Below are 144,179 nucleotides of genomic sequence, written 5' to 3'. Positions count from 1 at the left end.
GCATATGGAGGTTCCCAGGCTAGGGGTTGAATCGGAGCTGTAGCCACCGGCCTACGCCAGAGTCGCGTCTGCAACCTACACCACAGCTCACGGCAACGCCGGATAGTTAACCCACTGAGCAAGGGCAGGGACCGAACCCACAACCTCATGGTTCCTAGTCAGATTCGTTAACCACTGTGCCACGACGGGAACTCCTGTGATTTATGATTTTAATGAAAACTCTGCCCCTACCTAGTCCCTAAGCATGGAGTGAAATGTGAATCCACTGTCTCAAAACTGAACACTTTGTCTGAGTTGATGATTTTTTTTTCTGTTTACTTCTCAATTTGTAAGTCAAGATTAAAAGAGGGGAAGGAGTGAGAGAGAGAAGGGAAAGTGTTGTTTTGGAAGGGAAAACTTCTATCATCCTATCATAAACAAAAATATAAGGAATTATATTTTATAGGGCTCAGAGAGTATAACACCCAGAATTTTCAAAACCTCAGGGAATGACTTTTACCTTATTAGTTGGGAAAATGTGTTTGTGAGAAGAAAATTTTCATGTTATGAACCCAAAGCCACAGGATTCTGAAAAACCATATGCCTAGCAGGAGAATCATCCCAGAGACCCTGATAAGTAGGTGCAAACCATTAACCTGAGCTGGGAGGATTTAAGTGAACTTGGGATCCAGTCAACATTAGTCATCTTTGTGGTTCCAATGAACAGAGCTGGCAGTACTCCACTAATACACAACAGAGACGCTACAAGGAAGATCCATTAATTCATCAACTTTAAAATATTTATTGAGCACCTACTTGCTAGATGAGACGCTGGGAGTATAAAGATGAACAAGATTCGGTCCTTGCCCTTATGGAACTTACACTTTAGCGAGGTGTGGGGGAAGGGAGAGTCAAACATACAGATAAATATATGCAAAAACGAATTACAAATTTTAAAACAGACGTTTAGATAAGGTACGGTGGCAGCTTTAAAAAGGAAGTGGAAAAGTCTCTGTGGGGAGCCCAACAACTCCAGAAAGACTCCTTCGAGGTGGGGCAGGATTGATGGATTGGCAGGTTAGCAGTCGAGGTGGGGGGCGACGTTCCCCGCAGAGGAATCCGCTGGGCAGCGGAAACAGCGAACGCAGAGGCAAGGAGGCGTGAAAGTACTTGTTCCGCCCTGGGTTCGCCCCCACACCCCTTTGTCTCCAGACAAGGAGGCAAAAAGGGGGAGAAACCCAGAACGATCCCCCGCGGTAGGGTATGTCTGAAGTTTGCGAATATAAACCCTGGCAAATAGAGCTGCAAGGCAGGATCTAGCCCGAGATTTGGAAGAGCTGAAACAGGAGCGGCTTTCCAAAAAAGGGGGCTTCAGTGGCGGCGGGGGCTGGCGAGGTTTAGTTGTGCGGTCGCGGACATTTGGTTCTCAGGGAGTCCTTCTCGGGGTCCCCGCCGCGACGGCTGACCCCCGCGGATCTGCGGGGCGTGCAAAATCCTCTCGAGGCCTCAGCGCCTACAAATCCCGCTCCTAGAGTCGGGGCCTTCCTGCTTTCCGGTTCTTGCTCGGACGGCTCACTCGGCGACGCCAAAAGTCAGCAGCGACAAATGCTATTCTCCGGCCTGTCCTTGCTAAAGTGCTCAGGGCCGCGGGTCCAGAACCGAAGCGCTTCGCCCGCCCAGCGCAGGCTCTTCTCGCGCAGACACGACGCGCGCAGCAGCAAGTCGCGCAGGGCCCGGCCTCCCGCTCGAGGCTGAGGAACAGCCTTGCGGTCAGAGACTTCAAGGCGGGAGCAAGCTTCAGGTGCTGCCAGAGCGCCCCGGCGTTGGTTTATCCCCTCACTTCAGTTTTTATTTAATTCTCTCCCCTACCCCGCCCAGTTTTGAGAGGTTTCTTTCCTCGAGCTCTTAAAATCAGACGGTCTAACAATAGGACTGGCTCGAGGCCTCCACGTCTGCGAGCTCCCACAGGCGCCGGACGGAAAAGGTGGGTGTGTGGAGTTGTCACCTGAGTCGCGATCCGGCTTCTGGAGGAAAAACTCACCTTCCCGGGCACTGCGGGCCCGCTCTGGGTTTCTCCTCGGGAGCAGAGTTCCGGCCCCACCTTCTCGGTTGCGGCCGCCCCCGCCAGGGGACCCACGCGCACACCCTTCTGGCCGCCATTTCCCAGCAGGCCTCCAGGGGGCCTTCCCGCCGCGGCCTTCCCGGCAGCAGCTCGGGGCCCCGGGGAGGGCCGCGCCATGGAGGGACGCGCGTCGGCGCCCGGGCTAACGCGCGGACAATGACCCTTTCTCCCCCCGCCAACTCCTCCTCGCGACACCGCCCCCCCCCCCTCGCAGCCCCCAGGCAAACCTATTAGCCATTCAGGCCGACAAAACCCCTCAGCTCCGCGTATTGTCCCGCGGAGTGCCCGGCCGCCGTCATTAGCCCTGATTACGCTGAGCCGCCTGACAGCCCTGCGGGCCGCCGGGCAGGACACCCCCCCCCCCAATTCACCGCCGCCCCCGGGCCCCGCCTCACAATGGGAGCGGAAATCGTCCGCGCTCCCGTGTCCCGGCTGAATAGAGCGAAAAGCTGCTCCTCTTCTCCTCCCGCCCCACTCACGCTCTCTTTGGATACAATATTTTTTTCCTTTTGTTAAAATTGGGGAGAAAGAACGAGGTCATGGAAGATTTTGCTTGAGCTCTTTGCCTGTCATTTGTTTAATGTAAACAAAGGCCAAGTCCTCCCCGACCCCAGCCTCTCGTCCCCTCCCTCCTAGATTTTTATAAACAAACTGGCAGTGGGAAAGGCGGCGCGGCTGTAGGGGGCGGGGGCAGGAAGGGGCGGTGGAAGCGGAGCGGTCGTTAAAGTGGAGGGGAGAGGAACAGCGGCTCCGGGAGCAGGCGCCGCGCTTCGGGTGGAACTGGCGGGTGGTTGAAACATTTACAACCCTTAAAGAAGCGCGAGCTGGGGCTGAGGGTTAAATCCTCACACTGGTCAGATGTATTGAAATATAAAAGTGCAGCTTTTTTCTACGCTGCTGGAATACCTGCCTTTTTTTTTTTTTTTTGGAAATTGTTATGGGAAATTAATTTTGAGAAAAGAAAAAAGGAAACCCATCATCATAGACGTTTCTCTAAATTCAGAAACCTTCAGCACTGCTACTAACTGGAATTCAAAACAAAAAAACCCTCCATCTTTCTAGATCATGATAAAACTGATAAGGAAAAAATCTTAAAAAGAAAACGAAAACATTTACAACATCCGTCCATGGGAGGATGTGAGCCAGTTAAAATAGAATGAATGTGTGTGAAGATTTGGACCAATTTCCAACATATGATCATCAGTGAATTGATTATTCACAAATACTTATTATTCATAGGTGCCACCAGGTTTCAGATATTCATAGTATTTAAGAGATGTTTTAATAAGTCACCCCTTAAGACACTAAAGTGAAATTATAAATAAATCTACAAATTGGTGAACAGAACAACTACTTTATAGTGTAATCCTTAGGCAGCATGTTACTTTAAGCAAATTAGATATACTGTAAAGGAAGATGTATTTTGTTTTATTTTGGCCATGCCCGAGTCATGTGGAAGTTCACAGGCAGGGATTGACCCTGAGGCACTGTAGCCACTGTGACGCAAGAGAACTCCCAAGGAAGATGTGCTTTAAAGGCTTTCACCAAAGCAGGAAGAAAAAGTCTCCATCACTGGACCTTTTTTGTGTATGTGTGTGTGGCCACACAAGCACTATTTTAAAATTATTTGTAAAGAAAAAGCTTAGTTCTTAGCAGTGTTAACCCCTCTCTCTCTTTTTTTTTTTTTCCCCTTTGAGAATGCAGAATGGACACTTCCTTCTGCTTTTAGGCATCATTTGAAATGCTGAGTTGGGTAGGATTTTTAGAATCTTAAATTCCTTCACATCATTCCACTGATTAGTCCTTTCCCTCCCCTCTTAAACCTAGAAGCATCGGCTTAAGAGGTAAAATTTGCCTAATATTTTCTCCAAATGCTGGTCTGGACAGCTCTGTAGTTAGGATGGCGTCTGACTGGGGTACGACTGGAAATCTTCTGATTTTTCATTGAAGTGCAATACTTCTTAGCAGATTCAGGTCTAAGGAGAGGCAAAGGAAGCACCTAGAGTGCAGAATTTAAGTGGATGCTCACTGCCAGATGCTGTGCACTTACTTGACCTTGAGAGTGAATGGCTCCTTAAATTTTGTAGTCTAGGTGACTCCCTTGCTTCTTTGGAGTCCTGGCCTTTCTTCTTGGCATTCTAGGAAGTACCTGTGGCTCTAGGAAATAAAATAGAGCCTTAAGGAAGCTCTACCACCCTAGCCTTTCAGGACCCACACAAGGGCATTTACTTGCTTTCCAGAAGAACACCAGCTTGATCACAAAGACTTCTCCATTCCTTCCATCTGGAGCTCTTGTGCAAGAGAGTTTTGATTGTCAACAATTCTCTGGATAAGGGCCCCTGTATACAAAGACAACCATTTATAAAGACTAAATGAGGCCAAATCTGTTTATGAGATTTAGAAACCAAAAATCAACCCCAACTTGTGTCCTGGGCTTTCCTTATGTAACTTGCCATTTGGCTGCTTTTTGTCTTCTGTGACTTCACTTATTTTTGTTTGGTTTGCACATCACACTTCTACCCAAATAAGTTCTCAGGCTTCTGAACCACAGAGCGTCTGCTAAGGACAGAAAGGCAAATTGAAAGAAGTCTGTAGGTGAAGTGGGGGGAGGGTGCTTGAAGGGGAAGTTCAGCTCAAGTGATTTAAAGACCAATGTCAAATTTTATAAAATGCAATCTGTTTCACTAGGAAAAAAGCTTAGAGACTCTCTGGATAGCATTTACATTTTTAGTGCAAGGACAGTAGGTGGAGCCTTTTTTGCTTGTTTTGTTTTTGGTGTGTGTGTGTTTTGTGCCTTGTGTACCCCCATACTTTCGGAGGACAAATTAAACTCTGAGAATATTTTATGTTTTAAATTGAGGCCCTTATAGGACATTGAGGCTCTGGATGATTTGTTTCATGTTTAATACAGAGATCAGATTTTTTAAAATGCCAGTCCTTTCTCTGCAGCCTTGTATTTCACCTCACTATGTGACATGATTACATTCTTTTTCCCACCTCAGTATCCCTTTTGTTGAAAAGAGTGCATTTGATTAAAACCTGCTTCTGCATTGAGAAGATTCTAGTCTAGTTATTACAACCTCTCCTATCTTATTTCATTTTATTTTAATACAAGTTCAATCCTAAATGCTGTATATGCTCATTTGCATGATTATGGGTGCCTACTGCTTTTGTATAGGAGGGCGCCTCAAAGGTGATGGAAAGCCTTTCTCATTTCAGAGCCTCTGTTGGAATAGTTTTGTATTTTTATAAAATAGGACTCACTATTGAGTCTCAGAGTTTGGCTTCCAAAAGTGTTTCTGAAAGTCGGTGACACTTTCGTATAAGTGAATGTCAGGTGGACAAGCTATAGTTAATCACCTGTGCTGGGGATTTGAGGAGTTGCTTTATAGGAAATGATCTTGTTGCCAATTTTGAAGTTTAAATATATCATACATATATGCATATGTACATACATTCCTATACACACACACACATCTAAAATTTGACAAGGAAGTGGTTGTGGACCTACCTTGGGCTGCTTTAAAAATATACCAGGAGACATCAGAAAAGGCAAAAGATATAGAAAAGACTCTCCTGAGAACATATGCACACTGGCCCCTGCCTGCTTGGTGAAGAGAATGATCTCTGTTTTCTTTTTGGAATGAGAGCAGCTCCCTTAGTTAGGAGAGGTTGCTCACCAGGTTTTTATTGTTTGGCTTCTTCACACAGAACCCATCGGCTCCACCCTGTGCCTTTAGTAACATCAAGTTCTCTGGAGATACAAAGAAACTTACCCTGGCAGTCTCTTAAATAAGTAAATAAACAACATATATATGTTTTGCTTTTTTTAAAAAAAAACTTTAAAGCAAAAGTTATACATATATAACAGCGTCCTTTCACGTGAAATACCCACGGGAGATTCAGGGGAGGCGTTCAGCTTTGGAGTTCGGGTTCCGGAGGCATCTTTGCAGTAAAATCCTTGGGGAAAAAGCAAAGCAAGGAGAACCTGGAGCTGGGTCAGGCCTCACCGCGGGCCTCTGGTAGCGGCCGGAGGGCCCGGGTGGAGCGGGTCAGGCCGCGGGGTGGACTCGGCAGCCCGCCAGGCTGCGGGTCCTTGGCCACCTGGATTGCATGCGCTGCATTGCTTGGTCTCTCATCACCTTCTCTCTCCTTCATTTTGTTTGTCTCATTTTTTTTTTTTTTAACACACCGAATTGTTTCTGAGCGTGCTGGATGGGCCGCTCAGATGTCGCACTCGCTATCGCTGGACGTGATGGAGATGGCCGAAGTGGCTGCCTTGCTGGATAGGCTGGCGGCCGGGCTGGCGGCGGCGCCCAGCACCTCGGGCGTGCCCTCTTCCTCGGGCCTTAGCGCCCGGCTGGAGCCCTGCGACAGGACCTGCTGCTGAAGTCTACGGGGAAGAGAAAGAAACGAGTCAGAGCAAAACCCAGCCTCCGGTCGCGCCCCGCAGCCCCCCCGACCCCGCTCCGGGTCCGCATCCCTTACGCATGGCGGCTCTCCCTCAGACCCTGGCAGTTAAAGCGGGTAAGGTGAAGCAACAGCGGCTGGGCTCCACGTAGCCCTGCGGTTACCCCATCCTCCTCCTTAGTCCTTTCTTGGCTCCTTATCTCCCCAGTCTTTGGCATGCTGTGCTCGCAGGGTCGTTCCCGGGTGGGAGATTCACAGTATTGTCAGGATAGATGAGGTGTGGGTGAAAAGGGTAGATCAAGCTAAGGGACAGAAGATGCCTTTCCCAGCTTGCATTTGCCTGTGGCGCACGCCGCTGTCAGTGCCCCCGAGGCCGGGTCCGCCCCAAACTAAAGGCAAAAAAGGGCTGCTGGCGGTTGCATGGAGCGTTTGGGCCTCGGAGAGGTTCGGTTTGGTCAAAATATTTGGCCGATTGAGATCCACACGCTAGGGAATGAAAAACCTCAGCCGACTAGTTTGCTGTTTTGAGCGATGCCCATGCGTGGGAAGAGTAGAACTTGACTTTCCATTTCTTACAAACAAAAGTCAAAAATTTCAAAGCATTAGAGAAGGATGAATTAGGTTTAAAAAATGACAACATTAAACTGCCACATTACTAATAAGCCAGGCTTCACTTAATAATAGGAACCTGGGCCCAAGCTGACAACAATTAGCTTTGGGCCTTGGAATCTTCTAATTGTTTCTGGGATTCTAATTTTTCTTTCTTTCTCTCTTTCTCAATGCAGCCGTGGTTTGGTGACTGGAACCAGCTGCTAGAGCGACCCCCACCCCCACCCCGGGCGTTGAAAATGAGAAAGTGTGGGGAATCAAGAGCCTGGAAGGAAACCCTTACCCAGGATCCCAGCAATGGGCTCAAAACCTAAGACCCTAGATCCCAACACCTACGGAATCCAAGTCGGCAGGCCCTGGGTAAGGGCATCTGGGGAGAGGTTACCCTCTACCTCCCCGGTGACCACACCACTCGGAGGCCTCTAGGTACCGACCTGTTCTTGGCTGCAGCCGCCCGGTCCCTTTGTCGGCGGTTTTTGAACCAGTTGCCCACCTGCGTAGGGGTCAGTCCGGTTGCCTGGGCAAGCTCACGCTTTTTGCTGGGGTTAGGGTATGGGTCCTGCAGGTACCATTCCCGTAGCAGGTGCCGCGTACGCTCCTTGAAGCAGTGTGTCTTCTGTTCGCCGTCCCAAATGGTGCGCGGCAGCGGGAACTTCTTCCTCACGCGGTACTTGTCCACTGGCCCCAAGGGCCGTCCACGCAGCTTCTCTGCTTCCTGGTAATGCGCTTCGAGCCACAGCGCCTGCAGTTTGGCATGCGACTCCTTGGTGAACTTGTGATTTTCCAGGATATGGTAGAGCTCGCGGTAGTTGCCGCCGTGAAAGGCCACGATAGCTCGCGCGCGCAGCACCGATTCATTCTTGTTGAGCGCCTCACAGGCCGCCGGGGCCACAGGCAGCGACCAGAGGAAGCGACCCAGGCGCTCCACGTCGCCGCTCTCCTCCAGAGTCTCGCATACCCCGGCCACTTGCTGGGGACTGAAATTCAAGATAGGCAGTTGGAACATCGAGACAGCGCCGGAGGCAGCGGGGTCGCTGAGTCCGGAGCGAAACGCGCAGCTGATGCCCGCGGGCCCGGCCGGTTGCGCCAGGCTCTCCTTGGTTAAGCGGCTCCGGGCAATTAGTACGCACGGCCGGGAGCAGCGGCAGCCGCAGCGCGACTGCGAAGAGCGAGCGAGCGGGACTGATCGGAGGAGGTGCCGACTCCGCCGCTTGGGTACGGCTAGGCTTCGTTAGGGCACGCAGGCCAGCGGGCGGGTGCAGCTACTGGGGTGGGCGGATTGGCGGCGCTGGCGCCATGGAGACCCCCTGTCAGTCACTGGCTGGCTCTGCCAATCAACACTGCGACCAGAGCGCCCAGGCCGTTTCAGCACCTCCCCGCTCTCGACAGCGCCCGCCGTTCACCCGTGGACTTCTCGGCAGTATTTTACAAAACTTGGAGGGGGAAAAGACGTGCGAGCGGATGAGAGAAAAAGACCATCGAAGCCGAAGCGTTTCACCCCAGCCTTGTTCTTCTTTCTTCCCCCTCCCCGCCCCGACCCAAGAGGCAGCGATGCTGCAGGAATCCACTTTGGGGCGAGGCACTGCCTGGGTCAAGAGGTCTCCAGAGGACAAAGAGGACTGGGCCAAATCGAAATCCTCGAGAATTCACCGAGTTTAGTTGTAACGAAACAGAAAACCTTGAGGGGAGTGCAGGAATGGGGAGGGAGGGAAAAATGGATCGACTCTTGCCAGCACCCATCCCCGCATGCCTTTCTAGCTGCCCAAGTAGCCGAGTGGGAGTCGAATCTGAAGCAGCAGGAACAGGACTCAGGATCTGTAGAAGAGGTCAGTTTGGATTCTACCCCCCCCCCCCCGTCACCTTCAAAAGCCTCCTGAAATCATTTTAAATACAAGCCATGACACTCTCACTCTTGATAACACAGGTGCTGACCATGAATTAAAACACTCGAAGAAATCTAGGGGTGTCGCACCCCCTCAAGTTTATACTTTTCATTTTTTTCCTCCGCAGTTTAATGGACTTGAACAAATGTGCAGCGTAGCCACATCTATAGTGAGAAGTCATTGGTAGGTCAGGACAGCAACTTAAAAGCTTATTTCAAAGACCTTTTAAAAACGTATCGATTTGCTCTTCTTACAGGCTAATTTTGCAGTACCCTGTGTTAGAACATTTAGCTTGAGCTGGGGATAGAAACTCTAACCTTGGCCTTCGGGCCCCACAGTAATTCAGTAAAAGTAAAATAGAGAAGGGGGAACCACATCAATAGAGGGGGGGGGGTCACAGAAAGCATTTCTTAAGTCACTGAGCTCTACTGAGGAGAGGAAGGGGGCTCTGCCTTGGGGCCAGCAGTTGAGTTAGCAATTTTATTGATTCCCAATTGGCATTCTTATATAACATTTTCTGAGACCTAGGTCAAAAGTAATTACACTCTCACCTGGGCTTTTGATAGAGGTTTTTAATTTGAAGAAAATAATCTGGGAGAGGGAAGTCCAACAAAACCACCAGGAAAACCATCTTTGGAGGCCAAGCCACAGAAAGGAATCAAAAGAGAATGTTCACTACAGAACTGGACTGGGCCGGGCTGTCTTTTCTTTAGTATCAAGTACAATTTGTATGTGGCTTGTACAGCTCTGGTAAATCAGAAGGCAGATAGATAGCACAGATGGTTGGAGGTGTCGGGTCAGATCATACCACGCCTGAGTGCAGGGCAAAGCTCATTCTGACGGAAAACCCTGATATTATTTTCACAGATCTTCACAGTTCACTCGAAAAAAAAATTAGGAAGAAAAAAAGCCCTGCAACCATCTACATCATTTCTGTGAGATTGCCAGCCGCTTCAACAGAGAGGCTTTTTTCCCCCCAAGAGCTTATTTTCTTGAAATGCGACAGGGCAGGGACAAAATAGAGTGATGGAGATAAGGTCAAAACACGAACCTTCTCTAGCTTGAGGAGACTTCCGAATCCCCCAGAAGGACAACTTTTAGTGAGAAACATCGCATACATTAGCCCACAAGACGCAGGGTAGAGAGCCTAGCAGACGGGGAAGGAAAGACCCCCTTGCTCCAGTTTGCAGAGGTTTCCTAATTGTCCCTCTCAGGCTCTCCTTGTCTCCCCTTGTCGGCTATCCCCAGCCCAATCGCTTCAAGCTCACCCTCTGCCGGCAGAAGCCGCAGGTCGGAGATACCTTAAGACCGTCCCCTGGGCCCGGGGCGAGGGTAGGGAGGGTTCCCCCAACCTCTGCACCCAGTTGCTGGAGATGAGAAGTTGTCTGTGCTCGCGGGGATGGTGCCTCCTCCTGCCCTTTTACTACACAATTGGAAAGCTGTGAATTCCGGGAAAACTGGCTTCGTATCCTATGTCTTTTGTGAACGGGTCATGTAATTTTACAAACCTAGGTTCCCTATCCAGGAAATGGGAATATTTGTTTCCAGATGTCTCCTTTGGCTTCTGCGTGTCTGGGGCCATCGGGAGACTGGGACCAAAAGCCTAGGTTGCCACAGCGGAGCCGCGGGAAAAAGGCACTGTCTGCCGCAGCAGAGTCTGAACAGGGACGCGGTGTCTGGGCGCCCTGCCGGACGGATCCTGAGCAGCGTCCAGACGCCCGGGTCTACTGTCAGGAGATCCTGTCTTCACCGCTTCAGGAGACTTGGCTTAATTTTATTAACTCAAGGGAAATAAACTTCTCCTGGGATCGCGCATTCGTCTACCAGTTTCACTCTGGGAAGGGACAAACGGAAGAAATTTGTGAGCCCCTACCCTGAGAATGAGAGAGGCCTAGAGGATTTTATTAGAAATAACTCCGTGGCGAAGAAGGTGACCCCACCTCCCACCCCACGATTGAAGTGTGCACTTTTCTGGGTTTGCCAGATGAAGGCTAGACCTTTTCATAATTTTACCGGAGGGATAGGTTTTCTGTTTTGTTTTAAACCATTTTGGAACTTTGCGCCAACCTTGCGGGCAACTCGCCACCGTCGACTTCATTTTTTCTTCTGTGCTTGATCAGGAAACCTGGAAAGCACAGCGGCAGCCCGTGGCCTGGGGCCTATCTGGGCAGTTCTGCAACTTTCTGTGGTTGGTTTGCAGCAATTAGTAGATTTGGGAGGCCTTCCTTGGATTCTCACCAGTAATCCATAGACGTCTATCCCTTCTGCGAACTCGAGACTTTTACTTTATGGAGAAAAATGTGGAGGAAAAGCAAGTAAAAGACAATAACCCTGGGAAAAAGTCTTTGTTTAATTGTTCAGTGCGGAGGGAGCAGAGCAAAGTGCCCTCAGGGAGTTGTGAGAGTGCTACCCAAAGTCTTCAGAGTTCAGTCAGGGACTTCTTGCACATATTGGTCTCTTTCCTTATTTTGCCCCTTCTGATTTTGCTCTCTCTAGGGCAGAGGGACCCTTGGAGCCTTTACACTCTGCTGAAAGATTTGCCAGTGGAGAGCACTGCCTAGAGGTCAATACATTCTTATGTCTAGTTTCCAGGCTCTTGTTTTGTGTTGTTTCTTGTCTTTTCTTTGACTTTTCTTAAATCAAGCTGTAAAATAAATGATGTGTCTTTGTTTTCTTTCCTACACAGTTCACATAGTCAGGAATTTTAAGAATATAGTAATTGAATGCATCTGTATTCTTTGATAAAGATGTTTGTGCTGCATGTGAGAGTCACAGACTGGAAGACAATGAGGTCCCAGCCTTTTGTGTATATCTATCTTGACTCTGTGGGGAGAGATCTTGGTTTCCCTTTCCAGGGCCTCAAAGCTATGTGTTGCAAATAGGTAAGAATAATGTAAAAAAAAAAAAAAATCTAAGATTGAAAAGGCATCTTATGTTCTTTGAAATTACTGTATTTAAATTTCACAATCTTGAATATTTATCCATGATAGCATATGCATAAATATAGATAGTTTATGTTTTGGTGGTCCAGATCTTCTGATTAATATCTTCAGATATTGAAATTAATTTAATATCCTAGTTTTAAAGTACCAACTATCCTAATAAGTTCTCAGGATAGATTGCTCTCTTTCATGCACTCCTCCCCTAGTGATAGATATGTACCTCATAACAAAGAACAGAGATGCCTCTTTTGTTTCCTGGGAGCAAACATCATTTGAGAAATGTTCTGTAAATTTCTTGGTGCTGTAAAATTAATTAACTGTCAAAAAATATATTGCAAGCAAAATATTGATCCAATTTTAAGAGATTAGGATATTCTTGTTACTATTTGCAAAATTACTCACCATCTATTTTTTTATTTTTTAGAGCCACACCTGCAGCATATGGAGGTTCCCAAGCTAGGGGTCAAACTGGAGCTGCAACTGCCAATCTACATGACAGCCACAGCAACACGGGGTCCTTAACCCACTGTGAGGCCAGAGATCAAATCGGTATCCTCATGGATATTAATCAGGTTTGTTACTGCTGAGCCATGATGGGAACTCCCATCTGTTTTTTAAATGATGCAAAATTGCTTGTGTTAGGAGGAGGAAATTCTTATGAGTTTAAATGTGGGAAAATGTACTACTTGAAAATATTGATTAATTAGCAGGGTTTTTTTGTTTTTTTGTTTTTTTTTGTTTTGTTTTGCTATTTCTTTGGGCCGCTTCTGTGGCATATGGAGGTTCCCAGGCTAGGGGTCGAATCGGAGCTGTAGCCGCCGGCCTACGCCAGAGCCACAGCAACGCGGGATCCGAGCCGCGTCTGCAACCTACACCACAGCTCACGGCAACGCCGGATCGTTAACCCACTGAGCAAGGGCAGGGACCGAACCCGCAACCTCATGGTTCCTAGTCGGATTCGTTAACCACTGCGCCACGACGGGAACTCCTTTTTTTTTTTTTTTTAATGTCAGGGTGACTTTGAAACTATTTTGACTCCTAGTTTGTGGTTGCTTCTAGGCATTTGGATAAGAATTTGCTTTTAAGCCAAAGAGTATATTACAAGTTATACTCCTTACTTAAACTATGGTTTGTTTTGGTTTGGTTTGGTTTTGGCAGAGCAGGTTGCGATTCCCAGGTAAGGGATCAAACACTCATCACAGCAGTGACCTAAGCCTCTGCAGTGACAACACCGGATCCTTAACCTGCTTCACCATAAAAGAACTCCTTAAACCATGGTTTTAATTTCACTTTTCTCTCTTCTGCTTCTGTGAGAGTAAGCCTGAATCTTCAGAGGGCTAACCACAACACAGCATATCTTGCTTAGAGCTACATATCAATGGGTTCTTATGTGAAGGATTAATTCTTAAAAATGTAACCAGCATCTCATTTATAAACACTTTATTATGAGTAATGAAACAGTTGGATGACTGAGAGAGTTGTTAATTCATAGTTCTCTGTTGGCACATTATTTTTGACCATTTTCAAATCCAAGATCAAAGTATCATCCTAAAATACACATAGAAACCTTATAATTCAGTGAAGTGAAAGAGTGTAGCTTTGTTTATGTCTTCTGGCATGAACCAAACATTATTCATATTAAATTGTATGTCATATATACATATATAAATTACATGTATTATATGTGTAATATGTATAGTAAATAATAATTCCCTTCTGAGCAGTGTAAAATCAAACAAGCATAAACCTCCAATAAATATGTTAAATTCTCCAAGTTAATCCAGTTGGTTAGCAGAAAATACTTTTTTTTTGTCTTTTTGCCTTTTCTAGGGCCACTCTTGTGGCATATGGAGGTTCGCAGGCTAGGGGTCCAATCAGAGCTGTAGCTGCCTGCCTATACCAGAGCCACAGCAACGAGGGATCTGAACCACGTCTGCAACCTACACCAAAGCTCACGGCAACACCGGATCCTTAACCCGCTGAGCAAGGCCAGGGATCAAACCCAAAACCTCATGGTTCCTAGTCAGATTTGTTAACCACTGAGCCACGACGGGAACGCCCAGCAGAAAATACTTTTAAAGAATTACATTAAAAAATGCATTTTCATGGCATCTTACCCTTCAAAATAGTAAACCTCAGGAGGGCAATTATAACTCCTTCCTTCCAGAGGACATTTGGCAATGTCCAAAGACGTTTTTGGTTGTTACAACTCACATCCAATGAATAGAGGCTAGAGATGCTGCTAAATATCTTACAATGACTAGCATAGCACCTCTCCCCCATGTCAGTAGCAACACTATGAAGAAACTTTACTTCAAAGGAGCTCAAAATAATCAAGTCACAGTCATACAAAACCTACTAAAATTCTATTTATTCTGGAGTTGAAACATTTTTAAAGGAATCAATACCCTTTTAATTTTACCTTGGGTGTAGGCCACGTCAATAAAATCTGTTGCTGAAAACCTACTGTGATTTTGTTTCTTTTTAAAAGTTATTGTAAATGATATGTTGACTGAATACTTATAAATTTAGAAATATCTCTAGAGGGAGTTGCTGCAGTGGCACAGTGGAAATTAATCTGACTAGGAACCATAAGATTGTGGGTTCGATCCCTGGCCTCACTCAGTGGGTTAAGGATCTGGCATTGCTGTGAGCTGTGGTGTAGGTCACAGACGAGCCTTGGATCCTATGTTGCTACAGCTCTGGTGTAGGCCAGCAGCTGTAGCTCCGATTGGACCCCTAGCCGGGGAACCTCCATGTGTCGCGGGTGTAGCCCCCCCCCCCCAAAAAAAAAGAGAGAGGGAGAAAGAAAGAAAGAAAAAGAAATATCTCTAGGAAAAGTGGGATTTTATTTGGAATCCATGTTCTTTGGGTAATTGGTGGGACAGCCAACAATGGTTGAAAGTTATTGATCAGTCCCTCTCCATTTTACAAGTGAATAAAATGTGAAGACCAAAGAGGTAAAATGATTACTCATATTACATAACTAACTAGTGGCAGAGATATGTTTAAAACAGATTCAAACCTCTTACCATATACTTTGCTTTTCCTACCCAAAGAAGATGGTATCATCCCTATTGATTTTGAGAGCAGAGAATTTGAATCCCTTATGAATATCTATTGGTGGCTGCCATGTGTAAAGTCCTTTGTGTTTTCCTGGCTTTCAGAGTTTGATGCACTCTAGTTCATGGATCTCAGAGAGATTGAAACTATTCTGAGTCTTGTCAAATGGTGTAACCTACCAAGCCCTAAAAAGTCCTTAAATCTCAAATGTGTCTCTAGGACTTCAATTATCTTCTTTGTGAGGTGGGAATGTTGGAGTCTGGGTTTATTGAAGACCTTTCTCTGAGTCATCACACTGTATATTAACAGGAGAATGGAACTGAATCCAGACTCTTGGGGAGGGGAGATTGGACTTGAGGTGTTGTAAGGCTTGGCTTGGTTTAAGTAAAAAAGAAAAGAAAAGAAAAGGAAAAAAAAAACCCTCCAAACTCTTTTGTCAGGTCTTTCAAAAGAATAACAGTGATGCTCACTAGCATTTCTATAATTAACAAGCTGTCAACATTTCTATTACAACCACAGAAGTCTATTACAGACCACAGAATTGTGATAAATGTTTCTTTAGGTCTGAAATGTTAGCCTTCATCTTCTTTTCAGCCTAAGGCAATTTTTGAAACCAATTTTGTTTCAATCATTTTGGATCAGTTGTGTGGTAATTTTGGAAGTGCAGATGCTCTAGGCACACCTATTGAAATAAAGATTTTTAAATGGAAACACACAGAGGAGTCTGCTTAAGCCTCAGTGGGGACCAGCTGCAAAGCTCTGGCAGGGAATTATATAGGCAGATAGTAAGAACAGATTTAGAAAAAATTAAGAGGCAGAGAAATGTGAGCATGTTTCCTTTAACAGCAGATTTTTTTCCCTCTCAGCCCTTCGATCTGTGGAATTTTAATCTTCTCTTTTTTCTGTTTTGTGTTTTGTTATTATTTTTCTTACTGTTCCTAGATTTTGGTGAAATTAATGTAAGAGACTTTGTCTTCATATCTATTTAAATTGGGGGCTGAACTGATTTTTTTTTTGAATTTTGATAAAGTTTAGGCTTCATTTAGTTAAATTTTCTTTCTACCCCTCTAATTTACTTTCTGCCTATCTTTTAATCCTTGTCAATTCTTTTATGGACTCTGAAAGTTCATATTCTCAGTGATTGTCATTCTCTGTATTGTAATAATTTATATTTATTTTCTCTCTTTTCTGTTTGGTCCTACTCCATGATTCCTTCCTTTTGCTTCCCAAGTCTCCATTGCCAGACACCTCTGGACTAAACTAAGCCTTGTAAAAATTGTGAGGTTAACAGAGTGCTTACTCCTGAAAGTTGGTGGGGGAGAGGAGTAGTTTTTAGAGAAGAGGGTATAGTGTCACTATAATGATGTTTTAGGGCAGTGATGCTTCTCAAACTAAACTTTATGAAAGATAAAATAGTAGAGCAAGGACTCTAGATAATTTAAATTTTTTTTTTAATGGCCATACCCGTGGCACATGGAGATGATTTGTTTAAATCGTTGCACTAACCACATAATTTTAGGCCCAGTTTCCTTATTGGATAAACAGCATAATATCATATAGAGTAGTTACAGGGATTAAATGAGATTATGAATGGCTATTCCTTGCATAGTGCCTGGCTCATAGTAAATTCTCAACATGTATTAGTTCCCTTCTTATGGAAAACCATCCATTTAATCTATCAGTGTGACCCTCTATATTGGTGATGTTTCACTTTGCATCTTTTCCTGAGGCTCATAGTCCTTTGGTGTTCTGCTTAGGGCTTTTGCGGCTTTCCAAGCAATAGTTTCTTTTGAAATAGGCCTCCAGAACTGTGTCAGAATACATTTCTGTTGTTTTAAAGGCACAAAATTTGAGTTAATTTCTTATGGTAGCCACAGAAAACTACACAGTAAACACTTGGGGAGTTTCATATAAGCTATTTATTGACTTCTTTAACTTATTGCCAAAAAAAAGCAATAGTCCACAGAACAGTCCTCCTCTCAAGATTCTTAACTTAATCATATATTTTGCCATAAAAGGTGATATTCACAGATTTTAGGCATTAGGAAGTGAATATATCTTTAGGGGGCTTTTCTCCCCCAGCCTAACACATCCCCTTATATGACAAGTGTACTAGTCTCAAGTATTTCTTGGAAACATTTCTTGAAAGAATATGACATCATAAGTGGTCAGGCTGCAAGTGGGAAAGTAATCCTTTGGCTTTGTTTTTTCTTCTTAATAAATTATATAGACACCCATCTCAACATTATCCAGTGTCAAGATTGATCGGATCCCAAAGAAAGAACTTTTATTAATTTCTTCATTTTCATATTGACCTTTGCTTTTAAATCTTCTCTTGGGACATTAACTGAAGCAAACAACTGAAATAGTAGATTTATTTAATAGGATAAGATAAAAAGAGAACATTTCATCCTTCTCTGCATGTGAAGTACTGGGTGAAAACATAGTATGGTACTACATTGAAGTGAATTGTGAATTCACAGATATAAGAAGAAATTTGCAGTTTATATTTTTCTTTCTTTCAGTGAGTTGAAATAATAATTTAGAAGTTCTGCAGTATTTTCTAGTCCATCAATGGTTATCTTTGTTTTCCTTGCTCTCTTAATTGTTACATCTGACTCTATCATTGTCTGTAAACAAGACACTTAATATCTTCCTCATTAAGACGTGCCGTTTTACCTACCATGGCATTACTTTCCCCATTCTTCTCCCCATCGAAATAGGATTAGACTTTTAGAGTATTTTCACTTCGCCAATTTCCTCTTCCTCTGTTATCCCAACCCCAAAGTTTTCTGAAATGGTGTAGTACCTAGAGTTTACCTTATAGCGTATCCCTCTGTTTTAGGAACACTTACTTATCAATTATGTCACCTACTTCTAGATTGTCCATTCTTATCACACACACATCCAGACACACATATTCCTCTCCATCTTTCCCTCTGCTATGGTTCATTTACTGATATTTAGATTTTTTTTTCTCGTGTATTTTCCTCACCTGGAGTACTATTCTTTTTCCCCTACTGGAAATACCTTTCATGCTTTTCTCTTTATAAAAGCAATGCCTGCTCATTGCAATAAATATCTATATACTTAGGAGTAAAAAGTGAAAGTTTTTTGTAATGCCATTATTCTAGAGATAATCGCTGTTACTGCTCTGTGCATATCCTTATAGATTTTTTTCTCTGGCTGCATTCATGGCAGGTGGAAGTTCCCTCGAACCTGTACCACAGCAGTAATAATGCTAGATCCTTAACCTGCTGAGCCACAGGGAACTCCTTTATAGACTTTTATTCCTACACACAGATACAGATTTTTTTTCTTTTGACAGAAATGCTGTCTTATTATCTATGCTGTTTTAAGACCTTTTTTTCATGCTGATATTTTGTCATCATTTTTCTTGATAATAAATACATGCTGTCATTTTGAATGGCTGCATTTTATTCCATAGCATACATACCATAACTTATTTAGTCAGTCCCTACTGATGTTTTTTTAAATTGATTCCAGTTTTTCACAATTAATGAAGTTTTTTCCTTCAAATTCTTGGAAGTGGGAGTTCCCAGCATGGCGCAGGGGAAATGAATCCCACTAGGAACCATGAGGTTGCAGGTTTGATCCCTTGCCTCGCTCAGTGGGTAAGGATCCAGCATTGCGATGAGCTGTGGTGAAGGTTGCAGACACGGTTTGGATCTAGCATTGCTGTGGCTGTGGCATAGGCCGGCAGCTGTAGCACCAATTGGACCCCTAGCCTGGGAACCTCCATATGCCATGGGTGCGGCCCTAATAAGGACAAAAGACAAAAGACACACACATACACACACAAAAAAATTCTTGGAAGTGTCATGAATGGGTTAAATGGTAGGATTTCCAAATTGTCATCCAAAAGGATTTTAACAAATTTTTACTTCTACCCATACTGTATAAGTGCCATTCTGTCCCACTCTGTAGCCATCATTCTTCTTTTAAGTCTTTTTTTTTTTTTCAGGCTTTTTTATTAAACATTTTTTAAATAATTTTTTTTATTTTTTTCCCACTGTACAGCAAGGGGATCAAGTTATCCTTACATGTATACATTACAATTACATTTTTCCCCCCACCCTTTCTTCTGTTGCAACATGAGTATCTAGACAAAGTTCTCAATGCTACTCAGCAGGATCTCCTTGTAAATCTATTCTAAGTTGTGTCTGATAAACCCAAGCTCCCGATCCCTCCCACTCCCTCCCCCTCCCCCTCCCCCTCCCCCCTCCCCCTCCCATCAGGCAGCCACAAGTCTCTTCTCCAAGTCCATGCTTTTCTTTTCTGAGGAGATGTTCATTTGTGCTGGCTATTAGATTCCAGTTATAAGTGATATCATATGGTATTTGTCTGTGTCTTTCTGGCTCATTTCACTCAGGATGAGATTCTCTAGTTCCATCCATGTTGCTGCAAATGGCATGATGTCATTCTTTTTTATGGCTGAGTCATATTCCATTGTGTATATATACCACATCTTCCAAATCCAATCATCTGTTGATGGACATTTGGGTTGTTTCCATGTCCTGGCTATTGTGAATAGTGCTGCAATGAACATGCGGGTGCACGTGTCTCTTTTAAGTAGAGTTTTGTCCGGATAGATGCCCAAGAGTGGGATTGTGGGGTCATATGGAAGTTCTATGTATAGATTTCTAAGGTATCTCCAAACTGTTCTCCATAGTGGCTGTACCAGTTTACATTCCCACCAACAGTGCAGGAGGGTTCCCTTTTCTCTACAGCCCCTCCAGCACTTGTTATTTGTGGATTTATTAATGATGGCCATTCAGACTGGTGTGAGGTGATATCTCATGGTAGTTTTGATTTGCATTTCTCTTATAATCAGCAATGTTGAGCATTTTTTCATGTGTTTGTTGGCCATCTGTATATCTTCTTTGGAGAAATGTTAAAAAAATTTTTTAATAGTTATTTCCCCAATACAGTTTTTTTTTCTACTGTACAGCATGGTGACCCAGTTACACATACATGTACTCATTCTATTTTCACACATTATCATGCTCCATCACAAGTGACCAGACATAGTTCCCAGTGCTACACAGCAGGATATCATTGCTAATCCATTCCAAAGGCAATAGTATGTATCTATTAACTCCAAGCTCCCCAACCACCCCACTTCCTCCTCCTTGGCAACCACAAGTCTGTTCTGCAAGTCCATGATTTTCTTTTCTGTGGAAAGTTTCATTTGTGCCTGCTATTAGATTCCAGATATAAGTGATATCATATGGTATTTGTCTTTCTCTTTCTGACTTAGTTCATTCATGTAGTATGAGAGTCTCTAGTTCCATCCAGGTTGCTGCAAATGGCATTATTTCATTCTTTTTTATGGCTGAGTCATATTCCATTGTGTATATACACCACATCTTCCTAATCCAATCATCTGTCAGTGGACATTTGGGTTGTTTCTATGTCCTGGCTATTGTGAATATTGCTGCTATGAACATGGGGTGCAGGTGTCTTTTTCAAGGAAAGTTTTGTCCAGATACATGCCCAAGAGTGGGATTGCTGGGTCATATGGTAGTTCTGCGTATAGATTTCTAAGGTATCTCCACACTGATCGCCATAGTGGTTGTACCAGCTTACGTTCCCACCAACAGTGCAGGAAGGTTCCCTTTTCTCCACACCCCCTCCAGCATTTGTTATTTGTGGACTTGCTAATGATGGCCATTCTGACTGGTGTGAGGTGGTACCTTGTGGTAGTTTTGATTTGCATTTCTCAGTGATGTTGAGCATTGTTTCATGTGCTTGTTGGCCATCTGTACATCTCCCTTGGAGAAATGTCTATTTAGATCTTCTGCCCATTTTTCCATTGGGTTGTTGGCTTTTTTGCTGTTGAGTTGTATAAGTTGCTTGTATATTCTAGAGATTAAGCCCTTGTCAGTTGCATCATTTGAAACTGTTTTCTCCCATTCTGTAAGTTGTCTTTTTGTTTTCTTTTTGGTTTCCTTTGCTGTGCAAAAGTTTGTCAGTTTGATTAGGTCCCATTTGTTTATTTTTGCTTTTATTTCTGTTGCTTTGGGAGACTGACCTGAGAAAACATTCATCAGGTTGACGTCAGAGAATGTTTTGCCTATGTTCTCTTCCAGGAGTTTGATGGTGTCTTGTCTTACATTTAAGTCTTTAAGCCATTTTGAGTTTGTTTTTGTGCCAGGTGTGAGTGTGTGTTCCATTTTCATTAATTCACATGGAGCTGTCCAGTTTTCCCAGCACCCCTTGCTGAAAAGACTGTCTTTTTTCCCATTTTATATGGTTGCCTCCTTTGTTGAAGATTAATTGACCTTAGGTGTCTGGGTTTATTTCTGGGTTCTCTATTCTGTTCCGTTGGTCTATGTGTCTGTTTTGGTACCAGTACCACACTGTCTTGATGACTGTGGCTTTGTAATATTGTCTGAAGTCTGGGAGAGTTATGCCTCCTGCTTGGTTTTTGTTTCTCAGGATTTCTTTGGCAATTCTGGGTCTTTTGTGGTTGCATATAGATTTTTGGATTGTTTATTCTAGTTCTGTCAAAAATTCTTTTAAATTTTTGCCAGCTTGATAGGTGAAAAATGGTTTTTTTTATTTTTCAAAATAGGCCTGTCTTTATTAAGATATGCAGTTTCACATATTTATTGGTCATTTATATTTCTTCTTTTGAGAATTTTCCAATTATACACCTTTTTCATTCTTTTTATTCTTTGGAATATTTCTTCAAACATTAAGGATACCTTTTTCCCTGTCACATATTGCAAATATTTTTTCCTACTTTTTCACTTGCTTTGTAACTTTATAGTGTTGTTTGCCCTATAGTTTTTATAATTCTAACATAGTCATATCTATCAAATCTGGTTTTGTCTTGGGTGTCATCCTTAGTACAGCCTCCCTTCCAAGTTATAGAAACAATCAGTATTTTCTTCTCCTACTCTTCCTAGATTAAAAACATTAAAAACTTTTAAATCTATCTGGACTTATTTTGAGGTCTCATGTAAATTTGGAGTCTAACAGTTTCTTCCCACCTTCAAATCTTTTTTTTTTTTTGTCTTTTTTAGGGCCGCACCTGAAGCACATGGAGGTTCCCAGGCTAGGGGTCTAATCGGAGCTGTAGCCACCGGCCTACTCCAGAGCCACAGCAACGCCAGATCCAAACCGCGTCTGTGACCTACACCACAGCTCATGGCAACGCCAGATCCTTAAACCACTGATTGAGGCCAGGGATCAAATCCACAATGTCATGGTTCCTAGTTGGATTTGTTAACCGCTCATTCATGACGGGAACTCCCCATTTTCTAATTCTTCTTTCTTTTTTCCTTCCTTCCATATTCCCTTCCTTCCTTCCCTGGACCAAAAAGGAAAAAACTTAGAAACTAGAAGTGAAACCCCTTTCATCCTTGGCCCCTTTCCTTCCTAGACTCCTTCCTCCTTCAATCAAAAAAGTGTACGTTTTTCCGTACACTCTTTTCTTCCCCCCCTTCTCCTGCTTCTCAGCTATTCACTCCAGGCCTGAGAATGTACTGGAAACCTCCTTCCATTCCAGACCAAGGTTTTTCTTTTCACAGCCTGGGTTCTCTTCTTTCCCTGACGGTCTTGCTTGGCAGGAGTATATCTAGACTGTTTTTATTCTCAGAATATTAAGAGAGTAGAAGCAGGTGGTATTGCCTAAGGTGCTAAGAAGACTTGCAGAGCTGGAAGAAGATACGAGTGAGTTTGTCACCATACAGGAAAGGAAGGCTCTGACCTTAAGGATGTGGTGGGATGAGGGATGGAGATAATGGGGTGGGATTCAGCTTGGAGATGATGAAGTGGGAACTGTCTGGAGAGTAGAACCAAGGCTCTAAGAGATACCTTGGACCAAAAATTGCCTCTGTTGTATATTTCCCAGAGTTTATTGTTACCACCATCAAATATTGCCATTTTTTTTTTACTGATAATTCTTTTTCCACAGATTTGAAATGCTACTTTTATCACATATTAAATTTCTAGGTATGCATAGGTATTCTTCTGGACTTTCTCTTCTTTTTCATTCATATGTCTATTCCTATGGTTCCACTACTGTAGTTCAAATACATTTTTAATACCTAATAGGGAAATTTATTCTTCAGTATTTTTAAAGGAGAATTCTTTGGCTGTTTGGTGAATATTTTCGTCCAGATCAACTTTAAGGTCAATTTTGTCAAGTGTCTTTTTCATAACCCAAAGTTCCAATAGAAGTTTTTATGGAATTGCACTGTACATGGAGGCAGTAGAGACAGAAGAAAGAGGCAGACCACTCCAGATCAGTAGGTGTCAAGATTAATAAGAAAGGGAACTTATTTACTACACTTGCTTAGGTGACAGCAAGATGAGTAGATCTCTGCATCTGCCCATCAGATCTTAAAGTTTATATAGACGCCTTAACTGGGTTTAGTCATGTATTTCATCCAGATGGTCTTAACAGCACCTTATACTCCTAAGGGCTCTGTCCTTGAAAACAATGGGAATGGTAGACAGCACATTTATTCCAAGGACAGGGGAGAAAATGAGGCACCTCCAAGTGCCTGGGTCTGGCTCAAAGGTCAACCAGTGGTCATGTCTTCTCAATGTCCTCCTCCAACACTTCCACCCCTTGTGACTGGCTCTCATAGTCTTACACGGCTGCAATTTTCCCAGTGTGCCCTGAGCGGCCAGCAAAGTGTTTCACTAGCATGAAGGTGGCTTGTTTGGCAGCTATCTGGGTGAGCTGTCCCCTTGCAAATAAGAGTAGATCATGCTTTTCCCAGGTATGATAGGGACTTTGGTGTTCTCAGCAGCATAGCAGATTGATCCATGGTGAGAGCTGGGTAATGGCTCTTCCCCATAACTTCCATACTTTATTGTGTGTCTCAGCAGGGGTCCCTAGTCTGGCATATGGAGAAACAGACCCTATTGGTTGATCATTCAAAGGTGTACTGAAAGCCTGTGACAATACTTTAGTCCACTTGGCCATGGTGGTTTTACCTATTTGTTTATTAGTTTATTTATTTATTTAGCTAGCTTTTAGGGCTGCAGCCATGGCACATGGAGGTTGCCAGGCTAGGGGTCAAACCAGAGCTGTAGCTGCCGTCCTACACCACAGCCACAGCAGCGTGGGATCCAAGTCTCCTTTATGACTTACACCACAGCTACAGCAGCGTGGGATCCAAGTCTCCTTTATGACTTACACCACAGCTCACAGAAATGCCAGATCCTTAACCCCCTGAGCAAAGCCAGGGATTGAACCTGCATCCTCATGGATACTAGTTGGGCTCATTTAGCTGAGTCATGATGGGAATTCCAACCCGTTAGTAATTTAATCTGCTGCTTTGATATTCTGTTTTTTCTTTCTATCAACCCTACTGCTTGCTAGATATAGGGGAGATTGAAACCTCCATTCAATGTCATGTTCTTTTGCCCAATCATGACCTTCGAGTCACTGTATTTCAAGAGCAATCCAGCATCCTTGGCAATATGCCATCCCATGCATATTTGTGGGTGGTCACTCTTTCTCTGCAACAAATCTGATGTATATACCAGAGGATTAGTTGCTAGGGTTTGTACCTGAGCTAGGACGTAGCTTCCTGACTGTCAGGATGTGTCAGTGTCTCATGACCTGGCACATGGAAGACAGTAAGGACTGCTTGAAGCTCTTCCAGGTGAATCCAAAATCTTTCCACATATCCTGAACATACAAGGCTTTTTCATCATCCACCCCCTTAGCTTCCATTGTCCAAGTCATAGGGTTAATCCCTTTAGAACAGCCCCACTGTCAGTACAAAGGATTAATGGCCAAGGTTCATGAGTGATCTCTAGCCAAATTGCTCTGAGTTCAGCCCACTGGCTGCTGTGGTTTGTTTCTGTTTCCAGGCATCCGTACACCAGATACCAGCAGGTTTCCTCCAATCCCTCTCTGAAAGCTGCAAGGGCAGCCACAGGAATAGGCATGGAGGCATTCAGAGCATCTGTGTACTCTGTAGGGCCTAGTAGCACCTGTATGTCTAGAGATAGCAGGCTGGCAGACAGGGTGCTCCTCTGGTGCAAATATGCAGGCCACTTAGTCACAGTGAGAGTTAGAGCCATGACAGAGGTGGGTTGATGGGACATGTTCTCCATCCATCCCTTAATAGGAAGGAATGTGTGTATGGGGGGCTGTATTGGGTTTCTGACCCCTTCCAGAGCTGGGATCAAAATCCTAGGGGTACCTTCTCCTTCTGTTATTTCTGCCACAGCACCCAACCCATACCTTCCAGAGTTATGAAGACATCTAACTCAATCCTATATGGGTTATACCCAGAGCTGTAGTCTGCTTCACTAATATTTTTGTCTTTTCAAAAACAGCTTGCTGCTCTGACTCCCAAGTCCCACATGTGCTCTTTCTTTACCAGGCAGTATCAGGGATGGAGGCACTGGGTCAAGTGGAGTATCAAACAAAACCCCCCAAATTCCTAGAAAAGCTTTTTCACGTTCATTGGGGTTGAATAGGCTTGGACCTTATCAATAACAGCTTCTAGGATAATGCATATCCTACCCAAAGAAATGAATCCCCCAAACATTATGGCAATGCCTGGGCCTTGAATTCTTTGTGGATTCACCACCCGTCCTCTCTCTCCTAGATGTTCTAGCAAAGTCTGCAAAGTGTCCTGCAGCAGAGGCAAGCCTTCACATGTCAGTGTTAAGCACCTGTTTTACTGTAGTGGAGAAGGAGAACAGGGACAAGTCTTGGGCTACCACCCTATAACATATTGTGGGGTTTTGCAGGTAACCTTAAGGAAGCACTTGAAAAGTTTATTGTTGTCCTTCCCAAACTTATCTTAGTTATAGGAAACCTGGACTTGTCAGAGTCTTTTCCATAAAACTCTTAGAAGATTAAGGACAGTAGGAACATTTATATTAATAACATATATTTATATAAAATAACCTAAAGAAAGTTAAGCATCACTTATTTAAAAATGCTTCCCATGTAATTTAATATATGATAAGCAAATTAGTTTAATTCTCTTTTACAAGGAGAAATAGCATATCTTTGTGATGTCCAGTGGCTTTCTAGAAAATCACAAAGTTAGTTCAAGATGAGTAGGACTCTGACTTGGGGTAAGTTTGTCAAAAATACCAAAAATTTACAACATTTAATTTGATAGTGTCATAGTATTAAAACAATACTTAGTTATACAGTTAACCAAAGTAATAATTAAAGACTGCAAAGGCAAATACATAAGTTACATAGTTGTGAAAAAAAATGAGCTTTTTTAATAGAGAAGACTCAATTTTCTTAAATAATCAAAGTCTGATAAAGAGCATGAATCACAAAAAATTATTTTTGTTTGTTTTTTTGTCTTTTTGTTGTTGTTGTTGTTTGTGTTGTTGTTGTTGTTGCTATTTCTTGGGCCGCTCCCGCGGCATATGGAGGTTCCCAGGCTAGGGGTTGAATCGGAGCTGTAGCCACCGGCCTACGCCAGAGCCACAGCAACGCAGGATCCGAGCCGCGTCTGCAACCTACACCACAGCTCATGGCATTGCCGGATCGTTAACCCACTGAGCAAGGGCAGGGACCGAACCTGCAACCTCATGGTTCCTAGTCGGATTCGTTAACCACTGCGCCACGACGGGAACTCCCACAAAAAATTATTTTGATAAAGCACAGCATATCTGTTTTCTAGGCAGATTATTTAAAAGGTGAAGAAAGGCCTTTCACAATCCTATTAAGGACAGACCAATAGTCCAAAATAACTTTGTGTCTTTTAGCAGATTAAAAAAAATGATTTCATTTTTTACCTAAGTACGCTATTGATATTAAAGCTTATTTTTCTTTAAGCCAATTAAATAGAGCTCTTTTACAAATTATTTTTGGCAATACCCTCCAGAGATAGAAAAATGTCACATATACCTAGCATATCTTCAACATCAACATACAAACAGACGCAGAGATTCCACAGCTTTCATTCCAAAGTTTTAGCCAAGAATCAGGTACAACAATATAAAACTCACTCATTTTAAACCAGTTGAATACAAATGTATCTCTGGCAGATGGAACAAGTTAAGATTATCCACTCACATGGCTAAGGCTTTTTACTAATATTTGTGGAGAAAAAATTTATAATATGTGTTTGTCCTTTACTAATAATCTTATGGAGGCTGTGGACTAGATTTTGACCAAGGGAGCATCTATAGCTATCTGTATTTTAAATAGTCTCTTTCCCTCTTTTTTTTCTCTTCAGTTTCAGGCAATCATGGGCAGTGTTTTAATTATCTTCTGAGGTGTTTACATTTCAGATAAAACTTACGACTTCAAGGGATAGAGAATTAATGCAAATTTTCTTCTAGGGGTTTTGGGATATGTTTATTATCTAAGTCTAGGGTACTTATTATTTAAAGTTTTCCTTCATATTAGAGATTAAATGGCATGAGATATTCTGCCCATTTCATTGTCAATCATACAACATCCTCTTCTTTGCTCTCCCCACTTCCTAGAGATTCTACTTCTTAGTGTCCTAATCAGGCTTTATCACAAGCACGTGGACCTTAATCCGTGGCAGCTTGTGATTTCCTAGCTTGGCAAAATAGCACTCTAAGATCTCCTTCTTATTATTCTTCTCTTCCACCTTGTCTGCTAGTCCTGAAACTAGCAGAGTAGTGGACAATTGCATGTCCTTCTCTAACTTTAGCTCTTCCAGCTTTCAAGTTAGCCTCTAGTTGGGCATCAATGGTCAGCTGAACTGCTCACAGTAGAGGTTGGCCCACTGTGGCAGACATTTGTTTCTCTTTACTGGAGTTCTCTTTGTGCAGTTTCTCAAACAAGCTCATTAAAACAGAACTTGCTTACAAGACGTCTTAGGTGACTGCAGTATGAGTAGATCTTTGTACACCACCAAATCTTAAAAGTTTATAATAGAGGTCTTGTAGTCCCCATTGTGGCTCAGTGGTAACAAACACAACTAGTCACGAGGATGTGGGTTTGATCCCTGGCCTTGCTCAGTGGGTTGGGTATCCAGCATTGCTGTGAGCTGTGGTGTGGGTTGCAGACACAGCTTGGATCCTGCATTGCTATGGCGTAGGCTGGTGACTGCAGCTCCGATTCAACCCCTGGCCTGGGAACTTCCATATGCCATGGGTGTGGCCCTTAAAAAAAGTTTACAATAGAGGTCTTAACTGGGTTCAGTCACATATTTGGTCCAGATGGCTTCAACTAGACCTTACTCTTAAGGCTGCATCCTTGAAAATGACCCCACTGTGGGAATGGTAAGAGTGTACCTTCCAAGGAAGGAAGAGGGAATGAGGAGCCCCTGATTGCCTGGGTCTAGCTCGTGGGTCAACTGGTGGTCATGTCCTCTTGATGACCTCCTTCAACAAGTTGCATTATATAAAGAGATGAATTTGGGATAAATTGTATTACAATGTTGAATGTTCCCAGTCAGGTACATAGAATGGCTCTCATTTATTCAAATACTCTTTTATGTCTTTCAATAAAATTTTATACTTTCCTCATATAGGAAAAAGCAGATATGAAAACTGAAAAAGCATCATGGCTTGAGGTAATTATTGTAAAGGTCTTAAGTCCTCTACAACTCCATAGATTTTTGAAGGCATGATTGTATTACAGCATGGTACAATAATTAACATTGACTATTGTTTAAAATGAATGAAGAAGCTTTTCCGTTGAGTCCCCTTGAGTTTGTAGATATAGATAATTGGAAGGGGAAGAGGAGCAGAAAATGAGGTTAGAGCTTGAAGAATTGTCCAGAGCAGGGTCATGATAATTGGCCTTTCCTATCTGAGCTCCTCCTGTGAATGCATCCAGACTGAAGCCTAAGAAATAGTCTTAAATGAAATCGAATGATTAGCCTGAGAAGGTAGAGGACTTTCAAAGTGGAGAATTATGTTTCCTTGGGGCTTAGAAATTATTCTAGTGCATTCAAAAATTTGTAAGGATCTTGAGGGATTTAGTGATATGGTAAAGAAGACATGATTTTTCTGTATAATGTGGGTGAGGATACACTTAGAAACTCCAGGGAAAACAAAATCTGTATAGGAAATCATTGATCAGATGTGGAACAAACTGAAATATGGCATGATTATAATCAATTGATAGAGACTAAGCAAAGAAAATTTAAGTGATTTTGATGCTTGCAAAATTGGTACAAGTAAATTTTCAAATGACATATATAGTGACACAACATTTCAGCATCTCTGCTTTTCTGCTTTCTTTAAAAGGACTCTCTAGGTATAGGTGATATAACTCCAACTTAGGCTATCTTGAATGAGAAGAGAATCTATTGACTTACAGAACTGACTAGCTGACTCTTCTATACCTTGTTTCTGCTTTCATCTATGTTGCCTGCATTATAGAGCAGTTTTTCCATATGGTGAGAAAGATAGCTATCAGCTGCTCCAGGTTTGCAGGGTTTTTGGAGTTCACCAGCTCACACAGACATTTTTCTTCTATTATTCTACACATACCAGTTAAGAAAGACCGGCCTCAGAGATGAAGTGCTGTAACTGGCCAGGGCATTCTCAGTCTGGTCACACATCCACCATTCCTGATATCTGAGCCCTGTGGGAAGCTAGATTCATGGTGTTACTGATTCCTGTTTAAAAAAAAAAAGTGTTCTTTTGACAATATTGATTCTTCCAATCCAAGAGCATAGTATATGTTTCCATCTGTTTGTGTCATCTGTGATTTCTTTCATCAGTTTCTTGTAGTTTTCATGGCACAGATCTTTTGCCTCTTTAAGTAGGTTTATATCTAGGTATTTTATTCTTTTTGGTGCAATGGTAAATGGGATTGTTTCCTTAATTTATCTCTCTCATCTTTCATTGTTAGTGTATAGGGATGCAAGAGATTTCTGTGTATTAATTACTACCCAAGACAATTTTCAGATTCAGTTCAATCCCTATCAAACTGCCAATGGCATTTTTCACAGAACTAGAACAAAAAAATTTAAATTTGTATAGAAGCACAAAATACCTTGAATAGCCAAAACAATCTTGAAAAAGAAAAACAAAACTGGAGGAATCAGGCTCTCAGACTTCAAACTCTGCTATAAAGCTATAGTAATAAAAATGGTATGATAACTAGTGCACAAACAGAAACATAGATCAGTGGAACAGGATAGAAAACCCAGAATTAAACCCATACACCTATACTCAACTAATCTGTGACAAAGGAGGCAAAAATATACAATGGAAAAAAGGCAGTCTCTTCAATAAGTGGTGTTGGAAAAACTGGACAGGTATAGGTAAAAAAAAAAAAAAGAAGGAAATTAGAAATTTTCTAACACCATACACAAAATTAAACTCAAAATGGATAAAAAGACCTAAGCATAAGGCCAGACCTAATAAAACTCCTAAAGGAAAACCCAGGCAGAACATTCTCTGACATAAATTGCAGAAATATCTTTTTTGATCCACCTCCTAGAGTAATGAAAATAAAAACAAAAGTAAACAAATGGGACCTAATTAAACTTAAAAGATTTTACATAGCAAAGGAAACCATAAAAAAGAAAAGACAACTCGCAGAATGGGAGAAAAATCTTTGCAAATGAAGCAACTAACAATGGATTCTCCAAAATATACAACCATCTCTCATAGCTTTATCAAAAAACAAACAAGCAAACAACTCAATCAAAAAATGGTCAGGCAATCTAAATAGACATTTCTCCGAAGAAGAAGGACACATGCCCAAAAGTGCATGAAAACATGCTCAACATCACTAATTATTAGAGAGCCTTGGATACTCTGAGACTTAGTTTCTATATAACTGATTGAATCTTTCTTGCGAGTTTATACCCTACTGAATACCAGAGGCAGGTGGTAATAAACTTTTGATAGATACCTTAGTTAGAACCAGTTTAAAAGTTTCTTTTAGCTAACTCAGTATGTTTGAGATGTATGCTAAATCTTTTAGGTGTCCTCTGTCTTCCTCTGTAAAATGGCATTTTGATATATGGGGGGATGGAGTAAAGTGACTTCAGTGTGGGGTATTTGGTGTTTCAGATACATTTGGTGTTCTTTGGATCCTTTCTGGTCTCTTCTGTGGAATGGATGGTTTTGTGGTATGGAGTGGCCCCCACATGGCCTTTTGAAGTGTTGTGTACCTGTTGCTAGAATTTAGAGTTCAGCAGTGAAACACAATACAACTTGTCCTCTGCCTATACATCCATAAGAAGTTTCTTCACTAAAGTCTTATCACTTGAATCATATGGAGTGATTTTTGTTTCCTGCTAGAACCCTGACTGGTATAAAATTGCTGACTGACTTTGAATTAAAGGTCACTGAATTAATAATCACCAATCATCCAAGTAACATATATGTATATCTATTACAGCAGTCATAATTATCACTGTCTGTCTCCACTGTCAAATGGTGAGGTTTTTGAGAGCAAGGATTTTCTTCATCTTTATAAAACCACTGTTTAGCCTACTGTGTAATTAAGTACTACACACAGTGCTGCAGACTTCAGAGAAAGTCCCATAGACTTCAGAGAAAAGGAATATCTATAGCAGTCAGGGAAAGTTTTCTTGTGACTTGAACTCTGAAAAATGGATAGAATTTGATTGGATCAAGGAGAAGAAACTTTCCAGTTGGGAAGAACATTGAACATTAAGCCATGGAGGCTTAAATAAACGTAGTGTCTTCTTGGATCAGTGAGGGAACTGCTTAAAATAGAGAGATTTTGTGGGGAAATAAAGTTGAGGTCAAATTATAGAAGATCTTAAAGTAGTGCAGAGGCATTCCAATTTGAAGGAGAAGAAAATATAATCACTAATTCCTTTTGAATTATGTAAATTACATCATAAAATAGATGTAAAAAATCAGTACTGTTATATGATAGAATAGAAAGAATACAGAATAGATCAAATGGGAAGGTGGTCCCCAGCCAGTTACAGTAATCCAGATATGAAATGATTTAACCATTTTTTGAGCACTTATCATTCATTCATTTAATCATTCAAGTATCATTTGAATTTCTATCATGTATTAGGTACTGTACCAGGTATTTGGGATACAGTGGTGAGCAAAAAAGGAATAAAATTTAAAAATTATGTGTCATAAAGGATAATGAAGAGTAAATTAAAATTTTAAATTTCACTTAATAGGATTTTAGAAGTAAGTAGACATATTTGAGGGAAATAGGCTTGCACCACAACCAAAATCAAAGGTACATGAACAGTAAATCAATGAATGAGTCAAGTTAGTATTAAATGGTATCTACAAGATCTATAAGAACAAAAATCCTGTTATTTTTGCATTTTGCCTAATATGGTTTGTACACATTGGAAACCCACTAGCATAAGAGTTACTGTCAAGAAGTCAGCAGTGTTGTCAAACAACTACCCATATTTTATTGACTTGATAATTCCAGGAGGTGATGATGGCATAGACCTAATTTGGCCAGGAAAGTCAACTACCCCAAAACAGGGGATCAACTGAGAAAACAAAGGAGAGGTTTTTGTTTTAATATTAAAATGTAAATTTAGTCATGCATATTTGAAAATCCTGCCACACTTTAAGCATGCTGTTTTTTCCACTGACCTGATTGCCATTCATGTAAATAAATTTGTGTTAGCAGATTCATATTGCTTCACTTCCTCTTTTATGACTATTTCCCCTATAAGGACTGTTCTTAGAGTGAAGTGGCATTTATTCCCTTGAAATTGCTTGTGAATTGAACTGGGATTATAGTCACTATGACAAAACACTGCTGTAACCTATTCATTGTGGTTGCCAGGGTGTTTGTATGTGTTGGGAGGAGGACAAAACAGGAGGGTTGGGCCTGTTTTCATGGAACCTACAGTATGGTGGATGAGATAGATGTTTACATAATAATTACACAAATAATTTCAAATTATAACCAAGTTATAGGCTATGAAGGATAAGCGCATGAACTTTGAAGGTTGATGATGGGCATTGGTAAAGCTGTGATACTTTAGTTGAGGTTTGAAGAATGAGTAGAAGGTTTTTAAGAAGTATAGAGAATTCCAGGCTGAGAAACCAGCAAGTACATTTTCTCTGTGAGGGGAAGGAGCATGTTAAGAACTGAAAGTGTAAAGGCCGAATTTCAGGGTGGAAGATAAAGTTGGTATACTATGAAGAAGCTGAGGTAGATAGCAATAGGATCATAAAGGGCCTTGTGAGCCATGATCAGAATTTTGTCCTTCCTTCTTAGAACACAGGAAGCCATGATGTGTTTTAAGCTGCGTGTGTGTGTGTGTGTGTGTGTGTGTGTGTGTGTGTGTAATTTGCAATTAAGAATTGCTCTGTTGAAGGATGGATGATGAATGGACAAGAGGGTCAGAGTAGATATGCAGTAAAGCCTAAGTGAGAGAATGATGATAACTTGGACTAAGATGGTGGCAATTGAGATAGAGAGGAATGAATGCTTTTCTAAGATATTTAAAAGGTAAAGTTGGTAGGATTTGTGATGGATTAGATATGGGGGATAAGAGGAGAGGGAAGACTGTCAAGGATGATGCCTAGGTTTCTGGTATGAACAAATGGATACTAGTCCCATTCATGCAAAGAGAGATCATGAAAAAAGCCCAGCTCTACTGGGGGAAAAACATGAGTTGTGTTTTGGCTTATCATGTAGATATATGGGTCTGGAATTCAGAGGGTAAATATCATGGAAAATTGCTATTATTTTTTGACTTCCTGGAATTAATCCACTTCTTATGTTTGGAGATATTCTTAACAGCCTGGAAGAAAGAAGTGAAGCATGTCGCTTAGGTTTCTCCAATCAAATGTACCCATCCAAAATTTTAGATTGGGAATAAGTGACATAAGGAAGTATGCCTTAGGAAGAATCCCCTTTTAGGGGATTAGGCTTGCACCAAATAATCAATGAGGAAAGGAGTGGGAAGGAATTATATGTAGGAGACATGTATTCTGCTGAAAAATTTAGCAATAAAAGGAAGGTAATACAGTGCAATTAAAATGGATAATAGTTTTAAATTAAGAATTTCTTCAGATTATGATTTACACATATGGAGCAAGAGGGGAAAGTGTTACTTATAGGTATGGGAGTATATAATAAAAATAATGGGGCTACTTTCCCAGGAAATAATGTGTTAAAATAAAATTAACTTGAGTCAACATTCTATAATTTTTCAAACAGAGCACTATATTTCATTGAGGGGATTTAGGAGAATAAAATTTATTATTACAGTATATATATTTTTTGGCCATGCCTGTGGCATGTCCAGCCACTGCAATGATAACTCTGGATCCTTAACTGACTGCTCCACAAAGGAACTCCTAAAGTTTATTATTTAAAACTCTTCGGTAGATGGAAAATCTTTATCTTTATTGTTTTTCCAGAAGGGACTTTTGGAATGGGATGGGGGTAGTGGAGTTGGTAGAACTCAAGTGTATTTTTTTTTAGAGTAATTAGGATATGCATACATCTGAATATAAATGTGAATAAATTGATTTCCAGGTTTCAGTAAGGTAGTGTTTCTAGGTTTCCACAATTTTACATTAAAAAATCTACTGTTGATGGCCAACAAACACATGAAAAAATGCTCAACATTGCTGATTATAAGAGAAATGCAAATCAAAACTACCATGAGATATCACCTCACACCAGTCTGAATGGCCATCATTAATAAATCCACAAATAACAAGTGCTGGAGGGGCTGTAGAGAAAAGGGAACCCTCCTGCACTGTTGGTGGGAATGTAAACTGGTACAGCCACTATGGAGAACAGTTTGGAGATACCTTAGAAATCTATACATAGAACTTCCATATGACCCCACAATCCCACTCTTGGGCATCTATCCGGACAAAACTCTACTTAAAAGAGACACGTGCACCCGCATGTTCATTGCAGCACTATTCACAATAGCCAGGACATGGAAACAACCCAAATGTCCATCAACAGATGATTGGATTTGGAAGATGTGGTATATATACACAATGGAATATGACTCAGCCATAAAAAAGAATGACATCATGCCATTTGCAGCAACATGGATGGAACTAGAGAATCTCATCCTGAGTGAAATGAGCCAGAAAGACACAGACAAATACCATATGATATCACTTATAACTGGAATCTAATAGCCAGCACAAATGAACATCTCCTCAGAAAAGAAAAGCATGGACTTGGAGAAGAGACTTGTGGCTGCCTGATGGGAGGGGGAGGGGGAGGGGAGGGGGGGAGGGGAGGGGGAGGGTGGGAGGGGGGAGGGGGGGAGGGGGGAGGGGGGGATCGGGAGCTTGGGTTTATCAGACACAACTTAGAATAGATTTACAAGGAGATCCTGCTGAGTAGCATTGAGAACTTTGTCTAGATACTCATGTTGCAACAGAAGAAAGGGTGGGGGAAAAATGTAATTGTAATGTATACATGTAAGGATAACCTGACCCCCTCACTGCACAGTGGGAAAATAAAAAAAATCTACTGTTAAGTTAAAGCGGGTCACTCTTTTGACCTGTCAAATTTTCTAAGCAGTAATAGCAAAGTAGTGCCAGCAAGGTTATTGATAATTTAACCTTCATATCCATTCTTTCATGCCTTCCTAAAAAAGGGATAGTTAATAAATATAAACAAGTATAGGAATAAAGCTGCTTGATTTCTTACATCATCAGACTTACACTGAATTATCATTGTTGACTGTCTTTAACACTCATGAACAACATCACATAACATTGTAATAAAATTGGTTATTCAAATATGATCTGAAGTACTTAAGAAACACCGGTGTAGGTATCTTTTTCATCTTCATAATCTGTGAAACAACTTAGATTGTTGGGAATTTGGGCAATAATTTACATCATTTACTATTAAACACATTTTTACCAGAAATATACCAATAATGAAGGCAGTTTGGGGGAATGATTTGTTTAAATTATTGTGAGCAAATTATAAACTATAAATAATGTATAAATCACAAAGTGAACTCTTTCACTTTGGATATGCAAAATCTAAGAGCATAAAGTGTCCAACGATAGCATTTTGGACAGAAAAAATTAATGTGCACTTTATTTGAACTAAACAGACTAGTCACTCAAAATATTTGTTGAATGAAATGTATTTGCATTCTTATACTTGCTTTTCAAGACGTTTTGAAAAATGCTAAATGAAAAATTGAATCTTGACAGTTGATTCTGGTGATTTATGTTATCCTGTTAAGGTTAGTATCAGTTTCATTGCTGTTTTCCAAAATATTTTTTAACCTGTTATTTTTACCTGCGGAACGGATAGTCTTAAAAAAAAAAAACCCACCCCGGACAAGTTCCCTAACCCTGGGTCGAGAGCTTCCGCGCCCGGTGCACTTTCCGAAGGCGGTAGAAGATCGGGTTCTCGCCCCGCGGGCGGCGGGTGGGGGTGAGGAAGGCGTGAGCGCAGCCGCGTGAGTCTCGCGGGGATTTCGATCTCGCGCCTCAGCGCGATTTGTCGCTCCCGCCGTGGGCCTCGCGCGGACGGGTTGGGCTGAGTGAGGCTGAGGCGGAGCGCCAGACCTCCTAGGGCATCTGCTGTCACGTTCGCGGCCCTCGCGACCTTGGGTAGAGTCTGGGTCCGGGGAAGGAAGGGCGTGAGCCTTAGGGTCCTGGGGGGAACGGGGGAGAGGGACTGAGGTGGGTGGAAGGAACTGCGCGTGGCGGTTATTCGCTGGGCAGGCAGCCCTGAGGGGTCGGGGGCCCGGCGGGCCCTGTCCCCAGAGGTCGCGTTCTGGGGGCTTCCTGGCGTGTGGCCTTGCTCTGGGCCGCACTGCCGCCCGAAGGCGGGTATCGGGGGCAGACTCGGGGAGGAGAAGCGAGTGGGCTGTGGAGGGAGTCGGCCAGTGAACTTCCCGCTTCAAAACGCGCAGGCAGAGTAGTTTCCTCAGTGTGCCGACTAGAGAGCCGAACCCCGCCTCAGGCGTTATCTTTAAAATGCGACTTGGTAGTTCTGGGAATACTTCCAATTTGTGGACTCTCGGTAAAATACCAAGTGTAAAGTTGCTCAGTTCCCGCAGGTTGTTTTACCTCGCTGTTGGTGAAAGACTAAAAATCTTGCTACCCGTAGTGATAACACGCAGAGAAAGGACGTGTTGAGAGAGTTGTTTATTTTAAAGAGCATATACTTTTGAGAAATCTGGGTGTCTGTGGATTACTATGCATAAACAATTATGAAGTTTCAGTCATGCAACGATATTCAGTTTATTTTATGATATAAAATTATATATATTTAATATATAACTACATTCGTTTACTTAATTTATATATTTAATATCTATAATTAAATATATGTAATGACGTTCATTTTTTACGTACCTGCTGGGGCTCTGCCCAGTACTGGAATGAAGGGGTCTTTTCCCTCCCCAGTCTTTTGCTCCACTCACGTTTTTCTGTAATAATGCTCTGTGAAAAGGTTGTTTATAGAAAATCCTTGCTTATTATTATTATTCTTTTTTTTTAGCAAAGTATCCAGGATGAATGACAGCCTGTTTGTCAGTTTGGACAGACTGTTGTTAGAATTTGGTACGTATAAAATGAAAATAAAGAAACAGGTAACTATTTATATTGTTATTTGACATTTTAACAATGAAATGAAATCACAAAAGAATTATTTATTTTAGTTTTCCAGTATGAGCAAGATATAAGTACTAAAGAAGATATAATTCAACGAATTAATAGTAAGTAGTTTTGCATGACAGATGTTTTTATTTTTTAATTTTTATGGAATGTAAAATACTGTGCAGTTACCTTGTTTAGGGTAACTTACAGTTGGCATAATTTTTTTCCTGGTTTTGTTTAGTGACTGATAACGAGCTATTTAACTACACTTTTTCAATAATAAATTTCTGTATTCAGCATTAATTATTTTGTGTTTAAGGATTGTTTTAAACAGAAATGACCCTTAATTAAATACAATTGAAATTATTGTTTTTCTCAGATAACACAGGTCATTTCAAATATTTGACTGAAAAATTGCAAATATTTTTATAAATCATCAAAAGTCAGAGGCCAGATTAATAGATGCCACATTTTCAGGAATGCTAATTCTGAGTATTATGAATGGAATGGCAAAGCAAAGGACATAAATATAGTATTTTAAGATCCTACATAAAAACTAACAAAAGCAAATATAATAATTTTTTAATAGTTCTGAAAGGTAGACAAGTTATCTTCTGCAACAAAAAGAATTTAGAATTTAAATAAGAATTTATTTTAATCTTTTAAAGAAAGTATACTTTATCTTATATTTACTCACTAGTAACAAGGAAATGAGTTGAAGGTGCATTAAATAATGTCATGAAATTGATGAATAGAAATTTCATATTTGTGAAAAACAAAACTCTTAAGGTAGTATTATATGAGTAAATGTTTACATAAATTCATAGCTTTGTAAGATATCACTGATCTTAGATATTACCTAATCCAGCCCTCTTACATTAAAGATGAGGGACAGGGGAGATTTATTTCTCTTAAATCCCAAATGCAAATTTGTAGCTTCTGGGTCTAAGAGGAAGCCTAACTCTGGTCCTGGGCTTTTTAGCATAGTGCACTTCCTATCTCAAGCTTCTTTTCCTCTCCATTCTCTGGTCCTTCTTCTTTTTTTTTTTTTTTTTTTTTTAAGTCAGTTGCCATACCTTGTTTCTACTGTATTTGTTTATTTTGAATTTATGATTTCTTTTTAAGAAAATAAATATTGTCTTTTCCCAGAATGCTTTGAAGATATTAAAGAAAATAAAGCGACCATTTGTAAAATACATGAAGCTATAAATACAACAGATGAGGAAATAGGTCATTACTGTAGACATAGTAAGGAGATCAAAGACAGCTGTAGTAAGTGAGTATTTTAAAGAGACTTTCAAAAATTGTCATTAAATTCTTTCATTCAAGGTTTTGAGTTTATAGTGGAAGACATTTGCTTTAAAGTAGTATTTTATGTTAGGAAAATGATGAATCAAATCTTCAATTTCCTTGTTATATACCACTGTAAAAGGGATCACAGAAGTTTCAAAAGAAAAATAGAAGTGCTGTAAGATCTCTTGAATTCAGATCCAATTAGTCTCAATACAGTATTTTGAATAATCTAGGCACAGAATAGAAAATTCTTTTAAACAAATAAATTTGACATAATTTCCATCTTTGAATTTTCAAGATCTTATTTTTGTCTAAGGGACCCTAGCCTAAAATTCATAGCTTTTCAAAATAAAAATATTCAATATGTTAAGAATTCTTTCAATATAGCTTCAGGTTTTGGATTCTGGTAGTTACAACTATTATAAGACAAAACATTTTGAAACAAAGGCTTGTTAATGGAACGTAATTGTATGGACAGGTACTTACAAAAATAAAATATGTTAGTTTTCTGTATTTAATTTTATGTGAACCATTGTGTTTTTATTTAGTACTGTACTTCCAAGAATTATATTTGTTTTTAAATGTTATTTAAAAATTCATAAGCTTTTTTGGTTTTCCCTCATTACTTTTTTAATACTGGTTTTAAAATTCCTGTTGTGGCTCTGTGGGTTAAGGACCCCAAGCTGTCTCTGTGAGGATGCAGGTTCTATCCCTGCCCTTGCTCAGTGGGTTAAGATGTTCCTGTAAGCTGTGGCATAGGTTGGAGGTGCAGCTCATATCTGGTGTTGCTGTGGCTGTGGTGTAGGCTGCAAGTGCACCTCTGATTAGACCCTTGGCCTGGGAACTTACATACACTGCAGGTGGGGCTGTAAAAAGAAAAAAATATATACTTAACATAAAAATTCAAAGACATACTAATGTATGGTGTAAAAAGTTTCTCCTTACCTGCATTCCCCATGCCACCCTGCTCTCTTCCTTATAGGCAGTCATCCTTAACAGTGAATACCATTTTGGACCTTCTGAAATACACATTCATCATCATTGTTACATATGCTTTTATACATATATATCTGTATATCTATTTTTCATTTTTTAAAAAATGCGATCATACCATACTTATTCATTTTTTTATCTTTTTAGGGCCACACCTGCAGCACATGGAAATTCCCAGGCTAGAGGTCAAATCAGAGCTGTAGCCGCTGGCCTACACCACAGCCATAGCAATCCCAGATCTGAGCAGCATTGGCCACCCACACCACAGCTCAAAGCAACGCCTGTTCCTCAACCCACAGAACAAGGCCAGGAATCAACCCATGTTCCTTATGGATACCAGACAAGTTCGTTTCTGCTGAACCATGATAATTCTTCAACTTTTTAAAATGTAACAATATGTAACATAAATGGTGCTATGCATGTCATGACTATGTATAGTTTTCATTCTTTATTTTTTAACAGCTCCATAGTGCTTTATAGTATTGATGTATCCTAAGTTTTTTAACCATTTTCCTATTATTAAACATTCAGGTTATTTCTAGTTTTTTCCTATTGAAAGCAACATATACAGGTATCCTTCTGCACTTCTAGACCTGTAGCTCTAGAATGAACTCCTAGAAGTTAAATTGCTAGATCAAAGAGTATGTATGTTTAAATATTTGATAGATAATGCCAAACTGCTCTCTGAAAAATTATACTAATTTGTATTTTAACCAACGATATATGAGAGTTTCTATTTCCTTACACTTTTGTTAATACTAAAATTATTAATGTTTACTTTTTGGTAATATGATAAAAAAGCTACATATTGTTGAACTTTTAGTTTGATTTAGATTTATTGTAGTAGATTTTACCAGTGGTTTCCCTCAGTTGGCTGTAATATGGGTGGAAAGATACTGGTAGTTTCTTTTTAGAAACAGCTGTGTCCAAGATGTATGTTATACAAGCTTATTCTCTGCTGGGTTCTGAGGACAGTTAGTAGGATCTATTTCTTTTTAATGTGTGAATAACTCTAGTTCATGATTTCAGCATGCTCGTTAAGAGATTTAAATGTGAAGTATGAATTCATGAAAGTATTTAGGAGAAGATATAGGTGACTATCTGAGAGAAGAAGGCCTTTCTAAGTATGTCATCAGAGGTGGAAAACACATAGGAAAGAATGGATAAATATGACACATACAAATCAAAAAGAAAAACACCTCAGGAGTTCCCGTCATGGCTCAGTGGTTAACGAATCTGACTAGGAACCATGAGGTTTTGGGTTCGATCCCTGGCCTTGCTCAGTGGGTTAAGGATCGGGCATTGCCATGAGCTGTGGTGTGGGTCATAGTTGCAGCTTGGATCCCACATTGCTGTGGCTCTGGTGTAGGCCGGAGGCTACAGCTCTGATTCGACCCCTAGCCTAGGAACCTCCATATGCCGTGGGAGCAGGTCAAGAAAATGACAAAAAGACAAAAAAAAAAAAAAGAAAAACAGCTCAAAGTGATATAAAGAGCAAAAGGATAAGGTAGGAAAATGTCAAGAAGGGTTAATTTAAAAATAAAGTGGTTGAGGAAATTAGTAAGGAAGAGCCAAAACCCCATTAGAAACATGGGCACAGGAAGTTCCCATGATAGCTCAGTGGTTAACAAACCCAACTAGCATCCCTGAGGACGAAGTTTCGATCCCTGGCCTCGCTCAGTGGGTTAAGGATCCAGCATTGCCTTGAGCTGCGGTGTAGATTGCAGATAAGGCTTGAATCCCGCCTCCCTGTGGCTGTGGTGTAGGCCAGGCAGGCAGCTACAGCTCTGATTTGACCCCTAGCCTGGGAACCTCCATATGCCTCAGGTATGGCCCTAAAAAGACCAAAAAAAAAAAAGGTAAAGTAAATACCAAAATGAAGAAATATCTGTCTAATAAACTTGTGACCAAATGCTCAATCTTACTAATAAAGACATTCAAATTAAAGCAATAATAACATACTATGTATTTTTTTCACCTTTAAATTTTGCAGAAATTTGAAGAAAGATAATACTTAGTATTGGCCAGGAAATAAGAAAATCACCTCTCTGACACACTGTAGGAATGTACACCCATACATACCTTTCAGATGGCATATTAATATACTTTTAAACTTTAAAAATAAGCATAACTTGATTGAATGGTTCCATTTCTGAGAATTTTTCATGAAGAAATGACTAGGCAGTTTCTCAAAGATGTAAAGTACAACAAGGTGTTTATTTCAACCTTTTTATGATAGAAAAACATTGGAAACAACTGAAATGTTTAACATTAGGTGATTTTTTTTTTTTTTTTTGCTATTTCTTGGGCTGCTCCCACGGCATATGGAGATTCCCAGGCTTGGTGTCTAATTGGAGCTGTAGCCACCAGCCTATGCCAGAGCCACAGCAATGTGAGATCCAAGCCGCGTCTGCAACCTACACCACAGCTCATGGCAATGCCAGATCCTTAACCCACTGAGCAAGGGCAGGGACCGAACCCGCAACCTCATGGTTCCTAGTCGGATTCATTAATTGCACCACCAAGACGGGAACTCCTAGGTGATTGTTTAAATGAATTTTTGTTTTCCATATGAATAAACAGTGGGTGGCCCACTAATTTATGATGTAAATGAATAGTTATTGACATGGAAAGGTGTTTTTCCGTACATTACAAATTGAACAAAACATTTTTAGTATGAATCCAATTTAGTAATTGAGTATTTATATATAATTAGAAAAAGTCTAGAAATATGTGCATCAGAATGCTTGCAGTATCTTTTTAGTGAACATGTGTTTTTTATGGAGTTTTTAAAATATTCAGAATATATATATATAAAACCTTTGACCTTATAATTCTGTATTGGGGAATATTGTCTAAGGAAATGATTAGAAACTCAGACAAGTATGAGCATAAGCTTGCTAATCAAAATGGGCAACAATATTGGAATGATTAGATAAATTATATAATATGTTGTATTTATTAAAACCTTTACAATGAGTTCTTAGTGACAAAGAACATGTGTATAGTTTAAAGAAAGTGATGAAGGAGGATATGTTGTTATATGTGAATATGATCTCAAATATGTTAAATTATATACTTACAGTAAATCTAGAAAACTTATTAAAGCAACATTAGTAGTTATTATTCAGTGTTGAGAACATGGACAATAATTCTTTTCTTTCTTTCTTTTTTTTTTTTTTAGGGCTGCACCGGTGCATGTGGAGGTTCCCAGGCTAGGGGTCTAATCGGAGCTGTAGCTGCTGGCCTACACCACAACCACAGCAACGCCGGATCGTTAACCCACTGAGCAAGGCCAGGGATCGAACCCACGACCTCATGGATCCTAGTTGGGTTTGTTAACCACTGAGCCATGAAGGGAACTCTGATAATTATTTTCTTATATATACTTTTCTGTGCTTCCAAAGTGGGTATGTGTATTTTTGGAATCTGAAAAAATAAAGATCAGAAAAAAGATCTAGAGGAAATATTTAAATAATACTTAGAATGAAAGCTGCCATGGTATGTGCTAGTTTTAGATTTTTCATATTGGTAACATTTTTCTAGTCATGTAATAAGCAAATGTAGAAGTTGAGTATTCATTGTATTCTTACTATCCGATTTTTTTTTTTTTTTTGCTATTTAGGGCTGCACCCATGGCATATGGAAGTTCCCAAGTTAGGGGTTGAATAGGTGCTGCAGCTGCTGGCCTATGCCATGGCCATAGCAACAGCAACTCAGGATCCAAGACATGTCTACCACCTACACCATAACTCATGGCAAAGCCGGATCCTTAACCCACTGAGCAAGGCCAGGGATCAAACTCACATCTTCATGAATACTAGTTGCATTCATTACCGCTAAGCCACAATGGGAACTCCATTTTTCTTACTATCTGACTTTATGATTCATTTTTGGTCTAGTTTCTTTCTTTAAGATTCAGGAGGGTGTAAAATCTGACTTTTTAGATTTCAAAGGAGAGGAGTTTCCTCTGTCACTCAGTAGGTCACGATCCAGCTTGTCTGTGTTGCTGGTTCAATCCCTGCAGCACAGTGGGTTAGGGATCTTGCATTGCCGAAGTTATGGCATAGATGTGGCTCATATTAGATCCCTGGCCTGGGAACTTCCATATGCCAAGGGACTGCTGAAAAGGGAAAAAAAAATTCAGAGGAGGAAAAAAGCCCTCTTATCCTAGCTCTTTAAATTTTTCTCCAAAACAATTTCTTACCTAAGATCTTAGAACTATAATAAAAAGAATGCCTGATATTGCAGGTTGCAGAGTATATTTCAGAAATTGCAGTTATCTCCATTGTAATATACACTTCAGCCATGTCACATTTGTTCCTGCCCTAGTCGTGGTTCTAAAATAGGTTTTACGTAAAAATTAATGGCTATTGATACTTGAACATGTATATGAATGCATGAATGATTGTTGTGTAATGGGAGATGAGAATTTTTTCTTGATGTAAGATTTTTTTAGGGAAGAGAAAGATTTATCTTTAAATGGTTACATTCATTTTATTTTCAATTTGTTTATCATTCTGAGATGCTAATTACGATATTTTTTTTCCATAGCTGGAAGCCAACATGTGATGTATTTTACAAACATGAAGACTATATGCAGGACCAGTTTACTATTTATCAAGAAACTATTGAAAAAGACAAGTATATTAATTTAAGCTTATCAGTTCTAAAGATAGTATTAATAAGATATGGTTTGTAATAGAAACTTTGTGCACAAATTTTTTTTTAAGGTAATTTCAATGTTTTGGACTCTTTGGGTGTCATTGTTGGCCTACCAATTTGTTATAAATCTCTATCCAACCTTGGATATGTTTAAATATGTCCTTAGAATCTATCAGTAGTGATTATAAGGCAGAATGTTTCAGTCAATTTTTTTTTAATGACTGAATTGTTATAGTCAAACAATTGGAATAGTTAGCTGTACAAATAGCTCATGAAACATTTGGATTATTGACTTTTGAACGGTATTTTATATCAAACCATTTTTCAGAGTGCTAATTTAGTGGGGGGCTTAAATACTAATATTTGTGTGGGCTTTTTTTATTATGTGTAAAATCACCTGGTTTTGGAGACTAAATGAAATTAGTGAATACAGTGAAACAAAGGTGAGGAACTTTGAACACATTATATAGCATTATAATTTGTCTTAATTGAAAAAATGGAAATATTTTTATTTTTAACATAATTGGACAAGAGCAGTATCTATTTTTTAATTTTTATTTATCTTACTACTTCTCCCAGCTTTAGTGAGGTATAATTGACATATAACTTATATAAAGTCTGAGCTGTACAACATGATGATTTAATATATATGTATATTGTGAAATGATTACCACAGTAAGTTTAGGTAACACATCGATCACTTAACTACTGTGTTTTTTTTGTAGTGAGAATATTTAGATTTATTCTTTTGACAACTTTCAAGTATATAATACAGTATTATCATATTCACCATGCTTTATATTAGATCCCCAGAACTTACTTATCTTTTAACTGGAAGTTTGTACCCACTGACCAACATCTCCTTATTTCCTCTACCCTCCAGCCCTGGCAGCCACGGCCACCATTATACTCGCTGTTTCTATGAGTTCATCTTTTTTTTTTTTTTAAATTTTACATATAAGTGAGATTATAACAGTATTATCTTTCTCTGTTTTAGTGTAATTCCTTCAAGGTCCATCCATATCACAAATGGCAGAATTTCCTTTTTTAATGGCTAACATTCCACATATATATATTTTATTTGTATGTCTGTGTGTATATATAATCACATTTTCTTTATTCATTCATCTGTCAATGTACCCAAGTGTTTCCATGCCTTGGCCATTGTCTATAATGTTTAATAAAGATGGTGCAGATACCTCTTTGTTTTTTTAAAATATTTTAATTTTTTTTCCATTATAACTGGTTTACAGTATTCTGTCATTTTTGCTGTACAGTATGGTGACCCAGTTACACATACATGTATACATTCTTTTTTCTCAAATTATGATGCTCCATCATAAGTGACTAGACATAGTTCCCAATGCTATACAGCAGGATCTCATTGCTTATACATTCCAAAGGCAATAGTCTGCATTTATTAACTCCAAGTTCCCAAGCCATCCCACTCCCTCCCCCTCCCCTTTGGCAACCACAAATCTATTCTCCAAGTTCATGATTTTCTTTTCTGTGGAAAGGTTCATTTGTGCCATATATTACATTCCAGATGAAAGTGATAATCATATGATATTTATCTTTCTTTCTGACTTCATTCAGTATGAGAGTATCTAGTTCCATCCATGTTGCTGCAAATGGCATTATTTTGTTCTTTTTTATTGCTGAGTAGTATGCCATTGGGTATATATACTACATCTCCTAATCCAATTATCTGTCAATGGACATTTGGGTTGTTTCCATGTCTTGGCTATTGTGAATAGTGCTGCAATGAACATGAGGGTGCAGGTGTCTTTTTCAAGGAAAGTTTTGTCTGTATATATGCCCAAGAGTGGGATGGCTGGGTCATATGGTAGTTCCATATTTAGTTTTCTGAGGTACCTCCATACTGTTTTCCGTAGTGGTTGTAACAGCTTGTATCAGGTTGTACATTCCCACCAACAGTGCAAGAGGGTTCCCTTTTCTCCACACCCCCTCCAGCGTTTGTTATTTGTGGTCTTTTTTTTTTTTTTTTGTAGTAAGATTTTCTTTTCTTTTTCTTTTCTTTTATTTTCCCACTGTACAGCAAGGGGATCAAGTTATCCTTACATGTATACATTTTCCCTCCACCCTTTGTTCTGTTGTAACATGAGTATCTAGACATAGTTCTCAATGCTACTCAGCAGGATCTCCTTGTAAATCTATTCTAAGTTGTATCTGATAACCCCAAGCTCCCGATCCCTCTCACTCCCTCCCTTGGACTTATTAATGATGGCCATTCTGACTGGTATGAGGTGGTACCTCATGGTAGATTTGATTTGCATTTCTCTAATCAGTGATGTCGAGCATTGTTTCATGTGCTTATTGGACATCTGTACACCTTCCTTGGAGAAATATTTATTCAGGTCTTCTGCCCATTTTTCCATTGGATTGTTGGCTTTTTTGCTGTTGAGTTGTGTAAATTTTTTGTATATTTTAGAGATTAAACCCTTGTCAGTTGCATCATTTGAAACTGTTTTCTCCCATTCTGTAAGTTAGATATCTCTTTGGAATAGTGATTTTATTTCCTTTGAACGTATAACCAGACGTGAGATTGCTGGATCATATAGGGTTATTCTGTTTTTAATTTTTAAAGTACCTTTTTACTATTTTCTGTGATGGCTGTATTAATTTAAGTTCCCACCAGCAGTACACAAGGGTCCCCTTTTCTCCACCTCCTTGCTATCTTTTGTCTTTTTGATAATAGCCATACTACATGTATGAGGTAATAGCTCATTGTGATTTTGTAGCATTTATCTGATAATTAGTGATGTTTCCTGTACCTTTTGGCTATTTGTCTTCTTTGGGAAAATGTCTATTTAGGTCCTAGGCCCATTTTAACTTGGATTATTAGTTTTTGCTATTGAGTTGTGTGAGCTCCTTATGTATTTTGGATATTAATCCCTTATTGGATGTATGGTTTGCAGATGTTTTCTCCCATTCCATAGGTTGCATCTTCATTTTGTTGATTGATTCTTTTACTGTATTGAAGCTTTCTTAATTTGATGTAGTCTCTTTTGTTAATTTTTGCTTTTATTGCTTATATTTTTGGTATCACATCTCAAAAAATCATTGCCAAGACCAACACCAAGATCTTTTTCCCTGTGTTTTCTTTAGGAGTTCTGTGGTTTTAGGTCTTATATTTAATTTTAAATATTTAATTCATTTTGAGTTAATTTTTATGAGTGGTGTAAAATAGGGGTCCACTTTCATTCTTTTGCATGTGGCTATCCAGTTTTCCCAGCACTATTTATTGACGAGACTATCCTTTCCCCATTGAATATTGACTCTTTCTAAATATGCTTGACTGTATATGCATGGATTTACTTTTGGACTCTTGATTGTTCCATTGGTTTAGCTATCTGTTTTTATGCCAATACCATACAATTTTGATTACTATATCTTTTTAGCATAATTTGAAATGAGGAGGTATGGTGCTCCCACCTTTATTCTTCTTTTTAAAAATTTCTTTGACTGTTTGGAGTATTTTATGGTTCCATACAAATTTTGGAATTTTTTTCTATTTCTATGGAAAGTGCCATTGTAATTCTGATGAGGTTGCATTGAATCTATAGATGGCTTTGCATAGTATGAATAGTATAACAATATTAATTCTTATGATCCATGAGCACAGAATATCTTTCCATATTTGTGTCTTCTCCAGTTTCTTTCATAGTGTGTTATAGTTTTCAGTGTGCAAATCTTTCACCTTCTTGGTTAAGTTTATTCCTAAATTTTTAAATGTTTTTGATGCTGCTATAAATAGGGGTAGTTTTCTTTATTTCTTTTTCAGATAGTTTGTTAATATATAGAAGTGCAACTGATTTTTGTATGTTGATTTCGAATCCTAAAATTTACTGAATTTGTTGTTTAGTTCTAATAGGTTTTTGTTGGAGTCTTAGAGTTTTCTGTATATGAACACATACCATATGCAAGCAGAGACTATTGTACTTTTTTCTTTCCTATTTGGATGCTTTTTATTCTTTTTCTTGCCTAATTGCTCTAGCTAAGACTTTTAGTACTATATTGAATAAGAATGGTGAGAGTGGTATCTTTGTCTTGTTTCTGAGTTTGGAGGAAAAACTTTTAGCTTTTACCATTGAGTATGATGCTAGTTATGGGCTTGTCATATATGGTCTTTATTACATTGAGGTATACCTAATTTGTTGAAAATTTTTAATCACGAAAAGTGTCATATTTTGGCAGATACTTTTTTTGTATCTGTTGAGAAGATCAGGTGATTTTTATCCTTCATTCCATTAATGTGGTATTTCATGTTAAATAATTTGTGTATATCGAACCATCCTTGCATCCTAGGGTTAAATCCCACTTGGTCATGGTGTATGATTCTTTTAATGGGCTATTGAATTTGATTTGCTAGCATTTTGTTGAGAATTTTTGCATCTACAGTCATCAGGGATATTGACCTGTAGTTTTCTTTCTGTTTCCTTATTTGGCTTTGGATCAGGGTAATGCTGGCCTCATACAATGAGTTGGAATGTGTTTTCTCCTCTTCCATTTTTTGAGAAGCATTTGGAGGGATTGATGTTCATTCTTCTTTAAATGTTTGGTGCAATTCACCAGTGAAACCATCTGATCCTGGGCTTTTCTTTGTTGGGAGGTTTTTTTAAATTTGTTTTTGTTTCTCTTTTTCTTTTTGGCCATGCCTGTGGCATGCAGAAGTTCCTGAGCCAGGGATCAAACCTGAGCCACAGCAGTGACAACATTGGATCCTTAACCCACTGCACCACCAGGGAACTCCCTGTTGGGAGGTTTTTGATAAATGCTTCCATCTCCTTGCTAGTAATTGACCTGTTCAGATTTTTATTTTTTCATGGTTCAGTCTTGGTAAGTCACCTGTTTCTATAATGTATCCCTTTTTTCTAGGTTATCTGGTTTGTTTTCCTATAATTGTTCATAGAAGCCTGTTATGATCCTTTATATTTCTTTGGTGTCAGTTGTAATATCTCCTGTTTCATTTATAATTTTGTGTAAGTCTTCTCTTTTTTTTGTTAATCTAGCTAAAAGTTTACAAATTTTGTTTATCTTTTCAAAAAAGCAACTTTTTGTTTCATTGATTTTCTCCCCCATTTTCTTTCTTGTCTCTACTTCATTTATTCTTGCTCTAATCTTTAATATACCCTACTTGCAGCTATCTTTGGGGTTACATTATTCTTTTTCTAATTCCTTGAGAAGTAACCTTTGTCTCTTGATTAATTTTCCTGATTTCATTTAGTTATCTGTATTCTTTTGCATTTCATTGAATTTCTTTAAGATGATTATTTTGAGTTCTTTGTAAAGCAGATTATAGATCTCTATTCTTTGGGGTCAGTTACTGAAGCTTTTTTACTTTTCCTTTGGTGGTATCATGTTTGCCTAATTCTTTGTAAACTGTGTATTGTTGTGTTAGTGTCTGTGCACTTGAACAAGCAAACTCTTTTTCCAGTTTTTACAGTCTGGTTTTGGCAAGTAAGACCTTTTTCTTTTTTTTTTTGTATGTTTTTATTTTTATTTTATTATTTTTTATTACTCAAATGAATTTATTACATCTGTAGTTGTATAATGATCATAACAATCTGATTTCACAGGATTTCCATCCCACAGCCCAAGCACATCCCCCCACCCCCCAAACTGTCTCCTCCGGAGACCATAAATTTTTCAATGTCTTTGAGTCAGTATCTGTTCTGCAAAGAAGTTCAGTCTGTCCTTTTTTCAGATTCTACATGTCAGTGAAAGCATTTGATGTTGGTGTCTCATTGTATGGCTGTCTTCACTTAGCATGATAATTTCTAGGTCCATCCATGTTGGAAAAAATTCTGGTATTTCATTCTTTTTAATGGCTGATTAATATTCCATTGTATATATGTACCACATCTTCTGGATCCACTCCTCTGTCAATGGACATTTAGGTTGTTTCCATGTCTTGGCTATTGTAAATAGTGCTGCAATGAACATCAGAGTACATGTGTCTTTGCAAGTCGTGGTTTTCACTGGGTGGATGCCCAGGAATGGGATTGCTGGGTCAAATGGTAGTTCTATGTTTAGTTTTCTGAGGCATCTCCATCCTGTTTTCCACAGTGGTTGCACCACTTTACAATCCCACCAAGAGTGTACTAGGGTTCCTTTTTCTCCACACCCTCTCCAGCACTTATTGTTTGTAGACTTTTTGATGATGGCGATTGTGGCTGGTGTAAGGTGGTACCTCAGAGTGGTTTTGATTTGCATTTCTCTGATAATGAGTGATGTAGAACATCTTTTCATGTGTTTCTTGGCCATCTGTATGTCGTCTTTGGAGAAACTGTCTGTTTAGATCTTCTGCCCATGTTTTGATGGGGTTGTTTGTTTTTTTGGTATGGAGCTGCAGAGGTTGTTTATAAATTTTGGAGATTAATCCCTTGTCAGTCGATTCATTTGCAAAGATTTTCTCGCATTCTGTGGGTTGTCCTTTTGTTTTGTTTAGGGTTTCCTTTGCTGTGCAGAAACTTTTCAGTTTGATTAGGTCCCATTTGTTTATTTTTGTTTTTGTTGTCAATACTCTGAGAGGTGAATCTGAGGAGATGCTGCTGTTGTAAATGTCAGAGAGTGTTTGGCCTGTGTTTTCCTCTAAGAGTTTGCTAGTGTCTGGTCTTATATCTAGGTCTTTAATCCATTTGGAGTTTATTTTTGTGTATGGTGTTAGGGAGTGTTCTCATTTCATTCTTTTCCATGTGGCTGTCCAGTTTTCCCAGCACCACTTATTGAACAAGCTGTCCTTTCTCCACTGTATAGTCTTGCCTCGTTTGTCATAGATGAGTTGGCTGTAGGTGTGTGTGTTTAATTTCTGGGCTTTCTATCCTGTTCCACTGATCTATATTTCTGTCTTTGTGCCAGTACCATGCAGTTTTGATGATTGTTGCTTTGTAGTATAGTCTGAAGTCCGGGAGCCTGATTCCTCCAGCTCCATTTTTCTTTTCGGGATGTCTTTGGCTATTCTGGGTCTTTTGTGCTTCCAAACAAACTTTAAAATATTTTGTTCGAGTTCTGTGAAAAATGTCCTTGGTAATTTGATAGGGATTGCATTGAATGTGTATATTGCCTTGGGTAGTATAGTCCTTTTGATAATATTAACTCTTCCAATCCACGAGCATGGTATATCTTTCCAGTTATTTGTGTCATCTTTGATTTCTTTCATCAGTGTCTTATAGTTTTGAGAGTACAGGTCTTTTGTCTCCTTAGGTAGGTTTACTCCTAGGTATTTTATTCTTTTTGGATGCGATGGTAAACGGGATTGCTTCCCTAATTTCCTTTTATGCTTTTTCATTGTTAGTATATAGAAATGCCGTCGATTTCTGTGTATTGATTTTGTATCCTGCGACTCTGCCAAATTCATGGATGAGCTCTAACAGTTTTCTGTTAAGAGTCTTTAGGATTCTCTCGGTATAGTATCCTGTCATCTACAAATAGTGATAGTTTTATTTCTTCCTTTCCAATTTGGATTCCTTTAATTTCTTTTACTTCTCTGATTGCCATGGCTAGGACTTCCAAAACTATGTTGAAGAGTAGTGGTGAGAGCGGACATCCTTGTCTTGTTCCTGATCTCAGCGGGAATTCTTTCAGCTTTTCACCATTGAGAATGATGTTTTCTGTGGGTTTGTCATATATGGCCTTTATCATGTTGAGGTAGGTCCCCGTTATGCCCACTTTCTGGAGGGTTTTTATCAGAAATGGGTGTTGGATTTTGTCTAAGGCTTTTTCTGTGTCTGTTGAGAGGATCATATGGCTTTTGTTCTTCAGTGTGTTAATGTGGTGTATCACACTGATGGATTTGCGGATATTGAACATCCCTTGCGCCCCTGGGATAAATCCCACTTGATCATGATGTGCAATGCTTTTAATGTATTGTTGGATGTGATTTGCTAGTATTTTGTTGAGGATTTTTGCATCGATGTTCATCAGTGAAATTGGCCTGTAGTTTTCTTTTTTTGTGGTATTTTTGTCTGGTTTTGGTATCAGGGTGATGATGGCCTCATAGAATGAGTTTAGGAGTATCCCTTCCTCTGCAATTTTTTGAAATAGTTTCAGAAGGAGAGGTGTTAGCTCTTCTCTAAATATTTGATAGAATGTGCCTGTGAAGCCTTCTGGTCCTGGACTTTTGTTTGTTGGAAGTTTTTTCATCACAGTTTCAATTTTAGTTCTTGTGATGGGTCCATTCATCTTTTCTATTTCATCTTGGTTAGTCTTGGAAGATTGTACTTTTCTAAGAATTTGTCCATTACTTCTAGGTTTCCATTTTATTGGCGTATAGTTGCATATAGTAGTCTCTTAGGATCCTTTGTATTTCTGTGATGTCTGTTGTTACTTCTCCCTTTTCATTTATAATTTTATTGATTTGAGTCCTCTTTTTTTCTTGATAAGTCTGGCTAGCAGTTTATCAATTTTGTTGATCTTTTCAAAGAACCAGCTTTTCGTTTCATTGATCTTTTCTATGGTTTTCTTTGTTTCTATTTCATTGATGTCAGCTCTCATCTTTATGATTTCTTTCCTTCTTCTAACTTTAGGTCTTGTCTGTTCTTCTCTCTCAAGCTGCTTTAGCTGTAAAGTTAGCTTGTTTATGTGGGCTTTTTCTTGTTTCCTGAGGTGGGCTTGTATTGCTATTAACTTTCCTCCTAGAACGGCTTTTGCTGCATCCATAGGTTTTGGAGTGTCGTATCTTCGTTGTCATTTGCTTCTAGGTATTTTTTAATTTCCTCTTTGATTTCTTCAGTGATCCATTGGTTGTTTAGTAGCAAGTTGTTGATTCTCCACGTGTTTGTGTTTTTTGCAGTTTTTTTTTTCTTGTTGTTGATTTCCAGTCATATAGCGTTGTGGTCGGAAAAGATGCTTGATATGATTTCAATTTTTTTGACGTTACTGAGGTTGGATTTGTAGCCCAGGATATGATCAATCTTAGAGAATCTTCCATGTGCACTTGAGAAGAATGTGTTTTCTGTTACTTTTGGATGAAATGTCCTATAAATATCTATTATGTCCATGTGATTTAATGCTTCATTCAGGGCCTGTGTTTCCTTATTGATTTTCTGTGTGGTTGATCTGTCCATTGCTGTAAGTGGGGTGTTAAAGTCCCCCAGTATTACTGTGTTATTGTGGATTTCTCCTTTTAAGGTTGTTAGCAGTTGCCTTATATATTGTGAACCTGTGTTGGGTGTGTAGATATTTAAAATTGTTATATCATCTTCTTGGATTGATCCTTTGATCATTATATAATGTTCTTCTTTGTTCCTTAAAATATTCTTCATTTTTAAAGTCTATTTTTTTTATATGAGTATTGCTACTCTAGCTTTCTTTTGATCCCCATCTGCATGGAATATTTTCTTCCATCCTCTCACTTTCAATTTGTATGTGTCTCTAGAATTGAAGTGGGTCTCTTGAAGACAGCATATATATGGGTCTTGTTTTTGTATCCATTCAGCCAGTCTACGTCTTTTGGTTGGGGCGTTTAGTCCATTCACATTTAAGGTAATTATTGATATGCATGTTCTTATTGCCATTTTATTAATTGCTTTGGATTTGCTTTTGCTGCTCTTTTTTCTTCCCCTCTTCTCTTGTTCTTTTCTGCCTATAGAAGTTCCTTTAGTATTTGTTGTACGGCTGGTTTAGTGTTGCTGAATTCTCTCAGCCTTTGCTTATCTGAGAAGGTTTTTATTTCTCCTCATATCTGAATGAGAGCCTTGCTGGGTAGAGTAATCTTGGTTGGAGGTTTTTTCCTTTCATCACATTGAGTATATCATGCCACTCCCTTCTGGCCTGCAGAGTTTCTGCTGAAAAATCTGCCAATAACCTTAGCAGGGTTCCCTTGTATATTATTTGTTTCTTTTCCCTAGCTGCTTTCAAGATTTTCTCTTTGTCTTTAATTTTGATCAGTTTGATTAGTATGTGTCTCGCGGTATTCCTCCTTGGGTTTATTTTATCTGGTACTCATTGTGCCTCCTGGATTTGAGTGAGTGATTCCTTCCCCATGTTAGGGAAGTTTTCGGCCGTTATCTCTTGGAATATTTTTTCTGTCCCCTTCTCTCTCTCTTCTCCTTCTGGCACCCTTATAATACAGATGTTGGTGCATTTAACATTGTCCCAGAGTTCTCTGAGACTCTCTTCATTTATTTTCAATCTTTTTTCTCTTTTCTGTTCTGCATCCGTAATTTCTTCTGATCTGTCCTCCACCTCGCTTACTCGTTCTTCTGCCTCCTGTATTCTGCTGTTAGCTGCTTCTAGTGAATTTTTTATTTCAGTTATTGTATTTTGCATCTCTTCTTGTTTAAGTTTTATATATTATATCTCTTTGGTCAGTGTTTCCTGTAAGTTATCCATCTTTGCCTCCAGTTTATTTCCAATGTCTTGCATCATCTTCAGCATCAACAGTCTAAAGTCTTTTTCCTGGAGGCTGAGAATCTCCTCATGGCTTAGCTGATTTTCTGGGGTTTTTCCTTTCTCCCTCATCAGAGTTATAGTTCTCTGCCTTTTCATTTTTATAGGTTTTTTGGTGTGGTGACCTTCTTACAGATAATAGAGTTTAGCCTCTCACTTCTGATAGCTGTCCCCCCTGTGGCTGAAGTCAGTATGGAAGCTTGTTGTAGGCTCTGATGGGAGGGGCTGATGCCTGCCCCCTGATAGGAGGAGCCGATTCTAATCCCTCTGGTGGGTGGGGCTTAGTCTCTGGATAGGATTAGAGGCATCTGTGTGCCTGAGGGATCTTTAGGTAGCCTGTTTACTAAGGGGTGGGGCTGTGATCCCACCTGGGTTGTTGTTTGCCCTGGGGCTTCTCAGAAGCTACTGACTTGGGTGGGGTCAGATTTTCCCAAAATGGCCACCTCCAGAGAAAGGCAACTGCTGAATATTCCTGAGAGCTTTGCTTTCAATGTCCTTCCCTCACAACAAGCCACGTGCACCCCTGTTTTCCCAGGATGTCCTCCAAGAACTGCGGTCAGGTTTGACCTAGATTCCCATGGAGACTTTGCTTTGCCCTGGGACCAGTGCATGTGAAAGTCTGTGTGCGCCTTTTAAGAATGGGGTCTCCGTTTCCCCCAGTCCCATGGAACTCCTGCGCACAAGCCCCATTGGCCTTCAATGCCAGATGCTCCAGGGCTCTTTCTCCCCGTGCCAGATCCCCACACGTGAGAGTTTGATGTGTGGCTCAGAACTCTCACTCCTGTAGGAGAGTCTCTGTGAACCAGTTAGTTTCCAGTCTGTGGAGCTTCCCACCTGGGAGGTATGGGGTTGTTTATATTTCTCAATCGCCCCTCCTACCTCTTGATGTGGCCTCTTCCTTTTCTTCTGGGTAGGGTATGTTTTTTAAGGTTTCCGGTTCATTTGGGTGAAGAGTGCTCAGTCTTTAGTTGTGAATTTTGTTGTTTTTAGGAGAGAAGTTGAGCTCCAGTCCTTCTATTCTGCCATCTTAATCCTGTCCTCCGCAAACAGTCTTGATAGGGTTGTCTCTGAGAAGGAGGTAAGATGGATCTGCAAACCTGGATTCCCCTCCAGACGGTCCCCACACCAGTGTCACCGTAGATCCTGATGGTAGAAGTCTAACTGTGGACTGTACTGGGGCTCAGGGAGTTGTCACATCCACACAGGATCCAGGGCCCTGGTATCCCCTCATTGTCATCCAGAAGGTTAAGTTGCTGGTCCCTGTGAGCCCGGCTCCTCCTGGCCTTGCTGCTTGTCAGCTGTCCAGGGCACCCCTCTCTTAAGACCTTTTCTGTAGGTTACCTGGGCTGATGGGATTACCTATAGAATTGCAGTTTTGATGTTTGGAGCTGATTTTGAAACTCATTGGATCTGTAGTGGGATCTCTGGTTGGTGTGCTTGTTGCTAGGGGGCTCAGGCAAGTATGGATCCTGTTTGGTCCCTTGGTAGGCAAGACTACCTCTAGTACTTTGTTCAGTAGGATAGTACTGAGACAAGGGTCTGCATCAGGTTCCACAGTTATATTCTCAGTTACCAAGTGTGTGAACAAGTGTATCTCCCACCAAGTCCCTGGGGGAGCTTGTGCCTAGTCACTGGGTGGATCCATGGATGGTCAGGACTGGTCCTTAACTGTTGCTGAGAGGGGCTAGAACTTAAACCCAGGGCTGTTTTGGACTCCACAACCAAAATTGAGGGTCTACTGTTCCTGGTGGGTTTGTCTCCCACCAGGTCCCTGGATGGATTGGATTGCTTCCTGACTGTGGCTGGAGAAGCTGGAACCCTTTTATGATCTCCAGGGGAGCCCATAGGAGTATCTCCTTGAGTCCCTTGGATGGAAGACCTCTTAGAGACTGCTTGAGGTCTAGATTGCTTGAGATATAGAACCAAGTATAGGGCCCTCTGGATCTATGGGGTGCAGCCAGAATGTCTCTTGCTGGGACCCTGAACCCTCAGTACTACTGACAGCCTGTACTGTGAGAAGGCTGGAACCCATTGTAGGGCCCTTTTGGATTTTTAGGTTCATAGACAGTAGTGTCTCCTGCTGGATCTCTGTGCCAGCAGGATTCTTTGGTGACTGTGGCAAGAACAGGCTAGGACCCAGTTATAGGGCCCTTTCAGAATTTATAGTCTGAGTTTGACAGTCTGATCTCCAGGGAGTCCTAGATGATGGCCATGAAGGGCTGGAGCTGGTTCATAGGCCACTTCAGAGTTCACAGCTGAGACCAGAGTCCGTATGCCTATTTCCTAACACACAGGTGGGTGTGACTTCTCCTGGGTCCCTTTTTTATGGGGCTAGTGATAGACCCAAAGCTAAATAAGGCTGTATCTTAGTTCTCAGGGGGTATAGAGATATATTCTGGCTCTGTAGACAGCACAACAGTCAGTAAGTAAACCACCAAAGATGCAAGCCTTCCTTCTAAAAATAGCTCTCCACAGTCTTAGACTGTACCAGAGTTTCACAGTCTCCTCCCTGGATTCTAAAGTTTCCACAGAAGCACTTTTGTCAATGGATGGATGGCAAATTTTTATTGCCGAGGGGGTGATATATACAAGGGATGTTTTATTCTGTTATCTTGCTAACATCACTCCTATTTTAATGTTTTGATTAAAACACACACAAAATCTAGAATGCAATACATTTTTTTGGCCACCCCATGCCATATGGAGTTCCCAGGCCAGGGATCAGATCCGAGCTGCAGCTGAGGCAACACCGGATCCTTAACCTGCTGTGCCAAGCCAGGGATTGAACCTGTGTCCCAGTGCTCCCAAGATGCTGCTGATCCTGTTGTGCCACAGTGGGAACTCCTAGAATGTAATACCTTTTATATTCAAAAATGGGTCTTAAGAGAAGGTAGGAATTGAGGTATAGATTTGGATTTCATTGGCATTTGAAATTACAGAAATAGGTGAGATTGCCTAGAGAAATATATAGGGCAAAAAGAAGAGAAAGCTAAAGTACATGATCAGGGAATAGGCAGGTAGTAGAGTTAGTGAAGGAGACTATTACTTTGTTATTATAGGCCTTACCTAATTCAAAAAGAATATGAGATGGTTTATGTAAATAATACCACAGTTTTAAAATCAAGCATAGATATAAAAATTGAAACTGTAGGGAATTAAGTATAATATAGGAAAATGAAGCCTTTGATCAGGATAGAAATTCATGTTGTCTTGCACATTTGTTAGATATAGGCATAGATTAGTCTTTGAAATTCCTAATAGTAGTTGAAGCATTGTGGAAATGTAATCAGTTTGGAATTCTGAATATTCTCTTATAGGCAGTTCAGTTTTCCCTACTACTGAGACTTGAGAGAAATTTCTTCCTTGGGATCTCATAAAGGGGAAATATGCAATATGGTAGTCAGTATCATCAGTGGCCCCTAAATAAACACAGTATGTGTTATTGCTTCTTATAACATCTCTCAGTGCAAGCCATGACCATAAAACATTATTTGAAATTATTCTACAAGGCACACCAGCCCAATATAAACCTCTCTAGTAGTGTTTGTTGTGGATGACTTCTTTTTAGATAGCCAGAGGTATTGAAGTGAAAACAGCTATCTCTTTCTTTCCTAAACTGGCCACTTAGGTTTATTGAATAGATGACTCAATACTAGGCATTTATAAGAGGAAAAGAGTCCATTTGATGTCATGGGTAATGAAGAAAGTAGTGGCATCATCAACTTCTAATTTCCCATCCCTGTCCCAGGCATTCACAAAGACTAGTATTGCTGGCAAGAGATGAGGAAGTAATGGCTCTTGAATCATGACTTGGTCAGGCAGAGTTCTTGTATGGAATATGTTGGAAGAGTTGGCATGAATATGCGATTTGAACAGGATAGATGTGGTATGCTAATCTCATCTGAAACTGGTGACCCAGACTCAGTTTTCTTATAGGTATTTCACTCCTTTCTGGGCTATTTCCCCATGAAGTAAGAACTTAATTAGCAAATATGCATTTAGAGGAATGGAGCAAACTTGTTTTAGGCTAAACTGCTTTATCTTGCATAAGGGGACAGAGTTTAGTGATATTAATAAATTAAATCATTCTTATGATTCAGACCTGCTGACCAGCAGAAGGCTGTTATTCTTACATTTCTACTCACTATACAAGCAGTTTATGAGTACTTCTCCTTTTCTCATCTGCTAAGGCGAGATTCTAATTGAAATATCTTTTAAGAAATTCCCCTATATGGTATGACTTGATTTAGAAAGTTTATAAATATTGAGGAATGTAAGGACTATATATTTTTAGGAAATTTTCTATGAAAGTAATTTTTCTCTAAAGTATGTGTTTGTAAGAATTGGTTATAAAAAGGATCCAAGAATGTATTTTATTTTATTTTTTATTGTTGATTTACAATATTGTGTTTCAGGTATACAGCAAAGTGATTCAGTTATAAGCAAATACACATATATGTATATTTCTTCGATTCTTTTCCATTATAGGTTGTTACAAGATACTGAATATAGTTCCCTGTGCTTATAGTAAATCCTTGTTGTTTGTTTATTTTATATATAGTGGGGTGTATCTGTTAATCCCATACTCCTTATTTATCCCTTCCCCACTTGGTAACCATAAGTTCATTTTCTGTGTGATGACTGTTCTGTTTTATAATAACTTCATTTGTACCATTTTTTTAAGATTCTACATATAAGTGATATATATGATATTTCGTCTTTCTCTGACTTAGTATGAAAATCTCTAGGTCCATCCATATTGCTGCAAATGACATTATTTCACTTTTAATGGCTAAGTGATATTCCATTGTGTATAAATATATATATGTGTGTGTATATGTGTATATATATATCTTCTTTATCCATTCATCTCTTGATGGACACTTACATTGCTTCCATGTCTTGGCTATATAAATAGTGCTGCTGTGAACCTTGGAGTACATGTATCTATTTGAATTAGAATTTTTGTCTTATGGAATTATGCCCAGGAGTAGGATTGCTGGATCATATGGTAACTCTTATTTTTAGTTTGTTAAGGATCTCCATATTGTTTTCCATAGTGGCTGCACCAATTTACATTCTCACCAACAGTGTAGGAGGGTTCCCTTTTCTCTCTACCCTTGCCAGCAATTTTTTTTTTTAGACTTTTTGATGATGGCCATTCTGATCAGTGTGGGGTGATACCTCATTATAATTTTGGTGTGCATTTCTCTAATAATTAGTGATGCCGAGCATTTTTATGTGCCTGTTGGCCATCTTTATGCCTTCTTTGGAGATATATCTATTTAGGTCGTCTGACTATTTTTTGATTGGGTTATTGGTTTTTTGATATTGAGTTGTATGAACTCTTTGGTATTTTGGATATTAACCCCTTGTCGGCTGCATTTGCAAATATTTTCTTCCAACCTTCGTATAGAGGTTGTCTTTTTGTTTTGTTTATGGTTTCCTTTGCTGTGCAGAAGCTTCTAAGTTTGAACTAGGTCCCATTTGTTTATTTTTCTTAATTGGCTTTTTTTTGGCCACACCCAGAGCACGTAGAAGTTCCTGGGCCAGGGATCGAACCTACACCACAGCAGTGACAGGCCGAAACCTTAATGGCTAGGCCACCAAGGAAGACTTTATTTTTCTTTTTATTTTCTATTGCCTTGGGAGACTGACCAAAGAAAACATTCTAAAAATTTATGTTAGAAGATGTTTTGCCTATGTTTTCTTTAGAAGTTTTATAGTGTCATTCCTTATATTTAAGTCTTTAAGCCACTTTGAGTTTATTTTTGTGCATGGTGTGAGGGAGTGTTCTAACTTCATTGATTTACATGTGACCATCCAGCTTACCCAAAACCACTTGCTGAAGAGACTGTCTTTTCTCTATCTTATATTCTTGTCTCCTTTGTTGAAGACCATGGGTGTGTGGTTTATTTCTGGGCCCTCTGTTCTTTAAAAAAAATTTTTTTTAATTGTAGTTGATTTACAGTGTTCTGTCAATCTCTGCTGTACAGCAAAGCAACCCCCTTTCTCTCTTACACACACACACACACACACATTTTTTCTCACATTCTCTTCCATCATGTTCCATCACACATGATTAGATATAGTTCCCTGTGCTATATGGCCGATCTCATTGCTTATCAACTCCAAATGCAATAGTTTTCATCTACTAACCCCAAACTCCTAGTCCATCCCACTCCCTCCCCCTCCCCCCTTGGCAACCACAAGTCTGTTCTCCAAGTTCATGAGTTTGTTTTCTTTTCTGTAGAAAGGTTCATTTGTGTCATTTATTATATTCCAGATATGTGATATCATATGGTATTTGTCTTTCTCTTTCTGACTTACTTCACTTAGTATGAGATTCTCTAGTTCCATCCATGTTGCGGTAGATGGTATTTTGTTCTTTTTTATGGCTGAGTAGTATTTCATTGTGTATATATACCACGTCTTCTTAATCCAGTCATCTGTCTGGACATTTAGGTTGTTTCCATGTCTTGGCTATTGTGAATAGTGCTGCTGTGAACATGGGGGTGCCTGTATCCATTTCACTGAAAATTTTGTCTAGTTACATGCTCAGGAGTGGGATGGCCAGGTCATATGGTAGTTCTATATTTAGTTTTCTGAGATATGGCCATACTGATTTCCGTAGTGGTTATACCAATATTCCTTCCAACAACATTGCAGGAGGGTACCCTTTTCTCAACACCCTCTCCAGCATTTGTTACTTGTGGACTTGTTAATGATGGCCGTTCTGACCAGTGTGAAGTGGTACCTCATAGTAGTTTTGATTTACATTTCTCTAATAATTAGTGATGTTGAGCATTTTTTCATGTGCCTGTTGGCTATCTGTATACCTTCTTTGGAGAAATGTCTGTTGTGGTTTTTTTTGCTATTGAGTTGTATATGTTGTTTGTATATTTTAGAGATTAATTCCCTTATCAGTTGCATCATTTGAAACTATTTTCTCCCATTCTGTAGGTTGTCTTTTTTTTTTTTATGGTTTCCTTGTGGTGCAAAAACTTTTAAGTTTGATTAGGTCTCATTGGCTTATTTTTGTTTTTGAATTTATTGCCTTGGGAGACTGACCTAAGAAAACATTTGTATGGTTGATGTCAGAGAATGTTTGCTTATGTTCTCTTCTAGGAGTTTTATGGTCTCTTGTCTTATGTTTAAGTCTTTAAGCCATTTTGAGTTTATTTTTGTGTGTGGTGTGAGGGTGTGTTCCATTTTCATTAATTCACATGCAGCTGTCCAGTTTTCCTAGCACCCCTTGCTGAAAAGACTGTCTTTTTCCATTTTATATTCTTGCCTCCTTTGTCAAAGATTAATTGACCATAGGTGTCTGGGTTTTATTTCTGGGTTCTCTATTCTGTTCCGTTGGTCTATATGTCTGTTTTGGTACCAGTACCACACTGTCTTGATTACTGTAGCTTTATAATATTGTCTGAAGTCTGGGAGAGTTATGCCTCCTGCTTGGTTTTTGTTTCTCAGGATTGCTTTGGCAATTCTGGGTCTTTTGTGGTTCCATATAAATTTTTGGATTGTTTGTTCTAGTTCTGTGGAAAATGTCATGGGTGATTTAATAGGGATTATAGTGAATCTGTAGATTGCTTTGGGTAGTATGGCCATTTTTACAATATTAATTTTTCCAACCCAGGAGCATGGAATATCTTTCCATTTCTTTGAATCCTCTTTATTTCCTTGATTAATGTTTTATAGTTCTCAGAGTGTAAGTCTTTCACCTCCCTGGTCAGGTTTATTCATAGGTTTTTAATTTTGGGGGGTGTGATTTTATTTTATTTTATTTATTTATTTATTTATTTATTTTTTGTCTTTTTGCTATTTTTTGGGCTGCTCCCGTGGTGTATGGAGGTTCCCAGGCTAGGGGTCCAATCGGAGCTGTAGCCCCTGGCCTACGCCAGAGCCACAGCAACGCAGGATCTGAGCCACGTCTGCAACCTCAGCTCACGGCAACACCAGATCATTAACCTACTGAGCAAGGGCAGGGACCGGACCTGCAACCTCATGGTTCCTAGTTGGATTCGTTAACCACTGTGCCATGACGGGAACTCCCCAATTTTGGGGGGTGTGATTTTAAAAAGGTATTGTATTTTTATATTTCTTTTCTAATATTTCATTGTTAGTATACAGAAATGCAACTGATTTCTGAATGTTAATCTTGTATCCTGCTACTTTGCTAAATTCATGGATCAGTTCAAGTAGTTTTCATGTGGACTCCTTGGGGTTTTCTATATATAGTATCATCTCATCTGTATGGAGTGATGGTTTTACCTCTTCTCTTCCAATTTGGATACCTTTCTTTCTTTTGTTTGTTGGATTGCTGTGGCCAGGACTTCCAATACTGTGTTGAATAAAAATAGTGAGAGTAAGCATCCTTGTCTTGTTCCAGATTTTAGTGGGAAGGCTTTCAGCTTTTCTCCATTGAGTATTATATTGGCTGTGGGTTTGTCATAAGTGGCTTTTATTATGTTAAGATTGAGATGATTATGTGGTTTTTTACTTTTCTTTTGTTAATATGTATGACATTGATAAATTTGCAATTGTCGAACCATCCTTGTGAACCTGGGATGAATCCCACTTGGTCATGGTGTATGATCTTTTTTATATGTTGTTGGAATCAGTTGGCTAAAATTTTGTTGAGAATTTTTGCATCTATATTCATTAAAGATACTGGCCTATAATTTTCTTTATTGGTAGTATCTTTGGTTTTGGTATTAGGGTGATGATGGTTTCATAGAATGTCTTTGGGAGTGTTCCTTCTTCTTCAGCCTTTTGGAAAAGTTTAAGAAGAATGGGTATAAGTTCTTTGTATGTTTGGTAGAATTCGCCTGTGAAGCCATCTGGTCCTGGGGGTGTTTTTGTTACATGTTCTATTTCATTTCTAGTGATTTGTCTGTTTAATTGATCTGTTTCTTCTTCTTCTTTTTTTTTTTTTTTTTTTTTTTTTGCTTTTTAGGGCTGCATTAGCAGCATATGGAGATTCCCAGGCTAGGGGTCTAATCGGAGCTACAGCTGCCAGTCTTTGCCACATCACAGCAATGCAGGATCTGAGCTGAGTCTTCAACCTACACCACAGCTCATGGCAATGCCCTGTCCTTAGCACACTGAGCAAGGCCAGGGATTGAACCTGTAGCCTCATGGTTACTAATATGATTCATTTCCACTGTGCCACAACGAGAACTCTAATCTGTTTCTTCTTGATTTGGAGGGCTGTATGTTTCTAGAAAGTTGTCCATATCTTCTAGGTTGTCAAATTTGTCAGCATGTAGTTTTTCATAGTATTCTCTTACAGGTTTTTTTTTTTTTTTTTTGTATTTCTGCAGTATCCATTGAGATTTCTCCTGTTTCATTTCTTTTTTTTTCCTTTTTAGGGCCACACCCATAGCATATGGAGGTTCCCAGGCTAGGGTGGAATCGGAGCTGTAGCTGCTGGCCTACGCCACAGCCACAGCAACATGAGATCCAATCTGCGTCTGCAACCTACCCACAGCACGCAGCACAACACCAGATTCTTAACCCACTGAGCAAGGCCAGGGATCAAACTCTCATCCTCATGGATACTAGTTGGGTTTGTTAACCACTGAGCCCTGACAGGAGCTCCCTTTTTCATTTATTTTGTTTTTAAAAATTAATTAATTAATTAATTAATTTTGTTTTTTAGGGCCGTACCCGTGGCATATGGAGGTTCCCAGGCTAGGGGTCAAATCAGAGTTACAACTGCTGGTCTGTGCCACAGCCATAGCAATGCAGGGTCTGTGCCGCTTCTTCGACCTACACCACAGCTCACAGCAACTCCAGATCCTTAACACACTGAGCGAGGCCAGGGATCAAACCAGCAACCTCATGATACGTAGTTGGATTCATTTCCACTGTACCTCGACGAGAACTCCCATTTATTTTTGTTTATTTGAGTTCTTTCCTCTTAGTGAGGCTTGCCAGAGGTTTGTAAATTTTGTTTACTTCCTCAAAGACCAGATCTTGGTTTTATTAATTTTTTTCTATTGTTTTTTTGAATCTCTGTTTTACTGATTTCCTCTCTGATCTTTCTGATTTCCTTCCTTCTGCTGACTTTAGGTTTGTTTCTTCTTCTTTTTTTTTTTTTTCTAATTCATTTAGGTGGTAGGTTAAATTGTTGATCTGAGATTTTTCTTCTTTTTTTGAGGAAGGTCTGTATTGCTGTTAACATCTATCTAAGCACTGCTTTTGAGGCATCCCATAGATTTTGAATGTTGTGTCTTCATTATCATTTGTCTTGTGGTATTTTTTAATTTCCTTTTTTATTTCCTCATTGACCCATTGGTTTTTTTAGTAGCATGTTGTTTAGTCTCTATGTAGTCAGTTTTTTCTCATTTCCTTTCCTGTAGGATTTCTAGTCTCATGCCATTGCGATCAGAGTAGATACTTGAAATAATTTCTGTACCCTTAAATTTGTTGAGGTTAGTCTTGTGCCCCAGTGTGTGATCAATCTTTGAGAATGTTCCATGTGCACTTGAAAAGAATGTATATTGTGATTTTTTTTTGGATGTAGTGTACTGAAAATGTCAGTTAAAGTCAAAGTTTTCTATTGTGTCCTTTAGGATCTCTGTTGCCTTATTGATTTCTGTCTAGAGAATCTATCCATTGATGTGAGTGGGGTGTTAACGTCTCCTATTATTGTATTCCCATCCATTTCTCTTTTTATGTCTATTAGTATTTATTATATGTATATGGGTGTTCCTATATTAGGGGCATATTTATTGACAATTGTAATATCCTCATCTTGAATGGATCCTTTTATCATTAAACAGTGTCCTTCTTTTCTTTCTTTATGGCCTTTGTTTTAAAGTCTATTTTGTTTGACATGAGTGTTGCAACTCCTGCTTTCCTGTCTTTTCCATTCACATGAAATATCTTTTCCCATCCTCTCACTTTCAATTTATATGTGTCCTTTCAGAATTTCTTTTAGAATGGTATTAGTATTGCTGTACTCTTTTAGTTTTTGTTTGTTAGAGAAAATCTTTATTTTTTTATTTTTCCTTCTATTTTAAATGATATTTTTGATGGATAGAATATTCTAGGCTGCAGATTTTTCCTTTTAGAACTTTGAATATAACTTGCCACTCCCTTTTGCCCTGTAGTGTTTCTGTAGACAAATCAGGTGATAGACTTATGGGGGTTCCCTTACAATTCTTTGCTTTTCTCTTGCTGCCTTTAGAATCCTCTCTTTACCTTTAACTTTTGCCATTATATTATAGTATGTCTTGATGTGGGCCCTCTGTGCTTCCTCTATCTTGATATCAGTATCCTTTAGATTTGGAAAGTTTTCAGCCATAATTTCTTCAAATATATTTTCAATCCCCTTTTCTTCTTCTTCTCCTTCTGGAATGCCTATTATGCGTAGTTTGGCCCACTTTATATTATCCCATAGATATCTTATAGTGCTTTCCTGTTTTTTCATTTGGTTTTCTGTCTGCTGTTCTGATTGGGTGATTTCCATTGTTCTATCTTCCAAGTCATTAATTCGTTCCTCTGCATTGTTCATTCTGCTCTTCAGTGACTTTAACTCAGCTTGCATCTCTGCAAATGAATTTTCCAATTTTTCTTGGCTCCCCTTTATATTTCCTAGTTCCTTTATAAAGCAATATGCATTACTCTTCATATCCACTCTTAATTCTTTCATGTTTGCTCTTAATTCCTTCAGTATTTTCACTGTCTCCTTTTTGAATGCAGTGTCTGTAAGGATGCATGCGTCTGTTTTAATTTTAATTAAATTAAAAATTTTAATTTTTAATGTGATATTTTTAGCTTAGAAAACTGAAGATTTAAAAGCATAGTTATAGAGGTAGCTGAGCTTGGAAGAACAGAGATACAAAACTCAAGGAGGATAGAGAGTCAGGAAGTCATCAAAAGAACCAGGTTTTGCAGTGTAGTTTAGGATGAGAACTGAAAAGAGATCACTAAATTGGACAAATAATATCATCAAGATGATCTCAGGAAGGGTAGTTTCATTAGAATGATGGGAGTACAAGTTTAATTGAAGAGGATTAAGGTGTGAGTAACCCAGGTAGTTAAGAAAAGAGTAAAGAATTGAAAAGTATGATGGAGTTAAAAGTTTGAAAGGCAAACATTATTGAGGGAAGCAAGAATAAGTAAATTTCGATGCATCTTTTATGCTTAATTTAGTAGACTTTAATAGTGATTTTAGAAAGTTTTTAGATATACTTTCATTATATTGGACATCATTTCTTTAATTTTAACAGAAAAAAGTACCATGGTTATCTATGTGAGTATAAAGATGTTTTGAAGCAATACCAGATAAAATACTCAGAAACACCCCTTTCACATGAATATTATGAGAAGAAAAGGGAACATGAAGAAATTAAAAACAGAGTGTTGGCATGTACTGAACAACTAAAAATGAATGAAACTATTTTTATGGAATTTTTAGGTATTAATGTTTTTATATACTGTATTAGTAACGTTTCATTAACAGGTAATGAAAACAATATAATAAATCAGTCTAAAATATTACTTTGTTTTTCAGTGCCTGCTCCCTTTCCATCACTTACCAGTTGGACCTTACATATGTATCCACAATAATATTTCTACTTAAAATTTTTATTAGATAAGTATTATTTCTGTATTTTAATTGTTACTGTGTTTCCCTATGAGAATCACATTGATTTGCTTTTTATTTAATTAAAAAATTTTAGAGAATACTCTAAAGGTCACATGGGATTATTTTCCATATATGTGCATGTCATCAGAAGCAAGTAATTTTAGTCCAAATAAAATGGTATAAGTGGCATATCTTAGCAACCAAACTGATGAAAAAGTCACCTTACTCTGTGTTACCAAAGAAGAATTTCAGTTAAATTAATTGGTTATTACTTGTTAGGATGGAAGGTGGCAAGGAGGTGAGTCGCAGTTCATTGGGTACCTACTTTGTGCCAGGCGATACTCAAGATATAGAGCTTATAATGAGCTCACAGTTTAGTAGAGGAATCAGACATGTAAACAAGTAATTCTAATACAGTGGCATTGTATTAGATGCTTAAGTAATTCTTAATTGGTGTAAGTCTCATCTGTTTGTCAAGGAGATCTTCCCTGATGATGAACTTGGAACTTTAATCCTCTTCCAATCTCCACAATCCTTCATATGCTTTCCTATCAGATTATAACTCCACTGTTTGTACTAAGTCTTCTTTATCCCTCCATTCTACCTTGCTTCATTCAGCTTCATCCTAAATCATCCTTTTAACTCCTTTGCTGTTTGCTCTCTCCATGTTTGGGTTTTAGCTTATTCTGTACTTAACTGTTCACTTGCTGCCCATCTGTGTTTTAACTTCTCAGTGAGACGAGGCAGAGGTTGGTAGATGCAGAAGGCACAGCAGGGATTTGGGAGTTAGATGTAGAGATGGATGAGATATAAGATTGCATGACAAACATAAGGGGGTAATGGAGGTAGGGAGAATTGAAGATTAGGATTTAAATGTCTATATCTAAACTTTTGAATTGATACTTTTGATAACAACATAGCATAAATAACATTCATCTGAAATTTTATATTCTGGCATATTCTTTTTAAACTCTCCTAAATGGATTGTAGAGTAACTTAGGAAATTGTACTAGCTGTTAATCATGCATACTGTCTATTAACAGCTGAGAACTTCTCTACTTGAAGTTGGATATAAATCCAGTGTAGGCAGAAAGTTCAGATGGAAGATCTAGCTCTCTCTTTCGAGTTCTATAGAGTGCACTGATAAACTTTACACAGCTAGAAAAGGGAAATTGAGTGGATTTTTAACATTGACTTTGGAACAAATAAATAATGGAAACATAGAAAGTTAAATTTGGACCTAAATCGATTACGTTCATTGTGCCAAATGACATGATGAACTTGGGTAAAAAGTTAAAACACACTGTGAAAATATTTAACTGAAAGAAAAAATTGTAGCACATTTTTGATGAAGTGTTATTTTTAAGTTCAATACATTTACATAGACAAAGAGTAAATTATATTTGTCTGTTTGCCAAATGTTGCCAAATGTACTAGTTGTAATGCTACTTTCAGGTACTTGCTATTAATATTGCTTGTATGACATACATAAATAATGTTACATAATACTAATTATTTCTGATATAGTACATACATTATAAATGTGAAATTTATTGTATAACATAGTTCCTTAATATAAAAGGGTTAATTTGAGATGTAAAACACAAGATATACTTAAACATGCCAACAAATTTTCCAAGAATTCATCTGAATTGAAGAGAGAAGTAGATGATGTGGAAATAGAAATTAATTATTTAAACCAGGTATATATTTTGTTATGTTTCTAATGTATGTGTTAATGTAAAAGTGTAATGGTGTGTTAGAAGACAGTCTTAGGAGAGCTATTTCTCAAAAGCCTCAATATGGGGAAAAGCTTACAATAATTTATTTGCCTCACATTACGTTTGGAGCCAAAATTTTAAATGTTGAGCATATTCACCTCTGAGTTTAGGAATAGTTTAACTTTGGGTACTGAGGAAAGAAGATAAGGAAAGAACAAGATGTAGCTTAATAGTAGGTTTTTAAAGGCATTATCAGTGCTTACAGCACTGTTGTCAAAAAAGTACTAGACAGTAAATGGTTTAAAGAATTTAATCGATAAAACTTATGACTGTACTCTTTTATAAAAATCAGCTAGAACTAGTTTAGAACTAGTTTAGTTTTAAGATTGATGGTATGTGATATTTTCTGGAATACATTTTTACTGTCATCTGTTGAAAAATGGCTTTCAAAACCCATCAAAATCACTTCCAAATTTTGAGGAAAAATTAAACAGCTGATTTTTAAATTTTCAAAAATTGTATTAAAGGTGGTATATTTATCATTATAGGTTTAAGAGTCCAAATAACGGTAATAGCGTTTTAGTAATGAGAAGAAAGTGAATGCTACTTACTTTTAAATATATGGTAACTATCTCTATGTAGGGAATCAGTCTCCTTTGCTTCTAACTGTCCTTTTCAAAGAAGAAGTTGGAAGTTCATTGAAATCTAGGTTTTCTAAATGAGTTGTAAGGAAAAATAAAAGGAGCATGATTTAGTGTTCATTTTGACTCTGTTTTAGCAGCTTTTACTATGTGATAGCTAGTACTAGCAAAGATAAAAATCTTGTGATTATGTAGAAAAAAATCATATTCATTAGTTAAGATAAAGCATATGTTCCTTAATGCTTTGCAGGTAATTATTTTATTTTGCTTTGTCATTTTTCTTTTAGCATATTGCAAGACTTTATGAAATGAAGAATCTTTCAGAAACTCTAGAGGAAAAAAATAAAAATGTAGAAAAGAGAAAGGAATTGAAAGAAAGGTATAGGTAAACTTTATTTTATTATTATTATTTTCATTTTGACCCACCCCTGGGGCGTATGGAGCTCCCCAGCCAGGGATCAGATCAGAGCCACAGTCACGACCTAAGCTACAGCTGTGGCAAAGCCAGATCCCTAACCCACTGTGCCAGGCTGGGGATTGAACCTGCATCCCAGCGGCTTCCAAGACATCACTGATCCCCTTGTGCCACAGTGGGAGCTCCATAGGTAAACTTTAAAATGAAATTTTATGTCAACAGATACTGTGCATTTAAAATTTGATTATATTCTATCCTAAGTCATTTATATTTACATAGTATCTATAAACATTTATTTTGCATGCTATTTTCTCTTCATTTCTTATGAAAAATATTTACACCTTTAAATATTATGGACTTCTATTCAAATCTGCTTGTTATTTAGGGTAATAGGGAGAAATAGGGTAGTAGCAACCCACTTGCTATTTTTAACCTCTCAGTTGTACCTTTCATCTAGTTTTCCATTATGGGTCACCAGTAGGAGTAAAACAAGAGGAAAGATTGTGGGAACAGCAATGTTTGCCTTTTATCACCCTGTCAAAATCTTGACCAGTTCTCCTTTGCTGCAGAAAGTGAAAATGAGTCAAAATGTTACTGAATCTGTGGCATCGTATGTTTTGTTCTCTTTCATCCAAATGGTAATAAAATAGACATAGGTCATGGAGACATTTTAAAAGAAGACTGATTTTTTTTCCTGTTATTGTGTGACAGAAAAATAGATGTATTACTATTGCTGTTTTTCATGAACTTTTTTTTTTCCTTCTATTTTTGCCTGTAGCCTTTTTCATTCTTGGATCCTCTTCTCAGGCTACACTATTTATTCTTATTTTTCAACACACTCTTCTCCTAAGTTAATTCTGATATCCTATTTCCTTGGATTTGTTATTTTATTGATACTGTTACTCCCCACATCTCACATCCAGGATAATGTGTCTTTAAGTTTGTAATGAAATTGATAAGACAAATAGGTGAAGGTATAGAATTTCACTTTATTGATAACTTTTTAATATAAAAATTCTCTATATTGAAAACTTATGTAACTAGTTATTTTAGTTACATTTTTATGCTTTTTTTGTTGTTGTCTTTTTAGGGCCACACCCATGGCATATGGAGGTTCCTGGGCCAGGGGTCAAATCAGAGCTGTAGCTCCTGGCCTACACCACAGCCACAGCAGTGCCAGATCTGAGCTGCGTCTGTGACCTACACCACAGCTCACAGCACTGCTGGATCCTTAACCCACTGAGCAAGGCTAGGGATCAAACCTGCATCCTCATGGATGCTAGTCAGATTTGTTTCCACTGAGCCATGATGGGAACTCCACATTTTTATACTTTTATCACATTATATCATTATTTAACTATTATTTTAACAATAATTTAAATTATTTAATTTAGGAAAAGTTCAATGAAATTATTCTTCCAATAATATACTTAGAAGATCCAGGAGTTCCCGTTGTGGCGCAGTGGTTAACGAATCCGACAAGGAACCATGAGGTTGTGGGTTCGGTCCCTGCCCTTGCTCAGTGGGTTAATGTTCCGGCGTTGCCGTGAGCTGTGGTGTAGGTTGCAGACGCGGCTCGGATCCCGCGTTGCTGTGGCTCTGGCGTAGGCCGGTGGCTACAGCTCCGATTCGACCCCTAGCCTGGGAACCTCCATATGCAGCGGGAGCGGCCCAAAGAACAGCAAAAAAAAAGACAAAAAAAAAAGAAGATCCATATATGATTGTAATGTTTCTTTAATAATATCTGTTCATGCTGGTTAATTTGTTTCTGAATAAAGCTTTTTAAAGTTTGAAGTATGGAGTTTCTTTCGTGGTCCAGTGGTTAACGAATCTGACTAGGAACCATGAGGTTACAGGTTCGATCCCTGGCCTCACTTAGTGGGTTAAGGATCTGGTGTTGCTGTGAGCTGTGGTTAGGTTGCAGATGAGGCTCAGACCCCATTTTGCTGGGGTGTAGGCCAGTGGCTACAGCTCCAATTAGACCCCTAGCCTGGGAACCTCCATGTGCCATGAGTATGGCCCTAGAAAAGACAAAAAAAAAAGTTTGAAGTAGTACTCCAAAATCTAAAGCATACTATTTACAGATACTGTTTTGGTGTTTTTTGTTTGTTTGTTTGTTTTTTTGTCATATTTAGAAAGTCTTTTAAAATGATTATGCTTTAAAATGGAGAGTGTGTTGCATTGAAAACACTGGACTTAATCAGGAAAAGTGTGTTTTAGTTGTAATACTAGTAAGCAATTTTTTTTTTTTTTTTGGTCTTTTTGTCTTTTGAGGGCCACACCCATGGCATATGGAGGTTCCCAGGCTAAGGGTTTAACCAGAGCTGTAGCTGCCAGCCTACACCACAGCCACAGCAATGTCAGATCCGAGCTGCATCTGCGGCCTACACCACAGCTGACGGCAATGCTGGATCCTTAACCCAGTGAGGGCAAGGCCAGGGATCAAACCTGCAACCTCATGGTTCCAAGTCAGATTGGTTTCCGCTACGCTACGATGGGAACTCCCTAGTAAGCAATTTAATAATATCGGGCAGATTTCTTAAATTCTCTGGAACTTGGTTTTATTATCTGCAAATTGAGGATTTTTAACTATATAATAATGTAAATATATCTTATAGCTTCAAAATATATTAATTTTTACTTAGCTAATGTTTAATATAATTCACTCTTCTCTTTAGAGCCTTTGAAAAAGATGAACAACATGTATTTATATTGAACAAAACCCCTCACAACAGTCAATTATTTCTTCCATACGAATCTCAGAAATTAGTCAGACCAGTGAAGACGCATTCTTCAGAACCAAGAGTTAAAGGTACAGTATATGTTTATTATTCACAAACATAGTTTTCTTTGCAAACACATAAAAGAAAACTATAAAGGAACAATTTTAGTATCATTTGGTGTAAGCAAGAGCAAACAATACTGGATACCTATAGACTTAGTAAAGTGCCACTTTGATTCTTTCTGAGAGAAAACAAGATGTGCCACCTGTACATAATATTTTCTCTTTGAGAAAGAAATCACTCACATGATATATTTCAAAAAGTGTTCTATCTGGTTTTACTGCTACCAGAGGAAGAATAATAATTATATAGTTTTTATTTGAGAGGTTGTATTATCAGTATGTGTGATTAAAGTGGGTAGCAGACTTAGGTTAATGGCATTTGTGACTTAGTCACTGAGACATTTGAATCATGTTTCATTCAGTGGATCTGTAGATTAGATTAACTGCATTGTATTAGGTTAATTACTTTGGCTATTTTTCTTCCCCCAATCTTTAATATCACCACTCTCTGTTCTTTGGTTCCCCGTTATAAAGATCAAGTCCCAGTATAAAGATGTAGTTTTTGTCAGCTCTTTTCATTCTACATTCATAGTTATTATAACTATTGTATAGTGAGGAATTAAGAGTATGTAATACTTTAATAATTCTGTATTTTAAATTAAATGTTCTTGTAACTTGATTTTTTTAAATTACAAGGTTTGGTTAAATGTTGGGCATGAGATTTGATTCTGTCGCTGAAATTGATTTGAAGTTGTACAATTTAATAACCTAGATAAAGAAGAAAGTTCTGGGAAGTGGTCAAAACTTGCCAATATTGACTTCAGACAAAAAGAAAGTGATACACAGGTAAGTATTTTTTTTTAATAGTACAAATTAAATGTGTAGTTAAATTAGATACTTAATGTACCACATTTAGGACATGTGTATGTGAGATACATTAAATTAGCCATTAGTACAATCTTAGGGTCTAAAAATTCAAAGAGTTTCAGTATGGCATCCTGAGCATGTATTGTAGACTTCGCCTCTTCTAACAATAAAAGATACTTAAAAATACCAATCACTGTACCCAGTAGACCAAAAAATGTAAGACATTTGTAAAAGAGAAAACAGAATTAGATTGAGGAAGGAAATTGTGACACCATCTCCACAGTGTCATCATTTCTCTAGTTGCATCAGTGTTTTCTTTTCCTGCTATCCTTAATGCTTAAACTTTACCTCAAAGTTGTCTCATGGTCAAAAGCTAACCATTACAACTATACCATCATATCTACCTTCTAGACAGGAAAGAAGTCATCCTAATTTTAAATGATCTTTCCTGGATGCTTCTTAAACAATTTATGTTAGTGTTTAATTGGTCAGAACTTTGTAACATGGCTACCTCTACCTGCAGAGAGGTTGAGAAATATGATGGATTTTTTTGTTTGTTTTTTAAAAATTAGAACATAAAGGGAATGTGGATTTTGGCTAGGACAGAAAACTGGCAGGTTTCTGTCACAGGAACAATCAAATAGATGAAAAATAAGAATATAGAGGGTCTAACACATTTAGCAAACTTTGTGGCCAGCATACACAGAATTCAGTTAAATTTTTGTTTGCCATACTCACCTAAATTGAATATTTACTAGAACAAAAAAGATATCTCAACCATTCTAAAAATCTGTCTTCACCAACCATAAAAAAAATACAAGTTAAACAAAAAGATAGCCCTCTCCACAAAAAACTATTTGGCTGAGAGGAAGGATATTCACATACTTTCAAATTACTTTTGGGTTATAGAAGAAATCAAAATATAATGTAGTAACTATTTAAAAGAATACTATAAATCCAAATCTGTGAAATGTGGCCAAATTGGTCCTCACAGATAAATTTATATTTGAAAACAAACATATTCAAAAATAAGATTAAAATTAGCTGAACATCAGGGAGTTCCTGTCATGGTGCAGAGGAAACAAATCCCATTAGGAACCGTGAGGTTGCAGATTAGATCCCTGGCCTCACTCAGTGTGTTGAGGATCTGGCGTTGCCATTAGCTGTGGTGTAGGTTGCACACGTGGCTTGGATCCCACATTGTTGTGGCTGTGGCATAGGCTGGTGGCTACAGCTCCGATTAGACCCCTAACCCGGGTACCCGGGTGCAGCCCTAAAAAAGAAAAAAAAAAAAAAAAATTGGAGTTCCCACTGTTGTGCAGGCAGGTTCTGCATTAGACCCACCATTTTCTCCACAGCAGCTTGGGTTTGCTGCTAAGGCATGGATTCAGTCCCTGGCCTGGTGTAGTGGGTTAAGGATCTGGAATTGCCACAGCTGTGGTGTAGGTTGTAGCTGTGGTGCATGCCACAGCTGTGGCTCGGATTCAGTCCCTGGCCTGGGAACTTCCATATGCCATGAGTATGGTCAAAAAAAAAAAAAAAAAAAACTACCTCAACATTAAGTATGAAAACTTCAAAGTATGAAAAGCTCAACTCACAATACAAAAACAAAATAATAAATGCAAAGACCATAGGAATTAATACAGAGACAAGCAAAAATTAATGAAATTTTAAAGTTGGGCTCATTAATATAGCCAAAAGCCAATAACTTTCAGCAGGTACAGAGAAAAAAAGAGAAGTCCCCCCCCCAAAAGGAAAAGAATAAAAAAGGGGAAAAGAGCTTATCATTATACCTATAGAAGAAATCTTTTCTAAGTCCTAAGAGGATATTACATCAAACCTTATAGCAGTAAATTTGAAAGTTTGTGAGATGGACAATTAGGACAATACAAATTGCTTAGTAGACTGAAAAAGAAAACCATGAATAAAACAGATCAATAGTCTAGAAAAAACTAAAATGTAAGTGAAAATGAAATATAAATAAATGTCTAGTTCTCTCTTTTCTTCTTTATTTCTCTCCCTTCTCCTTCTGCCCCACATGCCCTTCAGAACACACTAGACTCAATTTGTCAGGTGAATTTTACCAAATCTGTAAGAATTAAATCAATTTCTCAATTGTGACACTTTGAAATTTTGGACCAGGTAATTCTTTGCTGTGAAGTCATCTTGTGACCCACTAGAGGCCAATAGCACCTCATCCCCAAATTATGACAAAAATATCTCCAGACATTGTCACATGTCCCCCTAAGAAGCAAAATGGCTCTTAGTTGAGAGCCATTGGATTAAATAATCTTTTTATACAAAAATTCCAGAGTATAGAAAAAGTTGGAAACTGTCCAACAGCTTATACATGACTAATCCATTAGACAGCAAGGAAAAGGGTAGTGAAAGAAAATAAGAACTATAGTACATTTTTCTCAAGAATGAACATAAATGTAAAAAATCTAAGTTATTAGCAAATCAAATTTTTCACTGTAATTTTTTTTTTTTTGTCTTTTTGCTATTTCTTTGGGCCGCTCCCGCAGCACATGGAGGTTCCAGGCTAGGGGTCTAATTGGAGCTGTAGCCACCAGCCTACGCAGAGCCACAGCAACGCAGGGTCCGAGCCGCATCTGCAACCTACACCACAGCTCACGGCAACGCCGGATCCTTAACCCACTGAGCAAGGGCAGGGACCGACCCGCAACTTCATGGTTCCTAGTCGGATTCATTAACCACTGTGCTGCGATGGAAACTCCTGCACGTAATGTTAAAAGAATAATATATTATGACTAATCTTGGTTTTCCAAAAGAAATACGGTGATGGTTATTTTAGCCCTCACCATAGCATGATTCACTACATTAAATATGTTAATACATGATTTTAAGTAAATATTTTAAAAGAATGCTAGAGAGACTCTTGCCACCAAATATCAAAATGTTTATTTTATTTTATATTATTTTTGGTCACGCCCATCACATGTGGAAGTCCCTGAGCCAAGGATTGAACCTGCATCACAGTAGCAACTTGAGCCTCTGCAGTGACAAAACTGAATCCTTAACCCACTGTGTCACAAGATAACTCCAAAATGTTTATTTTTAACTTTCATTATTGAGACAAAAGTCACAACCGTAAAATTAATCATTTTGTAGTGTACAATTCAGTGGTTTTTAGTATATTCACAAGATAGTGTAACCATGACCACTGTCAAATTTCAGAGCATTTTCATCATCCCAAAAGATTTTTAAATGTTATCAAAATACAGTAATTATAACAGCATAGTACAAGAAAAGATGAATTGATCAATGGAGTATATCAAAATAAAAAAGCTTTTGTATGGCATGAGACACTAACAAAGTTAAAAGATATTGACAGAATTGTCACTTAGTAGAGGGGAATCTGGAAAGTATGATATACAAATAAATACACAGTAATTCTTTCACATTAATTTAGAAAACAATAAAATGGGCAAAAGATAAGTCAGCTTATAGAAAAGAAAGACAAGGGATCACTAAACATAAGATGCCTAACCTCAGAAGTACAGAGAAATGCAAGTTAAACCAATGAGATACCTGGTTTCACCTATTAGATTTGTAGACATTAAGACATAATGATAATATCTAGTGAGGTTAATAATAGTGGGAGTATAATTTGAGACAACTGCTTTGGAAGACTGATTCACAGTACTCATTAAAAATAAAACTAAGGAGTTCCTGTCGTGGCTCAGTGGAAAGGAATCTGATTAGTATCCATGAGGATGCAAGTTTGATCCCTGGCCCTGCTTGGAGGGTTAAGGATCTGGTGTTTCCGTGAGCTGTGGTGTAGGTCGCAGACAAGGTTCGGATCCCAAGTTGCTGGGGTGTAGGCCAAAGGCTACAGCTCTGATTCACCCCTTGGCCTGGGAACCTCCGTATGTCATGCGTGCGGCCCTAAAAAGACAAACAACCAACCAAAAAACCTCACACTCAGCAGTTTCACTTCTGGCACCTATTCTGAACAAATACTTTAAATACTTGTATCAGGTGCCATATACCAACATGTATATTGTTTGATATATACATTAAAACAGTAAAAACACTTATTCTTTAAGGGACATGTTCTTTTAGGGACAGAGTCTTTTTCTCAAGATCAAAAAGCACAATAAGATGGCAAAATTAAGACCACTGGCTGTCATAACAAAATAAATGGATAAACTTACCTATTAAAGGTATTTTCATTTCTGGTCAAATAAGGAAAATCAGCAACTGTTCAAAATGTGTGACTTGGAGAATGAAAGACCTGAAACAAACAGTACAAAAAATCAGTAAAGCAGTGGTTTAAATATTGCTATTAAACACAATTTAATTAAAGTTAAAAATGAAATATTACAGGCCTTAATCTTTTAATGTACTGTTTTCCTTTCCTGTATTCAATTTGAGAGGATAGACAGACATATAAATCAGGTAATTAGTTGAGAAAATAGTAAGATTCACTTTATGTGTCATGAATAAGGAAGAAAAAATTTTGTTTACCTTAATCATACAGATACTATCAAACATAGTTATTGTACATGTCAAAAACATCAAATTCCTTGAGAGTCTTAAATCTTTTTTGTTTTTGAGTGTTTCCCTTAATGTTTTGTATATAGTGGTTTCATTAAATGTGTATAGTTGGTGTTGATAATAACAGTGATGATGATGAGGATGACAGTGTTCTTGGAGAACCCTGACTATCCTTGGCAAGCAAAAAAATTTATTGTTTGTGTAGTCAATTCTAATGCTTAATTTCTTTTGTTCAGGTAGTGAATGACTCAGCTGTGAATAGCCACTCAAAATGTTCACATATTACAGCTTTTAAAAGTTCACAAAATCTTATGCAGTTCAGGTAACCTTTAAAAATAAGAAAATTCTTTACTTTCTGAAATAACTTATCAACTCAGTAAATAATATAAAACTTTTGGTTACTGTATTTTAGATTGTTAACCCCACAGAAACAGTCAAATTGCAATCAGTGGTTGGAAAAAAGGAGATACAGGTATTTGCTAAGAAGTGGGAGTAAAAAGTTATATAAGGTTTTTATACTAGTCAAATAAATTATTTGGGTTCTTTGCATCTCTGGTTAACTGCTGTGCATACCTGGTTTTAAAATACATTTTTCTTAAATATAAAACAAATACATTTTATTATAGAAAGTTTGGAAAACAGAAAAATATAAAAGAAGCAAAAATACCACCACCTAGATATAACTGATCCTAAACATACTATTATATGTATACGTGTTTTTCCTATGCATATCTGTTTTGTTCTTTTAGTTTATTCATTCAAATTTGAAGCATACTGTGTATATCATTTTGTATCCTTTTCTTTCCACTTGATATACTCTTGAGCATATTTTTCCATGCCATTAAATAGATTTTATTTTTGGTGACTGTGTAATATGTCTTTGCATGGATATGCTATGATTTGTTTAGCCTTTCTCTCACATTGAATATTTTGTTATTTCCATGTTTTTTGCTTTTATAAATAATACTACTATATTGTTTTATATAAATATTTTCCTATCTTGGATTATTTTCTTTGAATAAAATCATAGAAAGGTCACAGAATATATATGTATGAGTTTATTATCCTAGAATCAACTAGCTTTTGGAACTTTGATTGCACACTTGAAAATACTATCTCATTCTCTCTATGGACATATGTGTATGTGTAAATATATATAATACATCATATGGGGACACACACATATATATTTTGGTTAGCCTCAGTAACAAATAGTAATTATTCCATTTGTTAGGCTATATGGAAGTCTTTATGTCTTCTTGTCTATAAACATGTGGATTACTGACCTATTTTGAAATTTGAAAAATGACTCCTTCTGGCAGTATAAAAATTCTTTAAATATGTGCGTATTCCGAATGGTCATATGCTACACTATGAGTCTATACCTATCACTCTAAATATAAGATTCGACCAAGACAATATGCTTATTTTTATGCAAATGGATATTTTTCCCTCTTTCTTCTGAAAAAAAGAATTTTATCTTCCCAGGTGATCTATTCCACCTGTTTAAAATCCTTTCGATATGCTAGACTGACAGAGTGTTGTTATACAAGGGAGAATAGCTAATCTCTAGGAAGAGTACCCCCCCTAATACAGATATGTGGGGAAATGCATATATCTGGCATAGTCCTAGCTGCCACTGAGCATATATGGTGAAGCTTTACACCCAAGAAGATGTATAATTATTTTGGAAGAAGAAAGACTCTTTTCAACAATCTCCAAGCCTATCTTTTGAAGAGGTTAATTTTGGTAGCTGTGACTTAAATGCGTAAGGCAAAACTATAAATCTTCAGATGATGAAATAGAAAAACATCTATTCAAGATAGGAAGGAATTCTTAAAAAAAATTTGAAAGCCCAGTTATAAAAGATAAATTGATAACTTGGCTATATTAAAATTAAGAATTGCTATTCATCAAAAGACACTATAAAAGAATGGGAGGCAAGAGGAGGATATATTTTCAATACTTAAAACTTTCAAAAGATTAGTTTCCAAAAGTGTATTAAAAATTTCTACAAAGAAATGAAAGACAGACAACCCAATTAGAAATATATGCAAAATAAACAAACAGGGCACCTTAAATAGGAAACATTTGAGGCAGATAACAGATGAAAAGATGTTCAGCACATCAGTTAACTTGGAAAATAAAACCACAGTGAGATATTATTGTACATAAGCTTACCATTATACACAAGATTATCATTATCCCATAAGTTTAGCAAAAATTTGGAAAGTCTGACAAAACTAAATGTTGATAAGAATGTAGAAAATTATTTCATCATATAATATTTTAAAACAAAATATATGGCTCAGTCAGTAGAACTATATAAAGCAAATCAGGATTTTATCTTAGAAGTCAGGATAGTGTTACCACTAAGGAAGAGGATATGGGGAATATGGGGCCTTTGGACAACTTATAATAATGTTCCATTTCCTCACCTAGGTGGTGGTTACATGGATGTTCACATTGTAATTTTGTTTGTTAAACCGTTCATGTAGATTTTATTCCCTTATTTTTATTAATTAGGTTGAACTATATAAAATTTTCATCTTTGTAGAACAAGAACAGTTAAATATTGATGGTTTCATATGTTGACTAATATGTTTTATTTACAATTAAATTACGAAAGAAAAAAATAGTTTGTTCTCATGTAACAAATAGATGCTGAGTGTGGAGAAAAGGGACAGTAAGACAATTGAGAGAATCAAAATGTACTTCACAAGTAAGTCAAATGTTTGGTTTCTAATTTCTAAGCAGAATATTTCAATTTAAAACATTCTAGGGGAGTTCCCGTTGTGGCGCAGTGGTTAACGAATCCGACTAGGAACCATGAGGTTGCGGGTTCGATCCCTGCCCTTGCTCAGTGGGTTAAGGATGGCATTGCCGTGAGCTGTGGTGTAGGTTGCAGATGCGGCTTGGATCCTGCGTTGCTATGGCTCTGGCGTAGGCTGGCGGCTACAGCTACCGATTAGACCCCTAGCCTGGGATCCTCCCATATGCCGCGGGAGGGGCCCAAGAAATGGCAAAAAGACCAAAAAAAAAAAAAAAAAAATTCTATTTCCAGGAGTTCCTGCTGTGAGCAGTGGGTTAAGGATCTGGCATTATCTCTGTGGCCACGTTGATTTGATTCTTGGCCATTGCAGTGGGTTAAAGATACAGAGTAGCTGTAGCTATGGTATAGTTTGTAGCTGCAGCTCAGATTTGATCTCTGGCTGGGGAACTTCCATATGCTGTGGACGCAGTGGAAAAATAAAAATTAAGTTACAAGTATTCTGTTTCCATTTTAATTTCAGATTTAGTATAATGAAGATTGTTTATGTGAGGTCTAGAAGTTATTAGCTTGGCAGTCAGGTTGCTGTGATGTTACAGAGGTTTGAAGAGGTTAATTTGTGGTGAAAATAGTAGCTGTGACTTAAATGCATGAGGCAAAAGTATAAATCTTTCAGATGGCAAAATAGAAAAACATCTATTCAAGATAGGAAGGAATTTCTTAATTCCTTAAGGAGTTAAAGATTTAAAACGAAGACACAAAAAGTTTACATGAAGTATATGAAAAAAGTCATCATTAATAATTGGCAATATGTATATTGACAGCACAACAACTAAATCATGACTGAAGAAAACAATTTTGTTTGGTAAGATTGATTTGCTAAGGCAGCCACCAAAATACCTTCAAAATATTTTTTAATAGTAGCAATAGTCTCCTGCTATAAAGAAATACTGGTAAGCATATTTTAATTTTTTGATGGAGGGATCCAAATTGTTTCTGTGATGGCACTTGGTAATGAACATATTTGAAAAATCATATTCCTAGTCTACAAATGATATAATGGAAGATTAGTATTCAAATTCTAAATCTTTTCAGAGAAAGTAGTATAATGAACTTATAAGGGCAAAAAGTGCAGAGAACATAACCAGTAAGAGTAGGATTGCTTTTCTCTTTCAAGGGAATAGCATAAACAAATCTTGACCCAGAGCACAATATGGAAATTTTGAAGAAAAATTATTTGTAACTATTGTTCTTCATCAGTCTGAATAGGTTTCATTTATCAGTTACTTTTTCAGGTAGGAGTAGGTGACATAGAGCTGGAAAGAAAAAATAGAAAATTAAAAATAATTATTTTCCTATTTTTTGACGTATTTTGGTATTACTTTTACCAATTACTCTTATTTATTTTGTTTATGAAATGATAACATAGATTAATGTGATATTTTCAGTCTCACACATTTTTACATTTGTGTATTAATGCAGTATCATTCATTTTATAGTTTTCTGTTACTTTGGATTTGCAGGTTTTATATACAGAACATTTTGGAAAGCCAGTAGAAGAAAGTGCTGAGATTTTCCCACAAACTCCTGAAATTCCCTTATTTTTAAGGACTGCTGAAGCTGTGAAAATACCTGAATCTGTGGAGAAATTACCTGAAACCTCCTCATTTGAAATGTAAGATTTTAGTTAATTATAATTAAAGAATTTACATATTGAGTTATAAATAATTGATATGAATAGTAAAATGCCTAATCCCTATAACTTAAAAAAAATTTATTATGGAATAGTTCTGATGAGATCAGGTGCATTCAGGGTAGTATGGCCATAGACTGTTATGGAATATTTCAAATATACGAAGGAGAGGGAGAGAGACTAGTATAATGAACTCTTATGTACCTGTTACTCTGTGTTGGAACACTTATTAACATTCTGTCATCTTATTTCATAGACTGTCTTCCCCATTTCCCCTGAACATTTAGCTGAAGTGGCATAGGTCATGAGCACTTAACAAGTTCAGTAGTGTAAGATTTAAGATTTTTTGAAGAATAAAAAAAGTAGGGAAAAATTTTAAATGTCAAGCAAAAAAGTTAATATCACATTTGGTAGATTGTGGATATCATTGAATAATGTTTCAGCAGTCATTTTTTCCTTAATGTTGTCAGTTTTATGGCAAGAATTGCCATTCTTTTAATTAATCTTGGTAGGCATAAATATCTTTAACATCATTTTTAAACTTTGGAAACCATAGACTGTAGTTTATAGCCAAGAAAATAATGCTACTTTTAACCTTTTTGTTTAGTTGAGTCTTTTCCTTAATACTAAACCTTGAGATTTTCCTAAAATATATGTCAAACAGATTTCACTTCATCAAGAATCTCTCACCTGTGTTCTACTGTGTATTTTAAATTGCTAGTAAGAGTTTTGTATATGAATATTATGCTCTTGACTCAAACACAGCATGTTTAAAGTGGAACTCATTATCTGAAAACCATAAAAAGATGTGGCAGTTGTATACTAAAACCTCTCTCTATGGATAAGAAAGCCAATCTGTAAAGTAACTCAATAGTGGTCATGGAAATAGTTATGGAAGTATCTTCAGACTTCTGTTATATTTTACAAACACTTAATAGCACTATTTGTAAGTATTTTGTAAATATTGCTACTTTAATATTCAAACAACTTTATGAGACATAGTACATTATTATCCATATTTTATAGATGAGGACACAGAATCACAGATGATACAGCTCATCAGTGACAGAGCTGAGATTGAAACCCAGACAGTTCTGCCTCCAGAATTGATGCTTTTTAGTGACTGTGTTATATACTGTCTTAACTAATTATTTTCTCAAATCATTTTATAGTTTAACTCCCTTATGAAACAATCTGTTATGGCTGGCTTCTCATTAAGACTAAAATTTTGTGACTACTTTCAAGATCTTGAGGACAGTATAGCATTAGGGTTAAGAGCTTGGACTTTGAATCTGTATTGTTGCATTCAAATCCCAAAGGCACTTACATTCTTTTGACCAAATCATTTAATCTTTCTATGCTTCAAAATCCTCTTCTGTGAAATGGAGGTGATAATAATAGTACCTATTTCATAGGGCTATTGTAAGGAATAACTAAATTAATGATGATATAAATACATAGACTAGTGTCTGACATTATATCCTCAGTAGGAATTCATTATTTCATTTCATAATTGATTATGCTACTTTAAAAAATATTACTCTCCACCCAAGCCCATAGGTTTGTTTTCTTATTCACAGTCTTGTCACTTCAATAACTATTTCCTCCCTTTTCTCTGTTATTGCCTGTGGTGCTTACTAGTCTGCACTATTTAATGATATGTATTTAGCATTTTGATGATTTCTTATTTCTTATTTTCTTATTTCTTATTTCTCTGTATCAGAAATAAAAATACAACTACTGAATGTCAAACACAAAAGGAATCCTCTGGATTTTCTTTTTTTACGAGTTATACTTCTGGATCGCCTGGATTGAATTTATTTGATTCTTCTGTATTTGATTCAGAAATCCCATCACATCAGGTAATGTGAGAAGCTAAAGTTTTATTTCTTAAAAAAAATGTACACTGGAATTTCAAATAATTTTAATTCTTTAATACCAAACTGTCTTGGGACAGAGTATAGAACAGAGGCAATTTTTGAAAATAATCTGAGTATTAATAGTATAACAGAGTTCCCCCATTATCTTTTTGTTTTCAAATTCAGGTTCCTCAAATTGATAGCTCTTCATAAAAACAGAATCTTAGGATAGCAATGATTTAAATTGCAATTAAAGTCAATTTAAAAGTTAATTTGGCTTTAGTTAAAACCAAAGTAAATTTGTTTGAATTTCACATATTCTCAGTGTGAAAAAATTTTCAGGTTACTAGTTGATCTTTTCATCTACATGTGTAAGCACCTAATAACAGCTTCAAAATACAGAAAACAAAAATGACAGAATCAAAGGGCGAAATATACAAAAATACAAATTTATTCAGAGATTTTCTAGCACTTCCTTTTTTAGCTATTGATAGAATTCGACAATACAATCAAGAAAGATCTTATGTAAAATCTGAACAACCCCATCAGCCCTCTTGACCTAACTGACTTTTATAGAACACCACATCCAACAACTGCAGCACATATATTCTTTTCAAGTGCTAATGGTAAATTCACCAAGATAGAACATATTCTAGGCCATTAAATAACTTTTTGTTTTTTGGTCTTTGTCTTTTTTTTAGGACCTTACCCCCTGCATTTGGAGGTTCCCAGGCTAGGGGGAGAATTGGAGTTGTAGCCACTGGCCTACACCACAGCCACAGCAGTGTGGGATCCGAGCCGTGTTTGCAACTTATACCACAGCCCACAGCAATGCCGGATCCTCAACCCACTGAGTGAGGCCAGGGATCGAACCCACAACCTCATGGTTCCTAGTCGGATTCGTTTCTGCTATGCCATGATGGGAACTCCTTAAATAACTCTTAATAAATTGAAGAGGATTGAAATCATAAAGAGTGTCCTCTGATCACATTGGAATTAAATTAGAAACCAATAAGATATTAGGAAAGTCCTTAATATTTAGGCCATGGATGAAAGAAGAAATCATGAGAGAGATTAGAAGATATTTGGAAATGAATTATGAAAATATAGCATATCAGGAATTGCAGTTTGCTGCCAAAACCAGAGCAAAATAATTTTAAATAATTTAATTGACCATTTGAATAATTAAATTAATAAAGAAGAAAGGTCTATAATCAGTGACCTAAATTCCCACCTTTGAAAGCTAAAAAAGAACAAAGTAAACCCAAAGTAAGTAGAATAAAAATAAGAAAATCAAGGATTCAGTGAAATATACAAAAAATAGAGAAAATTAGCAAAGCCAAACTTGGTTTAAAAAAAAATGGACAAAATTTATAAACTCACTTGATTAACAAAGAAAAAGATACGACAGTTTACCTATATTAGGAAAGAAAGAAATTACTATAGCCACAGCAGACAATAATAAGAGAATATTATGAAGTAGAAGACTGGTAAGGGGAAACTTTGCTTTCTGCATATTAAAACAACCTGTAAACCTAGGATGATCAAAATGTGATAATGCTACAAGGATTGATAGATTTATCAATGGCATGGGCAATCATGTCTTGAAACAAAAGAATTTGAAATGTGATATAGCTAAGACCACAATTTAGTAGGGATAAATTAGGTATTTGTCTTACACTGTACACCAATAGATATTTTAGGTACATTAAATTTTAAAATATTAACCATAAAATATTTCAGAGAAAATAAAGGTGACTATTTATCAGATCTTAAAGGAGGAAGGATTCTCTAGGCATAAAACAATGGAAGAAGAGCCAAAGAAAATAAAAAGGGTTTGGCTTTGGTTACATACAAAATTTTATGTTAAAAAACTTTAAAAGCAAAATAATAATGTGATTTAAAATATTTATAATAATATGATAAAGATTTAAGATCTTTGATATGTAAAGTGCTTAAATGTACTATTAAAATTACTGCCTTAGTAAGACATGGACAGAGTACATTTGGTGAATAGATCAATTCACAGAAAAAGAAATTCAAGTGATTTGAAAATCTCTGGGAGGAGTTCCCACTGTGGTGCAGTGGGTTAAGGATCTGGTGTTGTCTTTGCTGTGGCATAGGTTCGATCCCTGGCCTGGCCCAGTCGGTTAAGGATCTGGTTTGCCACAGCTGTGGTGTAGGTTGCAGTTGAGGCTCACATTTAGTCCCTTCCCCGGAAACGTCCATGTGCTGCAAGTCCGGCAAAAAAAAAAAAAATCTGGGAAAAATATATGTCCATATTAATTGTCAAAGAAATATAAATATGTGCATCATAGTATTTATTTGTGATTTACATTAGAAAAAGAAATAGAAAAACCTAAATGTTTAAAACAAAAGAATGAAACTTATATGGCATGTCCATATGGAGGAATATTAAAATTCCTTAAAAATAATAAGGTTTGGAATAACAGTGAGATGGAAAAATGCTCATAATACAATGTTAAAAGGAAAGAAGACAGAAAACTATGTTTCCTTATCTCATTTTTTAAAAAGCCTGTTTTATAGACAAAACAGAGTGTTGACAGCAAAATTTCATTTGAACTGACATGAAACTATCAAACTTTGTATTATTTTTATAGTTGGGAAAGCAGTACTGATAACCTGATTTGTTAAAGGCCTTCAGAATAAAACAGTTAATTAAAGTTTTAGGTTATATTAATATTCCAAAGTAGGAAGTATCCTAAATACAGTATATGTTGCCTATTAATATTTTATTTATTGTTAAAGTCAATAAGCCTTACTTTAATCTGCCAAAGATAGTTTTGAAGATAGACTTCCTTTTAAGTATAATAATATTGTTATGTTTTATATAGAATATTGCCATTTTTCTACTCTAGTTATGCTTATTAGATGAAGTAGGCTTTAGAGACTAATATAATTGCTGTACTTACTGTTCTACTGATGTCATGAGTAATAGTTAATGGAAATTATTTTTCAGTTTAACGAACATTATTCTGCAGGAAATTTAAATCCTCTCTCATCACAACAAGAAATTGGTAAGTGATTTGAAGTTTACTGTATGTTAACTTCACCCTTTGTATTTAATTTGTCTCTAATTTAGTTTATTTAGTTTAGTTTATTTAGGCATTTAGTTTATTCTTTTTTGTTTTTTTTTCATCTTTTTGCCATTTCTTGGGCCGCTCCTGCAGCATATGGAGGTTCCCAGGCTAGGGGTCTAATCGGAGCTGTAGCCACGAGCCTACGCCAGAGCCACAGCAACGTGAGATCCAAGCCGAGTCTGCAACCTACACCATAGCTCACGGCAACACCGGATCCTTTAACCCACTGAGCAAGGGCAGGGACTGAACCCGCAACCTCATGGTTCCTAGTCAGATTCATTAACCACTGTGCCACGACGGGAACTTCGACTCTTTAAAAATTATTGTTATCTCTGTACCATTCACTAATTATTATTATTATTTTTAGCAATTTAGCTTCTTCTTTCACTACTCTCCCAAAACTTGCTTTTTCCAGTTCTGCTAATGACTTACCAATTATCTCAAACATTATGAGTATTTTGTATTTATTGTCATATTCAATCTCTTTGCTGCATTTGATACAGTTGACTAGTCCCATCTTTCTGGAGTTTTTAGATTTGTTCTTATCTCTCTGGTGCTTTTTATTGAATCTTCTTTATTCTTTTATCCCTTGAGTAATTTATTTATTCAACATAGAGATATATGTGTATGTATATATAGTATATTTTATATCAGGTAATACTTTTGGCTCTGGTGATAGAATAGTGGACAAGAATGCAAAGTTCTCATAGAATTTTTATTCTAGTGGGAGAAACTGAAAATAGACAAATAAATGATTATATGTCAGGTTATAAACTAAGCAACAGTTGATATGGGTGTGATTTGGTAGCCTTAGATTTACTTAGCTTTATATAAAGATACAGGATAGGAAATTAACAGAATGTTCAGCATCTTGATCTCATTGAGAGGCCTGCCAGCTAACCCAAATAATCTTTTGTTACTCACCCACATGGGACATGTAAAACTGCTATGGCAAAAGGCATGGTGCCGACAGGTCACATTGACACACAAAAGCTGTAGCCTCAGTTTCCCACCAGTCTTTCAATATTATTCTAATCATGTGGCTCAAGACCCGTATACTAACTCAGAGCTCCTCTAATTCAGATGTAGTCCCATCCAGTAGACTAGACAGACACGGTTCTACATTTACCTTAATTTTGTATTTTCTAAGAAAACAGTGCTCTGAGGAGCTGGACTCCAAGGTCATTCTTCTAGGTGGGCCTGGATTAGCACAGGCTTATTGTTAATTCTGCTTACTTGTGGAGTAAGTATTATGAAGAAAGTAAAGCAGGGTAAGATTAATAGGGAGTACTGGGATTGGGAAGGTGGTTGCTGTGTTACAAGGGAGTCAGATAAGGCAGTGCTAAAAGACAGCATTTGAGCAGAGACCTGAAGGACGTACAGATATAGGCTAGTGGGATAAGTGTTCTAGGCAGCAGGGTGCAAAGGCCTCGAGATGGGATCATGCTTAGCATGTTCATTGAACAGCAGCTCAAATGATACAATTTGAATCAAATAAGGAAAGAAAAACTGGTAGAAAATTATATCAGAGAGGTTGGAGGGAGAGCTCTTAGACCATTGAGAACTTTGGGGTACTTTTTTCTGTTTGAAACACTATTGGAGTATTTCCAGCAAGGACTGAAATGATCTGACAGATTTTAAAGAGTTGCTCGGCTGTTATATGGAGAACAGAGTGTATGGAAACATGGGGAAATCAGGGAGCTATTAAAATAATACAGTTGAGCACTTATAATTATGAGGATGATATCAGTGGAAGTGGTGAGAAGAAATCAGATTTTTGTGATTAAATTTCTGAAGGTAGAGTTGTAAGGATTTGCTTATAGACTAGATGTGAGGATTAAGAGAAAAAATGAGAATGATGCCAAGATTTTGACATAAATAACCGTAAGAGTGGAATTAACATTTATTGAAATATGAAAGACTAAAGAAGTTAATTTTAGATTGACAAGAGTTAGAAGTGTCATTGAAGAACCTATGTTACATACCTAAGTGGAAAAAGGAAATTTTATATATGAATCTGGAAATTCAGTCGGATGAGGCATAACTTTTGAAATTATCATAAATAGTTATTAAATGCCACAAGACCATAATAAATCTACCAGTTGTAGACATTCCTTTAATGCCTGCCATCTAAAATATTAAATCTATTTACATTTTTCCCTTTAACACTCTCACTTGACACTCATTCACTTCATTATTTTCAAGTATTATAAAACAGGTGATGACCAGATTCGTATCTTCCCTCCCTGACTTTTCCTAATCCTCCTAAACTCCAGAACCATTTCCCCCCAGTTTTTTTGAAATAAAATTTTCATACACCACTGTATAAATTTAAAGTATATAACATAATGGTTTGACATACATATATTATGAAATGATTACTGCAGTTAAGTCTAGTTAGCATCCCTCATCAAATATAAATAAAAAGAAATTTTTTTTCTTCTTTGTCGCGAGAACTTTTAGGATTTACTCCCTTAATGTTTTTTCATATATATCACATAGCAGGTTAACTATGGTCATTATGTTGTACATTACATCCCTTGTATTATTTATCTTAAAACTGGAGGTTTGTACCTTTTGACCATCTTTCCCAGTTTCCCCTCTCCCCACCCTCACCTCAGGTAAGGTGATCACAGATTTGATCTCTTTTTCTGTTAATTTGGTTTTCTTTCTTTCTTCTTCTTCTTCTTTTTTTTTTTTTTTTAAAGATTCTGCTTATAAGTGAGATCATACAGTGTCTGACTTATTTCACTTAGCATAATGCTCTGAAGCTCCATCCCTGTTGTTGTCAGTGACAGGATTTTCTGTTTTATAGCTGAATTGTACTCATGTATTATATGCGTATGCATATTTAGATATCTCAGAGCTGCTTTATCCATTCATTCATTTGTGCACACTTAGATGTTTCCATGTCTTGGCTGTTGTAAATAATGCTGCTATGAAGATGGGGTGGCATATGTCTTTTCAAATTAGTATTTTTGTTTCCTTTGGATATGTTCCCAGAAGTAGAATTGCTGGTTCATATAGTAGTTCCGTGTTTTAATTTTTTGAAAAACTTCCATATTTTTTCCATAGTGGCTTTACAAGTTTATAATCCTGCCAACAGTTCATAAGCGTTCCCATTTTTATACATCCTCTCCATCATTTGTTATCTCTTGTCTTTTGATGGTGGTTATTCTGACAGGTATTAGATAATATCTCACTAGGGTTTTAATTTGCATTTCCCCAAGGACTAGTGATGTTGGGCATCTTTTCATGTACCTGTTGGCTATTTGTATATTTTTTTTGGAAAAATGCCCATTCATGTTTTCCCATTTTTAATTGAATTATTTGTTTTTTTAATTGAGTTGTATGAGTTCTTTATATATTTTAGATATTACCCTTTATTGATTATATGATTTGCAAATATATTTTCCATTTCTGTAAGTTGTCTTCTTACATTATTATTTTTTTGGTTGTGCAGAAGCTTTTTAGTTTGATGTAATCCCATTTATTTTCATTCTGTGCTTTAGGTGTCATATCCAAAGAAATTGTTGCCAAGACTCTTTTCAGGGATATTTTTTTTCCCTGTATTTTCTTCTAGGAGTTTCATGGTGCTTTGTCTTATATTTAAGTCTTCACTCTGTTCTTAGTTAATTTTTGTGAGTGGTGTAAAATAGGGGTCTAGTTTCATTCTTTTACATGTGACTATCTTGTTTTTCCAGCAGATTATCGAAGAGTCTTTTTTCCACTGAGTATTCTTGGCTCCCTTGTCAAATATTAGTTAATCATGTATGCTTGGGTTTATTTCTGAACTCTAAGTTATGTTGCATTGATCTACTTGTCTATTTTTATATTAGTACCACTGTGTTTTGATTACTAGAGTTCTATAGTATAGCTTGAAATTAGGAAGTATAATGCCTCCCTTTTTGTTCTTTATCAGGATTGCTTTGGCTTTTCTTTTGTGGTTCCATATAGGTTTTTGGATTTTTTTTTCAACTTCTGTTAAAAATGCCATTACAATTTTGATATCACATTGAATCTATAGGTGGATTTTGGTAGTATTGGCATTTTAATAATTCTGCCCATCCATGAACAATGAGATACCTCTCCATTTATTTTTTTCTTCAACTTTTTTTCATCAATGTCTTATAGGTTTGGGAATAGAGGTTTTTCACTTCTTTGGTTAAGTTTATTCCTAAAGATTTAATTGTTTTGGTATGAATAGGATTGTTTTATTTATTTCTTTTTCAAATAATTTGTTGTGTGTGTATAGAAATGCTACTGATTTTTGAATGTTTATTATGTATCTTGCAACTTTAACAAATTTGTTGACTAGATATAACAGTTTTTTGGTGGAGTCTTCAGGATTTTCTGTCTCTGCAGATAGAGACAGTTTACTTTTTCCTTTCCAATTTTGATGCCTTTTATTTCTTTTTATTACCTGAGTGCTCTGTTAAGGACTCCTAATTCTATGTTGAATGGAAGTGGTAAGAGTAGGGCACTTTTGTCTTCTTCCTGAACTTGTTCAGTCTTTTAATACTGGTTTGATGGTAGCTGAGGGCTTATTGTATATGGCCTTTATTATGTGTATTATGTTCAGATGAGTTTCTTCCATACCTGATTTTTAGAAGAGTTTTATCATGAATAGGTTGAATTTGTCAAGTGCTTCTTCTGCAAATATTGAGATGATCCTACTATTTTTTCTTTCATTCTATTAATGTGATGTAACATTTATTGATTTGCACACATCAATCCATCTTTGCATCCCAGGTATAAATCTAATTGGTCATAATAGGTTAATGAATGATCCATTTATTTATTTGGTTATTTATTTTATAGTGATTTACAGTGTTGTGCCACTTTCTGCTGTACAGCAAAGTGACCCAATCATATATACATTCTCTTTCTCATATTAATCTCCTTCATATTCTATCCCAAGACTGGTTATAGTTGCCTGTGCTACACAACAGGACCTTATTGCCCATACATTCTAAATGTAATAGTTTGCATCTACCAACCCCAAACTCCCAGCCTATCCCACTCCCTCCCCGTTCTCCTTTGGCAACCACAAGTCTGCCTTATATATCTGTATGTATTTTTCTGCTTTGTGGGTAGGTTCATGTGTGCCATATTTTAGATTCCACATATAAGTGATATGGTATTTATCTTTGTCTTTCTGATTTCACTTAGTACGAGCATCTCTAGATGCATCCTTGTTGTTGCAGTGGCATTATTTCATCCTTTTTTATGGCTGAGTATTCCATTGTACGTATGTACAACATCTTCTTAATCCATTCATCTGTTGATAGATGTTTAGATTGTTTCCATGTCTTGGATATTGTGAATAGTGAGTGCTGCAGTGAAGATAGGGATGCATGTATTTTTCGAAAGAAAGTTTGTCTGGGTATATGCCCAGGTGTGAGATTGCTAGATCATATGGTAGTTCTATATTTAGTTTCCTGAGGAACCGCCACACTGTTTTCCATAGTGGTTGTACCAATTTACATTTCTACCAACAGTGTAGGAGTGTTCCCTTTTCTCCATACCCTCTCTGGCATTTGTTATTTTTAATGACGGCCATTCTGACAGGTGTGAGGTGGTATCCCAATGTAGTTTTGATTTGCATTTCTCTAATAATTATTGATGTTGAGCATCTTTTCATGTGCCTAATGGCCATCCATATGTCTTACTTGGAGAAATGTCTATTTAGGTCTTCTGCCCATGTTTTGATTGGGTTTGTTTTTTTGTTGTTGAGTTGTATGAGTTATTTGTATATTTTGGACTAAGCCCTTGTCAGTTGCATCATTTGCAGAGATTTTTCTCCTATTCTGTGGGTTTTCCTTTTTTTATGGCTTACTTTGCTGTGCAAAAGCTTTTGAATTTAATTAGATTCCAAAAACCTGACAAAGGTACCACAAAAAAAGGAAATTACAGACCAATATCACTAATGAACATAGATGCAAAAATCCTCAACAAAATATTAGCAAATAGAATCCAACTCTATATTAAAAAAGATCATACACCATCCTCAAGTGGGATTTACCCCAGGGATGCAGTGATTCTTCAGTATCTTCAAATCAATCAGTGTGATACACTACATCAACAAACTGAAGAACAAAAACCATATGATCATCTCAATAGATGCAGAAAAAGCTTTGGACAAAATGCCAACACCCATGTCTGATAAAAACTCTCCAGAAAGTGGGCATAGAAGGAACCTGCTTCAACAGAATAAAAGCCATATACGACAGACCCACAGCTAACATTCTTAATGGTGAAAAATTGAAAGCATTTCTGTGAATATCAGAAACAAGGATGTCCACTTTCATCACTGTTCTTCAATATAGTTTTGGAAGTCCTAGCCATGGTAATCAGAGAAGAAAAAGAAAGGGAATCCAAATTGGGAGTTCCCGTCATGGCTCAGGGGAAACAAATTTGACTAGCATCCATGAGGATGCAGGTTTGATCCCTGACCTTGCTCAGTGGGTTAAGGATCCGGCAATGCTGTGAACTGTGGTGCAGGTCACAGATGCAGCTTGGATCTGGCATTGCTGTGGCTGTGGTGTAGGCCAGCAGCTATAGCTCTGATTTGACCCCTAGGCGCTCCCCTTCCCAAACAAGACAAAAAAAAAAAAAAAAAAAAGGAATCCAAATTGGAAAAGAAGTAAAACTATCACTTTTTTCAGATGACATGATAGTATCTGTACTTAGGAAATCCTAAAGACACTACCAGAAAACAGAGTCCATCAATGAATTTGGTAAAGTTGCAGGATACAAAATTAATAACCAGAAATCTATTGTATTTATATATGCTAACAGTGAAAGATAAGAAAGAGGAATTAGGGAAACCACCCTATTTACTATTGCATCAAAAAGAATAAAATACCCAAGTAAACCTACCTAAAGAGACAAAAGACCTGTGTTCTGAAAACCATAAGATGCTGATGAAAGAAATCGAAGATGACACAAACAAATGGAAAGATTTACTGTGCTCTTGGATTGGAAGAATCAATATTGTCAAAATGACTATATTACCCAAGGCAATCTATAGATTCAGTGCAAATTACCAATGACATTCTTCATAGAACTAGAACAAAATATTTTAAAATTTGTATGGAAACACAAAAGACCAATTGCCAAAGCAATTTTGAAAAAGAAAAATAGAACTGGAGGAATCAGGCTTCCTGACTTCAGACTATACTATAAAATAGTCTGAAGTATTGCAGTCATCAAAATGGTATGGTACAGCACAAAACAAGAAATACAGATCAGTGGAACAGGATCGAAAGCCCAGAAATAAACCCAGGCACCTGTGGTCAACTAATCTATGACAAATGAGGCAAGAACATACAGTGGATAAAAGACAATCTCTTTAATAAGTGATGCTGGGGAAACTGAACAGCTACATGTAAAAGACTGAAATTAGAGCATTCTCTAACACTACATGCAAGAATAAATTCAAAATAGATTAAAGACCCAAATGTAAGGCCAGATACTATAAAACTCCCAGAGGAAAACATAGGCAGAACACTCTTTGACATAAATTGCAACAACGTCTTGTTTGATCCACCTCTAGAATAATGAATTACCCTTTTAATGTGCTGCTTAATTTGGTTTGCAAGTATTTTATTGAGAACTTTTTAAAAATCTGTATTCATCAGAGATACTGGTCTGTAGTTTTTTTTTTTTTCCTTTTTCTAGTGGTATCCTTGTCTGGCTTTGATATGAAGGTAATGCTGGCCTCATAAAGTAAGTTTGGAAGTGCTCCCTCCTCCAGTTTTTTTTGAGGAGTTTGAGAAAGATTAACATAAATTCTTCAAGTGTTTGGTAAAATTCACCAGTGAAGCCATTTTGTAATTATTTATAATGTGTGATTGATATCTCTTTATATCTAAGACATTTGTTGACATTAAAAACTGAATAAATCTGAAATACAACTTGTTATTCTGATGTATTTAATGGTATCTCCATTATTCAGTTGCCAAGACTCAGAACTTCAGTAATAATTTAAACTTCTTCCTGTACTTTATGGCTAATCTTCAAGTATTATGAGTTATTTCTCCAAAAAATTTTTTTCTTTCCTATTTTCATTTTGTTGAAATCATTATATTTCCAACTCTTATTACCATTCACTTGCGCTATTTTTTCAGTAACATCGTAATTGATCTTTTCATTTTTAAGCTTATTTATGAATCATACCCCAGTTACTCTTCCTTATGCTTAATATTGGCCATCTCATTGCCCTGGTTAAATACCTTTAGTGGCTCCCCATGGAGCAGCAGATGATGCTCCTAGTTTCTAACTAGCTGCTACGCCTTTTATCTTATAAGAATAATCTGTGCTTTGGCCAAACTGAAGAACTCGTTGCATCCCAGATATGCCTACACTCCCTTACCCACTTTTTTTCTTCCTGAAGTCCTCAGCTTCCATCTCTTTTTAACCATCTTTCAAGACCAAGTTCTCTTCCATAAGGCCTTTTATTTTCCCTTTTAACATTCCTTTCCAAAAAGATCTCTCCCTAAAAGAGACTGGGTGAGGAATATTCCTAAAACCATAAAAACTTGGGACTCTGATTGCCTACCAGAAAGTAAAGAGGAAGTATCTGAAGACTAAGTAACTTAGTCTATGAAAACTTTTCAGATCAACACCAGACTTACAGCAATTGGAACTGACTTTCCATTAGTCGTTTTTAAAACAAGATAAAAGTGAAGTATCTGTATTTAATTAGATTATTTCTAGATATGAGACTTCTGCACATACTATTACAAATTGTAAATTTTGAAGATTTTTTCTGAATTTTTAGTCATTGTTACAAAGAAATAAAATTTATTTTCTATTTTGGGAAAAAACCCCAAACCTCTCCCTCATTTTTCTGAATGTCTCCTTTTTTTTTTTTTTTTTTTTTTTTCCTTAGGGCCTCACCGACAGCATGTGAAAGTTCCCAGGCTAGGGGTCAAATCAGAGCTATAGCTGCCGGCATGTGCCACGGCCACAGCAATACAGGATCCAAGCTGCGTCTGTGACCTAAACCAGAGCTCATGACAATGCAGGATCCTTAACCCACTGAGCGAGGCCAGGGATCAAACCCATATCCTCATGGATACTAGTCAGATTCGTTACCACTGAGTGATGATAGGAACTCCTTAAAATACTTTTTTTTTTTTGTATTTTACCACGTGTTGTTATTTATGAATATATGTCAAATCTTTTCTAATCACAGGTTCTTTAAGGGCAGGGACTGTGTTTTGTTTAACCTTTGCGTTCTCTACAATACCTAGGCTACACAGTGGTATTGCACAGTAATACATAATTTTATTTACAGTGATCATAGTAGTTTTATGAAGACTTCATATGAACTTCTTTTCTTCTGAAATTAAAATAATGTCAGATTAATTTTTTCAAAGGGAGATTCAAGATTTTTAGTTCTCTCTGGATCTATAGCTGTCATAGCTATTTTTCTTTAAGTCTTATAGATATGTACTGAAAGCAATGGAAAAATAAAATGAAAAGGAGAACTCCAGGATCAGTCTGTTCAGCTGTCCATGCCTCCATCCATCCCAACTAGTCATCTGCTCATCCACCTCTCCACATTCTTTCTGGTTGGCTGAGCTTTATTTAGCATAAAGTAACTGAGATTTTGAAAATATATGAAATTTCAAAGTGATACAAAGTATATTGTTTTGCCTAATGTACTAATTAAATTGGTTCTCTATGGAAAAATATTGCTGCTAAAAAGACTTATTTCAAGTAAGTCTTCAGATTACTACAGACTTTAAATTGTTTAAGAATTAAAAATTATAAGTAAGATATTGAAAATATATTTTTATAATTACAGTCTTAAATAATTAATGAAAAACAATATTTTTCCTTAATGACTTCTGGGAATCTTCAACCAAGTAATTCTTTATGTAAAGTTGATTTCAGAAATTCCTTTTAAAACCATAAAACCCTTTTCTCTGTTCTGTCAATTCTTTGAACAGTGCCTTGTATAGTATATTATAGTTACTTAATAATAGTTGAATAAATTTGACTTATACAGTCTCTCTCAGATCCAGCATTTCTTTCTCCATTCCCTTTTCTGTGATTTTAGGTAAGGCCAGGCTTTCATCATCTCCTTCCTATTAAATCCATTTCTAAACATTTTCCTATTTGTTTTAGTCTTTCTACACATTCTTTCCTGAGTAACCCTTATAAAGTAGTTCAAATCTTGTCATATCTCTGCTTGAAGACTTTTAATGACTTCATGTTACCTACCAAATAAAGTTCACATTATGTAGTTTGAAATTTAGGCAGTCTTTCCAAGCTCAATTTCATTAACTGCCTTTTGATAATTCTTTGTTACTTCTCAATGCACTTATAAGCTGAATTCTGTTACCCTTATGTTTTCTGTGTACACCTATTTCTTTGCTTGTGTTATTCTTTTCATTTAATGTTTTTTATTCCTCTTTTGCCTTATATATACAAGTTCTTTGTATACTTGCATTCAGATTACATCAAAGTAGGGTTTAAATTTGAACCTGTTTAACCCTCCACAGTGTAAAGGACAATACTTTGCACATAAGAGAAAAACAGTTAACTGATTCAGGGAATTTCAGTTGTGGCTCAACAGAAACAAATCTTGACTAGCATCCATGAGAACACGGGTTTGATCCCTGGCCTTGCTCAGTAGGTTAAGCATCCAGCATTGCCATGAGCTCTGGTTTAGGTCACAGATGCAGCTTGGATCTGGCATTGCTGTGGCTATGGGTGTAGACCAGCGGCTACAGCTCTGATTTGACCCCTAACCTGGGAATCTCCATATGCCACAGGTGTGGCCCTAAACAAACAAACAAACAAACAAAAAAACAACAAAAAAAGAAAATCTGATTCAGTACTACCCTATTTATTGTATACTGTAATTTTGTAGGTTATGCAAACTGTGTAACATGAATAGCATGATATTATAATGTTTATCTTCCTTAGGAAACTTATTTGGGAAGCCAGAAGGAGAAGATGCCTTTACTTTTTCTTTTCCATCAGACTCTTCAACTCACATATTTGGAGCTGGAAGAGATGATTTTAGTTTTCCCTTTCCATTTGAACAGGATCAAAACTCAGCACCTTCTTCTGTAAAAGGATTTTCATCCTCCTCACAAAATACCACACAATTTACTTTTTTTTGAACTAGTTGCTGATTTATTGAATTATTTTACTACTCTCTAATCATCTAGGGCATAAATTTACATTATACTTAAGCTATGAAGATCACTTTCTTTTGTTGATTAAAGAAATAATGGGTTACCATAGCTACATTTTTTTATTATATTTATTTAACTATTGAAGGAAATTAAGATGTTGTCATCTACTTTTGTTTTTATTTGCAGCATTACCTATCATTATTTCTTTTGGTTTTGATTTTGTAGGCTTATATTCATACAGAACCAGTGCTTCACTGCTGCAGTATAAGGAGTGGTACATTAATCATCTCAAAGAATTTATGTTATTGATAGTGAATAATATGTGCTATTTTCTTCTAATATAACACAAATTCAAATATAATCAGTAATTCTAATATCTTTAATAGAAGGAAATTAAATGTGAAAAGCTAGAGTAATTTCTTAAAATTGGATGGCTGCATTAATGGTAATACTGTTAATATATAGCTTTGCGTAAACCTTTTTGAAGAACATTTATAATTTTGTTTCCTGTCTTCAACAAAAAAATTCATCTTTGTTTTATATGCCTTATTTGCTTGTCAATTATATAGCTTAAATGAAGATAACTAAAATTTGATGAAATTATATAAACATATTGCTCAATATCTTTGTATTTTGTGCTTTTTAAAACTAGCTTGTATTGAGTTATCAAGTAATAAAAAATCTGAATCCGTATTTTGATGTATGACTACTGACAGATTTTAAGTCTCACCCTGTTTTCTTTCCCTTCCCCACCCCCCATATCTGGTCAATCTGATAAGAAAGCACAGGTATTCCCTCCTTTGGCTCCAATGGTAAGTTCAAACCATGTATAGGAACTCTTGCCTTGGTTGACCCCTCCTCACCATAAAAACCCAAAGCCAGTCTCCTTTCTCTGTTCTATCAAGCCATTTTTGTACTAGTTTGGAGGCCTACTCTGCTCTCTCCAGAAAATGTTATTATGTGTGTAATAAGCTTTTTCATGCTCTATAGTAGTGTGTGGTGTCATCAATCTCAACATCCAAACCAAATTTGGGGTGAAAATCAATCTTACTTCTTCAGGGTGTCCATATCACGATTGTATTAAATTAAGCCTTTCCAAACTTTTTAGAAATCAAAAAGATGATGTAACTAATAGTAGAAAGAACGTAAGGAAACTTTAATCTGTGTGTTCTTGTTTGTTTGTGTTTTTGTTTTGTTTTGTTTTTTAGGGCTTCACCTGCGGCATATGGAGGTTCCCAGGCTAGGGGTCAAATTGGAGCTACAACCCCCAGCCTATGCCACAGCCACAGCGTCGCAGGATCCGAGCCTCATCTGTGACCTACACCACAGCTCATGGCAATGCCAGATTCCCATCTCACTGATTGAGGCCAGAGATCAAATCCATAACCTCATGGTTCCTAGTTGGATTCATTTCCGCTGTGTCACGACAGGAACTCCTGATCTGTGCTTTTAAAAGCCTTTAACGCCTGGTTGAAAGATGAAAATCTGTTAAGCTGTAATTTTTCTTTTTATGTCAACTATTTTATTGATCTTGTGACTTAATTGGTAGTTTTAATGTAATAAAACATTGGCCATATATGGAAAGAATAAAAGTATAACTGGGTTGTTATTTAGTAGGAGGTTCAAAATTGGTTTAGTCTTGAGAGCCACACTGATTCCATGGTGTATTTTTACTGTAAATAGAGAACTGTGTAGCATACCAATATGGTTAGACTTATCGTGTATCAATAAAAGAAGTAAAATTTAAATTGTCACAGTGTATGTGACATTTTGAGGACATATAAAAGAGCTAAAAGATAGTCTTATACTTAAGGGACTTACAATTTAGTTGAGACAAAACTTAGGAAACAATAAAAACATATTAGGATAAAATAGTTGGTAATCAAATTCTGTTGTCTATAACTTTTTCTCTGCTAGAGAAGAGATTGAGTGCCTTAAGAGCAAAGAAAGATCATCATTGACTGAAAAGCTTGGGGAGGATTCATCAAAGAAGTGGGATTTGAATTGGGACTTTAAAGGTATGTAGACTGTAAAATTCTTGAATATAAAATTGATGTCTCTTTTTTTTGTCTTTTTTTTTGCTATTTCTTGGGCCGCTCCTGCGGCATATGGAGGTTCCCAGGCTAGGGGTCCAATCGGAGCTGTAGCCACCGGTCTACTCCAGAGCCACAGCAACGCAGGATCCGAGCCGCATCTGCAACCTACACCACAGCTCACGGCAATGCTGGATCCTTAACCCACTGAGCAAGGGCAGGGACCGAACCCGCAACCTCATGGTTCCCAGTCGGATTCGTTAACCACTGCGCCACGACGGGAACTCCTGATGTCTTTTTTAGCTTTACATTTTTTATTGCCTAATTTTAGTGTCTAGTGTTTAATAGGATTTCATTAAAAACTTGTTGAATTTATAGAGCCGAACTGAATTGGTAAAGGAGGCAGGGAGGACTCTCTAGGTAAGGGAAGTAAATGAACAAAAGAAAAATTCAGTCACAAATTTAATATGTGTGGAGGAAATTCAAGAATAGGCCTAATTGGAGTGGAGAATAATGTTAGAAATTGAGTTTAATAGATACAGTAGGACTGATTATAGAGGATCTTCAAGTGTTTTGACTTGATTTCTGAGGCCAATAAGGAATTTGCTTCTTAAATGCCAGATTGCAAGAAAAAAGAAATGGCTAAGAAAGATTAAATAAACAATACAGTTAGAGTTGTGAGAAATTAGAGTTAAACCAATTAGGAGGCAGTTGCACTGATCCAGGATATGCAGTGATGTTTCAGGTGATAATAACTGATTTTCTTGTTATTTGATGCTCCTAACACCCAAAACTGGGAAAGTATACCTTAAGTAAATTTAATGGAATACCATCTAGGTAAAAGGAGAAAAGAATCAGAGTTATTTGGTTGTGTTTGAATGTCCCGGGTCCTCCTACTGGTGGAAGCATGTGCAGTGTTTCTAATACAGATCACAAAAATAACTTTGTATAACCAAATAGCCTTCTAAAGATAATTTTTTAAAGAGAAATCTTCCCCTTAAGATAAATGAAATTTGCTGTAATCTTTAGAATAGGAATTTGTCTCCATTTCTACTCAATAAGATTTCAGAAATATGGGGTGCAATTCCAGAGCCTTCTCTCATCTAGTCCAACAGTTAACACTGCATAGCGAATTATGTTTAAGAAAAAAAGATTTTAATATGATCAGTCTTTTTTCTCTATAATTAGGAAAGATGGTCTCAGTATATGAGAGGAATATTCCCAAATCACTCCAAACTCTGATTTATCCTCAAAGGAGCACATGGTAGCTACTGGAGTATCACTACTTCTCAGTAGGCAAAGCCAGGCTCTCTCAGAATACAGGGCAAGGAGACAGGTATATGTATGCTAAACAATCTATACATACATGTGTGTCTATTATTTAATGAAATACATGCTCAGAACAAAACAAAACAAAACATGAACTTATACAGATAATTCCAGCAACATGAAGGTTATTCTTGTATCCCCTTTCACTGATTTGTAACTTCTTTCTCTGATAGTGAGAAACCTGGCTTTTATTATCTGTAATTTATTTACTTTCTTATTCAACCCTAGGATATATGTAAAGTAGTTTCAGAATTGTGAACTCAGACCTTGTGAGAACTTTGTCAATTAGGGCATATTAGTTTTCTATGGCTGATGTAGCAAATTACCACAAACTTAGTGAATTGAAACAACGGAAATTTATTCTCTCACAATTGAAAGTCCAAAACTGTTTTTACTGGACCAAAATCAAGGGGTCAATCCAAGAAGAAGATATAACAATTGTAAATATATATGCACCCAACATAAGAACATCTCAGTATATAAGGCAAATGTTAACAGACATAAAAGAAGAAATTGACAGTACATAGTAACAGTAGGGGACTTTATACAGGCCTTAAATGACACTTTAGACTGGATGGACCTAATTGATATTCATAGAGCATTCCATCTGAAAGTAGCAAGATATAAATTCTTATCAAGTGCACTTGGAACATTCTCCAGGATACATGCTAGGACACAAAGCAAGCCTAGGTAAATTTAAGAAAATTGAAATCACATCAGGCATCTTTTCCAACCATAATACTATGAGATTAAAAATCAGTTACAAGTAAAAAACTGCAAAAAGCACAAACATGTGAGGGCTAAACAGTGTGTTACTAAACAACCAGTTGGTCGTTGAATAAATCAAAAGAAGAAATATATCTAGAAACAAATGAAAATAATGTGATGATCCAAAACTATGGTATACAACAAAAACAGTTCTCAGAGGGACGTTTATAGCAGTACAAATTTACCTCAGGAAACAGGAAAATTCCCAATTAACAACCTATCCTTACACCTAAAGCAACTAGAGAAAGAAGAACAAACAAAATTCAAAGTTAAGTGAAGGAAATATAAAAATAAGAGCAGAAATAAATGATGTGGAGACTAATAAAACAATAGAAGCAATCAATGAAACGAATAGCTGTCTTTGAAAAGATAACCAAAATGGATAAACTTTTATAATCATCTTATTGTTTTTTTTAAAAAACATTTCATCTGCCATGTACTTTTTCTTCTTTCCCTTCTTGGACTCCAATTATATGTATTTTAAATCCTCTATATTGTCTACAGCTCCTGGATACTCTCAACTCTTTTCTTTTGTGCTTTAGTTAGTATAATTTCTATAGACTTATCTTCAAATCCTCTATTTACTATGTTGTGTCAAATCTGCTGATGGACTCATCATTCTTCGACGTTCTTATCATGTTTTTCTTTTCTAACATTTCCATTTGATTCTGTCTTACAGTTTTCATTTCTCTGCTAAAATTACCCATTTGATCCTGCATGTTGTCTATATTTTAAATTAGAATCTTTTTAACATTCGGTTCATTGTTAAATTCTCTAAAACATTGTTTCCAGTATCTGTGTCATATTTGAGTCTGATGATTGCTTTGTCTCTTGGGAGTGTGTTTTTATTTTTTCTTTTTCATATGCTCTGTAAGTTTTTTTGGTCTAAGCTCCTTTGTTGCAAAGAAAATAAGTTTTTTATGCTTCAAAATGGGACAGTTTTTCTTTTGCCACACCTTTAGTATGGTGGTTTTTGTTCAGCTATTTAGGAGTTTGACTTGGCTTGAGATTCTTGATAGGGCTCCCTTCAATGCACCCCAGGCTTTAATTCCTCAAGTGACATCATGTGTTTAGGATGTTAGCTTGTTCTCCAGAAGAGTTTTTTCCCTCAACACTTGTATCCTCAGCTTTAGGTCTTTCCTTTGTGTGGAATCTGCAAAAGAGTATATTTTATTAAGCCCATGCTTATTAACCTGGTTGTAGGGAGTGAAGGAGGGAGGAGCATTCTCCTAATTAAGCTTTGTCTTAGAGAGACCTAAATCATTGGGTCTCAGAGGTGTGGTCTTATTGTTCCTTTCCTGCCTCTGGCATTGATTGGAGCCCAGCAGATATTCCTGCCATTTCCCTCATCACAGAATTTTTTCCACATTCCCTTCCCTCAGATTCAATGGATTTTTGCCAGTGCTTTATGAGCGACAGTGTTGCCCTTCCATGCCCAGATCAAAGTACATAGGGGAGTTAGAAGTATAGGTTACTGGTAGACTTCTGTGTGTCCCTCTTGCTTCAGCTACTGTTCTCCACCACAAGGGAGATTTTCTCAGGACTCTCTTAGACTTTTCCATGAGCACCTGGTGGGATTGTGGAGTAAAGACCTGTAAGATGGTTAAGACTTCTCAATGGCTTAACTCTCTCTATTTATACCTAGCTGAACTCCTTAAATTTGCCAATTTGCATTCTTTGTACAGATGTCTAGCTTCATCTTCTTCACTTAAGCTAGTGCTCATATCTGGTGTCTCCCTGTAGGCTTCTGTCTCTCTTTAGATTTTGGCTACTTGGTTGCCCTCAGAACTTTGATGTGTTCAAGAAAAGTTGTGAACTTAGTGTTTGTCTGTCTTTTTGTTGTTGTTATAAGGCTAGGGGAAATGCTCCTTCTAGCTCTACATCTCACAGTGGATTTGAATTGGGAGAGATATAAAGTGTATTTTTCAAAGTTTCATGTAGATGTTGAATAGTATAAAGTTGTTCATAATATTTCCTTATTATCCTTTCAGGTCTGTAGTGATAATATATCCTTCACTCGTGATTTTTTTTTTTTTTGGAGAATATCAACTTTGTTGGTGCTTTCAGAGAAAATTAATTTTTTGTATTTTCTATTTTGTTGATACCTGCTTTTATTTTATTCTTTCTACTTTGAGTCTACATTGGTCTCCTTTTTCTAGCTTTTAAAGACACAAATGTAGATCATTTATTTTATTCCTTACTTCTTTCTGATACAGTTGACCCTTGAACAGTATGGTAGTTAGGGCGACCCTCTGCACAGTTGAAAATCCAGTATAACTTTACAGTTAGCCCTCCATATCCATAGTTGCACAACCAACCCCAGATCATGTAGTACTATAGTACATACTTACTGAAAAATATTTGTGAGTAAGTGGGCCAGCACCATTCAAACCTGTGTTATTTAAGGGTCAACTGTGTGAGCATTTAAAGCTATAGATTTCACTCTAAGCACTTCTTCTAGCTGCTTCCCAGAAAATAGATTTTTTCCTTATCAGTTATTTCAAAGTATTTCTTAAGTGTCTCAGTTTCCTCTTAAGCCTATGAATTATTAAGAACTACATTGTTTAATTTCCAAATATTGGGAGTTTTTATAAGTATCTTATTTTTATTGATATATAATTTAATTCCATTGGAATCCATTCAGAGTATAATTTCCACTCTTTTACACTTGAGACATGTATGGTCCACATATCATATATCTTTGTAAACAAATTTTGAGTACTTGAAAAGAGTGTATATTTGGCAATTGTTGAGTATAATATAGTAGTCTCCATCAGTTAGGTCAAGGTGTTTGATGGTATTGTTCAGATCATCTTTATCTTTGCTCTCAATTGCTGAGAAAAGGCTGTTAAAAACTATGTGTTTCTGTCTATTTCCGCCTTAATTTTGTTCATTTTGTCTCATGTATAAAATATTGTTTAATATACATTATAATTGTTATATCTATCTGATGAATTGACCCTTTTATCATCATGAAATCTCTCCCTTTAACTCTACCAAGACTCTTTTTCTTGGATTCTCTTTTATCTGATATTAGCATAGGTCATCTAGCCTTCTTACTATTGTTCTCATGATATATCTTCTCCATCCATTTATTTTCAACCTTTCTGCGTAGTTATATTTAAAGTATATCTCTTATAGATTGCAAGATCTATCTATATCTTTCTTTTAAATTCATTCTAATAATCTCTGAACATACTCTGTTTAATAGTCCCACATAATATTGTGGTTTTGTCTCATTGGTCAGAATGAAGTTATCACATGGCTCTACCTAACTTCAAGGGAAACTGAGAGATGTGGACTTTTAGTTGAGCACATTACTCTGGGTTTATTAGTACGGAAGAAGAGGAAACTGGATATTGAGAAGTAATTCATTGCATATTACTGGCTTTTTTTGTTTTGCTTCTTTATTTCAATAACAGTAAATTATAGGACTTGATAATATATATTCTACCATACTCCCCATACTTCATAATATATTCTTGGGTATATTTCTTCTTATGCTCAAGTATGTCCTTCAAGAGTGTCTTCCAGGATGATCCTTGAATAGTAAACCTTCTGAGGCCTTTTAGTTCTGGGAACACTTTAATTTTTCTCTTTTATGTATTTTTTAAAATTAAATTTCTTTTTCTTTTTTTAAAATTAGGGTATAGTTAAAATATTATGTTCATTTTAGGTGTACAGCGTAGTTTTGACACCTATATAGATTATGAATTGATCATCATGGTAAGTTTAGTAACCATCTGTCACTGTACAAAGTTATTATGATATTATTTACTGTATTTCCTATGTTGTGTATTACACCTCTGTGACTGGCATATTTTATAACTGTAAATTTGTACTCTTTGATCCTCTTCACCCGTTTTGCCCACCCATCCTCTTCTATGACAGTCACCAGTTTATTTTCTTTATCTATGTGTCTGTTTCTGTATTGTTTTGTTTTTTTGTTTTTTAGATTCACATGTAAGTGAAATAATGTAGTATTTGTCTTTCTCTGTTTGACTTATTTCATTTAATGTAATGCCCCTAGGTCCACTCATGCTGTTGCAAATGGCAAGATTTAATTCTTTGAGTAATACTCCATTGTATATACATAGTCCAAATTTTTGTTTATTTATCAATGAGCACTTAGGCTGCTTTGTATCTTGGGTATTACAAATAATACTGCAATGAACATTGAGATGTGTATTTTTTAATTAGTGTTTTCATTTTCTTTGGGTGAATACCCAGAGGCAGAACTTCTGGGTAATATGGTAGTTCTGTTTTAATCTTTTCAGGAACCTCCATGTTGCTTTCCATAGTGGGTACACCAGTGTACATTCTCAGCCGTGGTACACAGGGTTCCCTTTTTCTTCATCCTTCCCCAAACCCGTTATTTCTTGTCTTTTTGGTAATAGCCATTCTGAAAGGTGTAAGGTGATACCTCACTGTGGTTTTGATTTGCCTTTCTCTGATGATTTAGTGATATTGAGCATATTTCATGTGTCTTTTGACTATGTTTATGTCTTTCCCCAATTTAAAATTGGGTTGTTTGTGGTTTGTTTGTTTGTTTGTTTTTTTGATAGTGAGATGTGTGAGTTCTTTATATGAATTGGATGTTAACTCCATATCAGATACATCATTGCAAATATCAGTTTGGTATGTTGCCTCTTTATTTTGTTGATGGTTTCCTTCACTGTGCAAAGTTTTTAGTAGTTCCATTCATTTATTTTTGCTTTTGTTTCTCTTGCCTAAGGAGAGACAGATCCAAAAAAACATTGCTGAGACTAACATCAAAGACAATACTGTCTATCTTTTCTTCTAGGAGATTTATGGTTACAGGTTTATATTTGTCCTTAATTCATTTTGAGTTTATTTTTGTGTATGATGTAAGAAAATAGTCCAAGTTGATTATTTTGCATGTTGCTGTTCCATCTTTCCAACATCATTTATTTAACCAGCTGTATCTTCTTGCTTCCTTTGTCGTTGATTAATTTGGCTGTATAAATATGGATTAATTCCTAGGCTCTCTATTATGTTGCATTGATTTATGTGTCTATTTTTGTGCCAGGATCATATTGTTTTGGTTACTACAACTTTGTAGTATAGTTTGAAACAGGGAGCGTGATAACTCCAGCTTTGTTCTTTCTCAAGATTATTTTAGCCATGTGGTTCTATTATGTTTCCGTACAAATTTCAAAATTATTCATTCTAGTTCTGTGAAAAATGCCGTTGGATTTTTTTGTAGGAATTGCATTGAATCTGTGGATTGCCTTGGACAGTATGGTCATTTAACAATATTGTTTCTTTCAACAAGCACAGCATATCTTTCCATTTGTTTTTGTCATCTTCAGTTTCTTTCATCAGTGTCTCATAGTTTTCTAAGTATAGGTTTTTAAGCTATGTGTATATGGTTCTTGTTTTTTAATGTATTCAGCCACTCTGTCTTTTGATTGGAGTATTTAGTACATTTACATTGAAGGTAATTGTTGATAGGTATGTACTTATTGCTATTTTGTTTACTGCTTTTCTCATTGTTTTGTAGTCTTTTTTGTTCCTTTCTTCTTTTTTATTTTTTCCTTTGTGATTTGATGACTATCTTTAGTATTATGTTTGAATTCATTTCTTTGTGTGTATATGTATCTGTTATAGATTTTTGGTTTGTGGTTGTTTACATATTGTGATGTTTATATATAACAATATATGTTGATAAATTGATGATATCTTAAGTTTGAATTCATCTAAACCCCTACATTTTTACTCCCCTCATCCACATTAAATGTTGTTAACATCGTATTTTACATTTTTTTTGGTTTTGTATATCCCTTAACTACTAATTGTGGATACATGTAATTTTACCTTTTAACCTTTCTACTTGCTTTATAAAAATATACAGTATTACTGTTACTGTATATTTGCCTTTACCAGTGAGATTTTCCAATTCAATTTCATATTTCTAGTTGTAGTCTTTTCTGCTTAGGGAAGTCCTTTTAACCTTTCTTGTAAAGACAGTTTGCTGGTGATGAACTCTTTTAGCTTTTGTTTGCCTATGCAACTCTTTATCTCTCTCTAAAATCTTAATGATAGCCTCTCAGGTAGAGTATTCTTGGTTGTAGGTGTTTTAATTTCATCATTTTGAATGCCACTCCCATCTGGCCTGAAAAGTTTCTGCTGAAAAGTCTTGGAGGAGTTCTTTTGTATGTAAGGGGTTGCTTTTCCCTTGTTGCTTTTAAGATTCTCTCTTCATCTTTTATTTTTGACATTTTAATTACAATGTATCTTGGTGTGGACCTCTTAGAGCTCCTTGTGTTTGGGATTCTCCCTGCTTCTGGAATTAGATGTTCTGTTTCCTTTTCCAAGTTAGGAAAACTTCATCTATTGTATCTTCAAGTAATTTCTCTGCCCCTTTCTCTCTTCTCTTTATGGGACCCCTGTATCATGAATGTTAGTACAGTTGATGTGAAAGTGATCTCTTAAACTATTCTTGTTTTTAAAAAAATGCTTATTTTTTTCTATTCACTCAGATGATTTTTCACTATTCTGTCTTTTAGTTTTCTGACCTGTTCCTCTGTGTTTTCTAACCTGCTGTTGTTTCCCTCTAGTGTATTTTTTATTTCAGTTGTGTTCTTCATCTCTGTTTGGTTCTTCTTTATATTTTCTAATTCTTAAGTTAAACTTCTCACTGTGTTCATCCATTTTTCTTCCAAAGTTTGTTGAGCCTCTTGGTGGTCATTACCTTGAACTTCACTTAGTTCTGTGATTTTTTTTCTTGTTCCTTCATTTGGAACATATTCCTGTTTCCTTGTTTTGCCTAATTCTCTCCTTACTTCTTTGTATCAGTAGATTGGTTACATTTCCCAATCTTGGAGAATTGGCCTTATGTAGGAGACATGCTGTAGGGTTCAGCAGTGTACTCCTCTTAAGTCACTAGAGCATTATGTTTGGGGTGCCCCCATGTGGGCTGCGTGGGCCCTTTAGTTGTGGCAGGGATAGCTACTGAGAACACACTGTTAGTCAGGGCCAACCTCTGGCCTGGTTGTCTGCCAGGCAGCACCTCATGCAGTGACTCCAGCCCACTGATTGGTGGGGCCCAGAGAGGCCAAGGCTGGTGCCCATCCACTGGTGCATGGGCCCAGATTCTAGTGTAGCTGGCTCCATGCTGGGGGTCCTCAGCCTGATCCCAGCCTGCTAATTGGTAGGTAAGCTCCTGGTGCTAATAGGCTAGAGGAGGTTTCCAAAATGGCACTTGCCACACCAGTATCCTTGTGATGTAACAAGCTCCCCAGTATGGCTGCCGCCAATGTCTGTATCCCCATGGGGAATCCCAGTTGCCTCCTGCTGCTCTGGGAGGTTCTCCAAAATTAAAAGTGGATGACTTAGGCCTCTTTCAAATTACTGCACCTGTACTGGATCTTGGAGAGTGTGGGATTTTGTGTATGTCTTTTGAGAGTAGAGTCACTATTTCCTGCAACCCTTTAGCTTTCTTTTAGTCTTCGAAGCCAGATGTTCTGAGGACTTGTCTTTCCAGTGCAGGACCCTTGGGCTGAGGAGCCTGATGTGGGGTTCAGATCCCTCAACCCTTGGGGAGAGCTTCTGCAATTGTGATTATTCTCCTATATTTTGGGTCTCCTATTTGAGAGTGTGGATCTTGACCACACCACATCTCTGCCCCTCCCACCTGTCTTGCGGTTCCTTCTTTAGGTCTTTAATCATGGAAAATCTTTTCTGCCAGTCTTTAGATTGTCTTCATACATGGTTTCTCTATAAGTAATTGTTATTTTTGTTTACTCATGGGAGGAGGTAAACTCAGGATTTTCCTATTGTGCTATCTTCCCTGTTTTTTGGTGATGACTTTTTAGGTACAATGACAAAGACACAATCCATGAATGAAATAATTGAAAAGCTGAACTCCATTAAAATAAAAAAAATTCAAGAGAATGAGAAGACAACCCTTAGACTGGGAGAAAATATTTACAGAAGATGTAATCTGAGAAAGGACTATAATCCGAAAAAAGAACTCTTAATAGTAAGAAAACAAACCACTCAATTAAAATAATGGGCCACAGATCTGTGTAGATTCCTCACCAAGAAGATATATGAATGGCAAATAAGCATATGCAAAGATACTTCACAATGTGTATCATCAAGAGCAATGCAATTTAAAACAACAATGTGATACCTGTACACCTATCAAAATGGCCAAAATCCAGAACATTTACAATATCAGATGCCGACAGGGATGTAGGACAGCAGGGACTCTCATTCATCTCTGGTGGGAATGCCAGCTAGAATAGCCACTTCCAAAGACAGTTCAGCAGTTTCTTAAAAAACTAAGCATAGTCTTATCATGTGATCCAGCAGTAGTGCTTCTTGATGTTTACCCAAAGGAGGTACAAATTATGTCTACACGAAAACATGTACATGAATTATAGCAGCTTTATTCATAGTTGCCAAAATTTGGAAGCAACCAAGATGTCCTTTAGTCGGTGAATGGATAAGTAAACTGTGGCACATCAAGACAATGGAAAATTATTCAGTATTAAAAAGCTAGGAAAAGACATGGAATAAATTTAAATGCATATTACTAAGTGAAATAAGCCAGTCTGGAAAGTATGATTACAGTATGATTCTAACTATGACATTCTAGAAGAGGGAAAACTCTGGATATAGTAAAAAGTTCAGTTATGCAGGATCAGGAGATAGGGAAGGATGAATAGGCAGAACATAGGATTTTTAGGACAGTGGAAAGACTCTGTATGATAATATAATGATGAATACATGTCATTATAAATTTGTTCAAACAAATAGAATGTACAACACAAAGAATGAACCCTAATTTAAGCTATGGATTTTGGGTGATAATTATATGTCAGTGTAGTTCATTGATTAAAACAAATGCACCACTCTTGAGGTAGACATTAATGAGGGAGGCCATGCGTGTGTGGGGTAGGGAGTATATAGGAAATTCTTCTACCCTCTGCTCATAGCTTTAGGTTGCTATGAACCTAAAACTGCTCTAAAAATGTCTATTAAAAAATTAGAAAATTTGAACAACACAAACACACATGCACAAGCTTTAAGCTTTCTATCACCTTAATGAGTGCAGGATTGTAAATCCTTTTTGGGTAATAGAAAATATAAATATTAATCTTTTTATTTATTATGATTGACTAGGCACTGTAATTTCAGGGACCTAAACAGGTGACCAACTAGAGCTTTATAAGCTGCTAGCTGACCAGAGATTATTAGTAATTTTGAAGTAGTATATTAATATTTTAAAAAATAAAGTTTTTATGGTATTCGAAGGAATGAATGAACAAGTAATGTATAAACCTGGCTTTCCCTTTGAATTTCAGTCGCTACCATATAACTTGCCTTAGAGGCTGAATGGCTCATTTAGAAACAGTCCCATTATCTTGCTTTTTATATTTTGCTCTTGATTTCTTTAAAGTTGACATATCACATGCAATCAAATCTATATCCCTGGTGTTCAGGCCTGTCCTAATATTCTCTGACTCACACCCAGATTGTTTGCAGCTCAACAGTTCTTCTAGATTAAATCATTTGTATTCTGATGTGAACATCTTTTTTTTTTTTGTCTTTTTTTTAGCTATTTCTTGAGCCGCTCCTGCGGCATATGGAGGTTCCCAGGCTAGGGGTCCAATTGGAGCTGTAGCCACCGGCCTACGCCAAAGCCACAGAAACGAGGGATTTGAGCCGTGTCTGCAACCTACACCACAGCTCACGGCAACGCCGGATCGTTAACCCACTGAGCAAGGGCAGGGACCAAACCCGCAACCTCATGGTTCCTAGTCGGATTTGTTAACCACTGCGCCACGATGGGAACTCCTGATGTGAACATCTTACTGAGAATTTGTTTCTTAAAACATTATTCATTATTTCTTTAATGGTTTACCTTTTCGATTTGCTATGAATATGATACTATTTTTAGAACTTTACCCTACTTTTTAGAAGATTATTTTGCCAAAGTATCTTCACTTTTTAAGTTTTTTTTTTTTTTTTGGTGTGTTTTAAGAAGTGTTTTCTCATGAAGTATTTGTAGCTCCAGATTGATGAGTCATAGAGTATAGCAGAGGAATAAGGGATGTGGTATTGAATGATGGTTGAGTCTGGGCTCTGGAGTTCCTCTCTGAATTTAAACACTCAAAGATTCATGCCAAAGTGTATCTCTCAGACAGTCATTTATCGTCTTTGCTTTAACATCTTCATTTTTAAAATGATGTTGATGTTCCTGAATGTCAAAAAAGGTTGTCGGAAGTATCCAAGTGTTTGGCCTGGCGCTTAGCTCTTGGTAAGTGCTTGAAGAATGATGGTCTGATTTGTCTAGAGACAGATGATAGAGCTTTTCATGCAAAACAAGATAATTTGATGTTCAAATTTTAAAAACATTTGTTAAGAAATGCTAACTAAATCAAGTGATAGAAACAAAAGATATTTTAAATTAACTTTTAGAGTCTGTCCAATAATATAAGTAGTCAATAGAAGCATTTTATATTAGTTCAGTTATAACATGGTCCAAATGAGTAGCTATATGAAAAATAACTACTTGCAAAAGTTATGCATGTTTTTCCTAGCCAAGGAAGTAAAAGAACAACAGTAAAAGAACAACACTAAAATATTTACTCCCTAACCTCATTTTTATTCTTTGTCCTTCATAATTAATTGATGTCTTTTGATAATATAAAAATACTTCAATTGCGCATTGAGATTTTTATAATTAATAATAGCCAACATCTTTTGAATTAGTTTGTTTTTTTTTGCTATTTCTTGGGCCGTTCCCACGGCATATGGAGGTTCCCAGGCTAGGGGTCAAATCGGAGCTGTAGCTGCCAGTCTACACCAGCGCCACAGCAACGCAGGATCCGAGCCGCGTGTGCGACCTACACCACAGCTCATGGCAATGCCGGATCCTTAACCCACTGAGCAAGGGCAGGGACTGAACCCGCAACCTCATGGTTCCTAGTCGGATTCGTTAACCACTGTGCCACGATGGGAACTCCTGAATTAGTCTGTTTTTTTTCTTACTCTCTCTACTTGATGGGTAGAAAAATAAAAGAATCTCAAAAGTAAAAGTGTGTTTAACCTAATAATTATTAAGGTCTACTGAGTGGGACTGATAGGTAATACACAAAACTTGCATAAATATTTAATATGTTCTAAGTAATGGCTATCAACTGAGCTCCTGAGGCAGGAACTTGGCATTTCTAGGAGGTGAATTTCCTCCTAGGATTTCCGTGTGGCTGGAACATAGTGAATGAGAGGTAGAGAAGAGAGGGAAAATAGTGTACTTTATTTGAATCAAACAAAAATCAATCCTACATAGCAATAGTTGCACCTTTGTAAGAACCTGAGTTTATTCATACACAAAACCAACCTGGTCCTAAAAACATAATTGAGACTATAATACAAATGTTTTCATTTCAACATCACACAGCAAGAATAACTTATGAGTGTATCTCTAACAGGTGGCTTAAACAGAAATGTAATTAACATTCCATGCCTACAAAAACAAAATAAATACAATAGCTTATAACTTTTTCTTCATGATTAGAGAATTATGACAAGAAAAGTTTATCTGCTTCCACTGATTAAAATACCACCCATATGCTATTTATTTCCTACTGATCCTTTACAACTCAGCTCAAAGACATCTCTGAGAAACATTTCTTTGATTTCGCTAAGCATATCTCAGCACTTCCTGTATGCTCCAAAAACACTTTATTCATACCTGTTAATATAGCTTTTAAAGTATTCACTTATTATTTATCTAATTGTTAAATTAGACTTGAGTTCCACAAGAACAAAAATAATGCTCAAGGTATCTAAGTATCCCTAAATGTGATAATGCTCTAAATACTTTTATAATTTTTGAGTGTTTCCCATTTCCCCCACTTGACTATATCTAATTTGTTTGCTACTGCTGCTTCCGATATAGTCTATTATGGTATGACTCTCTTGTAAGTGCTCCATAAATATTTATTGGAGAAAGGTGAATGGCATAAGCTAACTATGCCGGTAGGTTAGTCGATTCTACAGATCAAAGACTAGCTCTTAGTAATTTTTATGTCTCCAGTGTATAAATCCTAGATATGAGGTCCTTGAGAGCAGGGCTCTTTAATCTCTATATCCCTAAGGTCTAGTTCTCAATAGGTAATCTACAAATGTTAACTAAATGACTATGTAGCATATAGTATATATATACATTTGGTAAATGTATGTGCAGATGATAATTCGAAAAGTATTCTTAGATATTATTTAAAGTTATAACTACTTGAAATTGAAATATTCAGGTCTTAATAGATAATTAGCTCGACATGAAGTATACTTTTACTGTTTTTTAAGCAAAAAATGTGTAGCTCTGACATTTATTAACATTGAATTATTGCATTTTCTTTAGGGTATGAACTTGAAAAATGTTGCCTGAGAAAAATGAATTGCAGTCATTGCAGTCTGAAAATAACTTCAAAGAGCAACCTAAACTCTAATGGTCTTTTCTTTAAATATCTTGAACAAAAGTGATTTTACATCTTATTTGGCATTAAATAGCATGTTAATTAGAATTGTCAGATGTGAGCAGCAGAGACTCAACTCATACCAGCTTAAATACAAAAGACACTATAGTTTGGCTTCAGGTATGATTAAAACCATAAGCTTTCTTTCTTTCTTTTTTAAAATCTTTTATCTTTTTTGGAGGGGAGCAGGGGCACACCCATGGCATGTGGAAGTTCCTAGGCTAGGGGAAGAATTGGAGCTCCAGCTGCTGGCCTACGCCGCAGCCACAGCCACACTGGATCACAGTCACATCTGCGACCTACACCACAGCTTGTGGCAACCCAGGGTCCTTAATCCACTGAGTGGGGCCAGGGATTGAATCCATATCCTCATGGATTCTAGTCAGGTTCATTTCCTCTGAGTCACAATGGGAATGCCTGCCATTTTACTTCTTAAGAATTTTCACCTGTGAGTTCCCACTGTGGCATAGTGGGTTAAGGATCCAGTGTTTCCATTGCTCTGGCATAAGTTACAGCTGCAGCGCAGATTCAGTCCCTGGCCTGAGAATTTCCATATGCCATGGAGCAGCCAAAAAAAAAAAAAGAAGAAAATTAAAAAAAAATTTTATTACAGTTGATTTACAATCTCTGCTGTACAGCAAAGTGACCCAGTCATATATATATATATACATACACACATTCTTTTTCTCACATAGTCATCCATCCTATTCCATCACAAGTGGCTAGATATAGTTGCCTGTGCTATACAGCAGGATCTCATTGCTTATCCACTCCAAATGCAAAAGTCTTCATCTACTAAGCCCAAACTCCCAGTCCATCCTACCCCCTCCCCTTGGCAACCACAAGTCTGTTCTCCATGTCCATGAGTTTGTTTTTTTCTGTAGGTAGGTTCACTTGTGCCATATTTTAGATTCCAGATATAAGTGATATCACATGGTATTTGTCTTTCTTTTTCTGACTTACTTCACTACCTGTCCATAAGTACAGCTGAGTATTCTCTGGTTTAGACAATAGGAGGAACACAAAAAAGCTGTATAAGAGGAATAATTCTTTAATTTACGTAATTGAACATGTTTCATGATTTGTTTCTTGTTGGTAAAACCAAGACCAATCTAACTATTTGGAATTTCATTAAGACTTTACGTATATTTTCTTTTAGTTCTTAAAGGAAATGGAATTTAAGATCATCAGAGAATAAGCATAGTGGCTACATCAATTGTAAGTACTGACATAATGTAAAAACCACTATTTGTATTCCTGGTTTTTGTCATTTATTGCTTCCTGTTAGTTAGGATGATTACTTTGACAAGAGAACGCTGAAAGCTTAGCAATTTTTTTCCAGAACTTCAAATATAGTTACCTTTTCTCTAGGCTATGAGAGATGACATTTGATAGTCAATGCTTACCACGTCTTTGTAAGTTAAAATATGAAATTGAATGCAGGAGTTCCCATTGTGGCTCAGTGGTTAATGAATCCAACTAGGAACTGTGAGGTTGCGGGTCTGATCCCTGGCCTTGCTCGGTGAGTTAAGGATCCGGCGTTGCCATGAGCTGTGGTGTAGGTTGCAGATGTGGCTCTGATCCCAAGTTGCTGTGGCTCTGGCGTAGGCTGGTGGCTACAGCTCCAATTTGACCCCTAGCCTGGGAACCTCCATATGCTGTGGGAGCGGCCCAAGAGATGGCAAAAAAAAGACCAAAAAAAAAAAAAAAGAAATTGAATGAAAATGCATGTATTTTTATTATAATGTTAATAAACATGGATTTAGAAACCACTAATTAGAAATTCTATATTATAAACAGATAAAAATAACAAAATATGTGCAGATTTACTCTTATAAGCAAGTAGTTTAATGTGTTGTTAATTTTTTCTATTATGAATTAACTGTGATAATTGCTATAGGGTAGGTGATTTTAGAAAACAATGGATCAGCTATTATCAAGAAATTGGAGATAAAATTTTTATAATGTATTTTTTTAAATTAATATCTATTTAAGAAAGTGATATTAAATTTGATAAATATTAACCTAGTAGCTTGAGCCTATTCATTGTTTTCCAAAATGAGCTGTCTACTCTTAATTTTTTTCATGAAAAAATAATCAGTATTGTACCCTTTGCTATATCTCATTCCTCTGTTATATTAACATATACATGGTTGTTAAATATAATACATGTAATATTTAATTTCATATCATAATATATCATTTTATTGATATATTGTATATAATATACTATGGATTCATTAATATCTATCATATGATATAGTTGATATATGGATGTTAAATGTAGGACATGTAATTAGCTTACAAATGGGAGAAGGGAGCATACAAATTTTATATACCATAATTTTCCTATTTGGATCGCAACTCATTTTGAGAGTAAAATTTAGATTTTCTCTCCTACTTTCCTTTTACATATCTACCTTAAATTTATTTGTAAGTAATAGAAATTGACTCTTGCTAAATTAAGCCAAAATGAAAGGCTGATGGAAGATGAAGATTTATTGGAAGGATGGGGTTAGCCTGTAAAACAGCAAAAGCTAAGCAATTCAGTCTTAAGTGGGATAGGGGTCAGAGAAATTCAGGGAATCTAGGTCTCTTCAAGTTTCTGCCAATGGAATTAATGAGCTCCGGCCATTATCCCATCTTATATCAATCACTCTGCTCAAGATTAAAATTTCCGGTAGAGAACCTGACTAGGATCCATGAGAATGAGGGCTTGATCCCTGGCCTTGCTCAGTGGGTTAAGGATCCCGTGTTGCTGTGAGTTGTGTAAGGTTGCAGATGTGGCTCAGCGTTGCTGTGGCTCTGGTGTAGGCAGGCAGCTATAGCTCTGATTAGACCCCTAGCTTGGGAATCTCCATATGCTGTGGGTGCAGCTCAAGAAAAGACAAAAAGACCAAAAAAAAAAAAAAAAAAGTCAGGACAAAGGAGACATGAATAAATGCAATGTGGGATCTGGATTGGATCCTGTTTTAGGAAACAAGATATTAGTAGGACAATTAGTGAAATTTGAAGAAGGTTTACAAATTAATATTATTGTGTCATTGTTAATTTCTGGTTTGATCATTGTACTATAATTATGTGATATTAATGTAAGACTAAAATTATTTTTAATAAAAGGAATGTAATAAAACAATTTCTAACTTCTCTTAAAAATGGGGCAATCTGATAAGATTACTTTGATGGAATGAATGATTTTCTAAGAAAATATAAACTATCAAAAATGACTCGAGAAATAATCATGCAACAAATTGAAAAATTTATTAAAACTTAACTCTATAGAATGTACCAGGCCATAAGGGTTTTAATGGTTGTTACTAAGAAATTGTCAAAAACAAGATATCTCATATGCTTTAAAAACTATTTCTAAGCACAGAAAAAATAAGGGAGCCTCTTAGGTCATTTGAATAACTCATATCAAAATCTGACAAAAATTACAAAATAAACCTATACAGAATCCATCATTTGATTTGTAATAATTTCTAAATAAAATATTAATAAATTAAACCTAGAAATATATTAAATAAATAACCCATTCACATAGAGAATTTATTTCATCAAATGCAATGGTGGGTTAATATTATGAAATCTATTCATTTGATTTATCATGTAAATAAGTCAAAGAAATTTTAAAAATGTGTTGTATTGGTAGATGTCAAAAGGGCACTTGTTAAAGTTCAGCGTCTTTTTCTAATAAAATGCATACATACCCTTTCCCCCCCAAAAGCTACCTCAGTATTGTAACCAACGTTATACTTAATGGTAAACTCTAGAGATATTAGAGCAACAAAAATAAGGACAACCAAGAAAACAAATATTCTTTAATATTATTTTGGAAGCTGAAGTTTTCAGCTAATTAAAAAAGAAAAAAAGAAAAAAAGGAAAGAAATAGCAAGGAACAAGCTAGAAAGCAGGATCCAATATTTTATGGTCAATTTATATGATTGTTTACCCAAGAAAATCAATGGAAAACCTGTTAGAATTAATGAACTATTTCATTCAGTATGGGAGCCTGATTTATATATTTTTAAATCAGTATGGGAGCCTGATTTGTATATATTTATATACAAATTCAAAAATCTATACCTTTTATATACTGTCAGTGATCTGTGGAAAATATGAGAAAAAAATTACCAATCAGACATATCATTTTACCTGAAGGCACAATTTTAATCATATACATATATACATATACTCACAATCACATAGGAGTTTTTATCATTATTTGCTTTTTTAAAAGGGGATTATATTACACACATTTTCTTCATCTTGTTTTTCTTACTCAACTTTGTGAAAATCCCTTCAAGCTAACTGCTGTAGCTCCAATTCATTTTTAATATTATATGTTATAATTATTCTACCACTACCAAATTGATAGGTAGTTACTTTGTTTCTAGGTTTTGCCACTAAGAAAAAATTTAGTAAAGATTTTTATGTTTTTATACCCTGATGGCTTTACTTCTATGGGAGAAATTCTTCAGGCCTGGTTTAATAGGACCATTAAGGAGTTGCTGCTGTGGCATGGTGAGTTAAGAATCTGACTACAGCAGCCCAGGTTGTGGGTTAAAGGATCTGGCATTTCTGCAACTGCAGCACAGGTCACAGCTGCAACTCGGATTCAGTCTCTGGCCCAGGAACTTCCATATGCTACAGATGCCTCCATAAAAAAAAAAAAAAAAAAAAAAAAGGAGTTCCCATCGTGGTGCAAGGGAAATGAATCTGGGCATAAAGTTGTTTATAGTTGTACCACAATGGCAACTCCCAACTCATGGATTATTTAGAAGTGTGTTGTTTTATTTCCAAATGTTTGAAGACTCCCTCCTTGTTTTTCTGTTAATTTCTACTTTGATTCTATTATGGTTAGGGAATATACTTTATATGATTTCAATTCTTTCAAGTGTATTGATGTTTGTGCTGTGGTCTAGAATATAGAATATCTTGGTGAATGCTTTACGGGCACTAGGAAAAAAAATAATGTATTTTGCTATTTCTAGGTAGAGTGTTATATATATTTCAGTTAGATTCTGTTGCTTGTGTTGTTCAACTTATATATCTTTGCTGGTTTTTCCATCTAGTAGTTGTATAGTAATTGCTGAGGGTGGAATGTTAACATCTGCAATGTATGACTGTGGGTTTTTCTAGCTCTCCTTTTACTCAATCAGTTTTTGTTTCATGGTTGTGCAGTTCTGTCATTTGGTATGTACACATTTAAGACTAAGTCTTCCCAGTGGATTGATCTTTTTATCATATGTAATATCTCTGTTGAATAATTTTCATTTTGAAGTCTATCTTACATTAGTGTGGGCACTTCTGCTTTTTTAAAAAATTAATGTTTATGTGGTATCTCTCTTTCTATTCTTTTAATTTGTATTATTACAAGTTTTTAAATTTAAAATCCGTTTCAACCATTTATTTTCTTAGTTAAGAACTTTGTACAAGTTCAATTTATTTGATTTCTACATTCAAATACAAATATATTAAGTTCAGAGTAAAAAGGAAGATAAAACAATAAGCAATTTTCAGAACACATAACTAGATACAATTTCTGTGTAAAGGTTTTTTAATTTTTTTTCCTTTTTAGGGCCTCACCCACAGCATATGGAGGTTCCCAGGCCAGTGGTCAAATTGGAGCTGAGCTGCTGGCATACACCACAGCCACAGCAACACCAGATCCGAGCTGCGTCTGTGACCTACGCCACAGCTCAAGGCAATGCCAGATCCCTGACCCACTGTTCAAGGCCAGGGATCAAACCTGCGTCCTCATGGATACTAGTCAGATTCTTTTCCGCTGAGCCATGGCAGGAACAAGTTTTTTTTAATCCAAAAGATTAATCACAAGGACTGTTAATGATATTCTTTATCTTTAGGCTTACATAGAGTTCTCCCTTAGAAAATTTCAACAAATATAAGTTCAAAGATATAGTATTTCGGAGTTCCCGTAGTGGCGCAGTGGTTAACGAATCCGACTAGGAACCATGAGGTTGCGGGTTCGGTCCCTGCCCTTGCTCAGTGGGTTAACGATCCAGCGTTGCCGTGAGCTGTGGTGTAGGTTGCAGACGTGGCTCGGATCCCAAGTTGCTGTGGCTCTGGCGTAGGCCGGCGGCTACAGCTCCGATTCAACCCCTAGCCTGGGAACCTCCATATGCCGCGGGAGCGGCCCAAGAAATAGCAACAACAACAACAACAAGACAAAAAAAAAAAGATATAGTATTTCAATGCTAAATAACAACAAAATTCCTAAAGAATAAATCCAAAGGAATCAAAAATGGAGTTCCTGTTGTGGGTCAATGGATAAGGACCTGATGCTGTCTCTGTGAGAATGTAAGTTTGATCCCTGGCCTTACTCAGTGGGTTAAGGATCCCACACTGCCACAAGCTGCTGCATATGTGTCAGATGCAGCTAGAATTGAGTGTTGTCAAGGCTGTGGTGAGGCCGGCAGCTCCAGCTCCAGTTGGACTCCTAGCCCAGGAACTTCTAAATGTTGTGGCTGTGCCCATAAAAAAAAAGAATCAAAAGTTTTAGAACAGCTATGAGTTTGTTGTGTATGGTCTTAGTTGTGTTGAGATAAATTCCTTGTATTCCTTCTATATTCTCTCCTAGCACGTCGAGAGTTTTTATCATGAAAAGGTGTTGAATTTTGTCAGTTGTGTTTTCTGCATCTGTTGAGAGGATCATGTGATTTTTATCCTTCATTCTATTATGATGTATCACATTAATTGATTTGCAACACTGAAAAGCTGGGGGTGTTGTTTGTTCACTTTACTCCCTCTTTCCCCCCCCCATTCTCAGGGAGGAGTCACACTCTCTCATTGCTGAGCTTCAGGAAAAGAGCTGATCCTAATAAAGTGAAATTGTTCTTAGCCATTTCAGCGCAACTAATCTCTGATCCTAATAAAGTGAAATTGTTCTTAGCCATTTCAGCGCAACTAATCTCAATTTTTTTTTTTTTTTTTTTTTGCTTATCTGGGCTACTGCAACTTCTTAACTGGATTCTGGACTTCCCATAAAGGTGTTTTATAACTTACGTCATTGTTAAATCTGTGTTTCTGTGGCAAAATGAGGACTGGGACTTCCTATTCCATCATCTGTTGTTATCTCTCAGTCTCTATTTTACTTTAGGCCTACCTGTGTCATTGTGCTTGAACTGAGTTTCTTGTTGACAGCATATTTTTGTATGATATCTTCTCAACCACTCAACTGATTGCTGTCTTTTAATTGGTGTATTTAAACAATTTACATTTGAGATAATAATATGTTAGTTCTTAAGTCTGTCATTTTATTACTTGTTTTCTGTTCATTTCCTCTTTTATTTTTCTTTTCTTACCTTCCTATAGGCTATTTGAACATTATTTAGGAGGGATGGGGTTTTTCCATTGGTATTTGGCTGGAGTAGGGTTGGTATTATCCAGAAGACACTTTCTTATTAGGGCAGTCCTTTGGGTAGAGGGAAACAGATTTTTCTTGGAGGTTTTTTGTTTGTTGTTTTTTGGGGATTTTATTTGCCCATGCTTGGTAGAGGTTTCAGATTGGAGACTTTGGCAGTCCTTTGGCAGTGCAGGATATATATGATAGGCAACAAGGAAGCCCAGGAGCTTATCACCATGCTGTTTTTCAAGTCCTGACATCTCTAGGCAGTTTGCTTTCTTTCAAAGTCTTCCTATATTTTTTTGTTGTGTATGTTCAGGGTCTTTTAGTTATAAAGGGGAGGATCTGGAAGGTATGAGACTACTCTATCTTGGCAGAATTAGGATATTTTTATTTTAATAGCCTTTTCTAGATTGCTGTAATGTGTACTCAATATGACACAATTCCCTCTGGTTTTATGGAAAATTCCAGTTTTTGGGAAACTTAAGAGGATACACATACATTTTTTTCCCCCAGTACTGACAAATGAGATAATTAAGATAAAGAACTAATATTTATTTGAGTATTCCTTCTTTTCTAATTACCATTTTACTATTCACTTTGAAGCACATTTAAATAAAAGGGCTAAATATTTTCTCAGTATTATCTTTGTTGATCTACTCTTTGTAAATAACATTCAAGAAAATGAATACACTGTGACCCTTTTTAACTCATTATAATAGAAATATCCTATTTTTCAGAATGAGATAAATATAGCTGTTTTACTGAACATTTGCATTCATTATCAATGAATATAAGCTGTTGTTTAGGTTATGCAATCCGAATACCCAGTCTGAAGTATGGTACTTGAAATCAAGCCATGTAATGAAAGAAGTTTCTATATCTGATATTTATTTTAAAGTGAAACAGATTACACATACATATCTATATATCTTTGTTTCTATATCTATATATGGTTAAATCCAAGTTGCAGTCAATATGTTAAAAAGGAATAATGAGAAGAAATGAAGGAAAGAAAGAAAAATAAAGGAGGGAGAGAGAAAGGATTTGTTCATAATGATTACAAAATCCATTAAATATTTAGGAATAGGCACAATAGAAAATATGTGGAGTAACACGAAGAAAAGCATAAAACCTAATAGAGATATAGAAATTGGGAATAAATGTAGAGAAGTTGCTTATTCTTGGAATGAAAAAAATCAGTATTATTCAGATCTCAGTTCTCCTAAGTAAACCTATAAAGTTGATGGAATTCTAAAATTCCAACAAATTATTTTCAAATAATTGAACAACTTGTTTTAAGTTATTTTGAAAAAATAAATGGGTGAGAAAATCCAAGAAATGTTTGAAAAAGAGATGAAAACCTGGTAAAAGGATATAGTTAAAATAAGTTAGCAGTGGTTGGAAATAAATCTGGGAGTCATAGTAGAATTATCATTAAAAAAACACATACAGGAGTTCCTTTGTGGCTCAGCGGAAACGAATCTGACTAGCATCCATCGGGACACAGGTTTGATCCCTGGCCTTGCTCAGTGAGTTAAGGATCTGGCATTGCTGTGGCTGTGGTGTAGGCCAGCAGCTGTAGCTCCGATTTGACCCTTAGCCTGGGAACCCCCATTTGCCGTGAATGCGGCCCTAAAAAGACCAAAAAAACCCAAAGAAACCACATCCAAAATCCCTGGGCAAATGATTTATGTATGTGGAAGGATATATGTTAAGGAATTCAGAGGCTAGTGATTACTGAGGATGACTATTTGAGGTGGGAACTAATAAGATAAAGGTGGTCATATTAAAAGATTAATCAAGAGATTAATCAATGTAAAGGTTGAATTGAAAGTAATAGAGGACCAGAAATAGGAAAGTAAGTTAGGAAATGATTGTAATAATTGATGTGTTTCTATACATAGTCCAAAGGGGTGACTGGAAATAGAAAAGGACGGACAAGTTAAAACTATTAAAATGAAAGAACTGAAAAAAGTTTCTCACTAATTGGCTCTGACTGTAGAAGGAGACCTTTATATAAAGTTTAAGCATAGGCAAATTTAACCTATGGTGATAAAAGTTTAATCAGTATTAAATGGCAGTGGTGGGTGGGAGTTGACTGAGAAATAAGCATAATGGAGGAATGTTGTGGCATAATGAAAATGTTCTATATCTAGGTTAGGGTGGTGATTACATGGGTGTTTGCACTTATTAGCTCATAAAATTAAGATCAATGCATCTCACTGTATATATTATCACAAAAAATTGAGAAAGACCAACAACAGAAACAACAGCTGGAGAAACAGGTGATTTCAGTTTTTTAATATAATTAATTAGTTGATTAATATCTCCTTTTCACTTCAGGACCAATAATCATTTAAATATTGTTCAAAGTTTCATTATCTACTAGTTAGATCACTGTTATATTTTGAAAAATTCTGAAGAAAATAATGGCAAGCTAATCATTCTCTTCTGTCACTCATCTTTTATATATTCTTAAATCTCTCAGAGTAGAGTTAGATTTGAAAGCCAATCCAACCTAATAACAGATATGCCAAGGTTAGTCACTGTTTTTTCCCTAAGCCATATTTTTTTTCTTAGGAATGATTACTAGATTACTGACTGACTCCCAGTAAGTCTTGTATAGTTAATTTACAATGTTGTGCTAATTTCTGTTGTACAGTAGAGTGGTGCAGTCATATATATATATTTTTTAAATATTTTTTCATCATGGTCTATACTAGGAGATTGATATAGTTCCCTGTGCCATACAGTAGGACCTTTTTGTTTATCCATTAGGCTTTTAATAAATATTTGACTGACTTTGGATTAGTGACAAAATAGTACACCCCCACACACAAAATGAATAAATAGATCATTGACTGTCCCCAAGCATTATGAAGAATAAAGTTAAAAAGCTATAAGCTGGACTTCCTGAGTGGCTCGCAGCATAACTACTCAGCATCGCTTCTACAGTGGCTGTGGCTCAACTCCTGGTTGGGAAACTTCCATATGCCACAGGTGTGGCCACTTGTTATGGGAAAACTGGAAAGCAGCATGTAAAAGAATGAAAGTAAAGCACTAACACCATATACAAAAATAAACTCAAAATGGATTAAAGACCTAAAGATAAGACCAGATACTATAAAACTCCTAGCAGAAAACATAGACAGAATGCTCTTTGACATAAATCACAGCAACATCTTGTTTGATCTACCTCCTAGAATAATGACTATAAAGACACAAATAAACCGGTCTGACCTAATCAAACTCAAAAGCTTTTGCACAGCAAAGGAAACCATTAAAAGAATGAAAAGACAACCCACAGAATGGGAGAAACATCTTTGCCAACAATGCAACAGACAAGGTCCTAATCTCCAAAATATATAACAACTCATGCAACTCAACAACAACAAAAAACTCAATTGAAAAATGGGCAGAAGACCTAAATAGACATTTCTCCAAGGGAGATGTACAGATGGTCAACAAGCACATGAAACAATGCTCAACATCACTGATTATTAAAAAATGCAAATCAAAACTACAATATGGTACCACCTCACACCAGTCAGAATGGCCATTATTAACAAGTCAGCAAATAACAAATGCTGGAGAGGATGTGGAGGAAAAGGTATTCCTCTCCACTGTTGGGAATGTAAATTGGTAAAACCAGTATGGAAAACAGTTTGGGGGTACCTCAGAAAACTATATATAGACCTACCATATGATCCAGCAATCTCACTGTTGGGCATATATCCAAACAAAACTTTCATTGAAAAAGATACATGCCACCCCTATGTTTATAGCAGCACTATTCACAATAGCGAAGACATGGAAACAACTTAAATGTCCATTGACAGATGAATGGATTAAGATGTGGTACATATATACAATAGAATATTGCTCAGCCATAAAAAAGACAAACTGATGCCGTTTGCGCAACATGGATGGATCTAGAGACTCTCATACTAAGTGAAGTAAGCCAGAAAGAAAAAGACAGATATCATATGATACCACTTATTTGTGGAATCTAAAATATGGAACAGATGATCCTGTCTAAAAAAAAAAAAAAAAACAGAAGGAGATGACGCCAAGGAGAGCAGACTTGCGGTTCCCAAGGGGAAAAGGGAAGAAGTGGGATGGATGGACATTTTGGGGGTTTTTGGATACAAACTGTTATATTTGGAATGGATGGGCAATCGGCCCCTACCATACAGCACAAGGAAATGTGTGTGATTGGGTCACTTTGCTGTACGACAGAACTTGATGAAACATTGTAAATCAACTATAATAATAATAAAAATGCCATAATAGACACATATGTAAAACTTTCATGATATTCTGATCTGATTATCTCCTCAAAATAAGTTTATATTGTGTGTCTGAAAAAAAGGTAAAGCTTTTTGGGGGGGCTGAAAAAAAATACAAGCTACTTATATTTCACTTATTTAGTATTGACATCAGAAAGTGATATATTCTGTTGTTTTAACAGAAATTTATTGAGCATTCCCTGTGCCTGAGTTCTAGACATGGAATATTGTAGATAAATAACAGTGTCCCTCCCCTACAGAACTTGTATTCAGTGGATGAGAGAAAGTCAGTAAAAATAGAGTATGTCAGGAAATAATAAGTTGGGAGTTCCCTCAGTGGGTTAAGGATCCAGCATTGTCACTGGTTCTGGTTATAGCTGTGGCACAGGCTTGATCCTCATCCTGAGAACCTCCACATGCTATGGGCATGGCCAAAAAGGGAAGTAATAAGTTAAATGAAGGAAATGAAAGAAGTAGGGCAAGAAGCTAGAGGGTGATATAGGGTACTATTTAGATAGTGTCGCGGAAGGTCTTACTCTGAGGAGGTGACAAATAATAACCAAAATAAAGTGAGGATGTTTGCAATATGAAGGGTGATAAGAGAGAAGGCCTTTAGGTAAAAGGCAAAGGTCTGGAATCAAAAAGAAACTAGATGTGAGATATGTTCAAGGAACAGCAAGAAGGAATGAGTGAGGAAGGAGAGGGGTGATGAAGTCAGTAAGGTAAACAAGGACTATATCACATAGACTCTCATAGGCCTAGGTAAGGAGTATAGGTTTTATTGAGAGTACAATACTATATCATATGAGTTTAGTTTTTTTTTTTTTTTTGGTCTTTTTGCTATTTCTTGGGCTGCTCCTGCAGCATATAGAGATTCCCAGGCTAGGGGTCCAATCGGAGCTGTAGCCACCGGTCTACGCCAGAGCCACATCAACGCAGGATCCGAGCCGCGTCTGCAACCTACACCACAGCTCACGGCAACGCCGGATCATTAACCCACTGAGCAAGGGCAGGGACCGAACCCGCAACCTCATGGTTCCTAGTTGGATTCGTTAACCACTGCGCCACAACGGCAACTCCCATATGAGTTTTTAATTGATGGATTGGAATGGTAAATATCAGAATGACATGATCTGATTTGTGTCTTTAAAAAGTTTGTATGAAAAAATAAAAGTGGGATTTCCCATTGTGGCTCAGTGGGTTAAGGACCCGACATAGTCTCCATTAGGATGCAGGTTTGATCCCTGGCCTCTCTCAGTGGATTAAGGATCCAGTGTTGCTGCAAGCTGTGGTGTAGGTGGCAGATGCGACTCAGATCTGGTGTTGCCCTGGCTGTGGCAGTAGGCTGGCAGCTGCAGCTCAGATTCAAAACCCCGCTGTAAAAAGAAGAAAAAAGGAAAGAAAAAGTCTGCCTGCAGTAAGATAAAATAACTGAGAGTTCAATAGTGCAACCACAGTTTTGATGGTGGCCACGGGCTATTATATAATTTTCGCATCTCAAATTTGAACTAAATATGAGAATTTGGACTTTAAAGCAGTGTCATAACTGTTTTGATACACATGTAAAGAAATGTTTATATATCCAAATTCTGAAAGATTGATTTGGTGAAATATTTGAAGATTAAAATTTGTTTCTTACTAACTTATGTAGTTCACTCAGTTATTTAAAAATATTTACACTAACTTTATGCAAGGTTAGTCCTCTGCTAAGCACTCCAAGGACATTAATGTACAATAAAGGATACCACTAGATTATTCCTATTTTTTTTTTTTACTTTTCCCTTTTTTTGGTTAGCAGTATTGCTTCTTTTCAGTACTTATGCAAAATTGTTTTAGTTCTATTGTCTAATTAAAATTTTGCTTAAACCAGCTAAATATTTTTTATTCCTATATGTACTTTCATTGTTTCTCAATTTTTTTTATAGAAAAATATTTCCTTAGAAATGTTCCATGAGGAGTTCCCGTCATGGCGCAGTGGTTAACGAATCTGACTAGGAACCATGAGGTTGCTGGTTCGGTCACTGCCCTTGCTCAGTGGGTTAAGGATCCGGCGTTGCCATGAGCTGTGGTGTAGGTTGCAGACGCGGCTCGGATCCCACGTTGCTGTGGCTCTGGCATAGGCCGGTGGCTACAGCTCCGATTACACCCCTAGCCTGGGAACCTCCATATGCCATGGGAGTGGCCCAAGAAATAGCAAAAAAAGACAAAAAAAAAAAAGAAATGTTCCATGAAAAGAAAAGACTTCTGTGTTAAATAAGCTTGGAAAAAAATACATCTTTCCTCAGAGATTAAAAATACATATTAGAATATAAAAGATTTTAAGTTGTTACAGAGTAAAGAACTTCTATTTTATTGTATTTTTAAATTTTTTCAAAAAATTTATCATTGTCTCAGCTTTTATTATTATTATTGTTATTATTTTAATAGTTATTTCCCCAATACAGTTTTTTTTTCTACTGTACAGCATGGCGACCCAGTTACACATACATGTACTCATTCTATTTTCACACATTATCATGCTCCATCATAAGTGACTAGACATAATTTCCAGTGCTACACAGCAGGATCTCATTGCTAATCCATTCCAAAGGCAATAGTATGTATCTACTAACCCCAAGCTCCCCACTCACCCCACTCCCTCCCCCTCCCACTTGGCAACCACAAGTCTATTCTGCAAGTCCATGATTTTCTTTTCTGTGGAAAGTTTCATTTGTGCCTGCTATTAGATTCCAGATATAAGTGATATCATATGGTATTTGTCTTTCTCTTTCTGACTTAGTTCATTCATGTAGTATGAGAGTCTCTAGTTCCATCCAGGTTGCTGCAAATGGCATTATTTCATTCTTTTTTTATGGCTGAGTCATATTCCATTGTGTATATACACCACATCTTCCTAATCCAATCATCTGTCAGTGGACATTTGGGTTGTTTCTATGTCCTGGCTATTGTGAATATTGCTGCTATGAACATGGGGTGCAGGTGTCTTTTTCAAGGAAAGTTTTGTCCAGATACATGCCCAAGAGTGGGATTGCTGGGTCATATGGTAGTTCTGCGTATAGATTTCTAAGGTATCTCCACACTGATCGCCATAGTGGTTGTACCAGCTTACGTTCCCACCAACAGTGCAGGAAGGTTCCCTTTTCTCCACACCCCCTCCAGCATTTGTTATTTGTGGACTTGCTAATGATGGCCATTCTGACTGGTGTGAGGTGGTACCTTGTGGTAGTTTTGATTTGCATTTCTCAGTGATGTTGAGCATTGTTTCATGTGCTTGTTGGCCATCTGTACATCTCCCTTGGAGAAATGTCTATTTAGATCTTCTGCCCATTTTTCCATTGGGTTGTTGGCTTTTTTGCTGTTGAGTTGTATAAGTTGCTTGTATATTCTAGAGATTAAGCCCTTGTCAGTTGCATCATTTGAAACTGTTTTCTCCCATTCTGTAAGTTGTCTTTTTGTTTTCTTTTTGGTTTCCTTTGCTGTGCAAAAGTTTGTCAGTTTGATTAGGTCCCATTTGTTTATTTTTGCTTTTATTTCTGTTGCTTTGGGAGACTGACCTGAGAAAACATTCATCAGGTTGACGTCAGAGAATGTTTTGCCTATGTTCTCTTCCAGGAGTTTGATGGTGTCTTGTCTTACATTTATGTCTTTAAGCCATTTTGAATTTATTTTCGTGCATGGTGTGAGGGTGTGTTCTAGTTTCATTGAGTTACATTCTATTTTATTTATCTATTTATTTATTTGGCTCTTTAGGGCCATACCGTGGCATATGCAGGTTCCCAGGCTAGGGGTCCAATCGGAGCTACAGCTGCTAGCCCAGACCACCGCCACAGCAACTCAGGATCCAAGCTGCATCTGTGACCTACACTTACACTACAACTCATGGCAACGCCGGATCCTTAATCCATTGAGCAAGGCCAGGGGTCGAACCCACAACCTCATGGTTCCTAGTCAGATTCATTTCTGCTACACCATGATGGGAACTCCAAGAACCTCTTTTTTTTTTTTTTTTTTTGTCTTTTTGCTATTTCTTGGGCTGCTCCTGCGGCATATGGAGGTTCCCAGGCTAGGGGTCTAATCGGAGCTATAGCCACTGGCCTACGCCAGAGCCACAGCAACATGGGATCCACCACAGCTCATGGCAACGCTGGATCGTTAACCCACTGAGCAAGGGCAGGGACCGAACCCACTTCTATTTTTAAAATAGTTTATTCTAGCATTTTTCAAACAACTTAGACTACATGATTTAATTGCTATGAATATTCCAAGGAACTAGTATTCTACAAAATGCATTCTGGAAAATGTTTCCAGACAATGTCTCTCAATTTACATTCCTCGTGTCCTGAAAGTATTGTTTTAAAATCCATAAGAGTTTCTTAGATTTCTGAATAATCTAATTCTACAGTGGAGAATTGTGAAATAATTCTTTAGCTTCATATTTCTTTTTTTATTGCAATATCAAGTATAAATTTTACTGTCTTGGAGTTCCCTGATGGGGTAGAAGGTTTAGGGATCTGACATTATCACTGCAGCAGCTTGAGTCACTGCTGTGGCACAGGTTTGATCCCTGGCTGGGAACTTCTTGTATGCCATAGATGTGGCCAAAATAATTAATTAATTAATTAATTTTTAAAATTTACCACCTTAACTATTTTTATACAGTTCAGTAGTGTTAAGAATATTCATATTCCTGTGAAACAGGTCTCAAGAACTTTTTCACCTTGCAAATCTAAAACTTTGTACCCATTAAACAACAGCTCCCTTTTTTCCCCTCCCCCCTAGCCCCTAGTAACCACCATTCAGCCTTTTTTTTTTTTTTCTTATGGTCAATGATTTTGAGTTTTTCAGATACCATATAGAAGTGGAATCATACAGTATTTCTTTCTGTGACTGGCTTATTTCACTTAGCATAATGTCTTCAAGCTACATCTGTATTGTAGCATATGACAGAAATTCCTTCCTTTTTCAAGCTGAATAATATTCCATTGTGTGTATATATCAATTTTGTGTATCTGTTTATCCATTGAACATTTAGGTTGATTCCACCTGTTGACTATTGTGAATGATGCTGCTGTAAACATGGCTGTGTAAATATTTCTTCAAAGCCCTGCTTTCAGTTCTTTTAAATATATGCCCAGAAGTGTGATTTTTTGATCATAGGGTAATTCTATTAATTTTTTTAAGTACTATAGTGGTTGTACTATTTTATATTTCCACCAACAATGTACAAGTGTTCCAATTTCTTCACATTCTTACCCACACATTAATTTTCTGAGTTGTTTTTAGCTGTAGCTGTCCAGCAGAGTTCCATGTACTGGTAACCAATCTCAGGGGAGGACTCTAAACACCTATTGCATCTTGGTATCAGAGGCACAAAAGAAAACAACACGGTAAGGTAATGAATGGAACAACACTTTACTTACATAGAGGAGAGATGGAGTAAGACCAGTTTCAGTAGTGGGCTTTCTCCTCCCATGGCCCACTGGGTCTTTCCTGGCAGCCCACACAGGGCAGTTTGCTATATGGACCCCTCTCATGCAGCAGAAAGGACTCTGACCCCTCCCATACGGAGTCTGAAATACTTAGAGCTAGGAGCAAGCCTGAGGGTCTCCTTTGACATATACAGTTAAGTGAAACAAAAGTACACGCGTTGAGTATGAAACAGGGAAAAATATGCCCACACAGGGTGTTAAGCCCAGCACAGGCTGTGTGGGCTCTTTATCTTCTGGTTAAAAAAATGTTCTGGGCTCAAGGCCCACTTTTATGTAGCTAAGTGAGAGTCAAAAGGCTTCATGCACAGGACTGTTTTGGAATGGTGGCCATCCTGATGGACGTGAGGCAGTATCTCATTGTGGTTTTGGTTTGCATTTCTCTGATGATCTGTGATGTTGAGCATCTTTTCATAAACTTGGTGGCCATTTGTATAGCATTTTTAGAGAATTGTCTGTACAATTTCTTCCTTCCCTCCTTCCTCCCTCCCTTCCCTCCCCTCCCTCTTTCATTCTTTCTTTGTTTCTTTCTTTCTGTTAAAGTGTGGTTGATTGAGGAGTTCCCATCGTGGCTCAGTGGTTAACAAATCTGACTAGGAACCATGAGGCTTGCGGGTTGATCCCTGGCCTTGCTCAGTGGGTCAAGGATCCAGTGTTGCTGTGAGCTGTGGTGTAGGTTGCAGATGTGCCTCAGATTTGGCATTGCTGTGGCTGTGGTGTAGGCCAGAAGCAATAGCTCTGATTCGACCTCTAGCCTGGGAACCTCCATATGCCATGGGTGCGGCCCTTAAAAAAAAAAAAAAAGAGATAATTTCTGAATTTTACCTTCTTTATGTCATTTTGTCTGGATCAACCTGTACCAGTAATGGTGGCTTCAGTTCAGAGACAGGTTTATAGAGAAACTACTGAAACTGAAGCATTCTTTGACCTTTTCTGATGTATTCACATACTTATGCTTTTGTGAAATTTTAAGATTAAGGCATTTTCATTGTGATCAGTTAAGGCCACTTTGTGAGGTGGTTTGGAGTAGCTAGTGGCACTTTTAGGATCCAGATGAGCAACAAGTGAGTTGGGGGCACATTTTATTTGAGTTTAATGGAATACATTTAGGTAGCTTGCATGTTTTTCTGTGTATGGCATTGTTAGCTGTCAGAATGGTATTGGAATAGCTTTGCCTATGCTCCCATGACCCACTTGTGCCTGATCAGCCAGGAGAGTGACAGAAAACTTGAAGTCTAGAGTCCATAGCACCAAATGAAGATGTTCTATGGCACGTGACAGGCAGCTGACAAGGATGCTGCCTCCTGGTATTCATGCCCTATGTAATTGCTTTTGCTTGAGTGTAGGTAGGGCCTAAGGACACCTTCCGCTGAGTAGTGATGCGATGTCACTTCTGTGATTAGATTGCAAAAGAGACTGTGGCTTCTCTTGTGAGCTGGTTCTCTCTTGCTACTGCACTCTTTTGTCCTCTTGCTTGCGCACGCTTCTTCTTGCATAAAGCCAGCTGCGGTGTCATGAGATGCTCAGAGTAGAAGCACGTATGGAAAGGAACATTTTTAAATAGTAATCTTGTAAAATAGAATTTGTCAGATTCTTATGTTTGTAACCACATATGAAACCTCCAAACAACAAGGGCATTTTTAAAGCTGATCTTGGATGACTTTGATGGAAGTTTTCTAATATTTTCCTACAAAGGTACAAGAGAAATGTATTCTAGCGGCATTTTAGGCAGTTAATTAAAAATTATGGTTTCTAGGTTTTGTGATGTTTGTAAGTACATGCCTATAATTTCTTTTTTACTTATTTTCTCATTTAAAAAAATATCCATTTTCTCACTTAAAAAAAGTTAAAAAACTTGACAGTCTGCCAAGGAATTTTATTACTCAATGTATTATGTTCAAACATGGAATTATCACTTTTTAAAGTGTTTTAAATGTTTTAGAAGATATATTATAAAAATGGTAACTAAGATGCTCAGGAGAAAAATATGACTGAAGAGCCTCCTTTTCGATATACAGAGAGACCTGAGATCTCAGCATTAATATGCCTGGCACATAGAAGTTTCTCAAATAATATTTGTGAAAGAGAGAGGGAAGGAATGAGTGAATTTTAAAGAGTCTATACAGAACCAAAATCTGTTTTACATTACAGTAGATTCCTCATTATAATTATACTTCATCTAAGATAACACAGCACTCTGAGAAGTAAATTAAAAAAATAACGTTAGGAGTTCCCGTCGTGGCGCAGTGGTTAACGAATCCGACTAGGAACCATGAGGTTGCGGGTTCAATCCCTGGCCTTGCTCAGTGGGCCGACCATCCCGCATTGCTGTGAGCTGTGATGTAGGTCGCAGACGTGGCTTGGATCCCGCGTTGCTGTGGCTGTGGTGTAGGTCCACGGCTACAGCTCCAATTAGACCCCTAGCCTGGGAACCTCCATATGCAGTGGGAGTGGCCCTAGAAAAGACAAAAAAAAAAAAGAACATTAAATTTAAAAGGTATGATTTTATTCATTTGAATCTAATGATCAACATGCAGGGTTTTCTATGACTTAAAAGTAATTTTTGAAAAGTTAGTATTGTCTTTTAGCTGTAAAATAGCGTCACACAAACACAAGAAAAGCAAGTAGAATTTTTTTTTTTTTTTGCTTTTTAGGGCTTGTACCCATAGCATGTGGAAGTTCCCAGGCTGGGGAGCTACAGCCGCCAGCCTACACTGCAGCCACTAGCCTACGCCACAGGCACAGCAACGTGGGATCCTGGCCATGCCTGGACCTACGCTGCAGCTCATGGCAACGCCAGATCCCTGACCCACTGACGCCAGGGATCAAACCCACATCCTCATGGGCATTAATCAGATTTGTTTCCTCTGCATCACAACAGGAACTCCCTAGAATTATATCTTTTAAAAATAACTTTCCTGGGATAGAACATGATGGAACATAGTATGAGAAAAAAGAATGTATATGTATGTACGACTGGGTCACTGTTGCTGTTTAGCAGAAATTGACACAACACTGTAAATCAAGTATACTTTAATAAAAACAAAATAAAATAAATGCTTAGAAAAGTTTAAAACACTAAAAAAATAAAAATAACTTTCCCAAAGAGACATTTACTAAGGGCAGTTGAACTTTTGATTTGATTAGATGCCAGCATTTTGTACTAAAGGCTATAGAACAAGTAGGCATATCATTCTGTTGGTAATAAAGCTGCATGAGGCCCCTTAATGCTGCAGATATTCTTTTGAGTTGGTATACCACTTATCTAATCCAATTTGTTCAGTGATAATCATAATTTCCAAGTAATTTTAGAATTAGATTGATTTTTACCAAGATCCTAGTGACTAAAGTTCATTCTATGAGATGAATCAAATTATAAGATATATTCCTTTCTAAAATAAAAACCATTGTAAATATTGTCCCTGTTGATTTCAGTTTTTGTATCTAAATCTTTACCTATTAGACATGGACTCATATTGAATAATAAATTTAACACAAAACAGACACAAAATATGAGAAAAATAGCAAAATAGAAAACTTTATCCAAACATCTACGAATTTCTGAAAAAAACTGCAGAGGATTATTGTAGGAAAATGATTATAATTTAGCATGTTTAGGTTTTTAACAGATATAAAAGTTGTATTAATGTAATTTATTAGCGCATAGCTTTAATTATGCATATTTATGTAAATTAGAAGAACTTACTAACTGAAAGGTAAATTTTAGCACTAAAAACAGACTTTCCATGCTGCAAAAATCAAAGATGATCAGTCACCAAATATCAGTTTATTAATCAACTTTATTTGATGATAACCTTCTCTAATTATATAAGCATGACAAACTATTTTTTTTACCCATTCATAAATATAATTACTTGTTACACTTTAAAAAGTCATCAGACTGAAAAGGAAAAAGTATATAATGTCCATACTTTCAAGGATCATAAACCAGTGGTCAATGAAATCTTTACACAGTCCACTGCGAAGCAAAAAAGTTATTAAAAAGAACAGGAATGAAAATGAGAAAACTAAGTCAAGTTTGAAGTAATCCTTCAAATTCATTTTAAAGAGTTAGATTTTAATAACTTTAAGAAAAATACTTGAATGAATTCTAGGAAGCTAATGGTAGACACCAGCTTCTTTTAAGTATATTAATTTCTTAATTCATTTGCTCACCAACTTATTGTTCAATAAGATATAATATGAAGACCTACTATGTATTGAGCATTGTACTAAATGCTTGAAATATAATGGTGAACCTAGAAGATCTGATCCCTATAATCACAATATACTGTAATTTTAAAGAGCATTTTATCATTTGTTTTTGGAGAAAAAAAATCTTAAAACAGTGTCAAATGTGAAAGAAGTCAATTAAAATCATTGCTTAGCCTTGCTGAAAAACAAAAAGATCTGTCTAAACCATACTTGAATCAACAAGTACTAACAGAGGAAGCATGGAGGGTGGTCCACAGGAAAATGTATCTGTGCTCCATTGTATTCTTGCTTTAGACTCACTGAAACATCTTGGGCAGCTAAATTAACAATCAGGCTTAGGTTTTCTCACCTTTAAAATGGGTTTGTCTGTGAAGACTTTAAGATATGTGAGATCATATAGGAGTGGGAAGCCACCTACTTCACATTATTATTGTATATTAGTTTGTCATTGATAGTTGACAAGAAAGATAAGGAAACAATGAAATAAAGTCAAGCTCAATGTGTCATGTAGGTTCAGGACCTCTTTGTAAGAGACTGGGACTTTTAGGTTGCTCTCAGAATATCAGGAATAAAAGTTTTCTAGCTGCCCCATTGTGTTTGGCAGTGATGGGAGCACTGGTCTGGGCCCACTTGCCCCAACAATGGAATCACATCTTTATTATCGCACATGCACAGATTTGCAGGCAGCCGTATTTCATAGATATGTATTAAAATGAGTCCAAAGCAAAGAATTAACACCTGCATAAAGGATGCAAACCAGGCCATCACATTAAAGCATATAAATTAATCAAATGAAAATGTAGTAAATGACATCCTAATGGTCCTCATTCTGGCTTCCTAATTCTCTGTGCACAAGATGCTTTTAGGCATCACTGAAGTAGAGCCATCACCACCTTCAACTAGCCCCAGTTAGTCTAATTACAGCCTAATGCTCTCCAAATATGTGTGGCATAAAAGCCTGCATAACCTGCCTTTCCTTAATTTTCATAGGTCAGATTGAACACTTTAAAAAATATGAACTATAGAGTAACCTTATAGTGCACACAAAATATACATTCTTAAGGAAAATGTGCATTTAAACTGTGTTTGGTATAGTAACCTATCTCTGTACATGGAGAGTTTGTGAAACTAGAGGAGTTTGAAGATTAATGAGAAAATGTGATTAAAAGTAAAAGGTGTTATTAATTTCCATGTCTTAACATTTTTATTCACCATGGACATGCAGTTTTGTCTTATTAAGATGTGGAAAAAATTAGAGAGTCATTTCATTATGTTATCAGTATTGTAATAACAGTAGCTAATAAGCACTAATTGCTTTACATGGGTTAATTCATTTAATCTTATAACAACTCTAATCAGAAGATATTATTATTATCAGTATTTTAGAGATGAGGGAACCAAAGCATAAGAGATTGAGTAAGTTATCTCAGGCCACAGAACATGTGAATGGTAGACCTGGGTTTTGAACTCAGGCAGTCTGTCTCCAGGTCAGATTTTTTTAACTACTATACCAGACTAACTATATTCTTGTATAAATACAAACCACAGCCTCTTGTATCAGTAAGGTCCTTAGACTATATTTTAGTTTGCAAAATGTTCATGAGGGTCAGAGAATCAGGGGTGGGCCATCCAGTCAGGAATGTCATTGAATATCATGCCACAGACTTGGTTCCTTAAAGCCACCTTGTTCTCTTTCTGGGCCGAACATCAGCCAAGCTGAATTCTGGATGCTGCTGCTAGAATCTACCATGGCACCCTGCAGACACTGGATGTAGCAACCACCACACTAGAACTGATTATGCCAAGTCTCTACTTCTTTGCATCCCTAGCCTACACACACGCAGAATACATCCTGAAAAGACATTAGAGGCGACACGTTTGTTTCAGGTGAAACAATCATGTAAACCTTTGAGAAAGAAAGCAATTTTTGATGGTTGATTATGTATCACCACTGAGAGGAATTTAGAGTCATCAAGAACACCTCTATTAATTAGGCACAATCAAGCTGTAGAGATAATGGAAAACTGTTTTTTCAAGGATGTATTTTCCATTCAGGTTAGCAAAAAATATCTCTGAAAATCCTCGGAGGAAGTGAGTAATCACAGGCAATATCTCCTGAGTCTTATCTTCCTTGCACTATGTTTCCCCTCATATGACGCTAATAGAGAAAAAATACTTGGTTGTTTGAGTGTAAAGACTACGTAATGATAAATTGGTTGCCCGAAGTGGAGTAAAAAAGAAATAAATGGATGTGTGGCATTAACAGAGTTAATTATAGATGCAGATTAAAAGGCAAGATTAAGTAGTGGAAGAAAAGCAGAGAGTCACCTTCGGCCCAGACCCGCCAAGCAGCTATGGTCAGTCACCTAGCAACAAGTTTCCTATCCCTGCTGTGCTCTTTAATTCAGCAAATCTGCTCAGGATGGCAGGCTGTTCTCCTGACAAAACGCATTATGTAGGAGACGGAGGGATACAAAAATCCACTGTACACAGCACTCTGCTCCCTATTGACCACTGATCCTTTCTCTCAATCCACAAAAGAGGCTCACATAATGCCCTGAAAGGAGAAGAGTCTCCACAGAGAAAACATTTGCTTGTAATTGAGATTGACTACATAATGAAAATGATGTTCTTTTTAAAATTCTGCTTGTTGAGGCCACACTTTTTGTCTCCTGGCACTCAAAACATCCCTGCTGGGAAAAGGGGCAAACATTGTAAAAACTCAAAACTGTGATTTTTTTCTTTGCATTGAAAACGCCCTTTCTATAACAAAATGGCCAGGTCGCTCTCCTTGGAACTTAAACAAGTGATAAGAAGGTAAACAGGAAAACTTCTATTCAGAGTTTTTGTCACAAATGCTTGCTTTGCAAGACACAGAGGCTATGCATACTTATTCATTTGCACAACTATACAAAAGTGGTAGAATTTTGATTTCTTGATTGTGCCCTCTGTGAAGAGACTAAAAATTGTTGGTCCAAACTCAGTTACCATTTCAAACATGTAGGTCGAAACACTCATTAAAATCTTAGTAAACGGAATGAATGGGTGGGTTGCGTGTGCTATACATCTGGGCTGAAAAATGGAAGATTATATAAAACACAGAACAGATCCCCCAAAACCTGTTTATTATTATCAGGCATGATTAAAGTCAAGTCAGCGTACAGTGTAGCAATTGTCTAGAAGCTGGTTGTCATAGGAAAGCAGTACTATACTATCTATAACCATGAGCTTCTGCCTGCCCTTTCTACCCCCACCCCAATTCTCTCTTTCCAGTCAGCATACAGTTTTGTCTAGACAAGGCACAGGAGGAAAAGTCTAGTATCCCTATCAGAATGAAAGATGAACTAGTTCTAAATAATAATTTTATATCTCTGCTAGGTGGCACATCTCCATGTTTGCCACATTGCTGATGGCACCCAGTACAAGGTCCAGCACATAGCAGTCCAGGCAGGGCATTTCCTGCTTGGACGTTACCTAATTTTTTAAAAGGTGTATCAGAACTCAGGAGGTGAAAAGGTCATGAAAGGTGACAAAATTGAAATACTCAGTGATATAAGGACAGGAGCTACATTAATAGTAGTCCCTTCCATAAGCAAAGCTGTAACCTTTCCCTGAGAGAGTTTTTGGTATATTCTGTGGTATAATTGGCCCAGACTTTTAATAGCCCTTTCACCATTATATCTCAGTTGAGAGGCTTACGAAATTAGACACTTTCCCATTGGTACCATATTCCACTGGCATTTGTTTCAGTAGAAATAAGTGGTTTTGAATATCTACTCACTCACTGAAACCAGGACTAGTTTCTTGAACAGAGAGAGTTCATTTTTACCCTTTAAAAAAAATTAAAGTATAATTGATTTACAGAGTTTCTCCAGTTTGTGTTGTACAGCAAGGTGACCCAATCACACACAGTTGCCTGTGCTATACAGTAGGACCCCATTCCAAATGTTAACAGTTTGTATCTACCAACGCCAGACTCACCGTCCATCCCACTCTCTCTCCCCTCTCCCTGGGAACCATAAGTCTGCTCTCAGTGTCCATGATCTGTTTCTGTTTCGTAGATAGGATCACCTGAGCCATATTTTAGATTCCACATACAAGTGATATCATATGTTATTTGTCTTTCTAACTTACTTCACCTAGTATGAGAGCCTCTAGTTCTATCCATGTTGCTGCAAATGGCATTATTGTGTTCTTTTTTGTGGCTGAGTCATATTCCATTGTGTATATGTACTACATCTCCTTAAGCCATTCATCTGTCGATGGATATTTAGGTTGTTTCCATATCTTAGCTATTGTGAATAGTGCTGCAGTGAACATAGGGGTGATTGTATCTTTTTGAATGAATGTTTTGTCCAGATATATGTCCAGGAGTGGGATTGCTGGATCATATGGTAGTTCAACATTGAGTTTACTGAGGTTATCTCCATACTGTTTTCCATAGTGGTTGTACCAACTTAGATTTCCACCAACAGTGTAGGAGGGTTCTCTTTTCTCCACATCTTGTCTAGCAATTGTTGTTTTTAAACTTGTTAAGATAGCACTTTTGGAGTTCCTGTCATGGCGCAGTGGTTAACGAATCCGACTAGGAACCATGAGGTTGCGGGTTTGGTCCCTGACCTTGCTCAGTGGGTTAATGATCCGGCATTGCTGTGAGCTGTGTTGTAGGTTGCGGACGTGGCTCGGATCCCGCGTTGCTGTGGCTCTGACCTAGGCCGTAGGCCGGTGGCTGCAGCTCCAATTCAACCCCTAGCCTGGGAACCTCCATATGCTGCGGGAGTGGCCCAAGAAATAGCAAAAAAAAAGAAAAAAAAGATAGCACTTTTGACCAGTGTGAGGTGGTATCTCATTGTAGTTTTGTTTTGCATTTCTCTAATAATTAGTGATGTGCATTTTTTTCATGTGCCTGTTGGCCATGCATATGTCTTCTTTGGAGAAATGTCTATTTAGGTCTTCTGCCCACTTTTTAACTGGGTTGGTTTTTTGTTGTTGCTGAGTTGTATGAGTTGTTTATATATATTTTGGAGATTAGGCCTTTGTTGCATTGTATGCAAAGATTTTCTTCCAGTCTGTGGGTTGTCTTTTGTTTTTGTTTTTTTTTTAATGGTTCGTTGCCATGAGCAGTGACTAAACTAATGTTATGGGTTTAACAAACTTCAGCATTCCTGCCTTCTTTTACCCAAAGCATATCCTTTCAAAAGTTTTATAATGGGTGTATCTCATAGTAGCTTTCTTCTTTACTAGGCATAATCTATTGGGAAAACAGGGTCACTACTGTCTATCAGTTCCCCACAAAAGGTGAATTTAAAATCGTAGATGAAAATGGGCCCTATCAAGTCCACATGATGAGTCACAGAAAATTTATGAAATAGAATTATATCAGGATCTGTGGAAATAAAAGAGTTAGGAAGTCTTACTCCAATAATTTTTTTTCCAGAGAGTATGCTTAATAACTTTGCACATACTGCCTTCTCACATTTATGTCTAATCAGTTAAACCACATTATCCACCCTCTTAGCTTTCTCATAGAAGATTATCTGACATTAGCATTCACCAGTTTTTCTGAAAAGGTTAATAGTTCACCAGCCAAAGTTAGAACCAAATAGAATTGATCATTCCTAAAACTCTTGGTTGAGATGTGAGGGCTTTGTGTTGACAGCCTAGGGGTGGTAATGAGTCTCTAGTACATTCTGAAGGCTTGTTTCTTTTGCCCTGTGAATGGAGAGAGTAAAATTATAGTCTCTAGGTGTTTTCCACGGTTCTTTCACATGTAGGCTCCCCGACACCAATTAAAGAGATTATGTCATCAAGTGAAAGGAAAGCTATAACTTGTATGTTAATGCTGTGATTACTTGAGACAGGGTCACAGGACCCAATAGCATAGCAGCTGACCTTCAAAAAATTAAATTTGAGCTCAATTCCTAATTAACCTTTTTCAGTACAGGAGAGTATGATTTCAAACCATTGGCTTCCCAAAATATTCAGTTTTCCTTGTACTATAAGTGTGTTACCAAAATTAATTAGCAATTGTCAAAAGATTTTTTTTCCCTTAATGAGGTTATCTTTGAGGATGAATTTTTACTTCCACTCAAAATATTTTTCTCAGTGGACAAGACTGCAGAGAAACATACTTAAATGTCTAAGAAATGTAGAGTTAAAATAAGTTCATGTTGGTGTACAGAAATGTCAAGTAGGTATTATACTTTGCCACTGAATAACCAACAATGTGAGATTATTAATCATGTGGACACACTGAAATATATGTAAATTTTAAAAGATTATGTTGGAAGCCAAAAATTTCATCACTTTGAATTAATGCTCTCTGTAATTCTAAAACTTTGTTCTGCTATGTAATGTGTATTTTATTTCAGAAATTGCTCTCTGATAAAAGTGTTCTAATTACATTAGCTCTTATTTAGTCTGACCTGAAATGAATAGCTGATGGACTTTACATTTCTTATCATCTCTGATATCCTCTATCTGAACAAAAGAGAAAACAACTTTTAAAATAGTATTTACTGTATATAATGGTTGAAAGTTTTGGTCTCAATATTCATGGTTTGCATGGAGATTATAAGGATTCTCTGAATAAAGGATTTTTACATTGTTTAGTAATTACTCCCTTCTGACCTCCGTATTAAATAGACATTTATCAAATTTAAGATCAGAATTAGCATTTTTATGCCATAGATTTAGAAAATACTTTAAATGCGACGCCAGTGTAGGTTCTACTACTCATTCCTTTGACTGCTTTGAATCCAAATTTTAGATAATATAGCCCAAAATGTTTCATTAATCAATTATTCAGAACCTATCCTAGCAACATCTGCATTTTTCTGTTTTACATGTTCCCTAGTTTTGCAATAGCAACACTTTTTTTTTTTTTTTCTCAGCTCTGTCCAAGGCATGTGTAAGTTCCTGGGCCAAGGATCAAACCGGTGCCACAGTAGCAGCCCAAGTCACAACAGTGACAATATCAGATCCTTAACCCACTAAACCACCAGGGAACTCCCACAATAGCAGCACTTTATATTCTGTTAGTATTGGGCAATGCTGCACAAAATCCTGAAGTATTTTAGTGGAAAGAATTCATAATTATTTACCCTTCTGAGTAAAACACCCCAATATTTGGGTCCAAAGTGTATCATGGAAGAAATAGAGCTGTTTAAAAGAGCCTGC

The 144,179-nt window shown here is 37.2% G+C and overlaps 2 protein-coding genes across 2 annotated transcripts; one reads left to right on the top strand and one right to left on the bottom strand.

The window, feature by feature from the left end:
• Positions 1-5,731: 5,731 nt before the first annotated feature.
• On the bottom strand, positions 5,732-8,340 carry SIX6 (SIX homeobox 6). The gene is made up of 2 exons (XM_047767467.1): positions 7,555-8,340; positions 5,732-6,494 (listed from the first exon to the last, which is right to left on the bottom strand). Exons 1-2 carry the CDS (start codon positions 8,124-8,126, stop codon positions 6,326-6,328), a joined length of 741 nt encoding a protein of 246 aa, XP_047623423.1. The 5' UTR covers positions 8,127-8,340; the 3' UTR covers positions 5,732-6,325.
• Positions 8,341-36,235: 27,895 nt separating this feature from the next.
• On the top strand, positions 36,236-99,056 carry C2H14orf39 (chromosome 2 C14orf39 homolog). Its single transcript, XM_047767466.1, is given in 18 exon segments — positions 36,236-36,506; positions 37,402-37,463; positions 37,562-37,618; positions 38,649-38,775; positions 44,340-44,429; positions 67,109-67,296; positions 67,393-67,435; positions 69,050-69,170; positions 70,117-70,208; positions 72,923-73,056; positions 73,802-73,875; positions 78,654-78,739; positions 78,830-78,889; positions 81,079-81,139; positions 82,711-82,862; positions 84,604-84,742; positions 87,720-87,777; positions 98,785-99,056. Coding segments are annotated over 17 exon segments (1,731 nt in total). The 5' UTR covers positions 36,236-36,506; positions 37,402-37,414; the 3' UTR covers positions 98,985-99,056.
• The last annotated feature ends 45,123 nt before the right edge of the window (positions 99,057-144,179 follow it).

Source organism: Phacochoerus africanus, chromosome 2 (assembly GCF_016906955.1).
Source record: "Phacochoerus africanus isolate WHEZ1 chromosome 2, ROS_Pafr_v1, whole genome shotgun sequence".
NCBI classification, from domain to species: domain Eukaryota; kingdom Metazoa; phylum Chordata; class Mammalia; order Artiodactyla; family Suidae; genus Phacochoerus; species Phacochoerus africanus.
This window is presented reverse-complemented; position numbering and strand designations above follow the sequence as displayed.

What these genes read in the sequence shown, in the direction of transcription:
- SIX6 (XM_047767467.1), bottom strand. Translation starts at nt 8,126, where the DNA reads ATGTTCCAACTGCCTATCTTGAATTTCAGTCCCCAGCAAGTGGCCGGG. An exon ending in GCGGCTGCAGCCAAGAACAG is followed by an intron (nt 6,495 to 7,554) that starts GTCGGTACCTAG and finishes TCTTCCCCGTAG; the next exon opens with ACTTCAGCAGCAGGTCCTGT.